This window comes from Anarhichas minor, unplaced genomic scaffold (genome assembly GCF_050575085.1).
Source record: "Anarhichas minor isolate MPS153535 unplaced genomic scaffold, ASM5057508v1 ptg000026l, whole genome shotgun sequence".
Classification (NCBI taxonomy): domain Eukaryota; kingdom Metazoa; phylum Chordata; class Actinopteri; order Perciformes; family Anarhichadidae; genus Anarhichas; species Anarhichas minor.
Window position 1 is genome coordinate 12,155,741 of NW_027466472.1, and position 144,179 is coordinate 12,299,919.

At 41.7% G+C, this 144,179-nt stretch overlaps 5 protein-coding genes across 9 annotated transcripts; 4 read left to right on the top strand and 1 right to left on the bottom strand.

Moving 5' to 3' along the window:
- The first annotated feature begins 5,325 nt into the window (after window positions 1-5,325).
- Window positions 5,326-11,906, top strand: aadac (arylacetamide deacetylase). The gene is made up of 5 exons (XM_076100908.1): window positions 5,326-5,466; window positions 6,930-7,158; window positions 7,720-7,789; window positions 8,754-8,925; window positions 11,280-11,906. The coding sequence occupies exons 1-5, from the start codon at window positions 5,326-5,328 to the stop codon at window positions 11,904-11,906; spliced, it is 1,239 nt and encodes a 412-aa protein (XP_075957023.1).
- A 5,304-nt stretch (window positions 11,907-17,210) lies between these two features.
- On the bottom strand, window positions 17,211-18,794 carry LOC142958859 (succinate receptor 1-like). The gene is made up of 2 exons (XM_076099844.1): window positions 18,753-18,794; window positions 17,211-18,498 (listed from the first exon to the last, which is right to left on the bottom strand). Exons 1-2 carry the CDS (start codon window positions 18,753-18,755, stop codon window positions 17,503-17,505), a joined length of 999 nt encoding a protein of 332 aa, XP_075955959.1. The 5' UTR covers window positions 18,756-18,794; the 3' UTR covers window positions 17,211-17,502.
- An 18,646-nt stretch (window positions 18,795-37,440) lies between these two features.
- LOC142958994 (muscleblind-like protein 1) lies at window positions 37,441-97,096 on the top strand. Of its 5 annotated transcripts, none has more exons than XM_076100089.1 (11): window positions 37,441-37,612; window positions 38,473-38,684; window positions 55,516-56,502; window positions 78,258-78,428; window positions 84,739-84,957; window positions 88,017-88,256; window positions 90,368-90,485; window positions 91,410-91,439; window positions 92,282-92,370; window positions 92,729-92,802; window positions 93,421-97,096. In XM_076100089.1, exons 3-10 carry the CDS (start codon window positions 56,329-56,331, stop codon window positions 92,783-92,785), a joined length of 1,098 nt encoding a protein of 365 aa, XP_075956204.1. In that variant the 5' UTR covers window positions 37,441-37,612; window positions 38,473-38,684; window positions 55,516-56,328; the 3' UTR covers window positions 92,786-92,802; window positions 93,421-97,096. The 5 variants fall into 5 exon arrangements, with proteins under 5 accessions (XP_075956204.1, XP_075956199.1, XP_075956200.1 ...); XM_076100084.1 differs by having other exon boundaries at window positions 37,443-37,612; window positions 90,338-90,485; XM_076100085.1 differs by having other exon boundaries at window positions 37,443-37,612; window positions 55,520-56,502; window positions 90,338-90,485.
- An 18,585-nt stretch (window positions 97,097-115,681) lies between these two features.
- On the top strand, window positions 115,682-116,760 carry p2ry1 (purinergic receptor P2Y1). Its single transcript, XM_076100818.1, has one exon. It carries the CDS (start codon window positions 115,682-115,684, stop codon window positions 116,741-116,743), a length of 1,062 nt encoding a protein of 353 aa, XP_075956933.1. The 3' UTR covers window positions 116,744-116,760.
- A 19,922-nt stretch (window positions 116,761-136,682) lies between these two features.
- On the top strand, window positions 136,683-139,218 carry LOC142959259 (ras-related protein Rap-2b). The gene is made up of 2 exons (XM_076100496.1): window positions 136,683-137,597; window positions 138,075-139,218. Exon 1 carries the CDS (start codon window positions 136,993-136,995, stop codon window positions 137,542-137,544), a length of 552 nt encoding a protein of 183 aa, XP_075956611.1. The 5' UTR covers window positions 136,683-136,992; the 3' UTR covers window positions 137,545-137,597; window positions 138,075-139,218.
- Window positions 139,219-144,179: the final 4,961 nt, after the last annotated feature.

Sequence of the window (144,179 nt, forward strand, 5' to 3'; positions counted from 1 at the left end):
TATAAAATTTCATAATAATATAACACTATGGATACTTTGTGTTTTTTGCTGATAATATGTATATATTTGCTAAAGAAACATTTCTACATTTCTACTGCTTACTTTTGCCGCTCCACTTCCATCCTGGGTAAGAAAATTCCTGCAAGACTGAATTTAAAAGGATATGACAAAGTAATATGATTAAGTCTCATGGTGTAGTTTCAGAACAAAAACTAAATGTAAAAACTGTTTCAGAGCTGAAACTTACTTTTTGAACCAAATCTCTGGAGCGGCCATAAGTGGAAACACTTGTCTTGGTTGTCAGTATATCTTGTTGCCTGAATTTCAATTGAAAGTTATTTAATATCTCTGAATGCAAATGAAGAGGGCAGTGTGCGTGAGTCTTGTTGCACAACTGCAGCAAGACATTTTATGGAGGTGAACAAAGATTTACGTGGGATAAAGGCACAATAACACAAAATTATGCATAAAGCTCTCACCATTACTAAAAGACAAAATGGCGGTGACATTTTAGCCACAGTAGTAGCTGTGATGACGTTGTTGGTCGGTCCACCACTTCCAGACTGAACTAAGGCTACTGACTTTGGTGATCCCCTGACTTTTCCTCTAATGCCAGCATGAGGTTGAAATATGTGGTTTTGAGTCAAATGTCTCTGCAACTATTGGGTAAATCATCATGTAATTTGGTTCAAATATCCAGCGCCAACATATTGGAATGCTGACGTCAGCTTTTATTAAAGCACTGCTAATTACAGCCTCACAGAGCAGCAGACTCTCGTTTGAATATGTCTGAAATGATGTCAACATCACCAAACCATTTAATGGTTATTAAAGTTTTTAATGTTTTAATGTGAATGAGTTGTCTTGTCAATCAATGTTCAACCAAATCCGAATGGTTTCCGGCATCCTTGTGTCTGGTAATAACAGAACAAATTCACGTGGAATGAGGTGAGGGGCCAACATTCCTTATGACTAAAGTATTGCATAGGCAGCAACTGATAAAGAGCTTATCCACTGAGTTTTCTTACATCCAGTCCCATGATCATGACGCACAGTGTGGAAATAATAAACCTAAACATCTTTACTGTTGCTTTGGCTACTAGTCACGAGAAGATCTGGTGAAGAAACGTGATGAAAACTAAAGTTTGCATGTGCACAGTACAGAAAGTACAAGGCTGGTCTAGGATCTTCCAGACAATATTTTTCCTGAATGGCTTCAAAGGGAGTTTCAAGTCAAAGGGAGAGGGAAACGGCAAACTGTATCTGAGCCACAAGCTTAAATGCAGTTTAATTTGGCATTGAAGCTACAACATTTGACTCTCCCTCTCTCTAATGTGAAACAGCAATAGCTTGGATCCTCGCTGCCTTGGCAGAATGTGCAGTCTATAGCTCTCTCTTATTAACTTAGATCCTGCACCTAAAAGGTTGATTGCTGATTTAATATTGCGTTTACCTTTTTGGCTATAGATTGCCCATCTTTGACTTGTGTTCATACAGTAATGAAACTAAGTAACATGACGCTGCTGGGAAAAACAAGTTTCTGTCATTCACACCTATAAATCTCAGAGTCTTTATGCCGGGGCTGACACCACACTGTACAATATAATACAACACAACATAATGCAATGTCATTGTTTGCCGTGGTGGAGCTTAGTCTCCAAGAAAGAAACACTTCAGTATGGTCAGTATAGTTACTGATTGAGAAAAAAACAGTTTAGTGGTAATTTCCTGAATTGCGCAATCACTGTATGTGAGCTCCTGCAATTATAAACCTTCTCTTAACAATCACATTACCTCTAGACTTGGTACAAATTGTGATTTCCATGACTGACGATGCTAGCTGTTTCAAGCTCTAACCATTCTTTCATCGGGTTATACATCAATTAGCAATTTTCTTTACTACTTCATTCATTATTTATCTCAATATGATATATTAATATCTCAGTTAGTTTAGTTGTCGATTGTTTACTCTGTGGCAAAAATGAGTGGCCATACTAACGCACACAAAGTTACCATGACAGAAGAACCAACATATTGAAAAAACAAGCCCAGGCACGGGAGCAGTGAGTAAGTTGAGATGCACCATTGCACGGTATTTTGGTTGGACAAGTGACAAGAAGATGGACCAACAACACAAGGCCACCTGCCAGGCTCATAATTACAAAAGGACAGGTTGTGGCCCTGTTTCTTGCCTACAGCAGGAAATGAAAGCCACTTGGTTTTCCCAGTTCAGCCACACAGGATTAGTGTAAACAGATACACGAATAGATCACTCATGACATGGAAAAGAAACATTTTCCATTCCATCTCCCTATTGTCGTTTAAATAATCTATGCTTGTTGCTCGTTGGGGATGACAAGGTCAAATCTGAAATACAAAATATTGACTCTATACATAGTTTTCATCCACTCCAGTGGTTGTCTGGAAAAATAAGATGTAGACTGAGGTTTTGATTCTTTTTGGGATTTATATTACTAGAAATTGTATGATTCTATGTTGAAAAAATTATATAAACAATTTAGGACAGAATCAGCAGTCACAGTTCAGCAGTCACACGTGGCAAGTGTCAAATAATGACAATGTTTGATCATTTGAAAACACAATTGAGATTATAGACCTTTTTTGTTTGCCATTGCTGCATTTACTTATTTGGAAGAAATAACTTCTAATAACGTGTTTGGAGAGTCAGAAGCGAGGGTCAAAGGACAGAGGGCGCAGCTGTACAGATGGTAAAGCCCCTTGAAGCTGATTTGTCATATCGCCAAAATAAATAAAATCGACTTGACTTGATATGCTTTGGGTATTCATATGTATGTACGCATGCACAATCATGAAGAAGAAAGACTCACAAAAAGCTGTGCACAAATGCACATGTAGCCACGTGTTCAAAAGCTATCCTCCCCTGTTCGCACAAAACAGGAATGAAGTCAGCCTGCATTTTAGTACGCAGGCTCTTTGTTTAATAAGAGTTTGGCATGCAAAGGGAGCCAGATATCTCTAATATATTTGGAAATGTCAAGCTAATGAGATTGTTTGCACAACTGCTCGAGATTGCCAAACTCAAGTTTTGTATCAGTTGGTGGAAGTTAGCTCAAACCTGTTTCTTGATTATTGTATCAAAAAATGTTTCTTCTGCTCATCTCAGCCTGGACTCAGAATCAAGGGCCTTCAAACGCCTCTTGTCACGCAGCCAATCTACTTTGCCTCAGCAAAGTTCTATGAATTCAAAGGATTGCACTCATACGCATCACTGGCAGTGCACGTCTGGATTAATTATAATAATTTGTGATGCCTCCCTAGATGTGTTGAACTCAAGAATGTTCACGAACAAAGGATTTAACTATGGCCAAGCACTCACACTGTGACACATTCGCACAGTACCTAAACTCTGTGTTTGAGTTTTCAGATATTTTTACATCTGCTTGAGCTACTCCCACACGCAGCTGGGTGCTCGGCGGTCACGTGGCATAGCACTGCACAGCATGGCTCTACCTAGATGAAGACACAATCTTCCCTCTGACACCCATGCGCCCCACTGAGAGGACCCAAGTAGTGCAGCGAGCTCCATGAAAGATTTACCAACCAACTGAGGTGGTCTCCCTAAGAAGCTGAGTGGAGGCCGGTGGTTGGAGGCGAAAAGGAGGGATGGAATTCCAGGGGGAATCCCGGAGTGTCATTTTATATTCAGAGAAGAGATTTAGAATTCTACTGCTCAGCAGTGATCTGTCTCTCAGAGGCATTCACCAAGCCTCCGTCACACCCTGGATCCTGCAGATTGCATTAGAGTTTGATGGCTGATGGGAGGAGGCACTTGCCTGCCCAAACACCAGCCAATTACAAATTCCAGCTTGACTGAGAGACAGTTGGAAATGATCATAACACAGAGGTTAACACAAAGTCACATGGACGCATGTGGTTTAGGTTTCTGAGAAAGTTCCCTGCTGACAAATGTACACTGTTGAACAAACTCGCTTTTAAACTAGAGAAAGTAGCACTAACAGAACCCTTGCCATGACCAAGGCTTCTGATCTCTGCATTATTTCTTCATCTAAAAACACGAGTGCCCGGAGTTTACTTTAGAGACTTTAACCCCCCCCCCCGCCTTAAGAGAATTAACTTATAATTGTCCTTTATTCTATTTGACAGTAAACTCTGAGGGAAGGTTTCGTAGTGTGCGTCAGAGTTAATCTCTGCGAATACATTGATGTCATCTATGAAAGCACTCCATGTGTGTAGCCTACAGTTGTTCGAACAAGCTTATCTTTTTAGTAAGCTGGTATGGATGTGGTCTAAGCCACCCATGTGAGAATGAATTCTAGAAATAATACCAGACTTGCTTGGACCTACATGAAGATATGTGTAGCAAAACAATGAGAATGAAATCCCATCCTACTTGGAGGGGGAAAAAACTCCCCTGAATTTACAACGTCTTCGTCAAACTCCTGCAGCCTCCTGCCTCAGTTCCTCCTGCAGGGTCCTTTCAAAACGTGAGTGCATGAGAGAGTCATATTGCTTTGACAGATCAGTCCTTCCAGGAAACGATACATCTGATCTGGCTCTGTCACCGATAATATAATTAGCTTAGGCTGCCTTGCAACCATAGCTGTTTAGCTGTCTGCACCACAGCCACTTCCTTCTCCTGCGTGATCGGTTTCTCTCGTTATAAGGAGACTTGGATACAGCCACAGCCTACAGTACACCATTTATATCCGAGAACCACAGGCGGATCAGCACAAGACGACCTCGTGGAGCGCACAGCTGACACTCTTGCATCATCTGCAGAAATCCGGAGTCATCCCTTTAATTAAGAAAATCACCGTTTAAATGTATTTTACGTGGAAACATCGGGATGTGAAGCAAAGTTTGGATTCATAAGCAACTATTGCTTTGCAAACTATGGCAATTAAGTTGCATCTTGGTAGTTTTAAAGTTTAGCAGCGCGTCCCGTGTGAGCTGCAGGCTACCTAAACGGTAATTGGAGGCACCTGAGGAATTTGCGGTGCAAGGTGGGGCGGTTCTGCCTCGTGCGTACACCGGGGGCGCGCTCCTGTCTCCATATCACTGACACTTAATTTAATTCTCCGGCTCCACGAGACGGACGTCCATTACGGAACGAGCACGAGCAGCGAAGAAAAGCCCCGAACATGCACGCCGATATCCATCAAATGACACAAAACACGTGCTGTCATATTTAGCTGGTCACGATCCAAAATTAAATCCGAGCGTAAGCTTTAATTGTCGCGCACCGGAGTGACTAACACGCGCAGCTGACAGCCTGTTTGTGTTTGCACCCTGCAGTCAGTTGCTGGGGACGCACGTTGTAAAATGAGGTTTGGAAGCATCATTGTAATCGTCGCTCTCTGCTCTTTTACCGCTTATTATATCTATGAGCCCATTCCTGAGGAGATAGAGGAGAGATGGAAACTCATGCTGACCAACTCTTTCTTCAGAAGTCTCAGCCACCTGGTAAGGAAACAAAAACGGTATTCTTGCAGGCTATCTTTACATTATGTGCTGGTAGCCTTGTGATAATTACTTCGGACATAAATCCCCATAGAATATCTTGTACTGTGGGTGAATGTAGCCTTTTTTTCTCATTTCAAAAGCAAATTGTCTTGCTTTTGTTTGTTCTCTCTGTAAGTAAGGTGACAGGTTAAACGTGTATTGTATTTTGCTGATGTCGATATAAATGCTTATTACACCAGATTATGTCAGATGCTAATCCGTGTGTTGTATAGTCCTGCACACCTGTTCTAATAATAGACCCTACTAAGTAAACTCCACTCTGTTTATGACCGTTAGACGCCTGTGGTTTACTGTAGCCCATATGACTCTCTCGTTTAGAATACTACATAATTAAGTAGTATTACATGGGTGCAACATTACAGTAAACACGAGGAGTGGCTAAATTCCTATAATAAATCCATCATAAAAAAAGTTTGGCCAAAGTACATAATGTCCCCATTGAATTATAATCACAATGTTTTGATCCCACGGCCATACAAGCACAACATCATGCATGTTACTATACCAGGGTTTCAATCTAGAGCCCTGGCTTCAAAATAGTGTGATTTTTACTATTTTCTAGTATTTTCTCTTGTTTACCCTATGGAGCAAACACATTCTATTTTCCTGATTTCCACAAGGGTTATTGCTGCTGTATTATGGAGCACTGCAGTGTTTGATGCAATGCATCAAAATCAATGTTGTTGCTAATCACTTACATAGCCCAGACCGTGAAAAGGCAGTTGGCAGTTACAGAAAGTAATCACAATTTTGCGTTCTCGGTTTTTTTCATGAAATACAACAGTGGTGGCATTGATCACAAACTGGCATTTAGAGGGTGAAACTTCTTTTATTTATATAAATACATATTTTACATTTTAGGATTTCATTAGAACTTGTTTTATTATTTATTTTCACTACAAATGACCTGTGACAAAGAGAGAGAGAGAGAGAACACTTCTCTTGACTGATATTTGTGCTTCACTGAATGTAGAGCTTGTGGTTGAGGACTCTTAGAGTTTGTTGTAACAGCAGAAGAGCATCAGCTGATTCGCCTGATGCCAGCCACTGACTATCTGCCTCATCAGACGTAATGGAGTATGAGTCACGCTTTTAAAACTTATTATGTAGTTTTGACTTTTCAAAACAAATAACTGCAGGGGGCTTTTGGCATTTTACCAAGCAACATTCACATGACTATAGTCTCCCTCTCTCCCTCTGCAATATGGCCACATAGCTCAGCATCGTTACCCTTTATGCTTTGAATATTACGAGCTTTCGTCAAGGTGATTGTTTGCTTATGATAAATTGCCTGCAAATAGCTTTACTCTAAGCATCAGACGCAACACAAATGGCTCGGGTTGGATGAACAATGATCAGTTCTGTAATGTGTCTGTCTCTATATCTCACGCTTCACTTTCCAGGCAGACCTCAGTGAATTTCTGGGGCTGAAGGACTACATGGGGGTTATGTACTTCATCACTCTGGCTGAAAGGGTAGTGCCTGTGTCTGACGAACATGTCAAGGTGAAGGAGGAGACATTTGATGGAGTGGAGGTGGTGCTGTACCAGCCAAAGCAGAGAGGCGGTGACGCTGAGCTCAGGAGAGCTGTCATATACCTGCACGGTGGAGGATGGTGTCTGGGTAGTTCCCGTAAGTTGATAGGCTGGCCTGTCTGCTCCTTCGTCACACAGAATTATGACTGCAGGGAAGATGGATAGATGGATGGATGGGTGAATGGGTAATACATATTCTTGTGTTCATCACACAGTAATTCAATTTTATTGAGGAAGTATTCTGACGTTGATGTGACACATTACAGATTCACATAGACTCCCTGTGACAGCTAATATGATTGTAAATTATGAACAAACTACACAAGGCACAGAGCTTTCCAGGTTTCCTGAGGAAATAACACACCGTCTGCTGGAGCGGTGGGCACCTCAGAGGGTGGTTACCCTTGCTAATTCAGAACGTAAATACATGAGTGTGCATGCCGTTAGACACATCTCATGCTGTTGTTGCAATCTGTTGAACGGCTGTAACAATTACAGTGACACGGATCTTGCCATGAAGCAGATTCATCACTGTTTACTGCAGTGTAACCTTCATGTAAGATGATGAGTGGTTTCAGGAATGAATGGATGTCAATGACGATGATGGTTTGTGTTGCTTTAAAATCTCTGTTATGATAAATGTTATCTGTTCATGCAGGGATGAGTCCATATGATCTCCTGGCCAGAAAATTGGTCACCGAGCTAGATGCAGTGGTTCTGTCTGTGGAGTAAGTATTTCATATGTTATGGCCAGTTATATGCAGCTACTGTAATATAGTGCACAAACTGCTGTTTAATTTCTATTATTCATAGTTCATACTGTTCCCCAAACTTTTTCTCTCAGCCACTCAATTTTCTGTTGCGGTATGAGCCTGTCCTCCCTCATTAGTCACAGGCTAGATGGAAGTGAGGATGCAGTAGAGTGAAGCTAACAGGTTTTCATTTGGGTCTCGCCAGGCCTTTCCTGTCACAGCTACACACACTGTTTTTCTTTGGCACGCCCGGCTCTAACTCTGCCTCTCAGTACTGTAACTTTCTTTGGCCAATACTCCCTGTCCATCCTCAAATTCATTAGTCACTATTCATTTTTAGCTTTACTAATCAACAGTTGAAAGATTGAAAGTTCAGTATGCATTCGTGAAGTGAAACTTGTGTATAACGTGGTTGTGCTTGTTGACGCCGCATATTTGACAGTGGGGGGGGGGGGGGGGGGTGGAGTGAATCGGTGTATTGGTATGTGGGGGTTTTGTCTTTTCTTCTTCATCCAAATTCCTGTCTGTAATTTGTTGATGGTTGGATGAGTAATTCCAGCATTTCACAATCTCAAAGTCAGCCATGCGTCACATTTGGCTTTTAGATTGAAACACAAAACAACTCAGAACATACAGCTTTAAGCATATGTATGTAATGGACCTCATTTCATGAACGTAAATGCAGTTTGCAGTTGTTGCAACACTTTAATTGTTTGCAAATAAACTGCAAATAAAAAACAAAATCTGTTTTGCATTATTTTTTATGGACTTGAAAGCAGATCTTGAAAACAACTGCTTGTGGATGTGGTAACAAACTGATCCCCTTAAAAATGTCTTAAAGTTTATTTTCCACGGCTCAAAATGTTGTCTATGCACATGGCCTTCAAAGCTCATGTTTATTTCTGCTTCTGCTTTAATCTGCACCTTTCTGCTTTTCCAGGTACAGACTTGCCCCTGCTCACCACTTCCCTGTCCCATACGAGGACGTATACCGTGTGGTCAAACACTTCCTCCAGAAGGGGGTGCTGGCCAAGTACTCTGTGGACCCAGGACGCATTGCTGTGTCTGGGGATAGTGCCGGAGGGAACCTGGCAGCTGCTGTCTCTCAGCAGGTACTGAATCTGTGTTTCTTTCTAGTGGCAGCTCTATATTGCTGGTTCACATGTGGAACCACAAAGAACTGTATGAAGAGGTGTCACGAGGCAATGTTAATGAGACAGTTTATAATAAATAGTATTGTATGACCCTGAAGAAAAGAACATGGGCTCTTTGCTGGGATGTGACCAGTAGTGACCAACTATTTCATAGCCTATCATGTATGTCTTTGTTTCAACTATTCAGCAGAGCAGGTAATTACATTCATTTTAAGATGATTTTTCTTTTTGAAAGTAGTACACTAGTACAGGCAAGGTATCCCCTTGAACCTCAGAAATGTGAGAGCCATCCTATGCCTATGCTGGTTGAACACCTGCACTGCCCATACCATTTTGCGTGCATTAGAGGCTGATAAACTCCAAAAATTGGTCAAGCTGGAAAATTGGTTAGTCACCATGTCTACTCTCATGTTCATGTTCCCAAATGCATTTCACCTTTGTTTTGCTTTTCAAGGACTGGCTTTAGACTACTAAAGGTACTCATGTATTCAATATGTGTGCACGCAACTCTAGAACTATTGCATCGCTGGGGAGTGTGTGTGTGTGTGTGTGTGTGTGTGTGTGTGTGTGTGTGTGTGTGTGTGTGTGTGTGTGTGTGTGTGTGTGTGTGTGTGTGTGTGTGTGTGTGTGTGTGTGTGTGTGTGTGTGTGTGTGTGTGTGTGTGTGTGTGTGTGTGTGTGTGTGTACTGGGGGTAAAGCATTTGTGTCCACTAGGAAGCAGTGTCACGTTTGGGAAACCAAAATGATAAGGGGAAAAAAACTATTTCACCGCAGTAACAGTGTAAACAAACCACTACATCGTGAAAGAATTTCAATGTATTAAGGTATATGGATGGGACAGTGACAAGATCACTTGTGGCGGTACTATGCTGAAATGTACGCCCAAACTCTGAAAGAAAGAGATAACTTCCCAACAGGATGTCGGATCAAAAAGCTTCGTAAAGATGTTTGCGTGTATGCCCACAGAAGCATAATTCTAGTTTTATTCTACCTAGACAACCTCAATCTGATGGCTCATTCCGGGCGATGGGCCTTGTTACATACAGTCCAGTTGACACAGCTTTAATGCTGTAGGGGGTTGGAATCAACTTAAAGAAAAGCATTTCATACCAGCCCAACAGGTGCACGATGTCCTATGGAGGATCTGCATGGAGAACTTATGGTGTTGCATCATGGAGAGTAGCTTATCCCGTTTAGTGCTTCACTTTCTAGGCCTACAAGAGTCTGGAGCAGACATCATGTCCCTGCTGGGCACCCTATCAGTACACCTTTGGCAACAGCATTGTATTCATGAGTCAGACATCTGGCTGGTAGATAGGGATCTGTTTGCTTCTAGGCAAAAGCCCAGTGCACTCACTGGTTCACACTGTTATTAGGGTGATCCCATGATGAGACGTGGATATGCAGTTTACCCTGACGTCACCCATTGGTTTGTTTTCTGCCGTTTTTAAGCCTTGAGTTTGCCATTTTAAATAAACATCAATCTCTATTGAAGAAGACTTGAAACTAACGATTGAGACCATAGTACACTGTTTACAATGTTTAGTGAGGTAATAATTCAAGTGAGGAGTAGGGGTCATTTTCTCACAGACTTCTATGCAACTTCGTATTTATTTTTGCAAAAACAGGAGTTGCACCCTGATGGCCATTTGAAAGAATCCAAATTTAGGGCACTTTCGCCTTGGCTTCACTTTTTAGACCTGGAGGTTGCTGCCTGGCTTCACCCTCTTTGGACATCGCTTTCCCCTCACAAATTTGCTCTATGCCATATTTCCCATAAAGACAGCCAGAGGAGATAGACGCAAAACCGCTTCTCGACAGAGTGCTTACTTTCCTGCAGCTTCTGGTACAGCCGAGCATGATGCATTTGACTACTAGTGCATGGATAGATTAGATCCTGTTTTTAATGTGGTAGTGGAGGGGCAGTATTCCATAAAAACAGGTTCAATTGCTCTCATATTAACACATTTAGTTCTATTGCAGCACTTTCCTCCTCATATTCTTTTGTTTTACTTTTTATTTAGCTTACAATGTTTTTTTGGCATACAGTATGGGCTGGTTGACCAAGTTATGTTTTAGAGGCCAGCTCCATTGGACCAATCCAGTTCTCGTACTACATCCATGAGTTAAGAATTCTCAACAGCTCAGTGAAGAGACAAAATCTATACAGAACACTGGGGGTGACTAGTACATGTAATCAGATGATGCTTTTTTATTTCTCAAAACTTTTAGCACATATTTAATTGGATTGAGAAATAATCAATGGAATTTTCTTCATATAGATGCAAATATTTCACCGTCTCTCTTCACAGTTACAAAAAGAGCCTGGACAGCAGGTTCAGTTGAAGGCCCAAGCACTCATCTACCCCGTACTGCAGGCTCTGGATCTCAACACGCCTTCCTATCAGCAGAACCAGGACATGCCCATTCTGCCCCGCACCCTCATGGTGCGTTTCTGGAGTGAGTACTTCACCAGCGACAAGGCCCTTTTCAGAGCCATGATGGCCAACACTCACAACAGCCCTGAGTCTTCCAGCCTGCTGAAGTTCGTCAACTGGAGCGCCTTTCTGCCAGAAACGTATCATAGAAAATACAACTATAGTGCTCCTGCTGTAGTGCAAGGAGCCGGAGGAGATGGAGTTGGGATGGATGGACCATCCCAATCTTTTGCCGACCCAAGGGCATCACCCCTGCTGGTTCCAGACTCCGCTTTACGCTCTCTGCCCAAGGCCTACGTCCTGACATGTGAGTATGATGTTCTCCGAGATGATGGGATCATGTATGTCACACGGCTCCGTTCTGCTGGTGTTGAGGTGACGCATGAACACTATGACACAGGATTTCATGGAGGGTTGATGTTCACTGTGTGGCCAACTGACTTCCTGATCGCACGTCGCATGACAAACAACTATATCAAATGGCTGGAGGAAAACTTGTAAAAAAAAACTCTTGACTATCAATATTCATTCCAACTTTTCCACACAATGCACCAGTGTTTAATTAGGCGCATCTTTTCCCATCTGGTGTTAAAGTTGTCTTTTTCTTGGGTCATGCTACTTTTCTTTAAATATATTGAGAAATAATAACGTCTTCTGTTTTTCCACTCATGGACCACATTAGATACCAGTAGGAAGGATTTTGAAAAGAATAGTGTTGATTTGTTCACATAAGGTGGTGTGAGTAGAACACTAGACATATGACACCATTACTCAAGCATTGTACTTGATTGTAGTACAGTATTGTGTTCATTGTCCACCAAACACAATACTACCCAGAGAGATCAGCGGGGAAAAATCAAACTGTGGAATATCACAAAAGTTGTCATGTTGTGGATAGTTTTTTTTTAGCTGGCTAACTGGCCTTTTGTGGTGCTGTTTATTCTTGTTTCCCGTTACAAAACCTTCTACCTGATCTTATTTTACTATTGCATCAGTAACAACACTGTAAATTAGCAATGTGTGCCACAAGAGAAATTGGAGCTATCCCATTTGGGGTTTTAAAAATCCAGAGTAAGTCTTGGAAAAGGAGGAAAGGATTTTCACAAAAGCAAAAAATGACTAAGCCAAAGTTAACATTGAGTGCAGCTGATACTGAAACCTAAGATTGTTTAAATGTGTTTGCAAAAACACCATAACTCCTGATGGTTCTTGATATTGCATCAATGATTGGCAAGTGTTTAAATACAGCAACACTGTTTTCCACAAGGAAAGAACAAGGCCTTAGTTGTGTAACCCATACACACAGGGAGGTGCTTGTTGGTATGATAAAATATTTAGATTGAAGAGTGAATGTTATCTTCATCAGCACAACATCTAATTACATCTAGTTTATTTCCACATGCATGGTTTTAAGTCTTTTTGTAATGGCTGCACATCAGGTTGTAGCGTTGATGCTGATAGCAGATTGTACAAATACTAATTTATTAATATCAAGATATGTAACAATAAGTAATAACTAAATGATTTATAAACCTATACATTAGTATAAAACAATGATGGTATTCAGCTTACGCCATAAACCACCATTAGTTTAACTGATTTAACAGAAGATTCAATTTTGGACGCCCCCCAATTTTGGAAAGATTCAAAATTTTATATGAATCAAATAAATCTTAATTTCAGGGTTGCTACGGAGTTCTTAAAGTATACGGAGACTTATTATTTCACATACACACAAATCAAATGATCAAGTTCTTTATAAATTAAATATTTATTGGACTTACTACATACTAAACTATTAAACAAATAAACAATAAAATAAACAAAGTGAAGGGGATGAATAAAGAATATGATGAACAGTACAATGAATAACGATGAACCACAACTAAATAAAAAGGATCCTATGTGACCAGGTAGAATCAGTGACTCACATCATTGACTGATTGTCTATTGATTTTAATTTAATTTAGATCCTTAGTTCTAAGATATTTCTATCTAGGATTATTTTATTCTGTGACTTAAATTGATTTGGCCTAGGAGCATCAAGATGATTTACATCTGGAAATGGTATTGTTTCACCTGACGGCTCTGATAGGCAGATGGGAGGGATGCAATGGCGGCTGTTCCTCTTTTGAAATCTGCATCTGGTTGGATGATTGTAATTTGTTGAATTACACTCTCCATCGCTCGCTGGATTCGGCTTTCTCTGATATCTTCCGAACCCGGTCGTCTTCTTCGTTGAGGTTTGGCTGGAACCGTTCTTCCTCATCTTCACCTTTCTCAGCAGAATGCTGAATCATCGTATTATTCGACAGGTCAGGAACACAATACCAGAGAAGAGGCGGAACCGGCAGAACCGCGAGGGAGAGATCTGACATGCAGGATTCAAAGATGTCAATAATATTTGTGGTATTTTAGAAACCAGGTGAAGGGAGGCACTTCTTTAGGTTCTTGCTTCTCAGGTCGGCTGGATGTCCTCTCAGCCTGTGGAGATGTTCCTGCTAGCAGAGGGCCTTCGAGCCTGCGGACGGACAGAACTGGAAACAGCCTTGCATTTAGTAAATTTGACCTTCTACATCAGGGGTATTTAATTAAAATTGAAAGAGGTCCAGCAAAGATCCGAACCTCATAATGACCGAATTGCATTCTGTAGCCTACCCTTACATCGATTAAATAATTCAACAATCATTTCTAGTAGGTTGACTTGATCGGCTCAATTGAGTGAAGCTATTGCCGCATTAATTGGATTCGCTGCGCCTGCGGTTGGGGAAAAAACAATGCTGTCTGTGAAGATTATTGTTTATATACCAGAAATTGTGACAGGTAGAACTGTCATTCTGTTCGGCTTCTTTTTTTAAAATTCTATTTAGTGATGCCCGTTCTTCAAATAAAAAAATAAATAAGCTACTATAGCTATATTGGTTGTGATTTAACGACAATAAACCGACAAAAAGGGACTCCGAAATAACTACGTAATGATGCCGATTTGTAAAAGGTCTGAATTCATGTTTAGTTACTTCTCTCCGCAAGGTTTACACATACACACAGTTTGGTCCGGTCTCTATTGATATGAGGTATCGTAGAGCTCTGGGTGAACACAGACGGCTACAGTATTTATTTCCTGATTCAACAACGGCAGGACGTCAGTGATGACAGGAGAACATCTCAACGCTGATAGGCTATCGCGCCGCAGCGTCACGCCATTTTTTCGCTGAAGTTGAAAAATTTCAACTCACGTGTTTGGGGCGTTTTGGTGTTTGGCGTGAACACATAAGGCCAAGTGCCAGTTTTATGATGAATTGTGTAACATTTAGCTTGAAACCATTCACTTGTCTCTCCTTCATATTCTCCTTTCTGCCTGTGGCTGACATCAACCTGTGACTTCTAAGCACATAGGATGGCTGTTTAAATGATAACAGGGAGGCAAAGGTCACCAAAAAAGAATCCTTTGAATGAATGTTATTTAATTGCTCACTATTCTTTAAGCTTTACTGTCAGATATATCATTGTGTTTTTCTTCCAGTTTCTCATTTTTACAAAGAGAATACAGTATCACATAAAGTATGTAACTTTTTAGCTAAGTAAGTTATAACTTAAGTTATCAGAGGAACAGAAGGCACTGCTACATTCTCAACTGTAAATATGGATTTCTGGTTTGGATTTCCTCTTGATGAATTTATGATTTGCATCATTTTTAATTTCAATGTTATCTGTCAATAAATTGACTTGACCTCTAACTACTGCTCACTTGTGTGTGTGTGTGTGTGTGTGTGTGTGTGTGCGCGCAAAATCACATGTAGTATAAAGAGAGCAAGACATGCTGTACAAGAATAGAGGAAAAAGAGAAACAGAAATGTCTTGTCATCCTACATGACGTTGACGGATATATTACACATAGTGATAGTAAAGAGGATGATATATTCTGTGTAGACTGACTCAGATACACCAAATCCACTTGGCACAACTTGGGTAAAGCAGTCCAGGTTGCATCAGTTGGGTATTCATATAGCTGAGGGGGAGTGTACAGTTGATCTGCACAAATCCACAAATCTACCACTAAACACACCTACCCACGTTCTACCCAAGAGGTTGGGGAAAAAACATGTTTTTTTTGTTCTCCTGATAGCAAAGAGGATGATGCATGAGTGTGAAAAAAAAAAAAGAGAATTATGTGCAAAAGAATGATTCAAATAGGTCAACCTCATTCATCAGGACACCTTAAACAAAACTCCACGCCTCTGAGGGATAGAGTGGACTGTTTATGTGCTACACTATGCGGGTCATATTCTTCTGTATGCTGGTCTTGTGTGCAGATGTGCGTACATGAGGGCTAATAACAGTGACGTGAAATGGATTATGGCAGATGATTCTTTGAAACTGTTAATAATGCATAGTGGTTTTGCTTGGATTATATCGACATACAGTGTAAGTGCACAAATACTTAGTCTGTTCACACAGGAATGTGAAGGTAAGCATGAGTAAGCATGCTCATACTGCTAATGCAAACACGCACATTATGTAACAAGATTTTCTCTCGTGTTTGGTGCAACACTCTTCTACCCTGAGACTTGAAAACAAATCACGTCATTTTCAAAAGGCCAAAGCCAGTCAAGGTTGATTTATTTCCTTCATGAATGTTGAGTCTCCGACAAATAACTTCTTTGTTCGCATGCATTTTATCACCACAACATCATCACGGCTTAGAGTAAGTGCTTTCTTTAATAAACCACAAGTTTAAAATACAGAAACCGACCTAAAAACCTATATAAGGATCAAGTGCCCTGTAACTGGTTCACCCTATAACACTGAATTACCTTCCCAAAATGTAATATAGAGCTTTAGGTTTTGTAATTATCCGCAGATGAACTTTTCTGCTGCTTTTTCAACAGCAGATGAAGTTCTTCACACATATATTTTTCAAATGGAGAGAATAAAATAAAAACAAACACTGAGCTTTTCATTCCTCTGATTTCTATTGCAATTTGTATTTAGATTTAGTGTTTCAAACCTGAATGTGGAAGACAAGGAAAAATGAGGAAATGATGTACTGTTGTAATGATGGTGGTGGAGTTTGTGGGTGTGTATGAACTCAAAGTAAGCATCTATAGCCTGACACTGTTACACATGCATTTTTATACAAACGAACAATACACACTGTATTGTACAGTAATAGGATACTGATTACACACCCTCCAAATCCAAACCATTTATTGATCTATTCTATCCTATTAAGACCCTGATACTAGCGAATCAATTGCACAATAAACCGTGGATCTCTAAAACAATGAGTAGGTTCTTGGAGTGAAAATTAAAATCATGCTGATGACTTAGTTGAAAGGGACACAAGGTAAGGTGCTTCATAACTCAGCAAGTTGGGGTCACTTAAGTCCACGAAAACCAAAGTCAACGATAACAAATACACCTTTTTCAATGTTTCAGTTGTAGTACGTCCTATTTAATAAAATGCAGATGTAGAGTGCATAAAAAGAAGTTCTCAGAAATACTTACAGACAGCTAAAGTTTCACATTACACAAGAACAATTATGGGAAAAATCCACCGAAGCAATGGTTGGCAGAGTTGATTATCACTGTGATTTTATTAATACCGGTATTGATACTGATTAAAAGTGTAAAAGGCATTAACTACATGGAATGGATTATTATGTGAATGACCAACAGAACTGATATTCGGTATCCACTCTCACACACAAACACTTTGCTCGGCTCAGCACGGAGCGGCCAGATATATGTGATTTTATCACGAGTCATTCATCTTCCAATAGAAATAATTAGCAGCAGCAAATTACTGTTAGTTGAGTTAGGTTATGTTTTATTACATTTAAGTGCACAGACATCCCAAAATAGAAGTACAAATGATAAATCATGCACCACCAGTTTCATGCGACTACAAACATAAATAATAATGCTTTTTCCAAAAATACAGATACAAATACAAACAGCAACCTATCTGCACACACATACTGCCATACATGCTTAAACAGAGTGTTACTATAAAAATAACAACAGGCTCTGGCCAGAATTTATTTTATTTTAGCATAAAACTTTAACAAAATACATGTAAAGATGGAGCTGAGTATTATTGTACTATCTCGATGTGTGTCTCATATGTAGGTACCTTGTGTTGAATTTGGTCAGGCTGATTCTGCCTCTTCCTGAGCAGCTTTCTGAGCTTAGTGAGTAGGAGCTCTCTGAACTTGTCACCCATGAGGAAGTAGAACACAGGGTTAATGACACTGTGCAAGAAGGCCAACGGTCGGGTCATGATGTACAGGCCCTCTATGTACATCCTCGTGCACAGTTGCAGCCCTGCCCAGGACTGCCGAGATGCTATTCTGACATTTCTCAGCACATGGTAGGGAGTGTAGAGAACCAGAAACATGACTGCAGCCGATGCAACAACCCTGAGAGGCCGCTTGTACGACATTGCCCTGCGCTGCACAGCCCTTTCCTGGACACGGAGCAGATGTGCAATTTTGTAGGAGAAACCACAAAGTCCAAGCAGAGGGAGAAAGTAACCGGTCAAGGTTAGCCCCAGGCTGTAGCCCAATGTATTGACGTCTCCTTTGAGGCTGGCAAAATCCTTGCAGCGACTCCAGTTTCCGCTCTTCAGGTCGTGGACCATCAGTGATATCATTGGAGCAACTTCCACATTGACTGCTAGCCAGCTCAGCCCTGTAACAATCAGGGCCGCTCGTGGCCTCAGCAGGCAGTGGTTCTGTGTTGGATGTCTTATGAGCAGGAAGCGGTCCATGCTAAGCCAAACCATAAACAGGATGGATGAGTAAAGATTAACATGCAGGACATAGCGGTTGATAATGCAAGCATAGGGACTGGTCTCTGATTGGTCATTGGCATAGAGGTATGAGAGGCGTGGCAGTGTGCAGAGGAAAAGAAGGTCGGAGACCGCCAGGCTGAAGAGGTAAACATTGCAGCTCTGCCACTTCGGCAAATAAAATATGTAGCCAAGTACAACCAAAAGGTTGCCAGGGAAACCGATGCAGAACTCGATGCCATAAGACGGTGACAGGTAGTACCTCTCCAGCATGTCATCGATTTCTGTACAATTGAGCACCTGGAAAGAAGAGGGGAGGAGAGGAGAGAACAGAACGTGGAGAAAATAGAGACGACGTCAAGAAAGGGGGACGGGAGGGGAGGAGGGAAGGAAGGGAAGAGGAAACAAACGGGTGAGTAATGGTAGAAACTTAATTCTATGAACTGTGAACTTTAAGGACAAAGTTTCAACAACAGATTCAAAATAAACTCATTTTAAATTCAGAGCTGAACACATTCAGCACAACATTATCATCGTGTTAGTATCAGACTTACCATTCCGTAGTTCGAGTAGTTGCTGGTAATGTGATTAGGGAGTGCAACCATGAGCAGCTGCAGCCACTGTCTGTACACTGGAAACAGTAAACACTGAGTTATGAGGGTACTGGTGCCTCTAATATGACATGGATGAAAAAAACACACTGGCAGTTTGAGTTCCCTTTGCATATTAAATATGGAAAGATGACGTCAACCAAACAAAACCTCATACAAGACTTGATAGGTTACCTAATAACTGCACACCCATGGTCTGTGGAGTATTTATTAAAGTGGATATGAATAACTTGCATTTGTGCATTTTGAAATGCCATAAAATCAAGTCATGCACGGTCATGTATTAATTAAATATCTGAAAAACATTTGAACTTTTGACCTTTAACACCTTTAACCCCTTATCGACTGCTCCAAATGTAATTTCAAACTTAATTGAATGTGCAGATGCTAATAAATGAAGACTGGAAACTAACTACAGTAACATCAGTGGCACAGCAATAAGTAGAAACGTACATTTGTATTTGTCCCCTAAAGCGTATGTCTTTCAAGACAAACTGTACACAATATCCATATTCAAATATGCTACCTTCATCTGTCAGATGGGTCAATTGCTGATCAGCCAACCATCCAAGTGTCAGTGAGACCGCATTGAGTTCAGCTGTGCCACCAAAGTAATTGTAGCATTGCAAGAGAGTGCATCACATAAATCACATTGTTTTACTTCACTGAGGACCGTCTTTGATGCAAACCCTTTAATATTGCCACAGCGAATAGGCTTAGTTATATGCCAGCAGTTTATAGTTGGCCTATTTGTTATTTATCTACAAATGGCATTAGTAGAAATGTGAATGGGACGATCATTTAGAGAATAATAGATCCCTTTCCTAACTGTATCATAAAGTTATACTTACAATCTCCCCAGAGCTGAAGGATACTTCACTTCAAAAAATGCAAAAAGAGAAAATTTTGGCAATGAGATTTTCTGGTATCATTATTTTCTCTCTACGCTAGCTGTCCAGCAGCCATTTCGGGCTGCAGCATACTTAGTTCTGAGTTCTGCAATGTCCCTTACAGAGTCTACTTAAAATTTTTAATTTAGATCATAAGTAAGAAAATGACTCATTCTTTGTAATTTCCACAAGCGTTTCAAAGTTCCCGTATTTATTTCAGTCGATGCAAACACATTTATTTCCTCTCTTGTTTTCACACTTGATGTCTCACATTAAATGTGAGATCACTTTAAAATCAGCACATTTTTTTGAGCCAAGTCACGAAGTTGTTAACCAACAACTTGTTGCGGTTTTTCTGTGTTGTGAACCGGATGCTTGCAGCATGTTTCCATTTTCAAATGTACTGCTTCTTTGAAAACAAAAGAACATTTTCTTTCTTAGTTCAATGCAATGAGCTTGCTTTAAAAAAAAGACATTCAAAGATTTCATTATTTCATTATTTTGTGTCACAACCGTCAGTTTTCATAAAACTGTAACTTCTATGTCTAAGAAAGGAGAAGTGTTGCATTATGAGATTTTTATAAATGGGCATTCATAAATGTACATTGTGACAGCTGACACTATGGGGCACTGAGCAGTAAACCATTTTGTATATAATGAAAGCTTTTAAGTCTTGGATATAGTTAGGAAAAAAAAGTATTGCGAGATCTATATCAACTGCTTTACTTAAGAAAATAAATTGAGCAGGACATTATTCCTTAGCATCGAAAAGATCCGTACTGAGTGATATTCAAATGTGCAGGAAAAATGGAGCCAGGCCCGAGTCTAAAAACAAAAATATGATAAACAGTTTTCTCATTACACACTAACTAGATGTTCCAGTATTTTGACTTTTTAAGAAAGCCTGGAAATTGGCCTAACATTCTTCAAACCATGTGAAATACATCCCCTAGTCAATGGTGCATGTAGAGCACCTTTATATCATAGTCTTTTTCCAGACCTTCACTGGCTTATTAGATGAATCTGCTAATGTGCTAATGACAATTGAGGATGTAGCTTTCTCAACTAATCTCATCCAACTGTTACTCAACTCTCAACAGTGTAGGAGTCTATCGCCCAAACCTGCTCCCCTTCTTGACTGAGAAATCTGCAAATGTTCTCTCCACGGGAGAAAGAAGTCTTAGAGCGACTATTTTGGCTATCGTGAATAAAACACGCAGTACAATGTTCCTTTTTGTAATTCAATATGTGTTAATAAAGTGGAACTAAAACTACAATTCATTCACTTGGCTTTGGAACACATAGGCAGTTCACAAAACAATTCCACGATGTTGACTTTCATTTCCTATCTGTGATGTCAAGAGCCTTTCCCCTGGTTGGATAATACATGTTGATGATGTTTATTCAGATAGGGAGCCTAGAGTATATTTTGGCAACAAAGCTTACAGTGTTGGTCAGCCTTTGCAAAGCACATGATCTACTGCTGCGAGACATGTGAGACAAAGTCACGGTAGATTTGTATTGTTTTGTTTTACCTTGCCCTGCAGAGACGGTAAGCTCGGTATAATAAAATGAACATAACCTTAAAAGACCCAGCCTGGGATGACAGTGGTCCGTTATATTATGCTGGGATCAAGAGTAATCTTTCAGCATTCCTGTGCTTTAGTAGTGCGAGGATTTGTTCTGGTGGAGGCCAACAGCGCGGCGATGGCACAAGTCTTATTTCGAATACTGACTTGGGTTAGCATATCTTTTGGTTTGTATGATTTATAAAGGACGTGTGATCATCTGCGAATCATTACATACGATAAGATAAAACTCTACTGGCCTTCCTCCACATTACACAAAACAAATGTTCGTCCAATATCAACCACGGAAAAATTCTCAGACCATCAGGCGGTGCTCTCCTGGCTCTGTCTTCTATCATTGCGAGACAGCAGGATGTATGTGGTTCAGACCGGCAGTTTACCGACGTGCCTCAAGGGTAAGTTGATTTAAGGACACAGATCTAAAAGAATACTTTTTGTTGTGTGATTATTATACCTTACATTGGCTTAATATTTGACACGAATGACATTTTCTTTGTTTTCTGTGATGACTTTGTGATATGTAAATAAAGTTTGCCTCCTCTTGTCTTGTCTCACATGTGTCCTGTCTGGGAGAGGGAAGAGAATATGCCTTTGGTTGAGTCAGACAAATAATCTAATCTCATATCCAATAATGAAGAAGTGTTTTTAATTACCATTTTATATAATGAGAGTGCCCTCTGGTGGCACACCACACACATATCAGTCTGAGTGCTGCTAAAAGTTTGTTGTCATTTCAAACATGACCAGTCCTCATTACTAACTTTTGTCTTTATGTGGCCAGCCTGTGGAAACCAAGTGGAGGCTTATTGAGGTTTCTCAGGTTTGAACAATTCGAAGTGGCTAGCCTGCGGACTTTAGCCTTGAAAGTCAGAGTTCTCGTCTTTTGTAGAATTATATGTCAAATATAACTATAAATGCTCATTTGCACCACTTGGCAGTTGAAAATGATGAAGAGAGACTAACAGTTAAGCAGTTCTCAGTATCTATCTTGTAGGTATTTAAGAGAAAAAAAACCCATACAGAGCCCAGGGGCTGAACGGACACTCCCTCCCAGTCACCAAAGAATGTTTCCCTCATATATTTTTGATAGACTTCACATGACCTTCAATAACTTCTGGCCCTGCAGAGGGAGTCTGGATACTAGCTAATACATCAGCCCTATTACACCCACTAGTGCCATATTTCTTCACATCACTATTTCAGACATATATTGCGTGACTACAGCAGGTGGATTGACTTAAAACTAAAGGGTCATAATGTGTGTGTGTGTGTGTGGGTGTGAGCTTTGCTAAAGAATTACAAGCTATGGCTAAAATGCAGTACAGAGTACACTAAACCAGTGTGACCAGCTTCATATGTCAACTGCTTGTGACCACTTCAACCAAAGGGATCTTTTTCTGTGTTTTATTCATACAATTTTAAAGGAGAAGGTAAAGCTTTAAACGTTTGTGTAGCAGAACATATTTTGTTGCTTCTCTCTCTTGATATTGAGTGATCCTAAATATCAAGTTTGGAACCACTGCACTAAACTAACACACATGTGCCATATCATTTAAATTTGAATGCAGTTACTGAAAAACCTCCTGCCACCTGTATGCGTTGGTGGAGTTGTAAGAGGGCTTTAAAAGGAGCCCATAGAACTATACCAATTACATTCCTCATACAAGTGGGAACCACCAGAAAGGGAAATCGATAGCAACTGTATATGAATTATGAATAACTAAATGATTCCAGCTACGCACATCATGTACCAGCCCTGACATACATCGTGTGATACAAATATAATCCAGCAGAGGGCAGTACTAGCCCAAAACTCAGATTGTGGATTTAGCTCTACAAGTGTCCTGCCTTATGTTTGAGGAAAATGACATTGGTGAAGTTATGTAGCAAAAGGAAACGTACAATAAAAACCTTGAAGTTAGATCAAATGAACTGAAATAACGTCTGAACAATGAGAGCAAGTCCTAATCGTTGCCAGTTAAATGGAAATGAAGGAGACAGAATGAGAACCAGTGAAATGACAAAGCTGGGATGGACTAGTTAGTAGAGGGTGGATCTGTGCCAAACAGTATGTCACGGTTTACTCATCACTTGTTTAGGCACGCGTGTGTGTGTGTGTGTGTGTGTGTGTGTGTGTGTGTGTGTGTGAAATGAAGAAATGAAAAGATGATGGACTGCATCTGCTATAGTTTCACTTGTGCCCATTCCTCCCTCTCCACCTTAGATGGGCAATTTGTCCCAAATGTACCTGGACAAGTGCAAACACACACACACACACACACACATACACACACACACACACACACACACACACACACAAACACAGACAGAGACAACCTAAATGAGAGACCAAAAATAAACACCAAATATCAGTATATCTGACAACAGTACATGGGTATTATATTAGACAGCTAGATTGTCATGTTAACACATGTGAGTGAATGTGTGTCTCCTGCTGTGAGTGAATGTCCCCGTCAGCCCCTGTAGCTTAAAGTGTCCCAGTTCTGCAAGGTGACACACTTACGGCTGTATCACCACAACTCTGCACTAATTATCAACGTGGTTCACATTTGACAGCGAGTTAATTGGATCAAGGCCAATGCAGAGTGTGGGTTTATGAGTGTTTTAGTGTGCATCACGTGAGATGAAGGCATGGAAGTGAGGGACTGCATCTATATACTGCATAGGGCTAAGGTTGTTGAGTTACTTGCAGCACAATGTCCTAAAACTCTTTGCATTATCTGTGCTCTCTTCATGGCCCGTCTCCTCTGCTCTTTTGAGTTCTTACTTTTCATTCTTTTTAGAGTCCTCTCTTCCCCCCCCCCCCCCCCTCTCCTATCTCTCTTTATGATGATTTCAACCTTCTCACACAATCTTTTTCAATTCCGTCTCCTTTATTTCCAAACTTCAAATTCCAATATGTTCTCATAGGCTCGAGTCAGAGGGTTTTTCAAATTATTCATCCAGTGTTTGTTTGAGCAGCAGTCAAGCTGGCATGCTCAGACAGGGGTGAGGTTCAGGGCTTTTCCTCTCGTCCCTTTCTTGGGGTCGCAGCCTGGACCGGTTATGCAAACTGCTTTAAATATGTCCTTAAAAGCCCCAAAACAGTCCTTGTTTTCATGTTTCAGACGTGCATGGACATACTGTCCAGTGAAACATGATCATTAGTTGTGGAAATACGCAGCAAGCTTTGGCTTTTTTTGGCCAATTTACAGTTTTACTTCAGTGAGAGAACGGTTAAGTTCATGCTGTTTCATCTGTGTCAGAGACACTGTCAAATGAAGTCCCACGTCCTCTTCCTACTGACTGCTGCAGACACAAAGTAAAACTCAACTCTAACGAAGGAAGCAATTGTCAGACTTTGGCATGAAGTAACATTTATGGTATGTTTCTTATACAGATATGTAGAGATCTAATGTATATCTGTACATAGTAATCAAATGTTTATGTCAAATGTTTATGTTAACCTTGTTCAGCTTTGTTGTCCCTATCTTTAGCTGCATGTCTATATCTGTGCATGTACATTGAGAGCGTCAATACCGGAGTCAAATTCCTTGGTTGTGTTCACACGGCCATTAAAGCTGATAAATAGAATTTTCATTTTTTACATTTGGCACTTTGGCATGTTCAAAACATTCTTGTGAAAAACAAAGATTTACTTTGGAGCCCTGATGAAAACTAACAAGGTGACAAGTCAGCTGACAAGGTGATGAAACAGGAAATGTAAATAAATAGCCATGACCCCCTTGTTCTACCATGTTTAGTCCTATAGGTGGTGTGGAACATTCCCCCTGAGTTTGAACCCTGTGCCTCCTGCATGTGTTTGCCCTACTGTGAATCTTTTTCATTTTCAGCCACGGCAGCTCCAGAGGCTTGTTTTACACACGCTGGTGGTGTATGCTGTGTCAGGCTTTCTCAGCGTTACTGATATGATTGCTTCTGCTGTCTACTGGGACATACAAATTCAAAACCACCATCAGGTCAGCTAACCGTCAGCTAATCGCTACGCTAGTCACTGGACACGTCTAATATGTAACCCTGCCATGTTTTCACTTCAGCCTCTGATTCAGCTCTCAGGGTCAGTCAAGCAACTGATGTCATGCCGTGACTACATCCAGACGCTTAACATTTGCGTGTAAAGCTTGTACAACATCTCTGCTTTAACGCTGCTCTGCATATAAAGCATGGCGAGTGTGCATTTACTTTTCCATGCAGTGAACAGTCCGAAAGCAGCTGCATGCTTTTCATTTTGCCAAACGGTAGCTTGAGTGAGTCTTTGTGGATTTTTTCACAAGCTATGAAACGTGTTATCCCGCATTAAACCGACAGCTGTGTGACACACAGGGGTGCGCTCAGAACTGCAACATCTGTGTGCGATTGGCCAATGGCGTCCTTGTCAATGTTCACGTGAATCACTACCATTCATTTCGGCAGGTGGCAGTTTGTACGTTTTCTTTGCAGGAGTTGTTTTCCGAGCGAATGCAAACACACACACACACACACACACACACACACACACACACACACACACACTTCAGGGCCTTTTCAAAGTCTCCTCTTGTTTCATTACCGGCATCACCAGGTTTTACATATGAGAACATTAACACACCGCAAAGAACATAATAGCCCTCCTGTTCTATGTCTTGACTGGATGACATCATAGCGCTGCTGTGGGGAACCTGGGAGCCATAAAACAGGTTATATTATGTAAAACACATTGTAATGGTTAAGTAAGGTTAGTAGAGACAGTGAGTGTCTTGTAAACCTCTGTGGTGATTGCAAAACACTGTACGTTGCTCTAAACGGCAAGGAAGGGGGGGGGGGGGGGAGTACTCTGTATACCTCCGATTTTCAAGTACTCTTCGCAGGCCTGAATTGGCAGCTCTGTCAGTTGCCAGTGAAGCGTGGGCTGACGACAGAAAACTTCCCATTGCAACACTGACATCAGCTGTTCGTTCCTCCTCTTTCTCTTTTTTTTATTTTTTCTCCCTTTTAACTTCCTGTAAGGGTTTTTCCTCCCTCCCCCCTTCCTCATCATTGTATTCTCTTGGCTCGTCTCTGTTTTGTTCCCTCCCATCCCACTCCATCCCACTATAATAGCGGACACAAAGAAACAAGTTTTTTTGTTTGTTGTCAGTTACAGCGTTTGGACCAATGGCTTGTCATACCCACAGCCTCCTAATTGGTGTCACAAGGTGTCAGGGGGACTGGGAGATCCCTGAAACTCCAGAAAAGAGAGTTTGCAATAGATTCTTGGACGAAAATAATGCATTGAACGGTGACATCATTTTGGGGTTTTTCACTGTAAATTTAAAAAGTAGTATGATGACTTAAGATTCGTCACAAGAGTAGAGTAGGCGGAGTTGACATAATCAAATCTAAATAACCCCTGACAAATTCTAAATATCGCTCTATACCATATCTCAGTGTCAGATGTGGAGAATGAGGACTTTTCCCTGTGAGGTGTTCTTCCTGGCTTGTATGTATTGGCACAGACGGACAGGACTCACTTTGCCAGCCATTGTCAATGTGGTCAGCAGTACTTCTAAATAACACACCCACAGGAATTTGTCTCAGTCTGCTCGGTTTTAAAAAAATAAAGAGAGCAAATAAGGAGAGATGGTGTTTGGAGGTGCTCACAGAGCTAGAACCACGAGGAGTTTAAATGTTTGTTCTGAGGTCGAGAAGGGTTATCCTGTTGTTTTCTCATAAGGAGAGAGTACCATACTGTAAATACTGCGAGGAGTCAAATAAAATGTATGTTGCATGCTTGTGAGTGTATGTTACTCTGTATTTGTGCATGTGGTGGAGGACTTCATGCACCTGTGCCAGTGTTTCCTCGTCCTCATTTCTCTATCGCTGCTTCTCCTTCCTCCCTCATTGGTCAGTCGCTCTGCCATCTTCTCCTCACTCACTCCTCCCCAGGTGGCGATTATGCGTGGCATGATACTAATGTCTCAACTTCGTGCTCTGCTGCACACAGACAAGGATAAAAAAAACAATAAAAAAAAACCCCCCATCAGTGTTAGAACGAGGGAAGCAGTTTCTCCCATCTCTTGTTTCCACTCCTGCTCCCTCTCGCATCGCCTCTCGCAGCAGGTAGATGGGGTGGAGGTCTCGCCCTGTGACATCACAGTTCTCTGCTTGTCTCATGGCGGCTCAGGTTTCAGCACTATGGATATTGGTAGGCTGACTCACTGTCCTTGAATTATGTTGTGCTGTGAAGGGGAGGCGGCATGGTTATGTTGTCAAGGAGGGATGGATGTAAATTGGATTTTTGCTCAGATGGAGATAAATCTAAAATTAACCTGCATACATTCTCTGCTCTCTCCTCTTGCTGCAGTTCCTCATTTGCTTTGTAATTCAAAGCACTGCCTCATCGTTTTATAAAAGTCTCACCACCTTAATGCCTGTGCTTTAAATTCTCATATTTCCAATTTATTTTATGCATACTAGCAGCATGGCTTTAGGGATGAAAATGTGGATCCGCCTCTCTGGTCCAGAATATCTAAACAACTACAGGACGGATTGCCAAAATGCTGGTGGTCAGCTAGCGACAGCTAGTAGATGGATTGCCTTGAAATATGGTTCCCCCAACAATATTATTAAAACATTGATGATCCCTTCACTGCTAATTGTCACAGATGTTAGCAGGCTAAACTTCGATGGATAACACGGTAAGCTCTATTCATTGTGGAAGTGTTAGCATTTAGCGTAACGTTTAGCCTAAATATGGCATCACAGAGCCATTTGCGTAGCTGTAGACGTTTCTTTTGTGTTCCAATTGTGTTCCAATTCCAAATTATCATTTTTCTATTAAAACTTTGTTGCCACCATTATGATTATATTACACCGCCTTTCTGACTCCTGAATTAACCTTCTATGACATATCATTCCATATATTCCTGTGTAGCCAACAGCCCCCATTTCCTGAAACCGAATCAAATATAGGTCGCGATGAACTGATCTTCGGCCAATGACATAAAGGTTTAAAAGAATAATTCTTATTGGACCCTTTTGTTCAATGTTTGGATGCTGTTTTATCAGAGTTTCGTTGGCTGTATTATTTCACTCCCTCTATAGGGAAATGTATATAATGCATATGTTCTTTCCCTTTGCCTCTATAGGGACACACACACACACACACACACACACACACACACACACACACACACCTTGCCCGGATAGATGGGTAGTGCTCAAGAACCACAGTGATGTGTGAAACAGATGTGCTGCTGATAGGCAGCATGAAACAAAGAGGATGAAGAGGATGATGATGAATGCACTCTGCAGTGGAGATGGAAATGGTGGAAATGCTGCAGTAGGGCAAGGAGGGCTTTGATTCAATTCTAAAGAGAGCTTCCCAGATTTCATTAAACCTGAGACTGCATTCTTATGGAGAGTGTAAAACTCTCCTCAATGAACACAGCGCCTGAGATTTCTCTTTATGGATCCCATTCTTCTCATTCCCCCATTTTCTTTCTTTTCTTCATTTTTTTCCCATCACTGCTTTGGCAGAGGTCCAACACTTAAGCTTTTTCAGTGGCCTGCTGACTCTACACACAGCTTTACAACATTCTTGAGCAAGAATCATGCCTCCTCCTCACCTCTGTGTACACACTACACCTTGCTGCTCAAAAGCTCCGATATAGCCTTTACAAAGACCTCCCTGGAACATCCTGGCCCTTGTGTTGCTTCAAGCCCGTTCAGTATTTAGCCACAGCCTCACAGATTGCAGCCTTTACCTCCTGCTCTGGTTATATTCCTTTATCTGTTCTGTGTAAACACTGCATACACATACAAGTGTGCACATGGTCAGCCACATTCTCTGTTTATAGGAGCGGGGATACAGGCATGCCGGTGGTTTAAGCACTGTAAACACACGTCTTCAACTGATGTCTGCTGCAGTGTGGGTGATGTCATCCCATGTGCGGCCTGAGCCAAGTTCAACATTCTACGCATGCAAGCGGTGAAGAGGTTCGTCGCACACAGGAAAACATATGACCAAAAAAAGGCAATCCAGCATTGGCCGGGGCCTCAACAGTCTGGAGCAAACATCATTAAGCTAAGAACTGTGACTAGCAGAGCAAAGAATTGAGTTAGCTCAGACAGTCAGCTTTCATCGAGACTCATTAGGTTACAGCTCATTCTTAGGCCTGGCACACAACTGCCTCTGCTGTTTTTCTTTGGCTTTTACCCTTCATTCCTTTGTAGCTTCCTCTTTCCTTGTTTTTGCGTCTCCATCCTTTTTTTCTGTCTGTCTCTCTCTCTCTCTCTCTCTCACACATAGCAAAAAACAAAAAAAAAACAATATTGACTCTGTTTAGCAGAATGATTACTTTTAAGCTGATGCTGTGGCAGACTGCAGCCTGTTTCCAAGTCAATGACTCACTGTGAGCAAAGGGTAACGGCGGAGAGATGGATATGGAGTCAAGAAGCGTTGTGGATGGCAGGCGAGATATCAGGGGCTGGTAGGAAGGAAAACCTCTGCTGGTTGGCCTGCTGTTGCTCTGCCTTAAGAAGGCTGCATTTGGAAGCTAATGGACAAAATATCTGCCTATCTATCCATCCATCCATCTTTTTTTCTCTCTTTAGCTTTGGAGAAACATACAACATGCATAGCCACACGCTAACACATTTACATACAGATGCTTGTCAGCACTGTGTGTGAATGAATAATTCAGGCACCATGCAGCACATTCCAAACACACATGGATGCTGTCGTGAATTCCAATCTGAAATAATCATGTCACTGTAATATCTTTCCATGTTGTTTACCCATTCGAAACGCATGCATGTGTTTATTATTGGTTTGGTCATGCATACGCAGGAAGTATAGGACACGGTGGTTGGCGGAAATCTATCAAGTCTCAAATGTGTGAAGATTAAAACAATGAAGATTATTCAAGTTACTGTAATTGAAGGATAAAAACAGGTGTACATACATACATTATATATATACATTAAGCAGCACTAATAGGTAGAACATTTTTTGGCCTATTAATAAGAAATCAATGCAGTGATCACGTTGTTATTACCGGCACTGTAGGGTAATAATCTACTGGTTGATACTGTATATTTAAATCCCACTACCTCCACCAAGGCAGCTTTTGCTCATGATTTCTGTACCAGTTTTCAGCATCTTTCATTTTCTCTACAAATCTCTTCCTGTCGCACACCGAGTACGCCCAACCACCATACATAAAGCACTATGCAGTAACTGCGTCTCAGTGATGATATTGATGATACACAGCACAGTTTTCTCCTCTTCATTTCAGCTTTGTTTCCGTTTACTTTAATCAATAATGAGCAGAGCAACGTGCAAAGATTTCCCGAGGCAGTATGGGTAGTGTAGTCCCCGAGAGTGTCTGTCTCAGTGTAGGTCTGAGCTCTGTGCTCCCTGTCGCGGTTCTAAGGGGATTGGATATGCTCTGCTAATGCTATTGGTGCATGCAGCTGGGGATTACTGTCTCTAAAGGAAAGGGGAAAAGGGCGTGAAAAGTGAAAAACCACTGCGTTGGGGGGTATGTGTGTGAAAGAGAATTTGCATGTTTGTACATGTATACAGGAGAGATTAAAACAGGGATATTCATGCAGACTATTGCACACTAACAAAAATACTAAGTCACTCGCTCTAATGCAAAGTGTTGTGTGAGCTGTTTTTTAAATTTCATTTGGCCGTTAATGTACTTCTGGGATTTGAGTTAATTAGTCTATTAAGATGGCCAGCACCTCTTAGAAACAGACTTATTTTTAGCCAAGGGAGAGATTTGATGCAGAAGCAGAGGTCTGATCCATTTAGACTGTCTTCTGTCAGAAAAGCCTGTGTTAAGTATTGTGTGACATGTCGTCAAAGCTACATTTAAATAAAAGACAAAACAGTAAAGTCTAAATTTATATATCCATAACTGCTAAGAACATTGTTGTTGGCGCACATAAGGCATGCTCCATTTTTTTTACATGTCCACCTGTGCGACAATTTAGTCCTCCTTTAGTCGGTGTAAGTGATATTTCTGAGCTCAGAGGAGATCACTCCTGTAAAAGAACACATGGAAGAGAAGCAGAGTATTACAGTATCAGTGGTGGACAGGCAGGACTCTGCTCTGCCCTCCAGGATTTCCCCAGCTTGCCTTCTCTGGGTTGATCTGCACTGTGAATTGTGCATCTATATAACCAGCTGCTTAAAAAGGGTGTGTGTGCCTTCAGGGAAGGACATTCAGACTTTGAATTATAAAATAATAAATAAAGAAGTGTTCTAAATCATTAAATAACAAGTACATCATTTGGCCTTATGAATATGTACAGTGTGTGTGTCGAGGACTGACATTCACCACAGGCGATATTATTTCACGAGGAATTTGTTTGTTCAATCAAACAAGAAATCTCAATTTCATATTGCCCGGGGGCTGCTGCAGGTGATGTTTTGAGGTTTTCTCACCTCAACTAAAGTAACAGTTTGATTTTACCAGTCAAATTTCGTTGCAAGTACAAACAGCGGACGTGGGTAATGTACACTTGAAAACTTGTTTCAGATCTGTTCCACTGTCAGTGATCCGGCTATGTTGACACTCTTCTCTGATCGTTTTGTTCATGCGTCTCTAATCGGCTATTTATCTCCACACAAACACAGGGTTTAGCTGTGTTTATGCATTAGTAGGCTATCATAATTGCAGATTAGTTTCAAAAAGTATGTGCATCTCCTTTACCAAAGCATTGCAGTTGTGTAGATGTTTAAGAACCAATATTAAAACCGATGTTTCTGTTTTCCAGTGTTATCCCTCACCTTCTCTCTCTCTGTCGTATAGCTTCTCTTTCTCCAACACTCTCCAATAGTCATTATCTCCCCTTATCACACATTTACGCATCCTTCAGCTAGACTTTCCTTATGAATATTTACCAACAGTAAGTCACTAAGGGCCTGAGATTTGTTCACTCCTACCCTGTTTCATGCGTATGCCTGTGGGCTTCTGACTGCATGTGTGTATTATTTATCGGTATACTCTCCTTTAGGCTGGGTCAGGCATCTGGATCTAACCCAAGAGTATCCTATGTTATGAGAGATGCCAACATATCACCCACGTACAGAGCCTGACCTGTAGATTAATATGCAAAGTGTTTTGGCAGACTCGTATTATTATTCATTTTTGTGGAGTTTTGAAAGAGAATGATGTTGAGTTGGTTTTCCTCATTTCCACATTCTATGTACAGTACAAGCTCTTTCTGCATAGTTATGTTACTGACTGTACTTACACAACACATATTCAGTCTGTACATTGCACTCTGGTTTGCACTCACACACACAACAGACACTGCTACAAAACAGACAAGGTTGCAGCTACATTGCACCATTCCGCCTGAGTGACGTTAACAAGAACTTTTCTTCTATCCAACACTTTTCAACAATTCGCATTATTGTTCCGACAATGGAGTGGCATTAATTAATCTGTGGAACGCAGTCAGGAGCAGCAATGCTGAACTGGTTGTCAAGCAGACAGTCAGAGGACGGTAAGCATATTTGACAGAATGCCTTTAACTGAAACAAATCGAGGTTTTAGGATGTCTATTAAATGTTTGAAATGATTTCACAGTTAATTATCTTACAATATCATAGCCTTTTAGTTACTGTGCTATCTGGTGGCCTGTGTGTTGACTAATACAGGTCAAGGCTCTTTCCTTGCTCCACAGTAGTGGAATGAGCTCCCCACTTTCCCATTGAAGGCAGGACCGCACAGTCACTGTCCATCTTCTGCCGCAGGCTGAAAACCCACCTGACTACATCTTGACACACCATGCTAGCATGTCTCATTTGTTAGAGAAAAACACAACAACTTTAAGCATTAGTATTGTTGCAATGAACACTTAGTTTTGGGTGGCACTTTCAGTTGTTGATGATATCCAGCTGTTGTTTCTCCAGAAGTTTATTAAACTTATTGTATTTCACTTTGGACTAAAACACTAGGAAACTGTAACATGACATTCAGCGTTGGCATTTCATGGTTCAATTTCATATATGTTGAGGGATTAAGTGTGTTAGCTTACTCTTGGCTTCATTTTAAGGGCTTTTTTTATGTGGTGTTAATTTGGGAGGGGTTACTGGTTTACTATTTATAGGTAAGTTGCTGCAGTTTGCTTCCATGACTTACAGAAGCTGCACTTAGCATTTCATTGGTGTTGTGTGGTGGAACTTTCTCAGCCTCAAACACCACCAACTTTTAATTTAAGGGTGACGGCAACATTTTGGCATTCTGTGCCTCAGCAGGAAATAGTTTGCTGTATACGGTTTGCATAGGCCCCTCTTTAAAAGGTTATGGCTTTTGGTTTTTGGTTTTTAGTTGTTGCACAGATTAAGCGAAAATACAATTATTTCATTGTTTTTCTCCTTGCCATGATCAAAGAGATAATGTGACCTTATTGAAAGTATGAGGCATTACCAATATTACTCTACAACAGCCCGTATTGTTAGGTTGATACAGAGAGGACTGCTGCTAGCTTGCATATGAATATTAACAAGAATTCCACACTGTGATGTTTCCCATTCTGTTTGGTGTGCATCTCTCTCTGCGGGAACAGACTGATTATACCAGACTCAGACATCGAACCCCTCACCCATCCCCGCTCCTTCTCTCAGACAGAGATGAGGGAAGATGTGTTTAAAAATAAATGAGTAAATATTATTTTGCTGTTAGATGCACCATTTGAAAAGCCTGTTCAATCTTACACCAACAACAGGAACTCAAGTCTTTAATACTGTAGTTCTGCCGTTTACAGATTACACGCAAGACGCCACTCTTTTGGTTTGAAATGCATTGCCGTTTGGATGCTCAATGTAAAATGTGTGTGATGTGGTACGGTGCTCATGGCAACAAATTGAGCATTTAGAAATATTTTGTCCTAAAGCTAAAGATAGATAATAGGCAATACTTCAAGTGCACCGTTTAGACTTCAGAATGCATAGCTGCATGTGATTATGAACAGGAAACTATTGATACCCATTGCAGCAGAATAGTCTCTCTGTGTTGACTGTCCTTTATTTTAAATACAAAATTATATAGTAAACAAAATATCCTCCTTGCCGCTACAGTCTTTGCATATAGGTAAACTTCATTTGAACCCATTTCTGTTAGACAAACACAGATATCACTGGATCTCTTGGAATGGAACCTGTCCCGCTCCCTCGTCTAAACTGTGATTTCTGTGTTTACTGAGCGCTATGAATAAAACAGACAAATAATTTCAACTTCCAACTACCAGCACCATAACATCATTTTTATTTGAACCCTTTTCTATGGTAAGTAACAGCCATGACTCATAACTTTGCTTTCGGATATAAACCAGGATGAAGTTATAATTAAGGTTTAGGAACAAGACCACACTTTACTCCCCCAATAATTTCATTACCAGTGTCTCGTTAATTCCCCTACCTGTGCCTCAATAACTCAATCACCCATGCAAACCTATATTCAAGTTTCTAACCCATTGCTAACATAGCCCCTGTGGCTCCGCCTTCTTCTGCAGGTCCTCCTCCTTTATCTCTCGCGTCAACCACTACCAATGCTGCGACACCAGTTTCTACAAGTACTACATCCTCGTCGCTTCGCAGGTTGCAGGTTGCCTCCAACAGTACAACCAGCCACCTATTGCCTCAACAGTGCCCCATTACCCATCATTCCCAAACAGCGCCCACCCCCCTACCAGTCGAGATACCGCCGTCACTCTACTGTCCCCTCGGCATAGACAACCTCTATTGAGGTGGCATAATGGTCTGCAACAATTTCAACAGCATGGGTTGCAACATTTCAAGTTGTTGCTTCCTCCATGCCTGTTCCTTTTGCGGCAGTGCCCACGCCAAGTCCACTTGCCCCCATAACCCCAACCCCAGTCCTTGACTCTGCAGACACCTTAAAACACATATAAACATCAACGTCTTGAAGTATGCCCTTAAAGACCTTCAGTTTGCCCATTCATCAATACTTCTGCAGGTTCTTTGGCGTTTCATGGAAAGGTTAATTATACTTGTAGTCCTTTCGGGTGCAAGAGTAGCCCCTAAATATTTGATTCCTTTTCTGAGGCTGGATCCTACTCAACAATCACAAACTTCCATACGTCAATCACCTTCTGAACAACTTCTTCACTGTCAATCCATCTGTCTCTCCTCTATCGTAATGTCCCTCTACCGCCATTTCTGTTTGTACACCGACACAGAACCCCTCCATCGGAATCAGATGTTACTAAAGTGGTAGATGGTTCACCTCCACTTGGCCTCTGGAATTGTGCTCAATATTTCCTTTCTCCGCACTTTGGGAACTGCACCCCATACTCATTCCACTACTTTGTGGGAATGAGTGGTCTAAAAATGTCATCCTCATCCATTCAGACCACTGCGCCGCAGTCACACTCCTTTCATCATTCTGCTCGACCACCCCCATCCCCCTGTGCATGACCCCGACCAACCTTGTGCACTCGGCAACCGCCTCCCTTCCAACCCTCTCCTCGAAGCCCCCATCATCCCACCTTAGACGATCCTCACCCTATCATCCAACCGAACTCAACCCTCAACCAATCTTTAACGCATCTTTAACGCAACTTGTTGCTACGAACTTTTGTTCCTACTTATGGCGTTGTCTTCGTTAGTAAAGCAGGCGTTACTTTAAGTGTCACAGTGGTTGTGGTTGTTTTTGAACTACTAAAATGAAGAAGTAGCAGCAATTGTTTCCCGTCGGCTACTTTCTTACTGCAGGGATTGTAAACCAGAGGGCACAGTTTACAAATCCGTTGTGAACGTTGCTATAGGTTGTGGTGAGAATACAATGGAGCATACAATACTACATAAAGAGTGGTTCTGAAAGTATCTGTAGAATAACAATTCATTATCATTATAAGACCAAAATAATTATTTATTGGGCAAAATAACAGCCCTACGGTCTCTGTAGTGATGTTACTGTTATATGAGCAATGTTCATATTGTGGCATGTGGGTCTTTGAAAATGACACCCAGTAAAATATGCAAATAAGCCAAAAATGTATGCTAAGTATTTGCAAGTTGATATTTGCCAATATCTTAGATCCCACAGACTCCCACTGAGTAAAGCAGCAGTGTTTTTTCTTCTTCTATGGCTCAAGACTTCCTCTCCTGTAATGCAGCATTCACACAGTAATATTGAACGTAGGACAGGACAACAATTAATGAACAGTATCAGAAAGAGGCAGGTGCCTACAGTACAGGCGTAACATCCAAATCCAAACACATGTGACAAAAGTCCCAGGATAGTAATAATTACACCAGCAGTTCAACCACCATCATTATACATAACCCTAATCAATGGTCATTGCGCTTAAGGGGAGCCGTGATGTTGAATAGTTCCAATGAGCGGTGAGCTATGTGTGTGTGTGTGTGTATGCAAATGGTTAGTTTTAATGTCTCTAATGAATAGATGTAGCACACGAAGCCTGTGGACACCTGCTGTGTCCATTAGTCCCAAAGCGCATACTAATCACTGTGGCTTTCAAATCTGAGCAGGTTATTCACTGTCCCTAAAATTCAAGGACCCTTCATTACACGGAGCGCATTAGATTGCAGTGATAGCTTGTTGAGTTATACGCTTCTTCCAGAGGCAAAAGAACACCGCAGAAAAGTCCCTTTTATTGATTCAATGCAGTTTTCGCTTACGCAGAGCACTGGACGCCCGGAGGAGTAGCTTTAACTTAATGGCACATTCTCTGCAGATCTAAAGAATAAAGTAGAACAACAAGTGTGAATTGACAACCTGCATGGACAAACAAGCCACATACCACCAGCTGTTGCCTCCCACCTTGGCTATACCATACTCTGCTCCCTTTCCTTTCAGTTGCCAAGCTCACTGATTAAATCATCCTCCGAAGAATTTCAACAATCAATCTTCAGTGAATCCCAGTTCCTACCTGTTCCCATGGCTACTGGGAAGACAGATAACTGAACTGTGGGATATGTAGTGTTTTGACGCAGGTTCTATCTGGCTCCAGTGGCATGGTGGTACCACTCACCTTGGTGTAGATATCAACATGTATCACACATGTTTTGTCAGAGAGGATTCTTGTAGGGCCAGTGGAAGAGGGGAGGAGACAGCGATGACAGCTGCGAGACAAAAAAAAAAAATAGAAGACTAGATGTTGAAAGATTGAGTGTTGGGGGTTACCAGTGCAATGGCAGCGCTGCAGGACTCAGCTGTGAGCTGCTGATTTACAGGGCCTGAAGGAAAGCCACGGCCTTCCACCCACTCTGTCGCCATGGGAGACGGTGGAGAGGAGGTCTCGTCTCCTTTTCTTCCTCACCGTCATTCTCTCTCCGGTATAGTACTCATCCCTCTATCTCTCTTTCCCTCTGCCCGTCTCTGTTCGTTTTCTGCCTGTCAACTACCCCTTTCATGATAACCCGCTGAGCTCCGATTATCATTCTGAATCAGCCACTAAATAACAGTTAAAACCAACCTCCAGGGGAGGTGAGTAATGATAGAGATTGAAATAATTACAAAAGTGGGCACAGTCAGTCTCTCTGTGTGTCTTGCTGCCTGCATACATGCGTGCACACTTCCCATGCATTTCATAGTTCAGCTTTACTTCCCTTGCTGGTAATGTGACTGAAATGTGTGTTATCAAAGGGTGGCAGGCCTCTGCACTAGCAGTAGCAATGGAGAGTAAGGAAAGAAACCACAAACACGAACTATAGCCTGCTTCCAGGAACCACCACATCAACCCACACACTCAAAACCCACACACAAACTCAAAGACATACACAAGCCTAGAGATGCATGTGCATACACACACTCAGTTTGTCTCTATTCCCTGTGACAATACACCACCCTCTCTTTATCTCAGAGGGCAGGAGCAACAGTTAGTGATCACATGACTGCAAGTGTCTCTCCTCATTTTTGTGTTAGCCGATTAGCTCAGGCTCAAAGTAAATGCTAAAAAGAAGTAGAGGAGTAGAATGCATGCAGTTAGTTCACTCTTTCACTATTTAAACAGACTATACACGGGGAAAGAGCCTGTAGAGCTACAGGAGCGAGAGGGTTTGGGGAGGGGGAGGCTGTTGCTACGGCAACCAGAGTCGCGGCGCTCGTCATCATGAGGCTTCTTCTGCATTGTGTGTGTGTGCGTGTGTGTGTGTGTGTAGACACAGCTCTTGTGAGTTCACCCTCCTCTCTCCAGACAGGAGGCGAGGACATCCCTCTCTAACGCTGTGCCAACAGAGAGAGGAGAGAGAGGAGAGAGAGAGAGACTGAAACCCCATAATGCACTGCACGCTGCAGGGCTGAAGTCGTGCAGATTCATCAGTTCCTGTTCGGAGGGATTGTGTGTGAGCGCACACACACTCGTACACCCAGACCGAGTGCAAGTGAAACACACAGACAACCAGGCAGGTAAGGCAGCTTTTCTCTGACCGTGCGGACAGCCACTGGCTTTACAAGATGATCTGTGTATCTGTGTATCTGTCCGTTGCTGCCTCTTGAGAGGAGGAGAGGGGAGAGTTGCTCTGTAGAGATGACAGGCAATCATTAATATTTGACATGTTATGATTCCGACAACTTCCCCGCCTGTTGCTAGAGATTTTTCTTACTTGGAAATGTCTGAGTTTGGGATTTTTCAAAAGCAAAGATATATCCTTAGAGATTTGACATATCTGATATGCATGTTGAATATGTGTGGTAGTTTTTGTCTGTCACCGGTTTTGTTTTTTTGCATAGTTTGTTTTTCCTCCAGCTTGCAGATAGTGTTTAACTGTAGCTGATTTGAATATGCTGGGAAGGTTTTGCATGGACTTATATTATGGGATCACACTTTCCCATTCTGACGACTGTTTGCCTTTTTATTGGGGTAAAATAGTTACACATGTATTTACATTTTCAAAAATAATAAAACAAAAGCATAAGGAATTCAACAGTAAACTGGACAGTTCATAAGGTTTATTCTCTAAAGATCTAGTTAATGTTGCATTACTTGGTCTGATATGCTTCATGTAACAGTTAGATCAATTATGTTATTTAAACGCATGAAAGCCCAATGTGGCCGTAAAAGCTTTATTAATGACGATCACTGATGAGGTATTTCTGGATTAAGTTTTCAAAGCTCATTGTAATTAAAACTTAATTTACAGTCTCACATTACTACAAATACTTTAATAAGCTAAGCCTGTTTTTTTGAGTTATATACTACATGTTGTGCCCAGTGAGTCACACCAGTGCAAGCTGATTGGTGGTTAAAAGCATGGCTTCTCCTTTACGGGTCAGTTTGTGGTTTAACGGCCACTGGAGGCTTGTGACCGTATCTGTTGCGCCAGAGACACAGACAGGCTGGAAAATGCGATTGCAGGAGCTTAGAGCAGGGACTCTTAAACTTTATTACTGCAGGACTCCAATAGGAAATTTCCGTCCTCCACCCATGGGACCATTATGAAATCTTGTTTCAACAGTTATGAGGGCCAAGAATGAGAAATTGGTTTGAAATAAAAGTCAATGATTTCTAAATTAAACCTTAATTTCAAAAGGTCATAATTTACACGTCCGTAGAAATCCCTGAAGAACACTTGTAAACATAGGTTATATTGTCTTTTAAATAAAATACGGCTCAAGGTGATTTTATTTATATTAACTTTAATCAAAGTCTCAGAAGAGCGTTGAGACTGTTTTAATGCAGATCAGACAAACAATTTTTTTATTTTGAATATTCAGTTTGTCTCCATTTAGCTCTGAGAGAGCACGGCTTCTATCTGCACTTCCCTGCACAAATCCACCTGTCAAAACTCAAAATGGAGAGGCTCCTCTTTTTCATTATGGCTCCTTTCTTTCATTAAGAGCCACCCTTCACTATCTGTGCTGTAGCATGATAGAATTATCCACCAGACACCTAAACGACAGTAGCATCTATATCTCTGCCTCTGCTTTGTAGTAATTCAGCATTGGTGTTCAGAAGGCTGAAAGCTGTGTCTATATACTGTAGTCATCTGGGTATATAAGGTCTTCTTTAAAGTGAGTGTTTTAGTTCAGGATTCAGCCGGAAAAGAAACACTGAGCAAGAAAAAAAGAAATTCATAAGGATGTATGTCAATGCTCTTACCAGAGCTATTTTAGTGGGGAGTTTAGGAGCTTTTTTACCAATGGCCTTTCATATATTCCACTACTGCTCTGTTATAGAGCTCTGTGTTGACAGATTCCCACACTTTCCACTGAGGTCACATCTTGGGGCCCCAGAATTGGTACCAGAACAACAGAGCTGTTCAGACCAAGAAGAAAGACGTCAGAGACTGAGCAATCATGCAGTTTTAGCGGACTAACATACTAGTACTAATGCATCTGTTGTTTGAAGAGCACCTGTAACTATTGTACCTTGAATACTCAACAATAGAGCAGAGGTCTGTTATGAATGTTGAAAACCTCTCAGACACACACAGGGTCACCCTGCTGGATTTTCCATTCGGTAAGATCCTTCTCCAGTTTTTAGATATTCTTTACTCTCGGTCCAGCTCTGGATTTGCTTGGCAACATGTATCAAAGGTGATATATGGATCCAGATCTCCTTGTCCAACTTTAACTCCTCCTGTCTTTGTACTTTTTCCTCAAACGTTTTCCTCATCCCTGTCTTTAATGATCTGGAACACGAGGGACACATGTTCATGGATCTGTGGCCTCCTTTTGATACGTCCAGAATGAGTGAGGACGTGAGCGACTCTGGCTTGCGTTAGAAAGCAGTGCCTGGAAAGTCCTTTTTTCTCTCTCTCCTTTCTTTGTACACAGGCATCAGCAGAGCAGTGAGCTGGAACCTTAGTGTGTATTAAATTATCTGCAATTGCAGCAATTATCTGCAAGTCCAAAACACTGTGCCTTGTTTCTTCACGCGTCTCTCCTTTTAGACTAGCCTGATGGTTGGAAAGTGAATTCACTCAATGATTCTGAAGTAGGCCTACTTGTTATTTACTTCAGGTGTTTCCATTTCATACTACTCTGCACTTCTACTTCACTCTGTCTCAAAGGGAACAAGTGCTCTGCAGTCTCATATTTTAAAACCTTATATTGTGAATTTCCAACGTAATGCACAGTAAATCCAACTACAAAACTATTTTAACTAGTTTAAATTGATGTTGGCCACATTTTAACATTGGGATGCTGCCTACAGTACATGTGAAGACACAAATAATAATACTCCAATTACATGATGTAATATACTGAAAACACTGACAGGGTCATTCTGCATCTATAATGAGTACTTTTACTTTCGATACTAAGTACAATTAACTTTTCGCAGCTTTTTACATAAAGCTTAAAACTAAAATATCATATTAACAATGACTGTGTGTAATGTGAAACATTTTGCTGATAGGGAAAAAACCCACGGAATATTATCCCCTGACTCAGCAGTTCCCTCAGCTCTACGAAGCGAACTGTTCACCATGTGAGTTGCTGATATTTGCTAAATTATGTGTTTTTTAAAAGTCCGCATGTAAAAGTTACATTTTAAATGCAGAATTTTGGGAGTATTTGCTGTCTTGCTACTGTCATATAGGTAACGGATCTTCTACTGTTGTGTGTGTCTGAATTCAGCTGACCTATTGAAGTTTCCATGAGCAAGACAGTACATCTGTATGTGAGCGCTGCCCTTTGAGTGAGGCAAGTGAAATAAGTATTTCCTTATAGAGAAAAACTCAGACTGCACTTTATGGACAAAGCCAAGTGCTATTGGGGTCCTGCAGTTTTAATAACCATGAATATTCAAATTCCATAAAAAAAAAACATGCACACACATGGAGACACAGCATCCTGTTCCCAATTCAGCGTAATCCTGGAAGACAACTGCAGGGCCTTTTTTGGGCACACGCCGGTGACTTGTCAGCTCTAAAATTGAAATTCCATATTACCGGCGTCTGTAGTGCGTCGCTTTTACTCTATGAACGAATTGGTAAATATTTATAGAAGCTGGAGCTAAACATTAACACTTAGAGCAGCACAGAGATCCATCATAGGTGCTTTTGAGGGCAGGCTGCAGGCTGCCGTTCAATCAACACCTTTCCTTTTACACACACACACCCCGATACAGTGATAAATTCCAAACACCCTGATATATTGCAGCCACAAGTCAGTGATGTGGCTCTGAGTCACTTGCTAACACCCACATGACACATACACACACGCCTCCGCAAACACACACACATACACACACAACACCACGCACTCACACATGCTTACATAGACACACATGCACCTGACGTAGTGTTTGATGGAGTTAGACGCCATGGCAACAGAGCTGTGACTCTTGCTGTCCTGTGAGTGGACTGAAGCTGTGGAGGAGGGAGGAGAAAGCTACCAGCTAGCACGGCTACACAAGTGCAGCTATTATTATTCCCAATCCCTCCCTCACTATTCTCTGCTTTTCCTTTTTCACCTCAACTGGCTGCCTTTCTGTTTATTTTTCCCAAGTGCAATATAACTCACTGTAAGTTGGAAAAAAAACAAACCTCGACCAGGGGAAGTAGAGGGGGCAGAGGAGAGGTAAACATGCATCTTATACAGGCATGTATTTTCATCGATTGTGCAAAACCTGAGACATCAGAGGGAATCGCGCTGATTCGCACAGCCGCAACCAGACAGCACTCTGGATGGCGTCTTATTTGTTGACATATTTCAAAACAGAGGAACACAGGCGAACTGAGAAACAGGCTGGACATGGTAAGACGATGAACTGACAAAATACACAAGGAGAGCAGAGTGATTACACACAGGTGGAATAACTCACAATCACAGACAAATACACAAAGGCAAGGAAGTAAAACCAGACATGGCACAAGGGGAAAGTGAACTTACAAAACAAAACAGGGAACTAAACAAGAAACCCAAGACCGTGACACTGTTATTTTTCCTCTCGCATTCCTTGCCCTCTCACTCGCTGCATCACCCTGTTTCAATCACAACACAAAACGATTTAACTCCTTCTTTTTGTCTTCGTCCCTTCAATACTTTTTTTTTATGTTTTAGTTTTTTTGCCTCACAGTTAGTTCTCCCCCTCTCTGTTCCTGTCAGTCGTGTTTTATAAAGGCAGTAGCACAGATAAAGAGAGCGAGGGGGTTGGGGGGGGGGGAGGAGGGTAGGCTGCAGGTGGACAGGTCTCACAAACAGCATCTGTATGAGATTTACTGCCTGCAGATACAGATGGTGGAGAGACTGCGAGGATGAAAAAGGGGGGAGAGGGAGTTGGAATGGTGCAGGTGAATTGCATTTGGGTCTTGGGTAGCATTTTCACGGTCTGATTGTCAGCATTTGTTAACATACCCACATGCACGCGGACGCGCGCACGCACTCCCATGCAGTGTGAAATTGTGGGAACGTGGCTGTTGACAGTGGAAGTTTGTCTGAGTTAAGTTCCCCCCTGCGTTTCTCTCCTCCCTCTTTTGCATACGATCCAAGCGCGAGCTGTGAAAGGTGAACTTGCAGCCTGCTGTGGATAAATTATGTGTGACATGTTTGGCTGTGCTGCCTTAAATGGAGACCGGTGTATCTGAATACAGTAGGGCTCTGCCAAGAGGAAAGGAGAGAGAGAGAGAGAGGGAGAATGAGCGAGGAAGTGAAGGACAGGGAGGGAAAGAGGAAGAAGGGGAGGAAGGAGAAGAGGCGAGGGAGGTAGAAAGCGAAGGAAGGAAAAAAGAAAAAAGGAGAGAGGAGGGGGCAGTGACAGAGGGCGTGAAAGGGAGGAGAGTCGCGAAGCAAGCATGAGGTTTCCACTTTTCACTCTCCCCTCAGCAGCAGTCAGATGAGTCCTTGCAGAGATACAGTAAGTCTTTGCTGTTTACTCTGTGCATGTGTGTTACTTTTGTGTTTGTTTAGACACGAGACTGAGCTGTCCCCTCTTACAATTCCTGCTCTGATTTGCCATTTTATTCATTGCATTTTTTTTTATTCACCATCTGGATGTTGACTGTGATGTGTTTGAGTGAGTGAGTGAGTTATATGTTCTGTTTGAGCGTGCGTGTACATATGCAGATGGGAAACCGTGGTCTACTGCTAATGTGGGGTAGTTTGAGGCGGGACAGTTTTAATGTGGAAAAGAGCTGAGCAGACAAAAGAATGGGTCACGTTGGTGTTTAATGTTCCGCAGAGTAGCACACACTTACACGTACCCTTTTCTGGAAGACTACTCTCTCTCCCTCTCTCGGACTACAGTGAAATCCATGTTGTGTGGCTCCTACTGTTAACACTAAAGATATGCACTCACGTTTATGGATGAATGAATCAAAACAGACACCAACTCTCTCAGACACACACGTACGTGAACAGCCCTGCACTCCTCCTGTGTAATGACTGCACTACTGGTGTTTACACTACAGCTGCCCTCAGGAAATTATTAAACTCCCGCTTTACCCGGGCCGTCTGTACCAGTCTGACACACAAAAACATTAACAGACGGGCTACATGTGCACACACAAAATCATCATTGAAATTTCAAAGGCCCTCCAAAAAAAGTGATTCGATTAAAATGGCTTATTAGTCTTTAATAAAGTTTATCCTTTAATAAAGTTTGTGCAACCACGAAGAAAGTAAACAAGCAGTGTTTAATAATGCTCTTGTATTTCAATGTTTCCCCAAAAAGTTCTGAATGTGAGCCATATTGGCAGTATGGGGAGAAACCACATTATAGATTTATAGAGATATGCTTATGTGCCGCTTTGATGGAGAAAAAGAGGAAACGCTACAGAGGTCTCTCTGTATTTTGAAATTTGAGTATTAGCAGGGTTTGTTTGTTTTGCCATCAAAGCTTAATCACTGAACTAAGTTAAAAGTGTATGAAATGTATCAGCTTTGGGGGTCAATTCATCTTCACAACATGCACGACTCATTTGCCACTTTTCCTTACATTTTGGACACCTGCAATGTGCTGTACTGTGAGCAACTGTGATCAGAGCTCATGATGCCAATATTCTTCCGCCTAAGCAGGAAGTTGTGGTAAAAGGTGACACTTGTCACTTATGAGAGAGTGCTGCCTGTAGTTCTTCACCTAATAAGCTTAATGTAGCTTCATCTTCTTTGACCATTTGTCAAAAAAAAAAAAAAGAATTTTATTTTGTATTCTATTCATCAATATGGGCTTTTTTTTATTACATGAGTATGCACAGTTGCTAACCTTCATGACTAAGGCTACACCTTCTCCAGCTACATACTTCACAATAACAGCCCGGCAGTAGTTTGCTGGTGAAAGACATTTTCTCCAATAGCATGGCAAACCAGAGCGAGCAGGGAAATTAAAGAGATTTATTTTTGGAACAGATGACATCACGTTACCTGAATGTTGATGGAAATTTGCGGGTGGCCCAATGACTAACATGTATGGCGGATGAAACACTGATTATTTTATATATAATAAAAGTAATAACCTTAATTTGAACTTTCGTTACTCACCATAGTGATGCTGCAACATACACTGCGTCTATCTATATCTTCCCTGTTGTGTTGAGTACGCGCCCTCTTCTCACAAACTGATCTGAACACCTTTGTCTCTCTTTCACAGTTTCACATCCTCACCCCTCTCTGTCTCATTCTCTGTCTTTCTGCTTTTATTGTATTGCTCACTTTGTATTTCTCTGTCGGTGTCAGACTCTCAGTGGGTTTGAAAAAGCTTCTCTGCAGATCAGAGCAGGCAGATCTACAAGGTCATTAGAGTATAGAACAGCGAGAGCGCGGAGGCACTCCGATACATAGGCTACTGAATTTCACAGCACACGAGTCCTGACTAAAGCACTGCATGCAAGAGAAGAAAGAGACTCTAAGGGAGACAGAGCAATGGGGAGAGAGGAGGCACGGTTACCTGCGTTTGACTGTGTTGATTCCTGAAAAACGCGTGTTTCTATAGATTTGTCCTCCTTTCTTTTTTTCTCCCCCACCTTCTCGTTTCATCGCCCAACTAATCTGTCCTTCAGAAGTGATGTCATCTCCCCGCTGTCCTCAGCAGGCACACGGCAATCTGTGGAATGCAGATGAGTCGTGTATTTGTGTGTGTGTGTGTGTGTGTGTGTGAGAGAGAAATTGAGTGTGTGTCTGTGCATAATGACAAGAGCACCCAAATACCCTGATTTACCTTATTCAATTATCGAGAAAAAAGAAAATGGGGCGGATGCTCTGATCAAGGTGACAGCAGGGGAACCCGAGAGGAGATGACTTTGAGTCTCAAGCCTCAGCAAGTCAGCACAGAGCGTATAACTGGCAGATAGACAGTCGGTCACTCAGACTAATAGTTGGGGGAGTCCGTTTGGCAAGTGGCAAAAGCACAGTGAGCCAGTCAGTAACGTATGATTGCTGCTTTCTCTGCCGTCTGCAGAACTGTCACTGGACTAATGCACACTAGTGGAAGATGTAATCTATAGTAAATACACTTGGCTCCACGGTGGAGCCCTCTGTGATTTCCGCAGATTAAGGTGTCAAACTGAATCACCGGTCATAGACAGTTGAAGAGTACAGATTATCCCCGTTTGGCCAAATGCTGCTCTGATGACAAGTCATGGGTTCTGCACTTCATATGTGTGTGTGTGTGTGTGTGTGTGTGTGTGTGTGTGTGGCTGCGATATCGAAAACTGATTGTAGATATTTTCTTTCAGGGAGCATCCACTCTTTTGGTGTTTCCTGATTTGATCAAAAACTGCCAGACTGCAGAATGTGAATAATTCACACAAGGCCAAACCATTAGCATCAATCATCTCCATCAATTGAGCTTCATCATCTTTACAACAATTCTGCTATTCAGCTTTTCAGCCATTCAGCTTCTAATCAGTGACCTGCTGTTACTGAACCGTCTCCTCTCAAGGATTTTCCATTGTCATAAATGCTTCTTATCTTGCTGTACTTATTGTATCTCTCTGTGTCTGACTCCTCCCTCTCTCACTCGGCTCCCATCTCATTACATGCTGAATACCTCCGCCCTGTCTTTTCTCAGACCACGTCAATCTGTCTAGTTTGGCATGTGTCTGAGTGTCAGAGCAAGAGAGACCAAATGAGAGTAGAAAAGGAAAGACTGTGCATACCTGTGTGTTTTTGCCTTTTTTCATGTCTCATAAAGGCCCCCTTGCTAGAAATCCCACATGCTGTGATGGTAAATTTACACAAGGGAGCTTTTCCAAAGTGGCCAGTCTACTTTTTTCCCTGGCATCTGTCTGCCTCCCTTCCACCTATTACATCTATATCCCTTGGACGTCTCCTTTCTATCACTCACTCTCTGTCCCTTACCCACGTCGGTCTATCTGTCTTTCTGTCTCCGTGACTTTACCTTTTTCAATCTTTCTTGATCTGCTCTCCCATCCACCTACACACACACACACACACACACACACACACACACACACACACACACACACACACATATATCATACACACACCTGCTCCATTGTTATTCCTGAGAGGAGTCGACCGGTCTGGCAGTGGGTTGGTTTATGTCCATGAACTTAGTGACACCCTGCCACTGCATTACACCACACTGGCGCTACCACAGCCAGGTAGCCCCACTGCAGTGAAGATAAGAGCAGCTGTACATACGAACCAAATGTATGCATACATGCCCAATCCATGTATTTGCCCTCCCTTCCTACCACACATAAACGAATAGCCAGCCCTATATCTAAACATATATTATCTCACATCCCTATTCACGTGGGTGTCTACTCAAAATGCCTCCCACTCCGTCTCTATGTGCACGTCAGGGTGTTTAAACACTTTCACTGATATCACAGTGCAGACGACAGCTTGCACACGTGCCACTTGACTGCCCTCGTCGTCTCCCCTCCCCTCTTTTTGTCTTACAGCTGAAGGAGGGAGTCATAGATCGTGCGTTTATGTGTGTGTGTGTGTGTGTGTGTGTGTGGGAGAGATAGAGAGCGCGCACAAGGGAGATAGTTGTGCGTATGCATACATATTACTCATATGGCTGTGTCCTGAATATCAATTCACCGACTGACCTTCCATCCATCTCTGTAGTTGTGCATCCTCCGTGGATGATGCAGATCTGCTGTCTCATTGTTTGTGGTCAATACTAATGTGTGTGTGTGTGTGTGTGTCACAAGCTAGGGAATGGAATTAAGTATAAGATTACCCTGATGGTACAATCTGTGGAAACAGCATGGTAATGAGTATCGTTTCAGAATGACCGGCACTCTGAGACTGAGATCGGAGACTGTCGGATCAGATCTCAAGCTTGCACGGGTGGGATTGGGCATTTGTCAGACAAGGGTCACGTGTGAGCATTATTAATACCCTTGTCCCCCCTCGGCAAGGTATTTCAGCTCATTAATGTCACTGAGATGGCCATAAAAAAAAGAAGATACACAATAGATTTAGGGAGACCAAACGCAATATCATTGGCAAAAGTAAAAGTGGATATGTATCCAGCATTAGTCACTGTCATGTCCGTCATGCGTTTTCCAAATGAGCCATTTCATTATCATTAACGGGGGTATTATATAAATCTTAAATGTTACTTGTATTTAAAGAAACAAGCAGGACATCGCAATACCTGGGACCAAGAACATGCGTGCATCCATCCATTCACACACACACACACACACACACACACACATTAACACAAACACACACAACCTGACAAACACTTGACCAATAGGCAAATTTCAGCCTCATAGATAGAAAGTTGGGGTGGGCACAGCTTGGTGGAGCCATTAATGGATAGATTTTTGTGAACCAATGAACTGATGGGCCAACAGAACCAAATACAGAGTTGCTGGTCGCAGCTAAAAATATTACACTCCTCTTGGGCATCCTAAGTTATTATAAACTTGCAGATGCAATGATGACTCCCGTAAGAGTCTATAACAAACGATTCATGAGTTGCATTACAGGGTGTGGCTTAAGTATAGGGGGCAGCGCTAACCCACACAAATGAAAGAGGGAATCTCTGCTGAGATCATTGATGACTCCCACAAGAGTCTACGACAAACGGTTTATGAGTTTGGCCATAGTTATGGCTTACTGAATCTGTGTGGAAGGTATGTGTCTTTTACTTATAGGCCACCCTAACTGTTACACCCCCTTTTTGCAGATTGAAATGAACACAGATACTGACCTTCAGTCCCACACAGTTGATGTCCATGCCAAATTTCACCGTCCCAGGGCAAAAATTGTGGCCGCCAAAGGATGGGGAATTATTTGCGGACCGAGTGACTGACAGATATAAACCCTGAGGTCTCTCACTGCTTACGATGCTTGTTAGCCTTGTACACCACAAGGTAGCACAATAACTGCAACTATGTGGCTTTTTTAGCGTGTTAGCTCAACATTTATGTTGCAGTTTTGTCTTTACTTCTGTAAAATTAATAAATGTAATATTGGATGTTCTGCTCCAATTCATTCCTACCAAACAATGACGACTCTTGAAAGGGTCCGTCAGTGAACATCATTAGCTTGGCTAAACAGATGCTGTTACCACACAGTTACAACACAGCAAATAGCACAGCACTAAATGACTCGTGATCACAGTCAGCTGCTTTGTATTCATGTTGGCAAACTGTGTCATCAGGGTTAACTTTGCCAGTTTACGATTTCAAACTTTTGTCACACAACCTCTGAGGCTCCAGCTCACCTTCTGGCTCCTGTCAAGTGATCAGCCAGCTGACGGTCAGCAGCTTTCTGTCACAACGCTGGCATGAAAATGAAGCAATCAAGTACACGGGAAACTCACATCAAATAATCATAATAATAAAATAAATGTAAATAAATAAAAGTCCTGCCCCCTCTGCTAACTAGGCACCGCCCCGAGCTTCTACAACACAGTGTCTATACATATTCTAAGCTACAGCAAATTGATATGTACTATCATGCTGGATGGATATTTTTTTTAGCAGCATGTCATTTAAAAAAAGAGAAAGGTAAGGCTCAAGGAATAACATGGGACTTTAGCTGTCTAGAGTCTTCAGGTTCAGATCAAGCTGTGGTGAACTGAAACTGGTGATTTCTGTCCGATATGATCTTGTCTACTGTGACATCCCTGTGCATGACTCTGGTATTTTCGTTTTAGTTTGGTCATCTCTACTGCCATCCTTCACTCATTCCCACGAACATGAACAATATCAGACTGAAAGCAATTTGAAAGCTTCAGTCACACCTACATCAGTACTTATCTTGTTTTATGATTGTCAGCATGCTGGTCCCCCCAGTTTGTCCCTGCAGTCACGTCACTACTGAACTGCAAGATTCCGCATATTAGTGCAACAAGTCGAGCAGCTAGAATTCATTTGGGCAGCATAGGATACGTTTTACCAGGAGCCAGTCATGGTATAAGACTGCATTTAAACAGTATTTCACTTGTACATTTGTTCTTATGACTGTCTTTCAAATTAAATTTTTTGTTTGGTTTAGTCCACAAAAGGTGTGGTGATAGGTGTCATCAGGTAATATTTTTTTTGTATAGTTTTCGTTACAATTGATGAAAATGACATTGGAAAATATGGGTCAAGGAGAATATCAAGCAGCCAGCAAAATGTCAGGGCAAGGTTCTGTTCACCGAACATTATGAGAGAGATATTAATGTTATAATAGGATAGGATGCAGTTTTCATTGTCGTCAATTAGGTTGTTTTTCTTTCTAATGCTGTCAAGCCTCATCAGTGTGCAGACCTTCATCTGACTGTTGTACCAGACAGAGCAGCTTAGATCTTCTGACACGCAAAAAAAAATATTTGTAATGTCATGGTGAGAAAAAAAAAGTGACATATTTGGTTGATACAATAGAAAATTACTTTGCTAAATCTTTCATATTGTTTGAAGGACACTCTTTGTATACAGGTGAAACAAGCATTGTCTCTTGCTATCTCGCACCATCAGGGCTAACTGCTCTAGCCTCATTAACGGACGGTGTAGGTGTCTGCCGGGCAATAACCGTTCAGATGTCATAGAGCTCATTTGAAAAGTTGGTGTCTTTCATATGATTTCTACAATACTGCTTTGATATCAGGCTGGCCTTGACACCATTAACGTCTTTGTCCATGCCTTAAACATGGTTTCCCTATAGTTGCCGTGGCAGTGAGGTCCTTGACGCACATTTCCGCGGTACCGCAGCATGAACAAGGAACGAGGAACGAGACGGAGAGATAGAGGGGGCTGTGACAGTGGGCGAGACTAATAAGGACAGCTACTATTAAAAGATGAGCCACGTTCACAAAGTTGTTTGTGTCACATGATACCCGGAGTGCAACTCAGCAGAAGGCGAGCAGATTTCAAAGAAGTAGAGAGATTTGGGGAGTGGAAAAGTGGAAAACACTGAAGCACATGCGTGAAGAGAAATAGAAAAGGAGAACAGGTGGGGATCAGAGAAAGATAAATGAAGAAGGATGAGAAATGTCAAGATGGTGTCACAGTTGAGAGCCAGCGGTGCTTTGAAATGGAACAAAATTCAGCTATTTCTCCACTCTTTTCATACTCATATATATATATATATATATATATACATACACCTGCCAGTACTCACCTTGTTTTTCTCCCCTCACTACCAGACACCAACCACTGTCCCTCACCCACTTGTACTAATTGCCCCTGTTTGCCTTCCATCACTCCTCATCTAGCCTCTATCTTTCCCCTGCCACCACCTCTGGTCTCCTTTACTCCATTTGTGTCTCACAGACTCTTCCCCTCTCTTCTTCCTGACGCTCCTATCGGAAGAAAGGGCAGCTCAGGTCATATATAGAGGATATCCTGGTCAGTCTGTGATGCGGTGTAATACGAAGCGTCCAGCATCTGCTTTTTAATGCTGCAGTCAGCGCCCTTTAACCTCTCGCGTTACTGAATTCCCCCTCCCTACCTCCTTTTCTCTCTTTTCAGAGGGTGCAAAAGTGGCATCACTGATCAGCCATATTTCCCAACATCTTATGCAGGAGGCATAAAAATCAGATTCTGAGCCCTGAGACTGATTTGTAACACTTAAGGAATGTCTGAACTGTCAACTTGACCCCTAAACAAACAAGACCTTTTGGTTGCTAGACAGCAAGTCCAAGGGAGCTGTTACAGATCAGAGTTTACTGTGTGAATGTCTTGGGGAGTTTGTTTTGAAGGAAATTGTTTCCTCTTATTGTCTGGCAAGTTTTGACTATAGCTCTCTTTGTTTCGCTGTCTATTGTGTTTAAAAGGTCAGCCATAACGACTTAAATATGGAGGAACCTGCTTTCTTTTCTTCAACTTCCATCATTTTTTTTTTCTTTTCTGGAAGTCATTCAAGGTGAATAAATGGCTCCCATCTCTGGCCCCTGTTCACTCTACTTTTCCTCATATTTTTTTCTCTCTCCCTCTGTATTGCTCTCAGATGCAGGGCTCAATGTGGCTTGTGTTACCAGTGTGAGGGGCCCTGCCATAAAAGAAAGTGCAGTTCCATGTGTCTTGCTCCAAGCACGGCAGATTAATATATCAAGATGCGCCGCTCTGTGTACATTTTATTAACAGTAATGAAAAATATTGGTTGACAAAGTTTCCAACAAACACGAACTTGATTAACACTAGGATATATTTTCATCAAAACACTGAGACTAAAGCTAAATCAAAATTAACACTGGCTGAGGAAGATGAACCAAACTATGTAGTGCAGGCTTTGCTTTGCATAGTATTTTTGTAGAGAATGATGAACAAAAATCCAACTTTTTCTATGAACACCTCAATTTGGTAAGATTCCCATTCATGTAGCCATATTAAAACCCATTTACTGTGTATGTAATCAGTTCTAAACAGTCAGTATTTCAGCAGCAGTGGTGTCACTGGAGGCTTAATGTGTGTGTTTTTCCTGGAGAGTTGTCAAAGCCATGAAATAATCCAGAGTTCGGCCAAACGAGTGGCACCGTTTTAGTAGACGGATTAGGACAGGATCATGGCTTCCTTTAAAAGAGGAGATGGAGACATGAACCCCGGTGACACTCTCGGCATTGCACTATGCTTTGTACGGACCACATGTCAACAGCTGAAGTGAGTGAGTGAGACAAAATGTTTAGCTACATTTTCATTCTCTATACTCTCAATGAAGTGTGTGTGTGTGTGTGTGTGTGTGTGTGTGTGTGTGTGTGTGTGTGTGTGTGTGTGTGTGTGTCTTTAGTGAGTTGGGGAATCAGGAGGTTGAGGATTGCATACTGTAATATCCCCAGCCTTCTCCTCCCTCTTCTCTCCAACGTATTACCTTGGCTAGTTGATCTGATGGTTTAATAATATCTCCTGCCTCTGGCTACGGGAAATGGCCACATGCATTATTCACACATGCTAAGATGCTTATTGATGACTCCTTTATTTATATATTCCCTCAATGCCAGAGTCATTTCTCACGTTTTTTTACCCCTTAGTTTTGATCCTCTGTTGTGACGTGAGCCTCGTCTAATGAGCCTCACTCACTCTTGGTTTGCAAATGGGTTGTGCTCGTTTGATGGGAATTTAGTTCAAGCTTCTGGCACAAGATATAACCATGTGAAACTGGGTCTAATAACACATGTAGGTGTAGCCTCATTCATTAAATCTGCTTTATTTGATGTCAAAGCTCACGGCGGCTCATTTTCTCATCGCTGTTTCCACTGGGGTATCCCTCAAGTGCTGCGTGAAAATCCACAGAAAACATAACTGCTGTGAGAAAACTAGCATGACATTGCCTTGCGACTCTAGGGTAAGTTTGTCTAATCTAATTTGTGTACATTCTCCAGCTATTTGCCTCCTCCTAATTCATGCAGTCATTGCAAATGGGGCATATTCTCTTTTATGTCCGTGCATGGAGTACAGTGCTACTGGATGTTTAGTGGGTTTTCTCTCTAAATCCACATTTCCTGTTTGAGCCGTAGCTTCTCTACAAGAGCAGAACTATAGTGAGCCATGTTTCTGGTCCAACACTGGTACTTTAGGCGTAAGTGTGTGTGTGTATTTTTTTTTTTCTCATTGAGAACCAGTTATAAAACTTTGTTGTCTGGTCATCTTTATGACAAAGGTCATGTTTCACTTTCCATCTCTCTCTGTCTCAAATACACACACATTAAAATAAAGGCCCTATCAAGCTGTTCAGTGGTGGTTTTGTGTTGACTTTGTAACTCACAGTACAGTAAAGGCGATCCCCTTTTTAAAAAGCATTCATGATTGGCCTGCTTTAGAAATATACAATATACGTCATGCAGTGACTTCCAGAATCGAATATCTATGTTTAATATCAGACGGAGTCAGGGACAAGCATTCAGAATTATTTCTGTAAAACTGAGGTTTATGTTTGACCCTTTAGGAGTCTCGCTCTGCATCCCCAAAATAGTTTTTTTTTTGCCAGAGTTGTGCTTTTTTAAATGTCTACAACAAAGGCGGCGAGAGCAAAGTGACATTTTGTTTACTCACCGGCTGCTGTGACCTAATGAATCTCTTTTATAGCAGACATAGTGTTTTTTTTTAATGACTGTGACTGAGAAATTGGATTAAATAGACGATAGGCACATTGGATCGGTGGACCTCTAATTGAAATAGAGGCATATCTTTTCCTCAGATGCAAATGAGATGGACGACTGACAAACACTGCTGGAACCCATCCTGTGTTGTGTAGACTTTAGAAAGTATTGACTCAAATCAGAATGGCAACAGATATGAAATTCAGAAACACTGGAAAATACCAGAATTTCCCTTTACTTAAACAAAGGTTGTTCTTTGAAACGATGGCTCATTTCGACATGTATTATAGAGATTGAGAATTCCTTATGAATGTGTAAAAGTCTGTAATAGTGTTTATGTTTTTAAAGGCTGATCTGTGCAAATTACTATTACTATTGTATTATTACACAAAGAAATTGGATTATTATGAACTATAGTCAGAATTTGCATTAATTATCAATATAAGTACTTTGTGTATATTAAAACTTCGACAATCATCCATCCTTCTGGGTCACCTCTCTGGGACACAAACAGACATGCATACACCAAATTCTTCCCACTTTCTTTCATCTTTTTTTTTTCTCTGTCTCTTGATCTCTCTCTTCTTCACTTCACTGAATGTGTCAGCTTTACCGTTAGCTGGAAAATCAAATCAAACGGCCATATCGCTGAGGGTCTGGCGGTCTCCGTGAGGGCTACCGTGAGAGAGGATTTGCAGGAGAATGACTCGGAAACACGTTCGAATGAAGCTGTGTGTATGAATCCAAATGTGAGTGTATTAACCTCGGCGAGTGCGTTTGTGTGTGTGTGTCAGTGCGTTAAGCCCTGCTCCACTGACACTCTTCCCTCCTTCTCCACAGAGAGAAGTGCCTTCTTTCGGTGACCCCTGTGGCTGCGCCTCTGCCTCTGTGCCTGTCCATGTCTACCGGAGTTGCCAGCCACACCAGAAGCCCCAGGACCGCCAAACCCGTCCACTTAGCCAGTCTCCACACCACTGACACCTTCCTCCTTCCCTCCATCTCCTGCTCTGTCCAGCCAGACCTCTCTCCATCCATGCCACTCAGCCCTCCTCCGTGGAAGTCAACCACTCCCCCCTCATCTGCAGACAGAGCTCGATACTGAAGGCAGCTTTTCTCGGCTCCTGTGAGCGGAAGGAGTCTCTGTGCTGTCCTGTCCACCACAGCCTTCTTCCTCGTCCCTCCGGTTCGTCTTTCTCCTCCTTCCTCCTCTCCTGCAGACCTGCATCTTTTTATCATGGGTCGGCTCAATCGATAATGTGTTTTGCCATTCATCTCATCTGACAGTTCAGCCGAGGAGCGAGGCGATAGCCAGAACTGGTGTGTGTGTGTGTGTGTTTGAGAGAACAAGATTACAAAGCAGGCCCCTGTGGCTGTCACCAGCCAGGCTCTTGGTGACAGGCGGTGAAGGATTCCTGTTACAGCCACAAACAGACTCTTAGGATGGGCCGCAGGTGGTAGGCGAGTCCCAGGCCTCACAGAATCATATCCTGGGGACGCGTCAAAAAACTCTTAAAACTAGCTTTTTCCCATGTCCATTACCTATTCTTTCTCATCATTTGCCCCAGTGTCATTAGAGACATACAGCGCAGACACGCATAATTGCATTTGCTGGATATATATTCCTCTTAATCGCCCCCTCCTGCCCGGTTCAAAATGGCGCTGAACATGACGCAGATCCGGGACACAAAGTGGCTGACGTTGGAGGTTTGTCGGGAATTCCAGAGAGGAACGTGTTCACGACCGGACAGCGAGTGCAAGTTCGCCCACCCTGCCAAGAGCTGCCAAGTGGAAAACGGCAGAGTCATTGCTTGTTTTGACTCACTCAAGGTGAGTATTGCAAACACCTGTGATATTCATTCATCACTGCCCTGGCTTCTCTACTTTTTTTGTTTTTTGTGTTGACGAGCATCATCTTCAGGATGTTTTAAGTTCTATTTCGGGGTTTTTGGGTATGCCAGATCTTGTTAGACCATAAGAGAAGGTGTGGTTGGGGATTCAGGGTTTGATGCAGGGGTGTCTTCTTTTTAGACACAAGGTTAGGCCATGGCAGTGGGGTAGATACATATGTGTATAAATACTTTTTTAGAGTGTGTGTGTGTGTCTTGGTAAGCTGAGATGAGGCAGTAATGGCATTAACATCTGTGAATCAGACTCAGAGTTTCCTTCACTGGCACATAACATTAGCGCAGGACTGTCAGCTGGCACATTGCTAAAGTCTGCGTGTGATCGTCACATCAACAGGCTGAATAGGAAATGGAGAAGTAGGGCAGCACACTGTGTATATCATGTTGTTTAAACGAGTCTGCGAGTATACGTCTCTGTGTTATTTTGAGGTCATGCAGCACAGTGGGGTGTTCTCAGAAGGCTCTGTAATTTACTGTCTATTTTTGCCCTGGCACTGGGACAACACACTCCCACTATGCAGACCCCCCCCCCCTCTCTCTATCGCAGAGGGGAGGGGTGGTGGTGGTGGTGGTGGTGGGGGGTGGGGGGGGGGTGTGTGATCAAACAGTGGAGAAGATGGAAAGAGGAGGAGGGAAATAGAATGGACTGGGTCGCTGCATATTCATTGTGGCAAGAAATGTTTCCCTGATGCTCAAAGGCACAGCTGATGAGAATGTCTATCGTGTCACTAGACTGCAACGAAATGGCTCGAGTTTCAATAATGAGTGAGTTTGATTTTTGATTTTTTTGTCACGTTATGTGTCAACCAACTTACAAATTTAGTTGAAATGCTACTGTACAAGAACGCCAGTGATTATAATGTTGTCGAAAATGATGTTTCTTTCTAAATGAATTGAGCAAAGTGGATGATGAGACTTCGACACCAGAGACTGGTTTGAGTCCTGAGTCACATGGGTGGTTTGTTTTAAGCAACAGCGTCACTAAGTCAGGGAGGTTTGTGGTTTTAGTTTCATTTTGAGCAAAACTAAGCTACAGCCACTCTAGCAGTTTGTGAAGCTGTTAGTTATGCCAGGTATCGTGTTTAAAAACAAAGTACAGCTGGAGCTTATAAGAATTACGATACTTTTGCAGGTATTTGGAAATTAACCAAAGAATTGGACAAACTAAAATGTTGACCTGATGATGATGCTGAATGAAGGGTCAAGGAATAAAGTTGACACAATTCATCCTTAGGAGGGCTTGGATGTTTATGCCACTTTTCATGGGAGTCAATACAATAGATTTTAAGCCATTTCATTCAGAACCACAAATGTTGATATCTCGGCGGTGCTGGAGGAAAAGTCAGGGGATTATTAAATCAGTAGGATTCATCCTCTGGAGACCATGTATGCACAAGGTTTGATGGCAGTACATAGTTGAGATACTTCTGATCTGATAAAATTGGTGAAATGACCGACCAATGCACCAACCAACATTGCCATCCCTTGAACCATTGTGCTATTGTCCAATGCTCTTTTTTTATGTAAACTGTAACCAAGACCCTTTTCCCCAAAAGATAACCATAAAGTAATTATCATGTTTTAGTTAACATGAGCGGTAAAACAAATGAAAATAAGTTGCCAGTGAATGTTATGCAGAGATGTTTAGCATTAAACATTTGATAACAAGTTGATAAAAAACCCTCATAGTGTTGATTTAAAGGCAACGTAACGTGTCAACTCACTTCAACCAAAACTCAGAAGAAGAAGAAGAAGAGAGTTCAAATGTTTATGCGAAAAGCAACGCATTATCTCACATCCCTCGGTCATAAACAAACGCTACACTGTTCACAGTTATGGACGCCCATACATTGTGCATATACATCAGGTCCCACTTTTAATTCACCACAACAGTAGGAGAGTGTGTTAAGAGTCAGCTGTGGCTGCATATGTCATGGCTGAGAGCCAAACATAAACACTGGTCTTTAGTAAGATAGTATATTATATATGAAGATAAGTACATGTAGCCAACATGTAGAATACATGTCACAAACACAACATGTGCACACACACACACACTCACTCACACTGCGGTATTTCAGCCTGCTGCCTCATTATTCCAGATGCTAATAAATGTGTCAGATTGTCAGATTCAGCGGTATCATTTGAGCCAATCCAGGTATTTTGGCTCAACTTAGAACAATGATTCTGGACCCTAGAGTTGTGTCTACAGCGTTGTGCACATGTCCTGTAATTTATCTCCTATCTGATTGGCAAGCAGGGTGTTATTCGGTGAAACTGGAGACTCAGAGCTGGAATTCAGTCAAGCCAGTCCAGGGGATTTCCTGTTAAGTCAGGCACTGTGTTATTGCAGTTCTGGGCTGCTTGGTTGGCGCTCCGATGGCTTGGGTGGGTTTGGTTGGTACAGGTGAGACAGGAGTGGAAAAAGGGGGGCTGCATCGGCATTGCATGGATCATGAAAACAGACATGCAGGCTGAGCCGGAGAGGGTGAGAGCAGGCGCAGCAGGGAATGTGCGAGGAGGCATAGCAACTATGCTCAGCGCCCTTCCCTGCTCTCAGTGCCAGGGCATTCCACAGTCTACCTCCCCTCCCTGCCTCCATGACAGAATGATAGATCTGCTCTATCTGCAGATGAATTTATAATACATAGCTAGGCATGGAGAAAGGGGCAAGGGGATAGGGAAGGACAGACAGGAGGATGTGGAGAGAATAAAGGGAGTAAAGGGATGGATGATTGTACACGTGGCTTCGCACTCCTGGACAATTTGGCATACAACCCGCCCCTTCATTCCTGTTGAAATGCAGGCCGGCAAAGGAACGGAGGGCCTGTAGCTGGATGACCGCCATTGTTTCTCAGGTTTAATAAATGCACTTTGTTATGTATCATTTTATTATTAAACCACAGTTGCTTGCCAGTTGTTCTGTATGTAGATGTCTTTATTACATGCACTTCATTCAGTCATGCAGTGTTATCTCAAAAAAATGTCAGCTGTGTATTTAATGGAAAGTTCCATGTTATGGATGGTGTTAACAGAGGACGGAGTGATAGAGGTGAACAGGAAATAAGTCGGAGGCAGAGACTCTGTAGGATTGGCTGATATCACAGAGAGACTGAGTTTGTAACCAAAACAGTAAGAAAGAAAAGTAACCTGACAAAGACGGGAGGCAACTTTCTGTGTTCATGACACAACTTCTAAATGATTTCACATAAGTGCATATTTATTAATTTAGTATTGGAAGAATTATAGTAAAATCATTGGGGTTATTCGGGTTGACTCATATGTCAAAACAGTTTTTGTGAAGGCACTCATAAACAACCAATTTTGGACTTGTCGGACAACTGTCTGTGGTTATAGAAACATTTTTAAAAGAAGTATTAGCTTTTCCTTTTGGCTCCTGCCACAGGAATTCAGCTATGTGTTGCTAATAGCAGCTGTAGACAAAGCTGTTTTCATTGTAAGTGAATGAAAAGCAAATCTGGGGGTATTTAGGCTGACGGAATACAATAAACTCACCATTAGGCTGTGATGGGAAACAGGTGAGTGTGCGCCAAAGAGCTGCAGGAGCTCCCGTACAGCATGATGGACTGGCTACTGATGGGCATGCTGAAATTGTCTCAGTGGGTTGAATTTGCATTTAATTTCTTGTTATTAAGATTTTGAACCTTTTATTGCAGCACATTCTCACTCCAATGCGTCAAATACTGCAGTTGCTAGGTGCTCCTGAGACTATGATGCTCAACGTAACCCTGTTTTGGACGTGTCAGGGTCGACGTGTCAACATAATGCTTGTTACATGCATAGTGTCTTTTTAAATAAACTTCTGCCTGCACAGGAAGGTTTAGGCAACAAAACCACTTGTTAGGTTCAGTAAAATAGTGAGCTTGACATTCAATGACTTACAAGTCATGTGACTAGCGAGTGACTTACGAGTCACGACTAACGACTGACTTGACAAAATGTCGATATATACTTTCACACAGGACACACATAGCGATGTACTGGAACGAAAGTCGTTTGACCCGACCTGTGTGGACTATCTCGCACTTTAAACTACGTCAATTGCTCTGAGTGTGTAATAAAGACGCAGGTGTGCTACGCACACTAAAAGGTGCCTACGTGCATAGGTGTCAGGCGCTGAAGAGCACTAACCAAGCTACAGTATTTGATGTATTGGTAGTGAGAGCGGGTTGTCTATTGACATTTGAATATTCTTCTCTGCGGGAAAATCTTGTCATAATAGGAATCCACTGTAACTGTCAGAAGCCACTGTTCTCCACGAAAAGAAACATACGAGTAAAGATGGTAGGTAAAGTATTGGGTGTGTGAAAATCCCGAGAACCCCTCTAAGCTACCAAAAGGTTATATTGTATAATGTACATGTACCAACTTAATTTTTTACTATTGGGAATGTAGGAAGAATATAGGAATATAAGAACACTTGGTTTTAGTTTTGGGGCGATGTTGCTGTAATTGCCGTTTTCCTGTTTACACATATTTGTCTTTTTGTTCTGATTATATTTTAGCTCTAAATAGAGATTTTTACTCAGTGTTAACATGCAGTCTAACAAGCCCACTCAGGAATTACCAATTTACTTATTTATGTGCTTCAAAGAAAATAACATTACATGCAAAACTTCAAAGTGGCCATGGATATAAATTAGTAGTGATTACTTTTGGGGTCTTTAGGGAGTGTGACGATTGAAAGCTATGTATAGTGTATGTATGCATTTTCTCTCTGACCCCCATTGTTTTGTCTGTTAGGTTTGAAAGGAAAATGTTACATGGACTTGGTTTTGACTATTTATTTGAATTTTGCAATTTGTACATCTTACCAGTATTCAACCTCAGTGTTCTCCAGGCCGTAATCAAGACTATGTTCTGCCAAAATAATTTATTAAATTACCACAAAATTACCAAAAATGATAATGATGAAACACTGCCATTACCAGGTACATTAGACATTAAACATGTTGTAGAAAGGATTTGTTTCGTGGATGTGGTGAATTTTCTAATTTACTATTTACAAAGCTTTACCTTAACCTCCTATTAGGTTATTTTAGTATTCTTTTCTGGAACTTTGATGTAACTTCTGGAACTTGTCCTGTAGGTCAATATACTGCAAATTCATATGTGGTGTTATTCACAATGCAGGAATGTAATATTACCACAATCTCAGTCCCACTGTGTATTTTCCATTGACTTCATGAGTTTGTTTTAGTCTGGTCTCCACCTGCCTAACTGGTGTGTGATCATACAAAATCCCATGATGATTTTACGTTGGCATTTACAAACTTAGAAAATATTGACACATCTGTATCATATTGAATTGAAAGAGTTGAGGAAGAGATAAAAATCTGAAACAGCATATCAAATTGCCCCCAATTTATATTTTTAATTGGATGAACTATAAGGACGTTGAACTATACCTTCTTGAATCTGCAACCTCTCCATGCCTTATATCAACAAATGTGAAAGTTGTGTGCCCTCACTCAATTGTTGAACATTTTGTGTAACACGTGATTTATAGAAGTGAACCAGATGTTAAGGTAGCTCTTTTTCATCAATATGAAAAGCTTATACAAGCATTTGCTTTATCACAGTAATCTTACACTCCTCCCATTATTTTCTTTCTTTTTTTGTACAATGGAAGCCCAAGATATCCATTTCATTTTTTTTGTAAAAGTGGCAAATTGTTTGAGGACAGTTTAGTAAATGTAGTGAGGGTCATTACAGCAATCTGTCCAACACTGATGACGGGTTTACACTGAAATACAAGTATTTTGGATTGCAGCATTCAGTGTTTAGAAGTTAACAACTGGAATAAGTATGTCACATTCACAAGCTGTCAGTAAGTAAATACTGCCTTATGCTTGTGTTAATTTAACATGTATTGTTGGTGATAAACTTTTTACTTATGCTAATTACGCAATCAGACAACAGAGTGACAAGAAAGTTTCCATTTTACCTCTTTGTACAGAGCAAGGGAAACAAACGGCTCATAAGGAATGTGTTTGTCAGAGAGCCATTGGTTTGATTTGATCTGGTTGGCTCATTGTCAGAGAAAGTGTTTGGTTGTCAGAACGAAAAAGTTAAACAAAGTAAAAGTTCAACAGAGAAAGACAGACAAACACTTGTATAGTTGCAGTACTAAAATGTTTTGGTCTCAAGAGTTTTCTGGCCAATGTGACGCCTGACTGGTATTAACTGAAGACAAACTTGCCATATATTTGGTTACCTGGAGGTGTTAATTTCCACCTGCAGTGGCTTAAAGGTGTCATGTGAAGACTGGATCAGTGAATTGGACAGTGAACAGTTGACCAGACATATGCCGTTTCAGGCTTCTTGGCCATTTAGCGAAACACGTAGTCACTAAGACGTCAAATATGCTGCTCAGCTCCAGTTTATTGGGCACTATGAGACACTCCACAGCCATGTTCTTTACTGAAAGGCCTATAAAGCTGCGGTTATTGGCTGGGCTTGATGAAAACTTGGTGCTATGTACATTAAACTTACCACACTGTTTTGGGTGTCATTATGCATGACATTATCCTGAAGGTGATGACCGTGCTAGTGATGCCACATCTCCTTGAGAATCGGGGGAACGTATTATTGCAGTAACACAGGGCATTCCTCCGTGTCATTATGCCTTAGCTGCTGTGTATTATGTACCCATAATCACTTTACAGCCTGTTCAAGGGAATAATGGCTGTGATAAAGTGGAGCCAGTGCCAGTGTGTTTTTTTTAAATATTTTCTTGAAGTTGCATACGTAAGAAGCATTATTTTCCTAGATGCCAAAAAAGGCTTAGGGTTGGAACCTATTTTAACATTCAAAAAGTAGTTATCAGTGTGGCAGATGTGTTTTTGATCTCCACCGAGTCTCTTTTATGTAATGACTCATACAACCCAATTGTAAGCATGTACACACAAATTCAATAAAACAAAAAAAGACTCAGATAAACTTACCATGTGGGACATTAGAGAAGCTCATTGTAATTTAAAAAAGAGACCGTCTTTTTATAGTTTAACATTCCAGTTAAAAAAATATTTAGAAAAATAAATAACTCTGCAGCTTTTGTAAATGAAACAATTCTACTCTCTGAAGTGTGTAAGTATTTTATTTACAGTATGTGTCATAAAAAAGAAACAACGTTTCAATCAATGAAATATGTTCAGAAATACGTGACCACTTGTCACTGTTGGCGGGTTATGAGTAACACTCTTTTTCTCCAGTCGGAGTGGTCATTAATTATAGGCTGGGTACAACTCACATCCACAACTCACAATCAGACGTACGTTTTTATATTGCACAGACAGCCACTCAAACATGAGCTAAGCAACGCATAGTGACCTACATATACAGTATACTTCAGAGTCCTTGAAAAGAACCAGTGCATGTAGAGGGTGAGTGCAACAGGAAGGGAGGGGGAGAGAGAGAGAGAGGGGGTAAAGCAAAGAGAACAGATAACAAGAGAAGAGGAAAGGCAATATGTATTGAGATGAGAGCCCAGTAGAAAACAGAGGTAGGTGTGTGTGTGTGTGTGTGTTTGTTTATGTGTGTGTGTGTGTGTGTGTGTGCACAGAGGGATGCAGTATATTGGATAAGAACTCTTTGAAAGGGAAACGTACTCCAACAGTGTTAATCTGCTCTGTATCTGTATTCCACTGTCATGCTCTCCGCTCTCATCATATCCTCTCATTACCTCTGCTAATCTGTCTCTACTCAACCCATCCTCCCCCCCCCCCCCCCCCCCCCCACACACACACTCTCCCTCCTTTCTCCAGTTATTTTTCTCCCAGGCATCCCAGACACTTTGACATGCAGAAGTTAGGTTGTTGTGTCTAAACAGCATTAACCTTATTGTTCGCCAAAGCCTCAGTTATCTCTGTCAAGACAACCATGTGAGGACGGAGTTTGAATGTATACCTTTTGGGGTCTGTTTACGAAAAGCTTGCTTTTGTGCGTGAACAATTCTGGCTCAGGGTTGACAGAGGGCCCGAACAGAGAAACACATGCGATTTCAAATCAAGTCAGCTTATTGTGAATGTGATCTAATATGCACAGATCCAACATGTCACATCTGATTCAATTCAATTGTTTTAAAACAGATTCATGCTGATTTTAAGGAATTTGAATAAATATATTTTGAAAATATCATTAAAAATTAAATAGATGAAAAAAATACTTAATAATAAACTATGCCATGATTCATTTTTATGTAAGTAACTATAGTTAACACTTTGCAGATCCGTTTATAGAATACGTATTTTGCGCCTAACTAAATAAGATAACACCATATACCTGCTTCATCACATAGCTCAGCCTAAGCAGGACATTACGACGGAAGGCTTTTCACATCGCCATGAAGTGAGCAGTGAACACACAGCCAGCAGCTATTAGCTTTGTCTGGCTCTATTCATGAGCAAGTTCTCCCTTGAAACATCTCCTCTAAATGTGTCTCTGTCCTCAGAGAGGCCACCGTTTCTACATCCATCTGTGGATACGCTGCCTCAGCAGAGACACAAACACACACACACACACATCCATCTTTAAACATGCTGCATCAGCATGGAGACATGACACAACATCATCAGAGCCAAAATACATACAAGGGCAGAATATCTAATCAATTATGGCCTGATCCATTTCTGTTAGTCTGTCTCACCCCCCTTTCCCCCTCACCAATCTAACTCCCTGAGTTCTCCAAGTACCCCCCCCCCCCACACACACACACACACAAACACACACTTTTTCTTCTACCTCACCGTCTTTCGACTGCTTTCAAAGCATTTGCAATTCTTTGAGAGTGATGCGGTGAAGCAAACATTTAAATTAGACTGCAGACAAGTAAGGTGTACAAGGTTGGAGGGAGAAGTAGATGGAGAGTTGGAGCAAAAAAACAGTCGTCTGCTAACTTGTACACCTGTTTTTGTCTGTCGCGTGGCGCCGTAAGTCCATCTACCCCTGTCTTGTCTTGTCTTGTCTTGTCTTGTCTTGTCTTGTCTTGCCTCCATCTCCTCTTCCGGTCACTGACCCTCTGCTTCATCTGATCTCAGGAGTTCAGGCGCTAGTCACACCACTCATGTGTAATCCTCTCTACTTTCAATCCGGAACAAAGCACACAAACTGTTACGCTCCACTGCAGTCACCCACACACACAGTGACACACACAGTGACACACACACACACACACACACACACACACACACACTGTAAAGCAGTAAGAGTCCTGTGAAATCTTGAGTATTCCCCTCAGGTATAATCACACTAGAGTGGCTTTGGTGCCTGGTTAATGGCAATGCAGTATGCAACAGGCTGGAATTTGGAGGCTGCCCAATAACACAGCAGTGAGTAACTTGCCCATTTTCAATTGATTATGCATGTGTGTGTCATTATGAAATCTATTGCATGATAGCTCTCAAATCATGACGTAATGGAATGATGAAATTAATTAGAATGGGATAGGAGATAGTTTGGACGATCAAAGTAGAACCAAAGGGCTGACGAGTAAAGACAAAAGTGACCTGAAGCGTGAGACACAACATGTTTACTTTACTATCATGAAACCACAAACTTAACATAGGTTACATAAATTGTCATAGAATCTCTGAATGTTCCACCTACTGCTCAGCATGAAGAAAAATATGCTTGTCGATATACAATTTGTTAGCGAGAAGTCCAGCTTGATTAATGCAACTATATGCAACACCAGACACATTCATATTTTACATTATAAACAAAATTAGATTTTAGATTTGTGATTTGTTTAAGTTTTGCAAACGTCTCTTACTGCCACATGACCTTCATTCCTGAGAGTGCAGTAAAGAAGACTCGACTGAGAACGACCTCCGTCTCTCAGCCCGTTATTACCATGTTTGTTGTTTTATTTCCCCCACCCCTCCAACAGTTATTAACACGCATTCATGAATTTACTCATTGCCCCCATCACTCACTCCTTTAATTAGAAAATAATCAGAGTTGGATGAGAGGTTCATTAAATCTCATCCTTGAGAGCCATCAGCCGCAAACACGGGAGTGGGATATTTATCAGGCTTATGAAAAGAACTCAGATGGCTCCTCTCGCTTTGTTTCCTCTGTCGAGACCGAACATTGGTTTGGAGGACAGACTCAACAGACTTAGACAGAGCAATGGACAAGTGATGAAGCCAAAAGAAAAGAAAGGATTGTAATGGAAGGGAGCAATAAAGTGCAAGATTGGGAGGGAAGTGCAGAAGGCGAGGGAGTGGGGGAAGGAGGGGGAGAAAACAAAAAGAGAGAGAGATCATTAGAGAAGTGCTAATTAACAGAAACCACACCGTTTAGCAGCACTTTGTCTCCATGCAATATTGATCCTTCATGACCAGTATGGAGCGGATGTTTTTTGCTGCTTTCACCTTGCTCTTTACCCCTTTCTTCCTACAAAGGTTAATACATCAACTCTGTATCACAGTCTTACAGCGACTTTCGCCGGCCATTCGTTTTGTGTCGTTTTTTTTCCGCCGAAACATGCAAGTCATGCAACTCAGCAGCAAAAACAAAAAAAGCTGTGATATGAATGACCCAAGTAGCCAGTTTGGTTTGCGGAAATGCCTGCTTCAGTAATTGCATCATCATGACATTAAATATGAGGCAAAGAATATGTCTGCAGAGACAGGCGGACACAGGAGGGTGTCAACATGCAGATAAAAGCCAGAAAGGAAAAGAGACTGTGCAGTAACAGGATGGAGTGAGAGAGAGTGAAAGAGTGATGGATGGTTGCAAAGACATCAAACGGTGTAAACATGGACAGCAATGGACAGATGGAGAGGAAAGAAAGGCAGATAGATGGTGTCTGGGTGGGGAGAAAGTAATAACAGAGGAGGAGAGCGTGGAAGTGAACGGGAGTCGTGTCAGTCGCCTGTTCGATGCGCGCAAGATTGAAGAATGTCTGTAATATCCCTTTATTGTTATAGCGCATGTTGCAGGGCTTGCTGTTGGACATTGTGATTCTTCAAAAAGGCTATAACTGGATTACAGCGGTATCGGGCTCAGCCATCAGAGAGGAACAGCAGCTGTGTTGTGTTGGGTCTGCCGACAGCACTCTCTCTGTCACCGTACTGGCTCTCACTGCAGCTTTCCTGCTGATATTCAAAGTCTAGACTGCACGACATATCAAAAGAATATGTGATCTAAATGACATTGCCATCAAAGCTTCAATTTAAAAAAAAAAAAACATTTAAGCTTTAATTCAATTTCAGGCCACAATGTTATCTGACCTTTGCTCGTTTTAATTTGATTTTGGCTCCTGATATACAACACTGCTTTTGTAACTACATACAGTACGTGGCAGCGGCATCTTTGACAACGGATGAGTCCATTTTGAGAGAGGCTGGGGGAAGGTGACCACCCCGCTCTTTGCTTAAGTGGTACAAGCCGACTTTGATCAATGTGGATCGATGTGGATGAGGGTGCAGCCGGATGGCACGATGGCCCTCTGCTCTGTCGCGGTGTGTGTGGGGGAGGGAGGGAATTAAGATGCACTGTGTCATGCTTCTCTACATGATGTATCACACCAACAAAACATATCCTTAACCTTTCAATGACTCCGTCTCTGCCTATTATGTCTCCTTGTCTCTCACTTTCGCAGGAAAATGTGTAACTTCAGCATGAGAACATCAATAAATTGATGGATCTCACATCAAATTCTGAAATTCTTTTTCATCCGTTTCTTGTTCCATTGTTGTCCTTGTTTTGTTTTTGTTTCAGTTTTTGGGTCAGGCTTCAGTTTGAGGATTTCCCAGCTTTGCAGTTGTGTTACAAAGGATTACATGTGTTGCTCTGTGTTACTGTTATTTCCTTTTGTGTTTTTAGCTTTGACGGTGTGTCGTTTAAAAAAGGAAATGTGTGCCTTGAGCATGTCTGTGCATCGCTCTGTGTGTGTGCTTGCGGGAGGTATCATCACTTTATCGAGTAATGAATGCTAATCCTCTCTTATCTGCTTTAACCTCGAGGCAATGACACTAGCTACTGATGCCAGTACAGTGACACCCTTCGTTGGAGTAGAATAGGAGTGTGTGTGTGTGAGTGTGTGTGAGTGCAGACATAGCACGTGTGCATGCAAGTAAAAGATGTCTCTACTGGTGTCTGACAACCATCTCCCACTCTGTGAGTTGAGAGCTCGAGGGTGCGGTCTAGTGATTATCTGCCATGTCCTCCATGACTCATCAAAAGTAAAATAGAATAGAACATTCCAGCCCTCTGACTCTACCGCATCTGATCCTGACTCGTTTCATCTGGAGAAAAAAACATTGTCATTTGATACTAAATCCCTCCTACGATCACGACACATATACAAAGCAGGCACATTAAAAATGTCTGCGGCTGTGTCTTATTGTTTGTGTCCACTCATGCAGACACTCAGGGCAGCGCTGTCGCGGTTGCCAGCAGCTTTTCTATTATGTTCACGTCTTCATCTTTTCCTTTTCAGAATTTTTTATGATTTACTTGCCCATCTCTTAAAGAACATTTATTGACAATAGCAGTGGAGCAAAGGAGATCGAAACATGAAAAAAGGTAAGATGTAATAAAAAAAATAGAAAAAGAAAGAGGTCTATTCCCATCAGACAGTGAGGCCCATATATCTCCAGAATGAGCATTACAAAGATGGGCAGAAAATAATTAGGCCTAAAAGCTGTTGAATCCTGTGTGCCTGTTCACCAGTCTTCCATTAAGACGGTTTTAATAGGTCTGCGCTCTGCCCGCCTCTTTGGCACAGTGAATGGGAGATAAAACTGAATTAATCTAAATTTTAGCGATTGTAAATAGAGAACGCTTAGGCTGAGAGTGAAGGTAAGATGAAGGCAGAAAGAAAAAGATGAACAGATAGATGATAGAGGAAGAGGGTTAATTGAAAGAGAAATAGAGAAGACGGGCCAGATCTCAGGGGCTGTGGCTCTCTCGACATCACTATCTGTGTGTGTGTACGTGTGTGTGCGCGTGCCGGCGTGCGTTTGAGGGGAGATAGTGTTGTAGACCTAATAAGAACAAAGCTAATTAGAAACTTTGCCTTGCACAATTCCATGGCGTTCCCACAGGAGCCAGGCCAACACCTATACTTCACCCTCCAGAGAGACTTTGGACAAACTTTTTCATTTTCACGATCTAGCTGATTTTAGTCTAGGCTATATGCTGCTGACTAGGTGACTTTGATATCATATTCAATCTTTTTATCACCAACTTCATTTCTTTAAAAGCTAATTGTTATGCCTTTGGCTGGCGCCCGCCCAATGTGCCCACTGCTTTTTGATGTGTTGCATGTATGTGATAGTTAGACAGGGTTAGGGTTTTTGTTTATTCTATTTAGTCAAACTCTGAGTTAGGAATTGTCTTTTTGTTGCGTGTATTTATTTGACTTAAGCAGCATTTGCAGGGCTTTTATCCTTTGTAGTTCCCCTCCGTTGTTTATTTGTAAATCTTAGTTACCAATCAAATCAAATAAATAACTTATCAAATCCATCTGGTTTTATGTTTCTTTGCTTTCCCCTCGAAAACTGGGTCGTACCATTCCTGCTGACTGTTCTGACCAAGGGCAACGCTCACTTTCAAAGCAGTCAGCAACCATCAAGGGTTCAGAGCTGCCCCACTGTGAAATATGCAAGTGCTAGAGAAGTTATAATGCAAAAAAAAGTATTCTTGCATTTTCCCAAGATGGTAACCCCCACTGCTAGCCACTTGAATAAACACATTTGCTACATTACATAGATTTGGATTGCCTTGCTTGCACATTGTAACTGAGCCTGTATGCATCCATTGTCTATACCAGTGCATCATTTGCAGGGTGGCAGGGCAAAAAGCAAGGTGATAAAAAAAGCTGGTGGCAGTCTATCACAGGGCTAATATATATAATGACTTACAAAAACGCATTCAAACCCACAAGGAATTTAGGAAATAGAGATCGAGACCTCACACATTTGAAGAGTTGAAACAATATATAAATGAATTGACATGTATGGGTTCATCTTGGGCTCTTGGAACTGGTGATGGGCATTTCTTCACTATTTCCTGGCACTTAAATGATTCGTCAACTAATTAAAAAACTAAGGGAAATATTAATCAATCGGTGGAAAATAATTATGTTTTTTCAATCTCCCTTATATGACATTGCTAGTTTGATAGCAACATAAAGCGGATAGAAATCATGAATAAAACAGTTAATTAGTTTAATATAGGCTACTTGAACCAGACATCTAAGCCATGTATAGTAGTGGATAACAAACATAGACCAGGCCAGCTGACAGTGGCAGCACTCTGCCATGATGGCTAATGATTTTGCCCTCATCATTAGCTTCCTGTGCTAACGATTTTGTACCCTCACCCATCCAAAACATGCTAACACCCTGCCAGGCTAAGTAGTGCTTTTTCATGCTGTAATTGGTGTTTTGGCTAATTGAGCACTACGGCTAAAAGCTTTCCGCAGACTGGACGTCATTTGTGACGTGAAGAAGCTTCACTTTCTAAGCAGTGTTTTTCTGTGAAATGATCAGCTGTTTTATTTCAGTTATAGTTTTTCTGTGTCTTGCTGTGTTGTGTCGCCTCCCTCTATCATTGTCTGTGATTCTTCTGTCCACATATCCATCTTTGTCATTGTCTCAAAGGCTTATCCCTCTGTCCAGTTAAATGAGGTTTTAAGGTCATTAACTGATCCATACTAATGCACCCGGGGGTGTTCCAGATTTGATAAATGATCGGAAAGAGATAATGAGACTTAAATAGACCTCTGGTACTAACAGTGGAACACACGCGGTGAGAGAAGACAAAGAACACCGGATGTTTTTCTCCTTTGAATTCAAAGAAAAAAACATGTTTGTCATCAGGTTGACTTCCTAACATTTGACATAATGGGTCAGTGGTTTGCAGCTGGTGTGTATGGCTTAATAAATGTGCTATGCATGTGTGTGTGTATGTGTCACTGGCCAGTCTGGCAGCACTTTCAGTCCTCAGACAGGCCATTCTTTGTGCTCCATCTGATGTCATAATTTGTCTGACGTATGCTTACCTTTGGTCAAGAAAGCGCATGCTTGTGTGTGTGTGTGCTCAAGTATTCTCATCACGGCCCTCATCCAGACAGCGTATTCTTGATTAATGCCGTCTTTAGGAGCAGGAGGGAGACAGGGTGCCAATGGGGGGGGGGGGGGGGGAATTAATAATGTACAAGGGTTTGGGACAGTGGCGTCCGGACTTGAGCTCTACAGTTATCACACTGGTCACGATATTCGGTAGTCTGAGGGGAGTTCAGACACAGCATGTGCATACACACACACACACACACACACACAGACAGAGACAGAGAGCGAGAGAGAGAGAATGCGGAAAGGATCAGAAGCTTTTATATTATGTGTGTTTAAATCAGAGTTGGTCACTCTGGATGGGTAGATTAAAAGCTCATTTAGAATCAATGGGTGATTACTGAAGGAAACGTGGAGAAGGGTCTGGTGCAAAGCAATGCGCCATTCAACCCTAGAGGATGTAGATTTCTGCCAGTGAAGACGCTGCTGAAATCAGTCAGACATGCTTCTTTGATTAATATTAATCTCCCTCTTTCTGCTTTCGTACCTCTCCTACTGTCTACCACTCTCTTCTTCTGTTCTTGTTTTTGTCTCTGTTGCTGGTCCGTGAGTGGAATGCTGCCACAGGTTTTATTCTCTGGGATTCCACAGACACATCTTTCAGAGAGCTGCCAAACTACCCGAGGCAACAACTAAGACCGAGGGTTTTAGGTGTTGATCGTATTGTCCCACAGCACACACACACCTAAATAGTAAGTCAGTGACTTCATAAACATGTGACTCAAAGTGCCTTGACCCATAATTTGGCAGATATGGTTTTACGCGAAAACGTAGGGATCAATAAAAAAATACCGGGCATCACAAAAAAAAAGGAGTGACAGTAACCTCATCAGTAAAAGATGGTATTGTTGTGGTAAAAAAAAAGTGCAATAAAGTAATGCTGCAGCCTGGATCATAATTGTACAAAACCAGAAATAAAAACTTAAATAATGAAGTTTAGAAAAATGTTGTGCTTTTAGTATGCCTATGAGGAAGAAACAAAGAAAGAGAGTAGATGGATAAATGGATGACGGTCATTACAATAATGACCTGCGTTTTATCGTAAGAAACACGATAAGATTTGCCCTCAAAGTATATTCAGCATTAAGATCAATCTTCTTTAGTTTACGGGGTCTGCCCATCTAACCCAGAAGAATACAATCATATCTTGGCCAAAACTATGGTCTCTTTCTTGTAAGGCATCATGTACAATTACAGACCTTTAATCCCTCTCATCCTTTTTACCACACACTGCTCTGCTAGCACACACACTATTTAGAACTTTCACATATATTGTTCAAAAATGTGACATGTAATAAATAAAAAGATAAATGTATTGATGGGTTTGATTCTTGTCTTTTGATAACTGTGGTAATTTCCAATGCAGTGCCCTTTTGTGAAAACACAGTGTATAATGCATGGTGGCATAACTGAAACATTATACCTGCAATAATACATTTTTTTATCAAGCAGTTGCCTATTCATACATCTACGGCGCAATATTAGTATTCATTCAGAGGTGTGTTTCTGGTCAAGTAAAATCCAATATTTGGTCTACTTTTAGCTCCGTCTACACAAACTCTAGAGGGAAATATCTGGCTCTTTAGCAGGCGGCAACCTCCGGTTCTGAAGAGTGAAGCCAATGTGGATCGTCTCCAATGTCCTTCAGAGGGCGACTCCTCTGGCTGTATAAAAGTCTATGAGAAAATGACCCTACTTCTCACTTGACTTATTACCCTCAGTAAACATTGTAAACATGAGTTTATGGTCTCAGTCGCAAGTCCTCCTTAATTCAGTAAATAATGGTCCCACTTAAATAGAACATAAAGCGGAGTATGCTTTAGGGCGGGCTTACCGTGATTGACGTTCGTCTTTATGTCACTCCTTCGCAGACCAAATATGGTAACTTACGCTCAATGGTTGCAAAATCAAGGCCGAACTCAAGGCTTCGAAACTGCAGTCCACAAACCAATGGGTGACATCATATTATCATATTGAAAGCTTTACCACATTCACCAGCTATCACAAATCACTTGTCAGTCTGCTGTCTGCTGTCTGGCAAGTAGAGTTATTTGGGGTTGCAAGAGCTTAAGGTTGATGAATGTTGAGACTGAACTAAAACAATAAGCTGAAAGACACTCAAATGCTCCGTTGAGCTGATGAGTCTCTGAGTTTAACACTTTGACCTACTCATTACACATTTGATCCCTTGCTAATCTAAAAATACTGATTTGAGCAGCTTTAAGATTATAGCGTGTCCAAAGGGTGAAAATTAAAGGGTTAAGAAAAGCCAGTGCCCACTGTCCTGGCGTACTGTTGTTTTCATGGACGGCCTCGTTGATGTAACATCCTCATCACGGGGGATTATGTGATCCTGATTAAAACCATGGTGTTGCCGAGGTCAAAACCCGCCACACGTGTGATACCTGAAACCGCAGTGAAAATGCCGCAGTGGTAATTGAAGTAACTCAAGGTTAGGACACGTATGTGTTTGTGTGTATGCCATGTATATGTAGGCACCTGGGAATTGATTTAGCTGTATTGTTCCCATTGTACTGATTAATTAATAAGCATCAATAACATTCTGCCACCCCAAACATTGTGTTTTATCATCCTAAAAAATAAAATAAGAGTGAATGTGTGTCCAGGAGCTGATTTATGGCTGAAAGCTATCCGGTGTAATGAGGCCAAGGTTGATTTACAAGCGCAGAAAGCCCCATTCCCCATTCCCCAGCGTGTACATGCAAACACATACACTTAAGAGGGGGTCTGTGACAGCTGGTTCTCTTTTTTTTAATGGCTTGCCAATTAAAAGCCAGTGAAGCTATGCTTTGCCACAGCCAAAGCCTGGCAAAAACGAATTGGTTCAAGTTTCAGAATCTATATTTGGTGATGAGACTTCGTGGAGGCTGTGTACCAAAACCTTGCCCTGACATGTTAAATCATGTTTTGTAGCTTTGAATGAGGAACGAATATAATTTGTTTGGTGCAAAGGCCATGACAGCAGACCAGTCTAGACAATCGGCTGAAAGGTAGGATGGGAGAGAGACCGACAGATAAGAGACAAGGAGGAAGAAGGAGCAATTGAGAGAATGCGTGAAAGACAGACGTATGCAGTCTGTTAGCATATTAGCGTCCAAGCGGAGGACAGGCAGACAGGTGAAGGAGGAACAGAGTCAACATGAGTAGAGTCTGGTAGCCATACGCTCTAAGCCAGAGGGAGCACTGCTTTGGATCAGACACACTCACCATTAACCTATACTGACACGGTGTAGACAGCGGGGGAAACGGCAGAGAAAAGGGGCAGGAGAGACATTAGCAAGCAGGCAGTGATCGGTGGGGACTTCACACTGGATTGAATTGTTCAATCAACAGCAATAGATAATGGGTCTATTGGCAAAAACAGTGCTGACCTTTCTAATTGCAGAGAGGCAAATCCTCATCACTTCAAGCATAACAAGTATGATTTCGCCTTCATCCTCATGAGATAATGGGTTCACACCCGTGTCAACCTCCAAGGAACAAAATAATCTACAGTACGTCCTTCAAAAACATATTAATGATTATACACATTAGCAGTTATCCACATCAGATTGCACTGCATTATAAGTAAATCCACCTCACTATGTTATTGCTCCAACTACAACTGACTGAGAAGATAACCACATGAAAGCCACTGACCTTAAAATGAAGTTAAAGAAAGACATTCCCAAACAAGGCTTTTTCGATCCATCATAATGTTTTGCTTTCTCTCCTTCAAGTCTTTTTTTAGAAGTCCCTTTAGCTTTGCTGAAAGAAGATTTTAGTGCAAAAACATTCTTGTATTCTGTTGATTCAACTTCTAAACATTCATTCATTCATTGATCACAGAATATTCTTCATGCTAATTGTGGTTTTGTAACATGTTTTTCAAATGATGGAGATGAAACTTACACATTGTTCACTCTACATTGTATTTAAAAATGTTGGCATTGTTTAAAACTTGCTTATTGACACATGACAATGACACACTCATTTGAGGTCATGTTCTGGCCACCTGATGAATGTAAATGTACTATTCACGCCCGTTTGCTTTCCACTTACACCAGCTAGCCACTAACTTTGTCTGCTGTTTGGTGTTAAGCTGGTAGTGTACGGTGGGTTTTTCAGAGATTTACTTTTGCTGAAAACAATTGCCTGCTGTGGCCGAAAAAGACATGAACGGTGAAAAAGTAAAACAACAATTTAACAATTTGGGGTTCAGTGTCTTGCCCAAGGACACATCGACATGGACTAGAGGAGCCGGGGATCGAACCGCCGATCCACAGTCGCCCCTACAATGAACACCTTTTAAACATTACACAAACACATTTGATCTATTATATATATATATATATATATATATATATATATATACATAGAACATATTGAGTAAAGCTGCCTTAGTTGCCCATTGTAAACCAATAAAGAGATTGCCCTCAAAGAGTGCTTGGGGTATTTCATGTAAGCTCTGCATTGTCACTGTTAATCACACACACACACACACACACACACACACACACACACACACACACACTCTCTCGGCTGGAGTTGACATGCTAGAGTCTAGTTACCCATGGGGAATGTGCCTTGAAAAGACATTAACCAATTAGCACTGATCAATAGTCACAGCCACACAGGAATGAGCCAGACTAGGAACATTGTTAATGTGTGCCTCTAGGCCAATCGGCAGGCTGGGAATACCATTACTCTCAGCTCTCAGCCAATGAAAACGCTGGGAGAACTCTTGACATTCTGCTGCTCTCCTTTGCAAAGTACCTTTCCTGCTGTAGCTAGGCAGAACAGGCTGCACAAGGAAATAAAAGGGAGAGATGGAGAGATAGGGCGAGACAAGGAGAGGAAAGAGGGGAGGTGGGGGGAATAGAGGAAGAATGGGACAGTGCATGTGTTCGGTTGTGAAAGCAGGTGTCATAGTGGGCTGCCATGGGCAGCAGGTAATCTCACTGAGATAAGCATGACAACCAACCTTTAATTCCCCATGGGAGGTGGTCCTGTGGAGTTGTCGCGGGGTTGTTCTCCCTATCCCCATGGAAATAGATTTATATAAAAGGACTAATGGGAAGATATGGAGGGAGGATGCATTTGATGGGCAGGGGGGGATTGAGGCGTGACAAGACGAGAGAGTGAAAGGGACACAGTCGTACTTCTACTTTGCACATTCTGCACACAGACATGAATATGTTCGCATGATCCCAGCAGCACCTCTGCACTGCAACTGTTCTGTATTCATCATGAGGAGAACAAATATCGGCATGGGGCTTGGGATGTACAGGGGATTTAGGCGGGAGGGAACGAAGGAGAAAGGGGAAGTAAAAAAAAGAGGAGGAGATATCTAAAATATTACACCTATCCGGGGGAGTGTCCAGTGGAGCAGGCATTATGAGAGTGTAAATGACATTCCCTCCTTCTCCCCTTGGGCTGCTGGCTGCTGGATGAATATATTCGCCCACAGCTCCAAGCACCCAGACACACACTGCGCTGCTTATAGACACTAGCAGATTATCAGATAAAGTCCCATGACGTGTTTACGCTATTGTCACAGAAGTCTCATATCGATCTGGCATCACTTCTCCAGCCTGTTCTTTTTCTGAAACGATGTAAAGTATTGACTCATAAGTCATTTGTCTCAATTGGGAGGAGATCAATAGTAATTCACCGGGGCATGTAAAACATCCAGCATCGAGTGGGACAGCTTCTAAGGTGGTAGGACGGACGAGGGGGCGGGTCTTTGCTAGTTAAAATGATGTGCAGCAGAAGTTCAGGTCTTTGTCTTCCTTTGAATTTTCTGTCTTTATTTTTACTCAACAACCGTTATAAAAAAGTGTGTTCTTGACCTTTTTGAACTTGTGCCTGTATTCCTTGTAACATAATTGATCTCAAGAAATGAAAAAGGAAAATACCTTTTGATTGAAAGAGGTCACTGCACACAAGCTAAACATTATTTGACGAAGTGGCTATTCAAACGACGAGAAAATTAATCTGCTACTACTTTGCAAGAATTAATTAACACAAACAATTTCAAGTAAAATAAATAGCTTTGGCTTTTGGACTGCTGGTCTGACAAAACACACAGTTTAAAGATGTCAAATTGAGATTGATGGATCGTGAAAAGTATCCATATCACCATTGGGACAGTTCATCATTCTCTCCGTCAATTTGTCTTTGTTGTTCAGTGTATTACAATCTGTTAGCAGAAGCAAATAGACAGCTCTATCTCTGCTAATTTGTCTTTCGATGGGACCTAGAGAAAAAAAAAGGAAGGTAGCGAGGGCACAACTTAGGTCATGAAGGGGGAAACGAAAGCAGAACTGATCAGTCTTTACGGCAAAGCCAGTGGCAGGCCCAGATGTCAGGGATGTTAGGTCAGCGCCTGCTAAATCAGAGGGCTGTAACTCAAGTCAAGGCTCATTACTTTTTTACATTAGACAACGGTTAAAGGAAACACTATTCTAATTCGCCTCTTTTCACGCCTCCATCCTCTCTATCCCTTCTTCTTCTCTTTCGCCACCCTTGTCTCCACCTACTTCCTCCTCCTCCTCTCTCACCCAATCAGGGCCGCTGTTCCAGGGAGAACTGCAAGTACCTGCATCCTCCCCCCCACCTAAAGACCCAGCTGGAGATCAATGGAAGGAACAACCTCATCCAGCAGAAAAACATGGCCATGCTGGCCCAGCAGATGCAGCTTGCCAACGCCATGATGCCCGGCACGCAGCTACAGCCAATGGTGAGAGGACACGCATGCACGCATACATACACAACTCAAATGAACATAAAGAAAAAAATTACACTCATTATCTACACACATGGGTTCATTCTCTCAAAATATATCTGTTATTTACAGAGCAGAAACCAAATGTTTTGAACATGTTTTCATCGTTTAGAGCGGTTTCTTTTGTAATGATTGTGTTTTGGGGAAAGTCTTTTTGAGCCAGAGGGCTCAGAGACCTGCATTATTGACTGTTCCTATTATGTTTTATAGCCCAGCGCCATTTGTGGGGCATTGTTTTTTTTTAAATAGTTTTAATAGTTTAATACATACGTTTGACAAATAAGGCTAGAGAATGGAATTAAATTAGGGAACACGAAAAAAAGACAACGCATACAAATTTAGTTTGTGATTCCTGGAGCAAAAGAGACAAATTCAACTAAACTTTTCCGTTTTAAACAACAAAAAAACATTTCAATAAATATTAACATTTTAATTGGACGAACTCTGACAGATTGCTCGATATACGTTATGCCGTTTAATCCGTGTTTTAAAACTGCCTGTATTATGCTTAATACACTTTCTGGGTTTCATTTAATTGAATATGTTAAAGGAAAAGAGTCTATTAATGCCAGCAAAACATGAATGTGTCACGGGGCATGATGAGGACTCAGACGCAGACAGTCAGGTGTAGTGCAAAAAAGGTTTTTAATGAACCAAAAACAGGGAATCCAGGGACAAGACAAAAGACGAGGAGGAAAATCCGGCAGGAAAAGGCAGAACAGGCAGACTGGAAAACCGGGAACAGGACGAGCAAAACGGGCGGGTTGGACGGGAAACAAACACAATGATCTGGCAGTGAGTGAGTGAAAGACAGGGGTTTAAATAGTGACTAGGCAGAGTGAACAGGTGAGACTAAATGAGCTGATGAGGTGAGTGTGACTGGCAGGTGCACTGAATGAACTGATTAGGTGAGTGAGGAGCTACAGAAAGAAACAAAGACACAGAACACACAGGGCAAAGCCTGATCGTGACAGAATGTAATCATTTGATCAACTTGTGGTCAGCTCTAAAGATGCTGACAATGGTTTTGACTCTGTGTTGCCTTCATTCACACTAGCCAAAATGACCAAATCTATCCTCCAACTGTGTTTGAAGAGCCAGGTTAGCAGCATCAAAATGAACCGAGCTGTTCAATTAAAGCATAAACCAACAACTTAACGTCTGCCTTCTCGTAATTATAATGGGACTATATGGCTCTCGGCTTGGGGTGCTCAAAGCGCCAAAAACTAATTGAATTTGAAAAGCTCAAAAGAGAAATCAAGACTCGGTTACTCAAGATAGTCCACATACCCTAGTTAGCACTTTCTCCACCATGAAACTTTAGGGCCGAACTTCCCTTCAAATGACATAGTTCAATATAGTCAATAGTTTGCCGATTCATTTGCTGTCAATTGGCTAATTGATTGACTACTTGTTTCAGCACAAGTTCATTAAAATCATGTTAGCTCAGATTAATCAAGCGACGTAAGAACAACGTGGCCCGGGCATCAGACACTGAATTCTTACCACACTGTGATCGATAAAGTATTACATTATTATCATCATGTAACACACCCACAAATCCATGGCTGCACACCCACACACAGACGCAGTAAATTACATTAGAAATGGCTCTGCGACTGTGCTGCATGCTCCACAGAACTTCAAGGTGATGGCCGGAGCTCCAGTCAGCCAGCTCAAATCAATCCTTCCCTGCCTGGTCCATGAGACCTTACAGAGTCAATGAGACCTGTCAGTCAGGCTTGAAGTAATTCCTCTGTCTTCTCCTCTGTCCCTTTATGTTTAAGTGAGAGCAGTGGAGTGAATTTGTCTCAGACTATTCAAAAGAGCTTCAGATGCTGCATGCTTGGACACCCACGCACATGGACACTTAGCCGATGGCTTATCACCCTTATCTGGGGAAGAGGGGCTGAGTCGAGAGGCCCATTGAGAGGAACAGAGGAAACCATGAAAGGATTTAAAGAAGCAATAGATCTCCCTGGAACTGCAAGGCCTTCCCTTTCTGTTCATGTCATGGGGAGAGAGAAAGTAAGCAGAGGAGAGGATGAGGGAGGCAGGCTGACAGAGAAGGACGCAGCAGAAGAAGAAAGGGAGGACCGAGTAAGGCAGGAAGAGATAAATGGACAGAGTAAAGACAGGTAGGAAAAGTGAAGGAGATAGGACGACAGCAGTGAGGAGAGATGGCTTTAGACCTGCACTGCAAAGAAAAGTCAAAAAAACAGAGCCATGTTGTGTGCAAAGGGAATAAAAGGGTAAGATCGGGTACTAGCATTTCCAGGAATCAGACTTTATTCCTCCATCCTTCCCTTGTGTCCTTAGCTTAGTTGCCTGCCCCCATCGCTGGTATCTTTACCCAATTATATCTGCTGCTCTCTCACTTTTTTTGTCTATAGCTGGCAACCCTCCCTACGTCTGCGCAGGAGAGCGCTTTCATTTCACGCATGGAACTGTGCAGAGGGTGAAGTAATTAAGGCCCCTTACAGCCGTCTGTGAGTGATGGTGCTCGTGATGCTTTTTATTAGAGAGTCAACGTCAGCGGACAGCCCACATGACAATTATATCGACACAGTAACGTTTCACTCACTCATTCACTCACACACACTTTTGGTGTACTTGTTTGGTGCAGATAGCTCATAGAAATAAGTGAATTGAAACCATAAAAGCCACAAGGGAATTCTTACGTCTGTATGGTTATATGTGTTTGTTTGGGTGGGGGGGTGAGCAGGGAGGTAGGCTAGTGTTTAAAATGGTTGCACCAAAGTCCAGAGTGTGCACAGTGTAGATAAAATACTGTCGCAATCCAACAAATCTGAGGTCAGGTTTCTTCCTAATGGTTAAATGTAATGGACTTAAAAGGAAATCTTTTGTTGACATTGTGCACATTTTGCAAAATTTCTATTTGAATAGCGTTTTGCTCAAACTTAGCCTTCAATGATATATAAAATGTGTGGCTTTATTCTACAACTTTAAAGATTGTGACATTTATGAACGCTGTGGTCTCAATTGAATCAAGCTAAATGTTGTAAATATGGACTGCTTGTTATTTTCAAATCACACAGTAAAAAACTAAATTATACCACACTTGGCATAGTATAAAATTGAAACAGCTCTAGCTGATCACATTGCTTTTGATCTTTCTATTTAAGTCTTCGAGAGCAAGTTGAGTTATTTGGTCTCGATCAGATACCCTCGTAGCGTTCTGTTGTCACATAACATTGTAATACAAGCCATCTTTGATTTTTAAATCGTAACATATGTGATCTAAATTGATTGATCATTCTGTATAACATGCTTTTCTAATTCTGATTGAAGGTACATAAAAGGGTAACTCTTTGTAACTAAAAGATTGTCTGAGAAAGAGCTACATAAACATCACTGCAGCAACACAAACTGCCGACAGGAGACATGCAGTGTGATGTTTTTCTGTTCCTACTGTGTAAATCTACTTAGTTTAACATAACTGCTTTCAATCCGTTCCAATTGTGATTTAAAGCAAGAATCTGCAATGTCCTATCATCACTGGCAACGATTCAATGCCAAGTGAAGAGACATTCAGATCACAAACTTCTTGCAGGATGACATCAGTGCCTCATGAGGGTCTTTTTTTACTGACAACATATAAACCTTGAGCTTCGAATATCTCAGCACCTTGAGAGAAATACATCTACTTTTCCAGAGTACCTTGTGATAGAACATAATTCTTCAGACATTCCAGAGGGGAGCACTGAAATAATTTAAAAAGTCCACGCCGCAGTGAGGAGGTTTTTTTGGGAGGAATGTAGCTGTCCACAGCCCTGGCTGCCGCTGCTCTATTACTCACTGTGTCCTGTTGGCAGGGGTACAAGAGACAATCCTTTGACTGGGGCTGAGGTCAGGAACGTGCAGGGAAAACTTGCACTGCGCAATGTCAGCTAGCATACTCCTTAGCCTCCCTCTCAGAGTCTTTCAAACTCCAGTAAAGCACATGTTTGTACAGTAAAGGACTTCTTCCCCTAATGTGTGAAGATCAAATCATGACAGAGTCTTTGGCACAGCCTATACAGGGAGATTTGTAATCGAGGGCCTGAGCACCAGCAAAAAAAAAAAAAATCCCCTGGTGTATTCCAGACACTGGTGGTGGCTGATGATTCTGCTCAGACTGGAGGCTGATGAAATGATATGTTTGATGGTGATGGAGGGGCGCATAACAGCAGTATTACATACTAAAAGCAGCGAGACGATCATATTTCAAAAAGAGACAGCAGCAAGATGATAGGCTAACAATGTAGATGTGTCTCTGTGCTATTGGATAGAGGAGACCAGCTGATATCATCATTAATAGCCCCAAACAATGACAGCAATGGAATTATGAGGAATTATTTACCCCAAAAGGAATGCTTACTCACCAAACAGGAGTCAAATCCACTTTTATAGTATTTCCACTACAGTTGTTGTCTCTAGGACCACATGTTGCCATGATGACTCACGTTAAAAAAACAATATCAGCCACATGCCATCACATGTGGATGACGTGAATGGAATGCAGAGGTCAGCTATGATCAAAAAAAGAGCGTACGACCTTTGCATTCAGAGGAGACAGTAAGCAGTGAGGTAGCCGTGAATGAAGACCAAAAATCCACCTACATTTGTATGCACGTGTATGTATAATCTCAGCAAGGCACATTGACAGGGCACGATTGCGTGGTTCTTTCACATTAATCTTTAAGAGGAGTGCTTTTATTGAGGATGACGACGACTGATTGACGCATAAGTGAGGCTTGCTTGAATGAGGTCAACATGATCCCGACTACTGACTTTAAGAGCTGTGCTGAGGTGGATGAATTATGTGCATGTCAAGAATTGATTTGCCTATTTTGGCATAAGGTAAACTTTGCTGATAAATTAAACAATAAAACATAAATAGAAACCTTGGAATTTGTTGATTTTACCATGACAATTTCTGCAAGTTTCAAATCACGTGAATCAACATAGGGCTTTAAATGGTACAGGAATTATATTTGTAGGCTAGGACAGCATGATGTGTTTCTATGGGAATTTAACAAAGCAAACGCTGGATATTTCAATACCCTTATGAAACAATAGATACGACCCAAATGCGTTTTTCTGATATGCCTGCATTAATCAAGCCTGATACCCGTGTAGTAGAGGTAAGCCGAGTCCCGCCGCTATTAGAGTATTTACGGTAATAGTTTCCCTGGCAAACATGGGACGCTGAGTGAATTAAATAATGTTGAAACCTCGAAACTTTTGAAATAGCACACTGATCACAATTACTGGATGGGGCCACCTGATTTATGTCTTTACCTTGGGTGTTGAGCGGCATGGACTTGCATCCGGGGCTCATGCGTCGGCTGCAACGAGGAGGAGGCCTGGTGGCGACGAGAGAGCCAGAGGCTGGAAGACAATCACTCCTGAGGCGTGCATGGACAGCTTTGCTGGATTTATCCTTAGACTGCATGGTGTACAGAGTGACCTGGAGTAACCGGTGAACTTGCTTGTGCAGGCAAACGCGTGGTAGAAGACTGTGTCTCCTCTGCTGAGGAATTGGACATAAACTGTGTTATAACAGGAGACTGGAAAAAAAGGTCAATGTGGACGTTAGCCATTCGAGTCGGTTCGTACCGAAAGCACAGACACTGGACTGATGAAGAGCGCGTGTATCAGCTGCATGAACGGAGCCCACTGTAGGCAGAGAGACGATCATATTTAAAGATAGACAGCAGCAAGATGATAGGCCAACTATGAAGGAAGGTCAAGGATGGAAGAGAGGTCTCCGATGAGATCAGCTGATAGCATGATTGACAGCCCAAAAACCATGGCAGCGATGAAATTATGAGGGAATATGCGCGAGGGGAGTGACTGGCTGAATGTATGATAAATAAACTACAAGTGAAGTCTCCTTGACTGAGTTTACGCTAGAGCTTCATTACTCCTGTGTGCGTAATGCATGTAGGGAACTGGTGACACCACATAGGTATCCTTTATGTGTTCACTCAAATGAAAGACACATCCCCAACCACAGTTCCTGTCCTCTACTTGGCTATTGCTGATTGCATACTTATTTCACTTTCATCTTTTATCACATATCATCAATCAGTAATTTGAGTAGGATTGAGGAAGGATGGCAATACGCTTTCTGGTAGATGTAAGTCAATATTCAACATTTTCTTCTACGTAAACATTGTGACAAATCTGAGTGAGATAGTTTTGCTCAACTTTTTAGCTCAATTTTGGCCAACTCTCTCATTTTGCTTTTGCCCCACAGCCCATGTTTTCAGTCACACCCAGCCTTGCAACCAATGTCAATGCTGCTGCGGCAGCTGCCGCTGCATTCAACCCCTACCTTGGCCCTATGTCGCCCGGCCTGATGCCCGCTGACATGCTGCAAAGTGGCCATGTACTGGTCACCAGCAACCCCAGTGTCCCCGTACCAGCTGCTGCTGCTGCTGCTGCACAGAAACTCATGAGGACAGACAGACTGGAGGTGAGCAACACATGCATTCACACACATAGAGGCACAGAAGAGGTTAAATGTGACTGCACGAGCACACCCATAGACCACACAGATGAGAGGATTTGCATAATTGTTTTTTTTCCCTTACTTTCATATCAGTCACAGATTATAAAATAGATTAATAAAACTCTAGTAAACACTGCACCCGGTGAGGCTCTTTTTTACCAGCTTTGCAAACAGATTGAGCTTTGAAATGTGGGCTTTGCCTATTTGAATATTAAATGCATTGGTTGGAAAGTCTTGCCTCAACAGTTTCTGTTTGTAGACTTTAATTATGTATCTGGTACAGAGTTTCTGTTACAGTAACTACCCATTACCATAGTACTGTCATTAGCCAGACTTAAGCAAAGAGAGAGATAGACGTTAATGAGAGTATACAAACAATACCGTTGTTGATGCTGCATCCCATCAACAGGCAGGAGGCAGCATTGTTTGGCACAAGCTCAAGCTATACTGTATCAGTGTGTAAATTTCAGGAAAAAAAACGTAATGTTTTCTGTGAAGGCCAACAGTCATTTGAAACCTGATGAGTGCCGCTCTAGCTGTGTTCAGATAATCATTAATTGGACAGTCAGTCAATCTCATCCATTATGCAGCCCCTCCCGGGAAACACTCGCAGCGGAGTAATGGGGAAATCGTTGGAGGCAGGCAGGAGGCATGCCGGAGTGTTAGGAAGGTTACATTTAAAATGTAATGTTGGGGTAGCTGGGTAATTAATGGGGGTGAGGCTGAGGAAGTCTCTGGGCCCGATGAATGAGTGGATGACATGCAGAGCGAGGGAATGGGTCAATGAGAGGAGAAAGAGATGGAGGGGTAGAGAAGAAATCCCTTTTTAGACCTGTTGTGGTCATCAGGGGAGCGGTTGGGGCAAGAGGAGTCATGACTGGTTATAGAGGTTGAGGCCATTTGGAGGCAAGAAGTTGTTGTTGAAATAGAGCGTGCAGGTCTCGATTCAGGCTGGGATTCAAACAACTGCCTGCCGAAAGATTGATAGCATTCCACGGCAAAGTCCAGGAAACATATATTTAATATTTAACAATCAAATGCAATAATTGGGGCCAGAAAAGAAATCTGCTCAAGATATCTGCCCAGTGGTCAGCAGCTGCTGGTGAAGTGTTTTGATTGGGAGATATCATGCCCTAGCCTAATTTATCAGGAACTAGGTTTGCTAAAAATATCTAAGTGAAAAGGGCCAGACATATTCTAGTTTCTAGTGTGTGTCGTTCAAAATAAACATAGCTGGGATTCTGTGGACCTACACACACACACACACACACACACACACACACCAGTGAGTAGATATGTCACGGGCTATTTCCTTGAGGCTGAGAGAAATTCCTATTTTAGAAAATAATGCTCCAGACTGTTTTTCGCGAGAGAAACATTTTCCGGCAGTCTCTCTGTCTCTGCCATGGAGCTCTTCCATGGAGCTACACTGCGGCCGCTCGGCATGCATACAGTCATAACGTTGCTTACCTGAAACCATGGTGATGTAAACGGCCCAGACAGAGGGACAGTTACCATAGGGACATAAATATGATTAACAGGCCCTTTATTTGTTTGTGCAACTAAGCACGTAGCTCTCTCTAATGCACGATTAACCACTGTTAGGAAAAACACACTGCTCTACACCTGGTGCAGAGAACATCAAATTGCTTCCGTTTAGTTTTACCTTTCGTCTCAAATATTTTTTTCTTCCCCATGTCAGCCACACTCACTCGATCCCAAAGACTCTCACTCTGTCTCCTTGATCCCCATCTGTCTGTCCTTTACTCTTTATTCATCAACCACTCTTACGTTTTCCTCTCTCTCCCTTGCTTCCTCTCTCCCTCCTTCCCTCACCCACCTCTCCAACATCTGCCTGACAACAAGCCAGTCTCTCTCTCTCTCTCTCTCTCTCTCTCTCTCTCTCTTCTTCTTCTTTTTATTTTTTCATTTCTTTATTAATAAGACCAGTAGCAGCAGTGGTTGGGAATTAATGTGTGTGGGCGTGCGTGTGTAGGAGCACGTTCACATGTGACTGTGTGAGTGCGTGAGGGAGGTGCCCACGAGACAGAAGAGACAGACAGACAGACAGACAGACAGACAGACAGACAGACAGAGGGAGAATCCGGCCCCATCGCTCACACAGAATCGGTGATTGCGGATGATGAGCCGTCATGACGGGAGACGGAGCAGGGTTAGTTTGTAGATTACACTGTTGGTGGCTTTTTGTCTGACAGCCGTTACACCACAAGTCACATCCTCTATGCATGCAGACAGTGAGACTGGTAAACAGACATTTGGCAAATGGCTTGTTCTGTTACAATAACTGATAGGTCGATACCACGTACCATGAAATTACATTTCAATTGGAGTAGGATAGGATTCTGAGTGCAATCTGGACTCAGTGGTGGCTGCCAGTGCTCAAACACAGATCTTAAGTTATTGCAAAGCCATTAACACGTCAAAAAAGCTGCCTCATAATATATATGTGCACTCACCTTGCGTGTGCGTGTGTGTGTGTTATTATTTGTGGGCTGGTGATTACGTCAGCTGCAGCCTCCCTTAAGGGTAACCAACCAGCCTCATATTTCCCATGAGCCACGTAGAGCCCCGACATTCAGGCTGAGGCAATCAGTTTCCCCAAATGTTCACGCAGATGCTGCCCCCTTCTGTCTTCATGAGGAAGAACAACAACACAGCTCATTTGAATAATGGATAAATGGTGTGTGATTGATGAGTCTGTAAACGCTGGTTACGATCCGTTCTGCTTATCAATCAACAGTAATGGCCGTACCTGTCACTGAGATTGGTTAGGTCTGTCTGGTAAAGTTATTGTCAAGTTCTAAAATGACTTAACAGATTGATTACTTCATCAAATGTGACGTAAAGTGAAAAGTAACTTCATAATGTGTGTGTAGGTCTGCTGTTTGTTGGCAGTTATGTGTGTGTGTGTGTGTGTGTGTGTGATTTAGGCTTGTAGTCTCATCGTCAGGTAAACAAAATAAAAGTAAAACGTGTTTGTTTATGTGTTTTTTGTGCGCCAGGTGTGTCGGGAATACCAGCGGGGTAACTGCACACGTGGGGAGAACGACTGTCGCTTTGCCCACCCTTCAGATAGCACTATGATCGACACCAACGACAACACAGTCACTGTGTGTATGGACTACATTAAGGGCCGCTGCTCGAGGGAGAAGTGCAAGTACTTTCACCCTCCGGCTCACCTGCAGGCCAAGATCAAAGCCGCCCAACACCAAGTCAACCAGGCGGCGGCTGCTGCAGCCATGGTAGGTATCTGCCCACAGATTACAGCACCAATCACAGGACTCAAAATAAAGAACGTGTACTGTATCATAGCATCCTGGGCAGCCACAGGAATCCTTATCAGCTAAAACAAACACGACCTCCACGTGAGCACATACAGTATACTGGAAACCATCCTAATTGGGCCTTGATTTGATGGATGTAGTTGTTTGAGAAGACCTTCCAGCCTGTGCTTTGACTGAACCTCCCAGCACACATCCCAGTCTCCTCTGTTCCCGCTCTCTTCAGCTCTGACCCAATACGCACCATGAAGATACAGGGTCGATGTGTGCTTTGTTAGCAGCAGGCTGTAGTATGTGGCTGAGCCTACTGCTCCCCTCCTCCTGCTCATCCTTGTTTTGCTGCTTTGTTAGTTGCATATTTTTGCTGTTGTTCGCAGTCAGGAGTTACATTTTTGCTGAAACTGGGAAGGCTGCAGTTCATTTCAACCTTGTCTCTGCAATGCAGTAATACGTTTCAATAGAGGGACACAATGAGGTTTTGCTCAGCCAAATTCTGTAGATGACAGTATGCAGCAGGTATTCCAGAAAGGAGGGTAAGCTTGATTTCAGTTGACCTTTCACGTTAAAGCCAGATTAGGCATATTATGATCACCCCTGCCTCCATATTTGACCAATAGAGTCGGTAATATCTGCCCTTTTTAGCCTCTACTCTCTTTTAAATGTTACACCTCGAGAGCAGATTAAATCCTTTAATTCTGCTTGTATGGCATTTGAAATGACGTCACAATGTGGCTACAGACTTGGACTAAATTATCTTAAGTATTTGTTGTTTTAAACCTGGATTGCCTTAGATTTGAATTTAACTAATGTGGTTGATTGGCTGAACCAAAACACCATTACCTTCAACTCTAGGTTGATAAAACCGAATTTTCTTCCGACAACAAACTATGTCAAGGGCCATAATTCTTTTCAGTAACCCTACAGCCATTAATGTGCACGTCTTAGTCTTGTTATTGTTGTATATTGCATTCCAATGATTGGTTTTTATTTGTTTTTTTTTTTGTTTTTTTGTTTTTTTGTTTTGTCTCACCAACCCACACTGCACTGCTGCCCCCATGATGCACCTCCGCTTACTGGTTTATGTTAATGCGCTTGAACCCCATTGGCCCATTGCCATCATGTGCTCGCTGCCTGCTAATTAAGACTCAGTCGGCTGTCAAATCACTGAAGCGACCCCTCGACGCAACTTTTGACCTGGTACTATGACCTTTCACCTTTTAGCTTGGCATGTAGCTGTGGTGTAGTAGATATACCTTTGTAGTTATCAAACAAAGGATGTTATGATGAAACACTGAGGGGTGATGAACTGATTGTAGCCATATGTCTTGTAGCATACTTTTTTCTTTTTTTTTAAAATGCATAATTGAATCTTGTTTTAAAACCAAAAGAGAAAAAGCCTTAGATAGGAAATCCCCTACATTTTTCACTGGCAGTGGTCAGTTCATCACCTTAAGTGCATCTCAAAAGAAAATAATTGGTGGCATGAAATTGTAATATTTTAGTCTCTAATAATGTTTGGTAGTCTTTGCATGATTCTGTCGCTTCCCATATTGCATGTGTAATTGTTGAAGAGGTGTCTTAACATGGCTTATAGTGTACTATTATCATGGAGCTGGCAGTGCAGCTTTCCCTAACTACATCATTCCTGTTGTTGATGGTCCAACAATCAATACAACAACTAGTATCATAGTTGTCATTATAGTTATCATAACAGAAATATCTAGTTATTCCTCAGCCTGCAAAAAAAATCATTGTATGTACCTTTTTATTTTAAGGTCAGTGACATTGTGCTGAGGGTGTTTTTTGTTGTTGTCATTACCAAGATAAATGTCAGTTTGTCAGCTAGCACCACGGCCCTGTCTTGCTCTGACAGAGGAAGTGCAGTTCACTGCTTGCTTGCCAGTGTTTGTAACAGCTGCTTTGGAAGGGCAACTTTATCGTCTAATGAAATTCTTTCTTCTCTCTGTCCTGAATGTCACTGCTACCATCCTTTTGGTTCCCCTCACTCCCATCCCTTTATTTTGATGTTGTCCCCTCTTCAGGGGCTCCCTCCCATGCCTCCTTTACCAAAGAGACCTGCACTTGAAAAAGCCAACGGTGCCACCACTATGTTCAACGCTGGTGTATTCCAGTACCAACAGGCCCTGGCCAACATGCATTTTCAGCAGCAGGCTGCCTTCATACCATCAGGTAAGGCCCGAGCTGCCTTTAAGCCATGTTTGTGGCAGTGTTCTCATCGCTATTGGCTGTCAAATCTTGGCTGTTGTTTGTCACAACTGATTATGTTTTGGCATCAGCAGGGAGTGGCTGAATGATTGTGTGATTTCGTTGTTGGTGACAAGATGGAACAAACTTGCATGGACTTAACTACGCATGTATGTAGAGCATTAGTGTAGGTTGAGAAGCAGAAGTCGGGGTTGTTGTTGTTGTTTATGATATTATGCTCTTTTTTGTATGTATATGTGTTTAGTATATCAACTTAGCAAATTCACATTGTGTTAAAAATGGTCTTTGTATCTATAGTCTATATTCTGTTGTACCATGTTATTAATGGCTTAGACTAAACTGTTTAAATCACACCCTTAGTGTGTGTGTGTGCATATACAGTATGCACACACAACTCCTCTCTGGCCACTGTATAGTCTTCATACACTGTGTCCCATTTTCTCATCTGTCTCATATGTCCCACACTATTGGGACTGTTAGGTCGCTGCAACAATTGAAGGACTCTGAAAGCAGGTCATTCAAAGCTACTTCTGTGCAAACAGCTGTTACGCTGCTGACAGGAAAATGGGACCTCTGGCAGTGTTTAATTTCAGCTTCCAGTTAACGGAGCAGTGAGAGTTGAGAGCCAGAGTTTTATATTTCATGCATAAGTATGTGTGGTTGCAACAAGTCAGATGTGTAGCAAAGGAATGATTATTAATGTGTAACGTTATTATTAATACTCAGTATATAATCAGCTATATCACCATAGTAAGGAAGCCAGCAGGTTAACAGTAAAAGAGCACAGGTAAAGCCAATATGTCTGACTTTATAACACTTGTAATGGGTTTTCTTGATTTCTTCTCCTCCCTATTCACTCCACTCCCTGTTGAAATGCATGATGGACAGGCTCGATATTGTGCATGACACCTGCAACAGGTAGGTGCCAGCTTTCCTTTCTGATTATCTTTGAGCCCATTGCAGTCACTCACACGTGTCATTCAACTCACCACATAATGCGAGCACATTCTCCATTTTTGTGAATTTAGACTTTGACATTAGCCTAAAACGGCATAGGTAATCTCTTTTCAATTCAGCCAACAGTGTTGTTGATACAAATGTGAATTGTACATTCTGAATTTAATTGTGTCATTTCAATTGTAGGTAATGCGTTTTATTGTGCTCTGCAATACATATACCCCTTTTGCACTGACACCAAATGCTTGCAGTTCATCCCCCCCCCCCCCCGCCTCATTATACTTCTATCCCAAGCTCTCTAATTTATAGAGCACCTCATTACACTGTCTGGTTATACATGCCTCATAAACATAAAGTTAGTATTGGTAGTGGTAGATGTAGAAGTTATTGAATGTTAAATACAACAATATATTCATTGTAGTCAAAATAAATGATGAAATTAAATGAAAGTTTCCTTTTAAGTGAGGTAAAACAAAAGCCAATAAACTAGCCTGTTCAGAGATACTGCCACCTGAATTTATCTATTTTGCACTCTCCAAAATAGCCAATTAGCTTCGTTGCATCCTAAAGAATGTCTCCGATGTTTCTTCGCCTTCCTCCGACACGTCTGTTTCTGTTCTCATTTGTTGAGTAATTGTGAAAAAAGAAAAGTAACGATCACTAGAAAATATATTTGATTTAAAGCTATTTAAAACTACCCACGGATTTCCTCATGTTATCAGCATTCTATAGACAGAAGTACAAATGAAGTATTAACATAAAAGAGCTTTAAATTAACCGCCTGTGTGAACTTTGCCTCCAAGTACCCATGATGCACGGTGCTAATCCAGCCGTGTCTGCAGCCGCCACATCTGCCACAAGTGTTCCCTTTGCTACGGCAACAGCCAATCAGGTTTGCTCCACTCCTGCATTCTCCCTCTATTTCTTTTTTTCCCACTTCTGGTGATAAGGTCTGACTTTTCAGTAGCTGTCAGTTTTCCTTTTTAATCTTATGATTCCCATTTGCCTCTCCATTTGCAAAATGCATGAATGGTGCACATGGCTCATCTGCTAGGTTTTCAGAGTGTCTATAACTGTGATTATTTAGATAGTTGCAATGCTTATCTTTATTATCAATAAATGTTGAAGCACTGTTTGTTCTCATTTCAACTGATATTTGTGTCTCCCTCCCTCTTTGTCCCCCTGTTTATTTATTTCTGTCTTTGCCTTTCCCCTCCCCCTCTCATTTTCTATTTTCTCCTCTCAATCAGATTCCAATAATATCTGCTGACCATCTGACCAGTCACAAATATTTGACCCAGATGTAGGAGTCTTAATCAGAACAGTATGTACTGCACCTCCCTCTAACATCACACACACATTGCATTTGGACCATGCACGGTGTGCTACGTTTTACCCAAATAGCTTTTATGTGAAGGATTTGCCACGACTGCATTTTTTTTTTTTTTGCAGCTGACAAAGTTGTTTGTTCTGGCTTTTACCATTATTCATTTTTATTGTTATTATTATTGTTGTTGTTATGGTATTATTTATATTTATTTTTGCAAAATCAAGTAACATAAATCTGAAAGGAATAATTTGCTTTCTTGTAGAGTTCGATGAAAATATTGATAGCACTCTCAAATACTAAATATGAAGCTACAGCCATCAGCCGCTTAGCTTAGCTTAGCTTTGTTTAGTTTAAAGACTAGAGCAGGGGGCACAGCCAGCCTGGCTCTGTCTAAACGTAACATAACCCACCTACCAACACCTCTAAAACTCACATTAACATGTTATATGTTGCTGGTTTAATCCGTAGAAAAGCTGATATGTAAAAAGACATAATTTGCCTTTGGTGTGAACTCAGAAGCAGATTTCAAGACAATAAGAAACATCTAAACCAAACAGCTTGTCCTCTTGCCTCACATCTGTTTTCTTCCGTGTTTTGTGATCTTCTTTCCAGATGGAACTGGAGCGCGCTGCTGTCGAGTCCGAGATTAGCGGTCACCCCTCATGCCTGTAACATTAAGAGCAAAACTGAGAACCACATCTAAATTGGTTTGGGATAAATCTGCATGTTAATATAGGAGGCACAGTTTGTAAGGATTATTTTCATGTGTACTTCATGCACACTATTACCCAACAACAGAAAAGAACATCATTTGCATTAAAGACTGCCTTTCGCTCTGTGGAGGCAACTAACCTTCATTCACCGGACACACTTTGAATGTTAACATGAGGCAAAAGAGTGGAGTAGTCGTCAAAAACATCGACTGGATTGGTACGTCCATTGACCAAGAATCATGACTTGTGTTGTTTTTTTTTGTTTATGGGTTGGTGGTCTTTGACCTATATGTGTTCAATTTGTTTACACAAAGGTGCACCGTGTATTTAATTTGAGGTAAAAGAAATGAATGATCTGACAGAATCACATATGCATGCACAATGACTTTGTTTATGATTTCATTTTTTTAAACCAGAGATAAGGGAAATCACATGAGTGCGCTCAGAGGCAAAATAGCAACTGAATGTCTGTAAGGCGTCTATCAAACCCTTGTAGCCTACCTTTCTATCTCTTAAGCACATGTATTTAACCTTGCAGGCATCCCTGTAAAGTGCCATACATCTCAAAAACACATGAATGGTATTAAAGCAGTTCTACGAAGTGTTAAACCCAACAATTCCCTTTAATACGTCTATTTTGTCTCTTGGACAGCATGTAGTGTACATTATTGTGACCTTTCATTACCTGTGATTCCCAGTAGCACCACTGGTGACTAGATAACCTGCCCCAGATTGTCTGCTTTACTCAAATCTTCTACTGAATGAATCTGGTTTTTTTTTTTGGGGGGGGCGGGGTTGTGTCAGACTTTGTTGTTTTGTTGTTGATGTCAGTTGTTTGGACAGGAAATGCCTGGATCTCTCTGTGGGGTCTTGGCCTGTGCGGGAGACCAAAAGCTCATATTGATGAAGATGTTGTGATGAATAGCTCTGAAACAACAGGGCGATCGGTTGGTATCCGAACTGCTGTGAGAACGAAGTCAAAATCCACGATGCAACTGGTGATGGATTTGTATGACCTGATTTGTTTTTCATTTGTTTTGCATATTTTAAGGCAAATTGCCAAAGTAGAGATGTAGTGTATATAGTCTGACATATTTAAAAAATATTTGTTGAATACCTGAGAGCTGTTTTCAGATTGTCAGCCAAAGTCTTTTTGTGTCACCGTTACTAGATATCGTGGGTAGACTAGTGAGACTAAATTTAAAAAATGTGTGGTGCCTCACAAGCGGTCCCAAAGTAGGATCGGGTGTATAGAGTAGATCTCTAGAAGTCTTTGTTTTTGTTGTGTTCTGGGTGTTCTTCAGGCATATTTAATCGGTGGATAGTACAGGGACAGTGGCAAGAATATAAACGATTGTATTACTCATCCAAAGCCTTAGAATGTACCATCGGGTCAGCACAATGCAACATGCCATTTTGAACCATCCAGTTGCCTAATCCACGCCATATTAACTTACACACACACACAGAGCACTATGTTATTGTCAATTTCTGGTGTTTTACTTTATTCTGTTTGATATTTTGATATTTAGTTCGGATTTTTAGTTTTGCTCATTATATTTATCATTCTTATAATGAACATGAGGTTTAAAAAAACAAAATGGTGTGTTTGTGTGTTCCTCGTGCACAGTTTCCTGAAATTCCATGTAATGTTCATTTTAGTATGATTATGATTGTAAAGTCAATATTTTCTACGTTATGCATATTGTTGAACCGTATGCATATTGTTCATTTCTCTAGTCTATTTGTGTTCTTTGAACAAAAATGTTTTATATGAGTATCTAGTGATGAAATAATAGAACAGAGAGGCTAAGTTGTCACTGTGGCAACCATCGCCGATAACTGAGTAATATTTTAAGGATTGTAAGGTTTGTAACTGGTCATACAAGAAAAGAAAAAAAGACTTGTACAAATATAGTTCTTAGATGTTTAGAGTAAAGATGTTATTTTCTACTGTATCCATTTCAAATAGTAAATATTGTTTTAATATTTTTACTCTCCCTGGAAATTGGGCCATGTTGGAAAACAAGCTGCATATTTGATCACTTTTTGGGGGCGTCGCTGGCGGGGTCAGGTGAACGGGGTGAGTAGGGAGCTGAGTCTGCACACCCGTCTCTTACTTAGCCAACTGCAAACAACAAGGGAGGGGATGGGGAATCCCGAGGCGATAAAGGTGATAAAGGTTGACTTTTTTGCACTTCTGTACATAGTCAAAAAAGAGAGATTCATGTATATTGAGATCTTATTTTGAATAAAAAAAAGTATGTCTATAATGACACGGAATTTTGCTAGGATAACAAAAAAAAAAATCTTATGAAAGGCTGAACAAAATTGCTTGCATCAAAAGGTCACTGAGTTCTCACGCTCCGACCCGTTTCAGAAAAGGTCGAGTGTTGCTCTTCTTTTTTGTCAGCAGCTTGTAGTTTGCCAGGTAACCTTCCGGAGGAGGCGTCCACTACCCTCCAGCGTGAGGGCCTGACTGGGTTTGTCTGGTCCCCTAACCCGCCTGTACTGACAGGTCTGTGTGTCATGGCCACGCCCTACCAGGCCCAACCAATCACAACACGTCCTGTCTCCTCACTTAACTCAGAGAGGAATGCATGTTAAAGGAAATACATATACCGTTGAAAAAGAATCACAGCAGCAATATTGATTAAGAAAATATGTTACACAGAAAGATGTATTTACAGTATACAATATTCTATCAATGTAATTGAATAAAATATATATATAAAAATACAAAAATAGAATAGTGGTTTATTTAAAAAAAAGAAGAAAAAAAAGATTCCTGAGAACATACTCACTACAGTTTTACCACTTGGAGAGTACAAGCAACACAAACACCATAGCTTATAAGTATGTTCTTTATGTTTATGTAAGCTGTGCTTCTAGTAGATGAAACTGACCAAACAGGAATATAGTTCAACATCAGGTGAAATGTAAGAATCATTTTAGATTGAAATACTGTTTTGTGGTTTGGTCATTAAGTCGTTCGTTTGAAATTGTGTCCTGATCATCTTTGTCATCTCTCATCTCCTACAAGCACGCATGCTTACGTTTATGATATAATGTAAACTGAACTCTTTTTTTTTTTTTTTTCATTTCTTGTTTGTTTTCTCTGCTCGTAGTGCCAATATGATGTATTCTGTCTTCTGCTGCAATTACTTTTGCTTGTTTTATTGCTCCAGGCCCCTTGAAAGGACGTGTCATGTTTAAATATACCGGCCACCAAAAGCACCTGTAGACAACATCTCTGATTGCCACAGTCTAAAGCCATAAAATATAATCTCATCAGAACGAAATGTGTGGGAGGACATCAGAAATGAAATCGAGGTAGGAAACGGCACCTTCTGAAGCTGGTAGGAATGTTCGCTGGGGTTTTATAAACTACATCATGTAAAAATTAAAGTCGTGAATGTAGCTAATATAACCTGTGTGCTGCACCAACTTTGATGGATGTCTGTGGTTAAGAGAGAAAAAGTTCTTGACACATTTTTCCACGGGGCCTGCATTGCTATATTTGATTCTTGCTGTTATGAATTTTTAAAAAAAAGTAATAAAAATTTACAAATGAACTGAGGAAATTGCTTAGTACATTATTTCATACATATGGGATTTGTAGCTAAATGTTGTTGTGTCGAATTAAAGTAGTAGTTCCACATTTTATAAAAAGATTTGCTTTCTTGCCAAGGGTTTGATGAGAAAGTTGATAGAGCCCTCATACCGTTCATATAAAACTGCAGCCAGTAGCTAGTTAGCTTAGCTAAGCAGAAACACGGGGATACAATTGGACATAACCACCACTTCTCATCCAAGCAAGAAAGCTAATAGGCATATTTCCCCAAATGTCGAACTATTTCTTGAAGTAAAGCCACATTCTAATTAATAACCAATCACAAATACGCTGGGACCGTGATGTCAGGTAGAATTGTTAATCCTCTGAATAAGCCAACATGTTGAACAAGAAATTCAATGACATGTGTTGCCATACTTACAGTGCACCACTGTGACTGAATAAAGTATTTCTGTGTCATATATAGTTCACTGTACTACACAGGCCATTCACAATACTACAGAGTCATGGAGACTAGTGAAAACTTGATGAAATATCTCTACTAATCACCAATACTCAAGCAAACACTTTATTTTATAATTGTATCCTATTAAAAAAGCTCTGATTTATTCACCGTCAGATACCCTCTATTGTCAAATAGATATTGTTATCTTTTTCATGTAATTATTGTATATCTTTGCAAAACATGTACTGATAAAAACGGATACATTTTTTTTTAATGAAGCAAATTAAGTCAGTGGGATATTGAGGCCATTCATTCTACTTACATAGCATGTTCACACATTGTGGAGGAGACACGTTTCATGTCAGCATTTTGGCATTTAAAACAATATGTTGTCCACCCCTGTTTCACAGGTGTTTTCAGTTAAAGTGGCTGATTAGAACAGTCTGCGCATGTCCACACGGTCCTGATAAGGTGTCTAATTAGCCAAAGTAATTGAAAACACCTGCTTGCAGTTTGCAGGGGCTTCAGCGTTAGATGTCTTTTCACAGAAACCAGTCACAGGTCACAGCGAAATGATAACCATGCTGCCGGTTTAAAGATGTGATGCACAGAACAGCCACCAGATAGCACCATCTCTTTGTCGGTTGGGGCTCACAGTCCAGCAGTGACTGCACAACGCAGGAATCTGCAATCACAAAGTCCATCATTTGAGCGGTGCATATATATCAAATCTTTGGATGTTTTTTTTATTTAATCATAGAAGTATTTGAAAAAGGCTGAGATTATTGTTCCTGGTGATTTATCTTCCTCTGATCATTCCACAATCGAATCAAATGACATAATAGCGACAGTTGTCGGGGAAAATGAGGCGGACAGATAGTTGGATGGAAATTATCCCCTGAAGCTTGGATGCAGTGAGCTGTTGGGGGGTTTGCCAACCCACTGCTTGAGTTGTTGTGGAAATGTTGACTAAGCCAGCATCAACAGGAAGCTGCAGGCCATTATCCCTAATGCATTGTGTCCTTACTCGTCGATTTCTACGTCAGATTATCTGCCTGAAAAAGAAATCATCAAATTATCTCGAGTCACAGAAAATTGTGATGACTGTGGTTTTTTTTTTATTCCACTACTTCTTATCACGTTTAATCTCACTCTTCTCTCTCATTCCCTTTCTCCTTGCACAACTATTTTGTCTCCCTCCTGTCCACTCCAGCTCCCTTTTCCTTGTCTCTTTCCTTCCATCTCTCCCCCTGCATCTCTTTCCCTCACAGCTTTTGTCCTAACTCTCCTCCTCAGTTGTCTCTCTCCTCTCCCTCTCCTCCATCTCTCTGTCCACAGGCGTTAGCGGCAGACTGTGTCGTGTGGAGACTTAATGAAGCAATGCTGATCCAATAATGGCAGCTTCTGTCGCCCGCCTCACAAAGTATGATGTACGACCTCTTGCCCGCAACGCATCATGAATCTCACTTACCACTGCCCCCTCAACATGCCCAGTTTTTCAATTAGGCTCTTTTTATAACAACAAAGAAGGCTGAATAGTGTGTGAGTTTGTGTGTGATTCTGGGTGTGAAGGGATAAAAAAAGAATGCACCCCCAGCCAAGTTGTCATGTGGGAAAAACAAAAAAGCAGAAGGAAGTTGCAGTTTGAACACTCAGCCGTAACAAACCATTAATACACAATACACATTTCATTTAATGAATTACCTCTCAGGGGAGGAAAATATTGAGAAATACAATTACAAATGTAAACACTTTCATTTGTGAATTATAGATAGAGACAAAACAGTGATGAGGTTTTCTGGATTCAATTAAGGGGTTCGATCTTTTTTTCTTTGATTTTTTTTAAAGTGACCCCATGACGAACTAATGCTCTGACCTCATTATGGAGGCAATAATGAGAAACAAGGGAGGGAGAAGAAGAGAGCTTGAAAACAAGCCAAAGAGGGACCGGAGAAAAAACAACAACAGCAAGAGAAGCCGAAGTGAAGACCGAAGAGAAAGTGATGGTGGCAGAAGTGAATCTTTAAATTCACTGAGTATTGGATGTGGCAGGAGGTACAATAGTGAGACGCAAGTGTATGAAGAAATAATGATGATGTGTTTGAGATCAGAGAAAATAGGAATCATAAAGGGTTTTATGTGCAGACAAAAAGAGACAGACAGATAATTCCAGGGTTGATGCATGATGATCACAAACAGCGCGGATAATCATCTTCACTTTTTGACACCTTTACTTAAAAGCAAACATTTCATCCCCACCTTGACTTAAACCCTGTTGCTGTCTTTCCCTCACTCCAGTCTGTCTGCTGAGTCACCACTTGGCTCTCACTGAGTGCTACTTGGAGCACGACTCAAACATTCAATTTTCTCCAGGGTGTATGTGGGAGTGTGTGTGTGCATGCGTCCAGGTGTATTTGATTACGGTAAGTGTGTTTGTGTGTGTGTACGTGTTTACTTTAAGTGTGAGTGGTTTTTCTCCTGTGCTGATGGAAAAAAGAGAGTGGGAGAAGCAGGTTAGTCTAATATCATCTCCTCCTGGACGAGGAGCGGTATCGATTTTGCCGGTTGCAATCCATCATAGAATTTAACACCAACCGTCTGCCGCGCTGCCAATAACAGGGCTGTGATTTAGTTTGTTGTGATTTTCTACCATGTATTTAGCTTCCTGTAACCCTATAGCAACACATGTGCCAGCCTTTGAAAGTTGGAAGCAACTATCCACTGTTCTGTATCCTCAAATGAGTTCCCATGGGCCGAACACTTTGTTGACAATTTCAGGGCAACTTCCTGGTAGTTAACTTGAACATTGCCAACTTTAGCGTCTTAAGAAGACTGCCTGAATACACAATTAGTTTTGCTCACTGTGAGGACAGACAAGAAAAGGTGCAGGTAATGTAAATATCAGTCGTAGAAGGCCTTTATATTTAGAGTTCTTCAAAGGAGGGAGCCTCTCGCTTGGGAACATTGTGTCGCAAGCATGTTGGGGGAAAAAAGGAGTATTGTATTGTCGGTAAAACAAACAGACTTTGGCAGCCCAAGTCTGCATGTTGAATGCAGCATTAAACCTACTTAAACACCATTTAAAGCTACTGCTATGAACTTCAATTTTGTGCTGAATTCGGCGGTCTCTCTGGACAAAGGTCGCAGTGTTTCTGAGCACCAGATTCCCTTGAGAAAACTCCTTATTTTACTGCAGCGGGGTCTGACAGTCTGCCCTGCTCTGGCCTGGTTCTGGTTTGTTTGTAAAAGACTCGAGAGTTACAGAAGACTTGGAATGCCTGTGATGTTTCATAATTGGAATGGGAGTTCAATGATGCATTGAATAGTTGAACTTCAACCTTCAAACTTCAATCAGATCGGCACATGTCATATGTAGGCCCACGGTATGACCTTGAGCCTCTACTAAACTTCAGTGACAGAATTTGCAGTTTGCTGAATATTTCGGCTCTTAGATAGCCGAAGTAGAACAAGTCGAAGAGTACATAACAACCGGCAGGGCATTTTGCTAACAGAATATGGGTCACACAAAGAGGGTACTGAGGGCACAGCTGTACCGAGATATGAACGGCCACTATTCACATGGTGACAGGATGTCCCTCGGCGTTACGTGTAGCACACAAAGACAGTAATAAAGGAGGAGAGAGGAGGTCAGGGAAGGCATGATGTAGGTCCTATTAATATGCTGTGTGATATCCTTTATTGTGAGATAATTAGCCAGTCATCTGTCTTTCCTGTGCTGTGTGATGCTATTCGAGGACAAACGAAGGAGCAGTGAGGAAGTTTTGACGGAGAATGTGAGCCGGAGAGACAAAGCCTAGAGAAAGATTGCACTGTGACACCAGAGCTCACAGGAAGAAAGAAGCAAAAAATCTGTTGTAACAGCTGTGGTGCAGGCTAAACTTCATCTTTGTGACAGGACTCTGTGGACAGCTCGGAGGATGAAGTGAACAGTCACATGAGTGAGGAGCCAAAAGGGATTCAAGTCAACTCATGGCCCAGCCTCGCCCCAAAGCTTGGGAAGGTGGAGTGGGGAGGGGAGGAGAAAGGAGGTGGGGATCACAAAGACAGATTATTTAAAGCTTTAATATAAATTGGCACTTCGGGGGTTAACAGAGTATAAATCAGTATGCCGCTCGTGTGAATGTGTGTATGCAAAACACCCTTAATCCATCTCTCTCATTAATGCGATTCCTCAACAGCTCCTTCTCTCTTTTCCTCCCTCACTCTACCATATCTGTCCCATCTCTGCTCATGTTTAGCACATAAAGCAGTCTGCTCACTGAGCCTATCAACAGGCTAATGTGGTCGGCATCTAAATCACAATTGGGGTAATTAAATCACAGTGATTTAGGAAGAGTGAGAGACAGGCTGTTTGGCATAGAGGACAGCAGCTCTCCCCTTCTCTCAGTAGCTTGCCTCAGATGTTTTATCGCACAACTGTTTGACAGAGACCTCATCTCCAGTGGTTGCATTATGTGCTGTATTACAATAGTTTCAAATATTTATTTTCCTGGTCACATGTCATTAGTTGTTGTACTTCTTTACAAGGTTTTCTTTAATCAGACAATTGATACCAATATGTCTGCCTGTTCAATATGGAGCCAAAATATTGTTTTCTATACAAATTAAACAAATAAAGTGTTAATCAGTGAGCTTTAGGTGCCAGTTGGTGGCTTATTTACCTTTGGACACGGCCGTTTCTCCCTTTTAAGGGCATTCCTTGACTAAAGAAATTCTTAATCGACTAACACTCATACAATTGTATTGACTAATCGATTTGTTGATTTAATTGACACATTAAAAAACTGAAACTGAGATTCTCCACCACTTATAATATTGTGTTTACGAGAGATGTGCTCATTATTTGCTTGGAAATAAGTCCTTCTGCATAAAAATCAACTATTTGACTAAAGAGACCTTAGTCGACCGAGACTAAAACAACCGATTAGTCAACTAATTGACTAAGAGGGGGCGGCCTGATTAATTTTCCACTTTGTATGCTAAGCTAATCATCTGCTAACTGTTGTCTAAACCTACTTTCACACAGTTAGCAGTTGCCAGCACCATTGTGTCCACTATTGCTAGCCATTTCCTTTATGTACATTACAGTAGGGGGACGACAGCAACTTGCAGCGCAGAGTACAGGTCTTTATAGAATCGGACGTGTCTAGCTGAGGTTCCCAGCTGGGGAGTTGTGCACTGGTTTTCAAAATACACGACATTAACGCCATAGTGCAGCAGATACAGTGGCAACTGCTCACTGTCTGAAAGCTCCTTAATATGTAACGGACAGATATGAGAGTGGCCTTAACCTTAACTAATGCTTTTCTTTCCCAAAATTTCTAAATATTACATATTGTTTCATCCATCCAGCCCCTCACAACACACTCTAATACACAAGCTTCCTGATATATATTATTATATTATAAATATTTGTGCTATTTATATAAAAGATAGCAATCACAGTGCAGAAGATGTACTTTGCCACAGGCTTCTTCGCTGAGATTAGTCTCTTTTTTTCTTGCCTAGCCTCACACAGCACAGACCACTGCTTTTCCTCCAAATGATGTCTTATCAGGTTGATCATCACATTCCGGAATTGCATTTAAAAAACCTGCTTGTTGTGGTAATCGGAAAATAGTGACTTTGTGTTTTATTAATGGCCAATCATTCTAATCTCTGTTATTTCCTGCTGCTGTGCCCAACCCACCACCGTGGTCCTCCATGTGACCTTCAGCTTGAGTGTATTCATGTAGGCAGCCAAACCTGAGGCAGGCAGTTTCTCATGAACCCGTGTGTGAATAATTCTCAATAGCACAGTGACTTCATCACACAAGAACAAACAGCTGCTCAGGAGTCCGTATGTTGTCTGAGCTGTGGTTGGATCGGGGGTAGCACCAGATCCTATTTTAAGCTTGATCTCATTTTGACTAATCTGTATTTGCCATTCTGATATTAACTAGCCAATAATCACAGGCCAGTGGAAAAAACTAGAGGAGCAAAGTGTTGGAAGTTGTACTGACTTCCTCTTGTAATCCTTTCTTTCACCTTATTAGGCTTGGAACATGGTGCTCACCAGACCATACAGCTCTCTAATATGAAGATGAAAAAAGTTGCATATCTGTTCTTTGGTTTAATGCGTCTGAGAAAGTAGGAGGGGGTAACAACAGAAGAATGTGGGAAGGAGGAGGAAGGGATAAAGTTACGTAGGATAGTTCTTTATGCAGTAAGTAGTGGCAGCATAAAGTTAAGGTTGTCAGGAGAGTAATTACTGACATTTTTATAACTTCACTCCCTGGTAAGCTGCTGTTCCACTATAGCCTCTGTAACTCGGTGTAATATCTGAATGAATGGTCTGTAGAAATATGGATTTGACATGTCAATTTAACCTGCGATGGTCTTGGGCTTATTATGGTAAATTATGTTTATTAAATGCCAGCTAAAGCCTGAAACAATTACATCCAATTATTAGTTTTAATACAAAGAGTCTACAGCCATGCCAGCGGCTCTGTGAGGCTATTCTAGGCACAGTGGTGCTTTGAGCTAAATGCTGATGTTATCACGTTGACATGCTTACAATGACAATGCTAACATGCTGATGTTTAGCAGGTGTCATGTTTACCATAATCACCATTTAACTTTATTGAATCTAGTTATTGCGCAAATGCAAATTTTGACCTGATGATAGCGTTGAAGGTCAGATTGTATTGCGTTGTCAGTGTGATTTTTTTAATTTATTTTTTTAACTTCTGAAACAGAACTCATAAGTTCTTGCCTCAGGTTGCAAGTTAAGAGTGAGATCTGGTTGACCGTTTGTCCTCAACATCAAATTATTTTCTTCACTGCTTCTCAGTTTGAACCTGGCTCTTAGCTTGCTTACTCTTCATCTTCCAACTAAATGTCTCAGAGCTCCCATGGTGCACTGCTGCCTTCCTGTCCCTTTCTTTGCCTCCTATAACAAGAAAGGATGGATTGTTTCGGCCTTGGCGCTCCCTTCTCTCCCAGATGTAACACTCTGTTGCTCCCTTTTTCTTCTCCCATCTGTTCTCCCTCTGCTTTTAGCTCTACATTCAGTCTTCTTCCCTTGTCCTCTTTGTCTGCTTCTCTTCAATTAAGAAACAACAAATAATAACATGTGAGTGGGTGAATGCTTTGGATTGTGGTCATTCTGATATGTGCATTTCTTGAGAAAATATTTTAGACTACATTGTTGGTATTCATGGGTAAATGCAAGTGTGCGTGTAAGACAAAGCGAGAGACACAGAGAATAAATAAGAGTGTGAACTTGTTGCATCATGCAATTCCAACTTCTACCTATCACCCTCTCAATAATCCTCTTTTTTTCTTTCAGTTTTCCTCTGCATCTCTTTCCTATATAATGCCTTCCAAATGTGCAGTAACACTCCTTAGCATGTTCCGACACGCTAGTTTACACACGTACACTAGGTATCTACTCCAAGACATGATTTACTGCTCACGTTTTGTGCTTTGCCTCAAATACACCAAACATACGTTCATTTTTACCTCATCAAACTTCTCATGAAATGCACAACCTCCTTCGCTTTCCTCTCTGAATGTTTAATGCAATTTTACGGTGGCTTGGTCGCCAAATGGGAAAAGTTTGACAAAGTCATTTTCTCCTCTCTTTTCTATCCTTTCTTCCATTTGTCAGCACTTTCTTTCATCATCAGGCTTTATTCCATTAAGCAACTCTGATTATGGTTCACAGACAGGACAATTATTGTAATGCTGTACATTCAGATGGCACCATTCATTCACTCCTTTATCTTCTTCCACACATAAGTATTCCGCTAAGTAGTACTGCAGAAACGTACCACAGTTATGTTGGGTAAAAATGAAAATCATGTGGGAAATATTGAATTCAAATTGTATATATTTCTGTAGCGGTATTAGCAGAGTGTATATCGATGTGGGGCTCTCCTGGAAGCATGGTAATGTACATCCTGTACGTCTCACCAAGCTCCTGTGAGTCTCAGTCAGAATTAGCCCCACTATATAGCCAAAGAGCTTCACGCTAATGTTCGCCATTAGCCCTTACTCTTTCACTCCCACTTTGCTCTCAGCATTTCAGTTTTCGTAGCCATGGGGCAACAAATTATTGAGTAACGGAGAAGCCGCTCCATTAAGCAACCTCTCCATCCTGCATTCCTCTCCATCCAGCCCTCCACAATCCTCACATTTGACACTTTAAACCCTCCACTTTGGAAATGTAAGTAGTTTCAATCTGTTTTTACAGCTTCACCGTTGAAAATTCAGTTTAAACTAAGTTGAAACTGGTGCTCCTCAAGTTACAAAGAGAACATTTTCGAGTATTGTAAGAAAGTGATCGGATAATTGAAAAAACTAAGTCATTAGGATCTGGGTGGCCTGACCGTACCTAATTTAGTTTACTAGTATTTTATTGCTAACATAAGGCAAAGCATTTATGGAGTAAGGATTTATTTGATTGGAATGAGATTCGTCTACAATTTAAATATGTGTCTAGTCAATCATTCCCTGCTCTTAGAAATTGTTTAAATCCAGTTGTCAATCTTTTTGGTCCTCTGGTTGTCTTGTAGACACCGGCACACACACACACATCTATAAAAAACATTGTTGTGGTTACAACCACCTTATTTAACAAAAACAAAAATATGTGAAGAACTATTCTCCTAATTCCCAGAACTTATTTGATCAATATTTTCCGCACCGACCTGAGTAAAAACAACTTTTAAACGCTGACACTGCCCTCTCTGCCTTTAACCAATTGCAAAATTCAGTCTGTTGTTGTTAATTCAAATCACTCCTGCTGAAGCTGTTTGCTCTCTCGTCTGGCTGCTGATGTTTCAGTGTATTTTAGAATCTTTCTGTTTTAGTCTCATTAAGACTTTTTTGGGGGGGATCCGTCTTTCTTATATTTATGTTTTGGCAGCTCTCATAATCTTTCTTCTTTCCAACTTACCAGAAAGCATGTGATCACCCCACCTCCAAAATGAAAGTTTGTACTGTAAGTGTACTGTAAGTGAGTTGTACTGTAAGTGATAAAAGGTGAAAAAGTGACTACTAATTGATGGGAGGCAACAACAGACATGGCAACATTCAAGCCATAATAAAGGCCAATCATCACATTTCAATTTTTTTGTGTCAAATATTTTTACCCAAACTCATTTGTGCCTTGAATAAATTGACCCCAGCAACGCTCTCCATGTGAGCATTCACTTCCTTAATCGCCACTAGATCTACTCCCATCTCCTGGAAGCAACAAATACCACCTACCCTTAAAACATCCATTAAATATGTATGTTTTGTATTCAAGCTTCTCCTAGCTTCGGTCATCTAGCTGGGCTGGCCCCGTTGACCCTGTGTGCTTTTAGTGCATGTGAGTGCGCCCCACCGGCTAGCTCAGACAAAATAAACAAGAACGATTGACATTTTATAATACAAGCTATGGTAACCACGGTCTGAAGCTAAAGCAGTCTAGCAAATGAAGTGGAGTAGGAGTATAAAGTTGCATAAAATGGAAATACTCGACGAAGAATGGTGGACGAAAATAATCAAGCAAAGAAAAAAAGAAAAAAACACTGAACCAGACTGCAATGGGTAAAAATCCCATCAAACTAGCAAGCCTTGCAACGGATATCATTAGCCTTGGAAATGTTGATTCACTGCATCACATTTTATAAACAAAGTCTTTTTTCTGATGGCATGTTTGTGACCCCCTGGGAACATGATGGGAATGTGATGGCAAATCACTGAAGTGGGATTAGTAACAGTTTGAAATGTACAATAACTGCTGAATATGCAGTCAAAATGCTTGCTTCGACTCACTCCTCTGAAAAGGGCCTGGCAGAATGGCGGTCCGGGAGCAACACTACTGTGGTATTTACACAGAGCAGACACACTGACCTTCTCTCTGCTTGATAGAAAACCTCTGTGGCATTCAGCTGCATTGATCAGATTATAGAAAAGTCAGCTGCTCAACGTGAACCGGCGAAAGTAAATGATACCTCGCCATTTGGTTAAGATAGACTGATAGAGGATTTATTAAGAAACACAGATAGAGTGATAGGAAGGAAGATTAAAGAAAGAAGAAAAGATGGAGCATATGGCTGCATGTGGGGTTGGTCATAAGATTTAGCCTGTTGATCACAGTTTGCAGTCAGAGGAACCCCAGGGAGCAGCTGACCTTTGTGTGTGTGTGTGTGTGGGAACACACCCAAGCTGTTTACTGAAAAATAAAGAGTGCACCTTACTTAACTGACCTTTCTTTTAAGGTCCATCTAGTGTGAATGTTAGTTCTCTGGCAATCATATCTGGCCAGCAGGAGAGTATGGTACTTTAGATGAGTTATACATGTAATTATAAACTTTTCAAGGTTACTGTGATGATGGTGTTTGCAAGGAACATTAAAGCCTGCCCATGAATCTCTCCAGTATATCTCTAATTAACAGATTATTTTTGGCCACTTGAGGCAGTCGGCCTACACACACATTAGGCATATAGCAACATCAGCATTCATTTGGAGTTCTGTTTGTGGCCACCTAGCACGTTTAATTTACATTCTCCTTAGAATTCATAGTCTCTTCAGCAGATACCTCTCAGATTCAAACTAACCTTCTTTGTTTTTGATGCATATTTAGTTTTTAGAGCTTTTTTACTGAAAACAGATGCCGCTGGATGCAATGCTAATGACAGCGGTGGGAGTGCTTATCAGATTTGAGGGGCCATAAATCCTAGCCGAAAAAGATGCTAAAATGCTCCGTAGAGCTGAAAGGGAACTGAAGAGCCAAGACAATTCTTCACGGATCCATCACTATGAACAACCGCTTTCACACACAAGTAGTCATTTGATCCATTGTTCATAAAAATATATTGAGTAGAGCAGCTTTGAGTAAACTGTTCCCTTCTATGATTACAAAGCAGTCCCATGAAACTGCTGATGAGAGATCTCTCTTATAATAAACACGCTGCTCACACTAATAAGAATCATGATTGTTGTCATTCAGTTACACTGTGTGCTCTAACCTGATTATAAAAGACATTGTAGAATGAGTTTACATTCATGTGGATTAAACAAGTCAGCACTGTTAAGGCTGTATAGTATGTTTATTCATCAAGTGTACATGGTATATTTCCTGTAAGGCTAACATAAACTAACAAAAAGCCTGACTTCAAATAGTGGGATATCATCATTGTTATACTTTGATTCCAAATGTGCAAGATGAAATATTGTCAACACTGATCTGGGTCCTGTTACACACTGCTCGGTACTACAAACGCAACAATAACCTTGTTGACAGCAGATGCACTGTGATCACACGGTGTTTGGTGCCAAGTTTGTTACCAAGCGAGCTATGCGGTGTCATTACAGCAAGAGTCCCGCAGGGAAAGAGTCAGACAGGCTATCAGACATGCTATTACTGGAAATGTGGCTAAATATTTTGCTCTCCCAGGCCCTTAGTGTAATTGGTGTTTAGGCTGGAAACACAGAACATGCAGGAAAATACAGGCTACAGAGAGTTTCCATGTGGGTAAAGCTCGAAATACTGAATTCAAGTCACCTCACCTTTTTAGGCGTTCATTCAAGGGAGAGAGCGGGGTGGGTGGATGTTCATCTGAAATGAAGGATGAATAGAAGGGAGATCAAAAAGAAACATAAAAGAGGGATTACAAAAGGAAACAGAATTTTGGAGTGACAGACAAAGAGAGGCAAAAGAATAATTCATTATTTTTCCAGCCCAGTCTGTCTGACAGCTGATAAGAGAGATCAATACCAGCGGAGATGCTCATCAAAATCACGCGTGCGTTGTTTTGCGGTGGTCTTCTTCTGGGCACGTGATGAGCCTGGAATTGGATGAAACAAAGCAAAGAAACCAACCAATTTAACGGGAGGAGAAAACTATAGACAGACTGGGCACAAAGGCAGAGAAAGAAAACAAAAAAATGAATGACGGGACAGAAAGATGCAGATGAATGGAGTAACAGAGCGTAAGATAAAATGGAGCGCTGGACTGGAGCTTCGGAGATACACAGGAATTTAACAGCAAAGAGGAAAACGACGTTCTCACAAATCTGCTAATTTGTCAAATTCGATTTTGACAGATGTATGCTGGTCTAAATACGCTACTGCAGCGTTGGACCTGGTTTTCATTGCTCGGTGTTGCGGCAGAGAACCGGTAACCCCACAGTTAATGTGAATGACACAAGCAGGACACACTATTAGCCTCTGACGGTAATCGGGTTGTCAGAGGAGCCAGCGAAGCAGGATGCAAAGAAATACAAGTCAGAGCCTGAGACAAATAGAATTTCCCTCCTGTGCTTTGTCATTATGATTATGTCTGGGACATGAAGAGAAGTGTTAACAGGTTGAATCCAATCAGTTCAGAGACTTCTGGCAATGGGAATAAATCCACTGGTGCAGCTGAAAAACAACACAACCCAATGGGCTTGTTGAAGTAAAAAATGTGTTCTAAAGCATTTCAAAGCTATAACTTTCAAGTTGTGTTAAAGTGTCTGCAATAATGGCACGCTTCTCTGTGCATTCTTTTTGCTTTTTACACACTTGAGACCAAATGAGGCAGTGGTTAGGGTGTTTGGAACTTGAAGGCAGTGATCCGTAAGCCACACTGAGTGAGGGGATGGGCGCTGCAGAAGGCAATTTCAACTTTGTCCTTATCTGACTTCACACCTGGAAGCATGTGCATGGCAAAGCTGCTCCCTCAGACATGGATTGGTTCTGACTGGGAACACCTGACTCACCAAAATGTGTGCCAGTGTGAGCAGAGCAAGTGAAAGCCAGGCCGACTTTATGCATAAATAATGTTTGGCGTGCAGCAGTGTGGCAGGGTGTTTTTAATTTCACTTAAAGCCTCATTGACTTCATTGTCTTTGGATTTGTCTATATTAGTACCAGTGGGAAATATTCCATTTTTCTGCCAATTTTATTGCTTATTAATTCAACTTTCCAATTTTTAAGAGGAATTATGTGAAATTTTGTGGTATTGATTTGGATACTTGTACTAGTACTAGTCGGATCTTCTTTCCCCTCTCACCTGTTTTAACCCCAGTGTCAATTTCTGCTAATTCATTCATATTTCCAACCTGCCCTGCTGTAACCCCGTTCTTCCCGCCATCACCAAGATCCCCTGACCACACACCTGTTCCCCATCATTACTCCTGTATGTAACTGCCCACTTCCACTAATTCCCCGTCAGATTGTCTATTTTGCCTCCCTGCCTGTTTAGCTTGCTAGTTTTTCCAACCTTTGCCTACGCTTTATGACTTTTAGCCCGGTGTCTAGCCCCACATCTATTTTGTTTGCCACAGAATTTGTTTGCCTGCTTCTTGCTGACCCCAGCCTGCCACTTGGACTCAGCCTCTCCCTCACTAACTTGTTGTGTTTCTAAGTGTGATAGGTCGGCTCTCCGTTTGGTAATGTCATGATCTTAGCACGTACTCCCCATGGAAGCTCTGCCCTTTTGCCTGTCTCACTGCAGGTAAACACCTGGAGACTTTTATTTTCTCATTAAGAGCTGATATATACAGGTATCACTCAGGACCACACCTTTATGCAGGTGTCAAGTGTGGCTAATGGAACAGGCTAGTCTCCCATGGACTTTTATTGATCAGTTTAGCTCTTTACAGTCACTTGAAGCAACCTGTTGCCCTGTAGGCTGGATAATCTGTTTTGATCTGTATGCCTGTCTTGGTGCTGGATAACATATAACATTAAATGATCTTAACATCTGTTTTACTGGTGCGCACCACAGGGCAGGCATTGGCAGATGATATCCCACTGAGGTAAGTTACCTTGTTAGTCTTTCAGTTGTACGTGTGTGTATATATTGCCTGTGATGTATAACATTGGCTTACATTGTACCGCAGTTGCTGGGAACAAAAATGACTAAACTAACATCATTTAGTGAGTTTTGTACTATATGTAATATTTTTTGTCTTTTTAGAGTTACCATAGCTGCTGCTGTTTGCCTGTACTGTGCTGAATCTGTGCCTTGATTTTGTACATGGATTCCTAGTCGACCCAGCTAATATAATATGTGGATGGGCTATCGACATGTTGCTGCCAACTACAAGGGTTTGCTAATATTTCTGTGGGTTTACTCTATTTCATGATCGGACCTCAGCTGTTGGCATCAACAGTCTGTTGTTGTTTTTTTGCTCGGACTGTTTGTAATGAAAAGATTACCATAGCTGTGTCTTTTATAACTAATGTTCAATAAATTGAGAAAAAATTCACGTGTCTGCATCATTTTGTTACCACTAATTGTGTCAAACTTTATTTGGTTTACCACCGAATCAATCTTTTGAGTCAGGTGAGATTGTAAATGGCTGCAGAATCCATCTGCAGAGGAAGACCATGCCATACGAAAGCTCCAGAACAGGTAAAAAATGTATCGTGACATTGTATTTGCTTATTTCTTTATTGATGGTCCAGGATATTTTTACAGTAAGGTTTTTATTGAGATACACTGCTTGTAGTATTTTGAAATATATTTAGTCAATTATTTAAGCAATTATCTCAGGTGATTTCACAACTCTCTTGTTTACTTTTTTGCAGCCCTTGCTTGGATTATTTATTTATTTTTTTGTATTGTGAGTTCAATGCCGAACAAGACCTCTGTCCAAAAGGTAGTTTTCTTAATGCTGACAGTGTTTAGTGCCTTCTTTTTGTATGCCTTCATTCTCCTTCACGCCTGTGTGCATGAGGCAATATTCAATTAATACAACACAGTAAGAAATGAGCACACACAAAGGTAATCGAACGGAGATAACGTATGTTGGTGGTTTCAGTTAAAACAAATCACATAAACATATTTTTTGCAATATATTTTTATCAGTCTGTAAAGTGACATAGCAACTCTAAAACATAATAATTCAATTTCCGGGGTCTTCACTCAAAAGGTATATGCAACAAAATGTCTCCTTTGTTTTAAAAACGTGGTGAAAGGATTAACCCAGCAGCTCCTCTGGGTTGCCTATACGCTGACCTTGCCAATATGTGTGCTTAACAAATTCAAACTAAACCGAGTGCGTCCAGCCCTGCCCAATATGTCTCTGTCCCTGTCAGCCTCTGGGGCAGAAAATGGAGGTCAAAGCCAAATAGATTACGCACCTTGGCAGAAAATGTAATGATAGATGCAGTGACTATTTAACTTTGCTCACCCTGCCTTGAGACTTTGAATACTACAACCTTGCTTTCCATTTCACTTCTGTCTTATTTTCAACACAGCGGGCAGCGGGGATATAAGAGAGGACAGAGTAAGCATTCTAAATGTCACATATCAAACTAGCTCAGTCAGCTAAGCTTTAGGAATGTGTTTGCTCAATCAAAATGCATGCGGATATATCTGTTTAGATTGAAGTGTCTTCTTCACTGCCAAGAGATGCTCATTTGCTGTGTTCACACTTCACTGAAATGATAAAGCACTAGGGGCATGTTTCATCCCTCTGTATTTTGTGTTGCCAGATGTACACCGCTATGCCCTTGTAGATATCTTGAACTGATTATGAACAGTGAGTCGTCGCGCTGCAAGTTTCCAATACAGCAACTCTCAAACAAGCATTTACAAATATTTAAATGTCTGCAACTATTGTGCAAATTAGAGTAGAATAATTATAATTGTTGTTAAATGTGCTCAAATGTCTCATTGATGGGACAGGTACAACTACACATTTGAAGTACTTCAGACCTGTGAATGTACACAATTGTTACTACACAACTGAGGTAGCCCCTGCAGCTCAATACTAAACTACATGTTAGCTGCGTATCTGTGAATTTTCAAATTGCACGTGAAAAATAACTATCACTTAAAATCAAGAATTACCATCAATTTTTATTTGAGAGATTATTTGATGTGCTACAAGGAACCTTAGATGAGTTTGTGGTGGAATAGTTTCCCCATAGCTGGTATTTTGGCTGAGTGCCCAGCACTAATCTTTACTGGGAAAAACGATTGAGCTCACCAAGCATACAATGCTCTGTTGTAACTGCTTACCATGCTTTGTCAGCTGTGCATTTGTTGTTGGTTGTGATGGTTTGGTGGGACGATGGCAATAGTATCTGTTTGGTTAGGCGTCATTTTACGGGTCCTAGAATTTCTTAATGATGATCTAAGACAGTTCCTGGAAAGTATTGTTTCTAGGGGAAATAAAGTCAGACAGCACACAGGGTAAATACCCGCTTTAAGGATTTTATGAGAAGTTAATGATTTCCATTGGAATTTTCTTGAAACAACTGCTTTAAGACTCTCTGATATGCTACGATCAACTGGAATGAATGTTGAAAGTCAACCTAGAATGCTGCACCCATTTTCCTACACATCCTTTCCCGGAACCTTTTTAAGAAATGATTGTTATGTGACAGCACCTGGGAAATAAAGTGTTGCCATGTTTGTGTTTTGCTGGGATAGCAGCAAATGCCAAAAAAAACGTGTATGTATGATGTATGTTGCTTCCCTGACATGCTTTGTTGTTTCGAAAAGAAAAAAAAAGAATTGGGAAGGAGTTTAATGGCACGAAAAAGCCACCAAATTACATCTCACCTAATGAATCATAACTTATATCTACCAAATCCAAAGGTGGACATTACTTCTCTGTCCATTAATAACATCCGTTAGATTAGTGCTTGAGTCTTGGCTTTTTAAATGTTTGGCATCACAGCATAATTAACTTAACCTTTGGCTCTCTCTCTCTCTCCACTGCCCCATCCCTTCACTATTCTTCATCATCACCATCCTCCCTCTCACTGCTGCCAGAGTCTGCTTTGCCCTTGGCTGTGTCAGACACATCCAGTTGTCTGTCTTAGCCTTTTAGGGGACACAAATGACCACCTCGATGTAGACAACAGTAATTTATTGTTTTTATGCTTCTGCCCTATCTAACCTTCTGCCGGTTTTTTTTTTTGAATCAATGACTCCTCCTGAGTCTTCATTATTGTCAAAGGCTATTTCATGCAAAATATGTATTGCAATGACGCCCTAACCCTTATAGCTCTGCCCACTTCCCATTTAAATGATCATGGTTTGTTTTCCACACACTGCGGTAACACTCGCACTGCATTTCCAAATCATTATTCTCACTGTGATTTGGGGGAAAATGTCTCGTTTCCCTTGTAATGTCCAATTGAAAAGAGACTAATGTCATTACTTAACCTTTTGGTAAATCTGTATATTATAAGCCTAATATCATCACTGTGTTGCACAACACCCACAAAGCTTGAATCCAAATGTTCTTCTGGTTAGACAGGGATGGCAAATTTGTTGCGATGTTTTAATCATATTTACTCTCTATAGGCCTAACCAGAGCAAAAATGTACTCTGCCTGGCTAAACATGTGAGTATCTACATTTCTATACGAATATCCCGCTCGTGCTGATCTGATAATGCTCCAATGATAGGAGGGAGGAACAGAAAGAGCGCGCTTTGAGACGGGAAGCTGCGCAGTGCTTTGCCTAGTGCGCGCCTCCCCTCTCCATAGCGCACAAGAGCTTCCTCTCCCTTTACGGAGCCCGCTCGCAAATCCTGCTCTTCGTGCCAGAGCCTGCAGCTGTCTCTGTTGCGTCCCACTGCTGCTGCTGTGGGAAGTCGTCGCACCGCGTGACGAACCGACGGCAGACTATACTCCCCTCGAAGTGTCTGCGCAAACCTGAAGGATATTGCAACTTTAAAACAGTTCCCAACACAGTTGGGGGGGCTGAATGAAAACACCTGACAGCTCGTAACGCCCCAGCTGCGTGGTGACTGGAATCTTTGCAGCTGTGACGGCTATAGGAATGTGGAATACAAGTCTATCTCAGCGGTGAGTGTTGTAATACGTTTGAAATCCCTCTTCTCTCTTTCTGTGTGCGCACAAGTGTTTTGTCGGACTATGCGTAGGCGTTCCGCAAAAAGATAAGTTTGGAGTGTTAAGCGTCGAGTTAAGCACGACTGGTTTTGAATGCAAACGTCGTTTAAAATTCGAAAACAAACATTTATAGCATATAGGAACAGGTCACTTATATATTTAACCTGTTATTGTGTGTTTAAGACAGCACTTTAATACCAAATATACGCTTAGACATGAAATATGTCCTCATCTGTCCATCCCTCTCACGCAGTAAAAGGACCTGCCTCTGCCCCTGACACCATGACCACGGAGCTGAACTTGACCTCTCTGCTGAATGTAACTGACCTTCACAATCACACAAGAGGATGTTCCCTCACCAGGACAGGTTTCCAGTTCTACTACCTGCCCATTGTTTACATCATGGTCTTCATCACGGGGCTGGTGGGCAACAGCCTGGCTATTTGGATGTTCGTGTGCCACATGAGACCCTGGAGCAGCATCTCCGTCTACATGTTTAACCTGGCGCTGGCTGACTTCTGCTATGTGCTCTCTCTGCCCTTCCTCATCTTCTACTACTTCAACAAAACGGACTGGATCTTCGGGGATGTTCTGTGCCGACTGCAGCGCTTTATATTCCATGTGAATCTTTACGGGAGCATTTTGTTTCTGACCTGCATCAGTGTTCACAGGTACACCGGGGTTGTGCACCCGCTCAAGTCTCTGGGCAGACTGAAGAAGAAAAATGCGGTTATTACCAGCGCGTTGGTGTGGTCAGTGGTTGTTATAGCCATGTCCCCCATCCTTTATTATTCCAGGACTGGCTTGAAGCGTAACGCAACCACTTGTTATGACACCACCACTGAGGATGAGTTGCCTGGTTATTTTATCTACAGCATGACTTTGACTGTGTTTGGGTTCTGCATCCCCTTCATTATCATATTTTGTTGCTATGGCATGATTGTCAAAGCATTGATCTGCAATGATATGAACAACGCGCCCCTGCGGCAGAAATCCATCCACCTGGTTATCATAGTGCTGGCAGTCTTCGCCGTCTCCTACCTGCCTTTCCACGTGATGAAGAACCTTAACATGAGGGCCAGGCTGTACTTCCAGGGCCCCGACATGTGTGATTTTAATAACCGCGTCTACGCCACCTACCAGGTGACGCGGGGGCTGGCCAGCCTCAATAGCTGTGTGGATCCTATTCTTTACTTCCTAGCTGGAGATAACTTCAGGAGGAAGCTGTCACGGGCCACTAAAAAGACCTCCAGGAAGGGGGACAATGTCCTTCAGTCCAAGAGCGAGGAGACGGCTCTCAACAGCCTGGCAGAGTATGTGGAGAATGGGGACCGGAGGCTGTGACAGGGCACTTAGTCACAGGTGCGGATCCATGTTGGCTTAGAAAACCATGATGGACTTTGTATTGATTAAATAAATGCACTGTGTGGACTTAAGGCTGTGTGTAAAACTTAGTGGTTGATGGCTTATAGACCTGTAGGATAAATACTTCATTTAACCCTGTGATAACCATCGCAGCCTATCGTTGTTGATAAGCTATCGTACTGTATCGTCATGTACACGTGTTGTACTCTAAATGTTAGAGCCATCACTCTTCATTCTTGTCGAGTAGCCGGAGTTCCTTACACCTTTGGACAAAATGAACATTATGACCGAGCAAACTGCGGGAAATAGGTGTCCCTACAAGCTGTGATGTCCTGCTCATCAATTTGTTCTGGAGGGAAAAAAAACGGGACTGAGAACAGATTGCACCTCCTCTAGCCACTGAGCTGGTGCTTGATCAATAGCTATTAAGCAGGAGAGCTTGTGGTTAAGGAGGTGTACCTGCGATGGCTTTTAGAGGGAAAAAGTAAATGCACTGAACCTGAGATTGCTGCATGGATGTGCCGTGCAGACGTAATGCACTATGAGGGGACTCTCTGCTCAGAGGGCCACCTATCACTCCTCATTTCTTTCTCCATCTAGTACGGACTGGGCGAGGAATGTGGTCGATTAGTTTATCATGTTGACGGCTCTGAGGTTAAGGTCCGCAATGGCTCTGTTACCACAACCTTTCTCCCCTTGTTAACATGTTCCTTACAGAAAAAAAGAGAAGATAATACATACAGTATTTTTGTGTATATAATACTACGATGAATGTTTTTTTTGGGGCGGTGTGCTGTACAGGATGTTGTGACGTTCCAGATTTCCAATTTGTGTTGTTAACTGTTTTGTTCCAGTCGGTGTCACTAATCCAGTCCTTTAGTGCATGAGCCCACTATCAAATGCCATCAGTGAAACACTATCCACAGCCGGTTACAACTAGTGTTTATTGCTCCATAGGGAATAAATAATGTCCCGCTAATGAGCATAACACACACACACACACACACACTCAATCACCTGCTTTGTGACTCCAAGATATTGAAGACTTGTTTTGAATGCGATACCTCAAAGTAAATACTGCACTATGTCCTTGTTTTGACAGATAATCATTTCTCTTTTGCATCTGTTGTAATCACTGTGGAGAAATGATTGTGGAGTGTGTATTTCACCCTGGACTGCGTATAGGTGTTTGATGTCTGTACTAATACATTTGTTAATCTGTAATGTGGTCAGCTATATTGTCAAGAAAGGAAGTGACTGTACAGGATATTTGGGGCCACGTGTATCTTTGTCAATAAATTTTTATATTTAAAACGTGCCAGACGATGTAATAAGACTCGCATAATTCTTTCAAGATGGTGGGTCATTTTAAGTCTATGATTTGAAGCATTTATGTCTCCTTCTTTGTGCCAGCTGCACGTGTCCTTAGCTAAATGTGTGCACTGTGACGCTGAGTGAACAAACACTTTTGGTTGTGGAGACGTTCCTGCAGAGATCCGTCCTCTCGCTGGTCCTCCTCTCTCTCTCTCCGCGCTCCTGTTGAATTTATTTCCCAACACAGCCAGGAGGAAGCGACGGGACGAGGGAGGAATAAAGAGTGGCACCTTTTTCTCCTGGCTTATCCTAAGACAGCTTTTGTGCCCGTCACAATGGTGTGGAGTTATTGATGTAGACAGGGGTGAGAGGCTGTCGCCAGGACCCCAGGGCTGCGTGCCATTGTCGGCACAGGAAACCGACCAACCCTCTTCCTCCAAACGGCCCGAATACAAACGGCTTTTGATTTCCTGGCTCTGAGGTGCAAACTGCATAGCTGGACTTGGCAAACGAGTGTGTGTGTGTGTGTGGGTGAGTGTGGGAGTGTGTCTCTGTGTGTTAGGGAGCCCGAAGGCAACGGAGAACCTATTTGAATAGGTGGCTGTTATTGCCATAATATCTGTTTGTTGTTCATTGGTTGAGGTTTCATCATCAAAAGGCACCGTGACATGCACATGGGCATGTTAATATGTATGTATGTATATGTGTATGTATATATATCCTCTGTGCTCCATGTACACGTGATCAGGTGAAAGCAAGTTGAGATTCAGCCAGCACCAGATCTCGAGCCAACGCCAGTGCGTTTGAGTGTCAAATCTTGACTTGCAGAAAGTTGGGATGCGTGCCAGTATCTCCTCCCTCCCTTCTATGCCACCTTTCACCTCTTTTCTCTCACAACCTCCGTTCTTTATTCTCAATCTAGAATTAGAAAAAAAAGCCTTTTCTTCACTGCATTTCACTACCTTCAAGGGAATACTGTTTGTATAAGCGCTGGGAAGAAACAGAAGGAAGAGTCGAGTGTGAAGAGTAACGGCAGCTGTGGAGAACAAAGATTGTGCGTGTTTTTCCCGAGGACGCTGTTGGTGGCAGGGGGGGGGGCCCACGGGGGAATCACAGTCAGGACTGCTAAACTGAAATACTGAGCTTTGTTCCTGGAGATTTACAACGGGACCTGGCACACCTATACTTTCCTCACAGGGGCACCGGCTGCTTGAGCCAAAAACGAACCACACGAAACCCAAACATGATCAAAATTTCAGCGTTTTCGTCTTTGGTGAGCAACCACTCATGGGACAGTGTGAGTGCATGCTGTGCTGTTGTTTTGCTGCACAATTTAGTGAACACACTGACACCATTTAACAATGCTGCAAAGGTCACACAAGGAAATATAAACTCTGATGACTAGAGTTGTTGCTGCATCATAATGAATCATGCAATGACCTGTAACCTTATCAGGCTTTAGTTTCAGATTTTACATTGAAGATAACACTTGAGGGAGGGAGGTACAGTGTTTGTACACAATTTGATGCAGTTTTTCAGAAGATGTCACACAACGAGGTACATGTTTTCCGCATTAAGCAATTAAGTAAACACTTCAGGGAAATATTTTGTGAAGTAACTCTTGGTTACAACACTGTGCTACTGCTACGCTCTGATGTTAACATGTGTTTACTTGCTCCTATCCAGGCATCCACCAGATGCGAAAGGTGAGGGAGTGCATGCAGTTGCACACACACACACACACACACACACACACACACACACACACACACACACACACACACACACACATTAATAGTCAAACAGAGTAATGACTCAATTTAGCAGATTTGATGAAAAAGGCTTCCAGACAACACATTATCGCTACTGAACATGATTGTCAATGTGTTAAGGTGGGACGACATGGAGTGTTTTATAGACCATACAGATGAATATGTATCCATGACCATGAATGTGTTTAAACTCAAATCTGTCTTCCTTGTTTGTGTGTTACATTCTTAATATTTTATGAATTTGCAACCATTGGTGGAAAGCAAATAAATACATTTACTGAAGTACCCTAGAGAACAATATGAATGTTCTTGTACTTCAGTATTTAGATTTATGTTAAATTTTACTCCACTAAATGTATTTGGAAGCTAAAGCTATTATTTAATTTGCAGAATATGCTTTTAAAACATATAAATATGATGTATTGTTATACAGTAAGATCCTGCGGGATCCCGGCCAACATACTGTCTTTAATTAAAAGATTGTAGTCGTATAGGTACTGGCATCATATGAAGACGACCAAATTAATTCATTGGCACCATGTCATGCTAGCTTGTCGAGAAGGGGGCTAAATAATGCACTAAAGTTAGGATAGATTTTGCCGAAGGAAAACTGGAATGGCAATTTCTGAAGACAGACATGGCCACTTTATTATGAATCAATCTGGCTTAAACCATGCAGTTTTTTGCATGCAGTATAAATGTAGTAGTATTTATATATAGTGCAGTATATTATTTTCACCTATTCAAAAATTGTGTATTTGAATTAATTAATTAATGTTTATTTCTAATTTATTACTTGAAGCAATTGACACACACTGCTGAGCTGCATCTCAAATTAATCTTCAGGTTCCCAGCTTTCAGATGATTTACCACCTTACCATTTGAAAGTGCCTTCATCCTTTCAAGTGTTGATTGTACAAAGAAATATTATTTCTGGTGAGTAGTGAGTATTTTTACATTTTTTTTATACTTTTAGTACATTTTTCTGATAATACTGACAAGCAAAAAAAATCAATGTGGATTTTGTAACGTGCCCTGCTCTTACTTTTTTTTTATTCTTTGTTTGGATCAGTTTGATTCATGTCATTAATAAAATCACGTTTGTTTCCTGTTTTATTTTGTTACCCACCTCTCCTACTGTTTCAGATCACTTCACTTCCTGTTTATGTGTGTTTTCCCGCCAGTTTTGACTGCGTGCCCCGCCCTGATGAGTTTCACGTGTCCCTCGTTAGCCCTGCAGTCACCAGACCTCCTGCTCACCTGCTACAACTTCCCCATTAGTCACTCACTATTTACACCAGTTCCTTTATTCTTTGTCGGTTTGTTGTTGTTGTTGCTGCAATGACGTTTGGGTTTCCTGGTTTCTGCTAGTTGTACCTACCTACCTTTTGGACTGTGTCCCCATAAAACGGTTTTATTAAACTCAATATTTATTAAAGGTACCTTCATTGCATCCTGCCTGTCCTGCTCTCCAAACCTTAGCAGAGGTTTTTTTATATTGTGATCTTGCTACTTTTACTTTTAGTAAGGATTCTAAGTACCTCTTTTCCCACTGGGTGTAACATGTGTAAGTAAATAAGATTTATTTTTAGCACTTAGTTTTGCAATGAGAACATCTAACATGAAGTAGAATTGTAACAAACCCAAGAGCAACTAAACGTAATTTACCAGACAAAAATAACACAAAAGCCAAATATATGTCAGAAGCGAGTAAATATAAGCAAGTTCTGAAGTATTTTTTATTTATTTTTTCAGTTGAATTGGATAATCTTAACAATGACCATCCTTTCTTTTGTGTTTGTAGATCTGCATCCACAATAATACTGCCAAGATAAAACATATATATATATATATGGCCATGCAGGATGAATTATAACCTGGGGTGTGGCTGCTCTTGACAGAAAAAGCCATTTGAAATGAGATTGTCTTCAGGGTAATATGTCCACTGTCACCTCAGGCGCTGACCCTATTAAATGATGACTTCATGTTCCTCGTTGTCAGACACACTCCACATTGTTTGGGCCGTGAAGCTAAAAATAGACCGTAATCCTCTAAGACTTGGACATGTAAAAACAAAATGAAACACACACTCCTTGCTCTTTCACTTTACAGATGGTGTAAGCATAACAATGAACGAGAGCCGTCATCATTAGAAACTCTTATGGGTTGCTGTAATGTCATTTTTATGTCTTGGGCTGCTACCAGCAACTGGCATTGTATATATAAGATGTGCAAGGATTAGATGGGACTGGAAGCCCAAGTGGGAGAGGGGGGGGGGGGGGGGCGTGTGTGTGAGAGAGAGCAGGGGCAGTCATATTTCGGCTGTCATGAGGTTTATGATCAATATCTCTGCAGCCACTCCCGTCTCGCTTTTTGTTGATTTTCTGCCGCTTCTTGGCGTCATCGTCGATCAACTTGAGTTATTGGCTTACTGGTTGACATCCACAAACCAGGGTCTGTGATTACATGGGGTTAAAAGTTTGACCTGGATGTGAGAGGAAGATGTGCGAAAGTCTAAAAGTGGTTGGTGTTGTACTAATAACGGTATATGTGTTAAGTAAAGCTAATGCTGTTTGCAGTTTAGATATCAGAATGTCAGTTTTGCCAACAGAGTGACAAGAGCATCGCCAGAGCGCAGACGAGCTGGCCTGTCGATAAAAGTTATGAGATAAGAAGTGAAAGCTCTGAAATGAGCTGAGGTTAAATTACAGGTTGCTCGCTGCTTGAGAGGATAGGGAAGGGACGAGATAACAAGAGGCTGAGAACTACGGCGACACCGAATGTGCTGTAGGCATATAAAAAAAGCTGCAGGAGAAAGAAAGTACTGAAGAAGAAAGAGTAGAGCTAAAAATAAACGGGCACATGCTGTTCTGTGCAGTATACATACAGCATATACAGGTGCTAGTGAAGGATGCGGGAGGAAGAAAAATGGATTAAGGTCACAATAGTAAATAGAGAGAAATTTGTTGATGTAAAAGGTAAACAAACCTTAATCTTAATGTAGCAGGTTTGGCAGATCACACCAATTACTGCGCAGGCTTCTGCAATCTAAGTGAAAGACGAAGGACCATTGATCATGAGGCCGAAATATTAAATGGTTTCTAGAAATATTTGTAGCTTCTGAAACAAGATCCACTCAAATTTAAGTTAGAATAAAACAGTAACTAAAAATAAAAAATACATAGTTTCTTAGTTTGGAGCTTTTCTCTGCCTGCAGCCCGTCTGCAAGTTATGAAAGTACTGTAAAGGGTGAAGATCGAGCTACGCGCGCCACTGAAAGTCCAATGCTTTTATTAGCTGGCAACCCGTCAGTCTGCCCGCTATCCTGCTGCGGGGTGGATGACAAATCTGTGAAGACCAAAGTTTATACACCGGCACAATACATCCACTGCACCATTTTCACAGTGTGTCAGTGTGTGTCACAGAGAGAGGGGAAAAGCCTGTGTGTACAAAAGCGAAAGGGATCAAGAGCTTTGCAACAAGCGGTGTGTAGGCATCTCTATATATACAGCAGGTGAAATATTGAACAAACATAACCATATATGCCATCTAAGGAAAGGGAAGTATTGACTTTCGCCTTCGCAGGTTCACTCCCCCTCACCACTGTTGGTTTGCTGTCAAGCTATGTGTGGTGGAATAGACATAAGCCTCCGTGGGACTCCTACACACCATGTACTACAAGCTACCGTGAAGATTCATTTCTATTAAAAGCCGACTTATCTCTTGAGTTTTATCAGTATGGATCCTTTATTATCTTAAAATGGTAGAGGATCATAAGGAAACCTTTATGGAAGCTTAGTAATTGATTGAATGTATTAGCACATGACTCTGCAGGGCAATCAGACTACTGTATGGCCTCTCGAAACATTAAAGCCCCTCAAATCTTTCAAACATTTCTCTATTTAAATCAAACATATACGACTAATAAGCAACAATCTGCCTAAAAATGTATGAAGTTATTATTTATTAAGAGCTCAACAACTGGTTTGATCGGATTTGATTGACAGTGACCAAACAACCAACAACTGTAAAAACCTGATTGGTGCACAGAAGACACATGACATCATCTCTCTCCAGTTGAGCACCGCCCTCCTCAAACAAGTGAGAAGAGCCCGGAGTGTAAACAAACCCCAGAAAATTCAATCTTCAAAAAAAAAAAAAAAAGATCTGTGACTGAAAAGTTTTCATGTAGGATTCAAAAGACAAATCATAGTAACAAGCTGAAAATAAATGTTCAGGGCCTTTAATAAAAGGGATTTAGCCAGGATTTTATATATTTAAGGGTCATGAGTCCATTTTACCAATTTCTAAATGAACTGCTCCAGTTATGTTTTATTTTATTGGCATTTCTAGATAATATTTTCGAGCCAAAAAAGTCAACCAAATTTGTAATTTGATAATATGTAATTTGAATATGTTACCTTTGTTCAAGTCCTTGTGTTCTCAGTGGCCCTAAAGATTAAGATGACCTTGGTGGTGTAAATTACACAAAAGTGAATCAATACAGGGAAATATGAGTCTGGACTGTTTTTGTAACTTATTTATACTTTTATTTTTATTTTAGCCCTATTGTACCAGTACCATACACAGCACACAGTTCAGACACTGGTCAGAACTCATATATACAGAAAGTGCTTATGATTATTTAACCCGCTTACATGAGCAGCTGTGAAGTCACAAACATTTTGTAATCATCTTTTTCTCTTTTTGAATTTACAGATTGAAATTACTGATGGATGTTCACAACATATGCCATGAACGTTTACTTCTGCATGTGGAGTGGAATGTGAGGGAGTTTTGTTAAATAACGTAATTCACACGTATTTGTGCAGACATTCACTGAAGTTCTATGTAACCATTTGGAACGATAGCAGCATGCTGGACAGAGGGTCAGAATCCGTAACGACAGTGTGTTGAACTTTTGATGACATTGGATAATAAATACGTATTCATCCTGATACGTCCAGTTCACGGTGGTTTGGGTAAAATCATAAGGAATGGTAACGATTTAAAAAAAACAAACGATTTTCAACAAAAAATAATCACTTCCTGTGCAGCTTAGCATGTTTGTGGCTGCTGTATACACCATAGAACAGAAATGTGATTCTGAAGGGCCTGACATTGAGCTAAATGCTTTGTTACATACTGGAGGGGTCAACTGCATGGTAGAAAAGTCACAATGTTGCTATCACTTAGAACTTTAATGCAGACTTATTTTACAAAAACTGATTACGTTTCAAAATATTAGTGGAGGGCTTAAAATTCCTTTACAATCTAATTAACAACTGTAGCTTTGAAAAATCACATGAAAAAGCACTGATAGCGAATCTCTTTTAATGCTGACACATGGTGCTAATTGGCATATTACTTTGCCTTTGTAACTGTGGTTTAGCTACTTCAAAGTTAAGCACTTCATAGTCCTTTTTCTGTGCCTCCATTGTTTTGTCACTTTCCCCCTCCCCGTGCTGAATGTGTGTGTGTGTGCTGTAGATTCCACCATAAGCGCACTGACACAGTATCCGTATACACTCATGTGTTGTACTTCCTGTTCTGGCATGTGATGTGTTAATGATCCACTGCAGGTAAAGCTGCATTATCAAGAATCAGATACACCTTGCATGCTGAGCAGGTGACTCTCCGGTGTTTAGTTATTTAATTGCTGCTCCATTGTTGGTTTTGGTGTTTGGAGTGGAAAGTCCAAAAGAAGGTCCGATCCTTTCCCATTAGATCTAAATCAAGATACGATTGTGACAGCTTCCCGGTACAGAAATTAAATCAGTCAGTAAAGTAGAAGATGGTTCATAACATGAACCAAAAAAATGTTATTTTCACTGTTTTTATTCTACATTTAACATCACAGATCAGATGGCGCGGGAGATCGACAGACGGATCGGTGCGGCTGCAGCAGTAAAGCAGGCGCTGCACCGGACCGTCTTGGTGAAGAGGGAGCTGAGCCGGAAGGCAAAGCTCTCAATTTACCACTCGGTCTACGTTCCAACCCTCACCTATGGTCACGAACTCTGGGTCGTGACCGAAAGGACAAGGTCGCGGCTACAAGCGGCCGAAATGAGCTTCCTCCGTAGGGTGGCCGGGCTCAGCCTTAGAGATAGGGTAAGGAGCTCGGTCATCAGGAGGGAGCTTGGAGTCGAGCCGCTACTCCTTCGCGTCGAAAGGAGTCAGCTGAGGTGGTTCGGGCATCTAATTAGGATGCCTCCTGGACGCCTCCCACTGGAGGTTTTCCAGGCACGTCCAACTGGGAAGAGACCCCGGGGAAGACCCAGAACACGCTGGAGAGATTACATCTCCCAGCTGGCCTGGGAACGCCTCGGGATCCCCCAGAATGAGTTGGAACATGTTGCCGGTGAGAGGGAGGTCTGGGTCGGCCTGCTTGGCCTGCTGCCACCGCGACCCGACCCCGGATAAGCGGTGGAAAATGGATGGATGGATGGATTTAACATCACATTTTTTTAAATGTATTTTCTCTATGTGAACCGTTGGCTACTGTCTTTTAATTCTACTGAAACACACACACACACATTCACAAATACTGACGAGGCCACACACAGATGCATCCACACGCTGCACATGCACACACTCCTTCATTATCCATTAGCAGAAAGCCATGATCAGCAGTGGAGTGCATTCTCCTCTCAGGGAAATAGCTGACAAGACATTTTGCCCTCTAAAACTGCTGCACCAACAGCTATGCACATCTATAGTGTGAGAGTTAATCAAAGAAAAAGAAAAAAAGACAACTGGACAAAATTTGTATTTTTCCACTTTTAAAACGTACTTCGCGTTACCAATTCCATCTCGGACCTCTCGCTCTCCGCCATAAATTCACCTGCCCTTCCCCGACCTCCTCCAGTGATGAGTCGGCTCTCTCTCCAGACGCCTTGTCTTTCCATTTCTCCTTTTCTCTTCCTCTTCAGCCTTGTTGTTTGAGTTCTATTATCCTGTCATGCTTGGTTGCCTCACCCTATTAATCCTTTCAGTTCAGGGTGTGTGTGTGTGTGTGTGTGTGTGTGTTTATAGATGTCTGCGTAGACTTTAAGCGGCGCCTCTGTGTGTGAGTGTAGATGCTACCGAATGGCTGCGAATGATTAATGGTCCGTGTTAGGTGAGGTGAAAAATGGCAACACGCACACACATATAGACACACACATACACACACACTCACCTTGCGCAGGTGTCCTGGTAATATCTTGTCTGTCGGGGTTGTGTCTCTCGCAATGGACTGTGTCAGACCGAGAGGCGGAATGGGGATGTGGTTAAAATGAAGTGGAAGCGATGCTGTGGATCATTGAAGGGGAATATACTGTAATTGTGAAACTTGCTGCTGACCACAACAGCTTAACTCTCCTGAACACACAAAGTTTGACGGTTAAGAGAAAAGTGCTTCAGACAACAGTTAGCCTGTCAACGGTTTTGCTCTGCACTGCTTGTAACAGTTTTTGTACCCAACTTTTGATTCCTCTGTTTGGGATTCCCCTCTGCTGCTTATGCATGTGTGTGTTGTAATGCTTGTGTGAGTGTCTGTAAGCTGATCCGTGTGTCCTGGATTCCCTGCTAAATTTAGCTGACTGACTGTGTTCATGATTGAGTGGTCATCAACAGGGTTCACTGAGCGGGTCTCAGGCGAGCCCAGTCCTCTTTTTTCTGGGTCCAGCAGGCCTGAGTACCTGTTGCTGCAGCCTGCTGATCTCACACAACATGAACTTACGGATCAAAAGAATATCGATCCAGCTGCAGACAGCGGTGGGTGGCTGCACCGTGAATCACCGATACTGGACCGATGCAAGGTTTTATTGGCTGACAGCGGGTTTAAGGTCAAGTCCTCTCTAATGTGGATTCAATTTAAATATAAGTGTTTTTTTTGTTTTTCCTAAAACGCTTTTTAAAATGAAATGAATGGAACAGAACAGAGCGAAGTTAAACACCTGCTTTTCAAGTCAAAATGTCTGCTGTGAAAAAGGATTATTGTAAGATAAATGCAACTCATCATAGACAGAGCTGGAGATGACACAATCAAAGTGTTACTCCATTAATTGTATTATTTTACTGCGATGATGGCGGTAATGTACTTTTTTCACACAATCTTCATGATGAAGTATATGTGAAAGGGTTGAGAGCCTCTCGGAAAAAGCTAAAAGCGCTTATGTGCTGTGGATAAAATCATGGCAGCAACTTAGCTCTCAACGCAAACTATATCCACTGATGAAGACCATGTAACACTGTCAATAACCTCCTGAAATGGCTGGGAAGTCCTTGAGTTAGGATTGTAAACTAGGATTAGTTAGAATTGTGACTATTTTGTCGTTTACTCACAAACCATTAAAGGCAAAGTTCAACATTTTGGGAAATACACATATTAGCTTTCTTGCTGATGAGAAGTTTGACACCGTTTGTCCATTCCGTATGAAGCTGGAGCAGGAAAAGACTATTTTAGATTAGTATGAACCTTGAAGACAACACTCCAGGGGGTCACTGCACCCAGCCGATAAATAGTCCATTACAAAATCCCCTGTAACACTGCATCATCATTTTTACACTTTACTGTTAGTACGTATTTAACAAATTAGATATATTGTGGTAATTGATTAGCTTTAGATGTGCTGGAAGGTGGATTTCCTCTTAGTCTGAGGGCTAGCTGTTTCCCTCTGCTACCGGTCTTTATGCTAATGTAATTGTTTTCTCTCCGTAACTTCATTTTTAGTCCGAAGACATGAGTGTGGTGTCGATCTTTTTAAACTGACTCTCTCCGGTAAATCAAATAAGCATAAATATTAAACTATTCCTTTAGCTTAAAAAGAAATTCAACAGTATTTAACTCAAACATTTTCCTATTAGTGGGGACATGGCCACAATTTCACCCAAGCACTTCCTGCAATGGCGATAGGCAGTCTTATATCAAGTGAGGAGTCAGACACTTCTTTTGTGTTTTGTGTTTCAATTTGAGGTCTTCCGTGAAAAATCCCAGTGGACCTCAGACTTTCAAATTCCAATTCCTATTTAGCACAGATAGTGTGTGGAGTGTAAGGATGAGTGCACGCATAGACACACAGACACACAGACACACACACACACACACACACACCTCCTATCTTAATGGATGAATTGCTTCCATTGTGTTAGCAGCAGCAGTAATTACATTGCTGCTGGGATTCTGCCATTTCTCTTTGGACACAACACTGAACCGTGGACATCACACTCCCCAGAATGTCCTCTGGGTACGACAAGAATATTCACATCTGCCTGAGGACTTTACAAAACTGCTGCAGCCTCCCGAGGCAGCCTTCGAGCTGCAAACCATGACAACAACACACTCGCTTACAGCATTTCTCATTATTATGAAGTACCCTCAATCAGCTTCAGTGAGGAAGTGAGATTGTCAGGCTCTTCTCTGTGATGATGATGACTCTCAACCCTCAACTTTAACCCCCAGCAGTCAACTGTACCGCACTGGACAGAGCTGTATGTATTATTAATGATGGCCAAATTCCACGCATGAAAGGCTGGCATTGTGGGCTCGATGAAAGACCCTGTGTCTTCTACTCTCTATCTCTTTTTTTTAATTTTCTACTTCTTCTTTCTGTTTTCTGCACATCATGTGTTCTCTTGCTCTTTTTTTTTTTTTCATTTTGTAATCAGTTTCGTTGAAAAAGTGTACGGCACAATGTCTATCAGTTTCTCTCCAGACCGCTCCTGCTTCCTTAAATGAATATAATGGCATTTGACGCCAGACAACAGGCTTTTGTCTTCATGCTTTCAGTTTGAACAATACTGAATTCTCATGCAGCAAGATGTCAACAGAAAATCCCCCGCTTGCTGTTTGTGCATTCTATTCATGTCGCTTTCAGAATTGTGAAGCTATGTTTTATATATATGCAATAAAACATGTTCTGACACAAATCTAAATACAATCACATGTTTTAACGTGTTTACTTCTTACGCACACTCCCATAAATTTACCATCGGCAATTCCAGTTTTTCCTGTGTATAAAATGACACATACCCTGCACATTTCACAGCACTCTCACCTCAGTGTGGAGTCTCTAGCTCACCTGAGCTATGACAACAACATCTGAGGAACTGCCAGCGCTCTATAAAGGTTGGATGTAGGTCTGCTGCCCTCCATTGGACAAAGCGTCTCACTGCAGATGCAGAACTCTACTCCAGTCTTTCAATCTTTTTAGCAAACAAAAAGCCAGAAGAAAATCAACCTAATCAATGCAGCTGTTTTTTCCTCTAGTCCTCCATATTGTTGCCACCCATCAGATTGATCCAGCATCCTTTTGAAGTCACAACTGTGATACACTTGGTTTGTATCTGATCCAGGACAGCTGTCACTCATCTCAGTCTTTCCCATTTATTTTCACTGTGGACTAAGTGCGCAAAATGAAGCCCATGAAATGTTCTTTACAAAGTTTGCTCAAACTTTCAAGCATTATATGGGCGATGCATTCACAAATTGCTTTTGGAGGCCAAAAGGTTATTCACAAACAAAATAGAATGTGTGTTATGATACAGTACATAGTGGTGTTACATTATGTTTGTGGTCAATTAAATCGCAGAGAGGTCTAAAGCTTTACTTTTCAGTCAAACAGCTGAGACCCCAAAAAGAAATAATTCCTCTAGCAGAGGGTGTTTATAAGCATGTTTCATAAAATCAGGAAAAGTCCCCAAGTATGAAGTTGATAAAACGATGTAAGACAAATGTGTGGACTATGTTTCAAGGACCCCAAACAGATTATTAGGCTTACTTTTATTTTGTCAAACTAGCATTGCCAAGGTCAAGAATGAACTGTTACTCCCTTTCTTTAAGAAAACAAATCAACATGGACACGATTATGGGACCTGTGAAGACCACATGCTGAACGGCTCAGGTAACACAGGCAAGAGGAGCTGCTGTGTTCAACTCTTGTTAGAGGACTCGATAACACAGAGGAATCAATTTACATAACAACCCTTAATTGACTTTATTTGTGTAATGAGTAACAATTTAAAACCCTAATGTCATATCTATAGCTGCCATGCACGCCCTAACCCAGTGGTTCCCAAAGTGGGGGTCGCGACCCCTAGGGGGGGCGCGGTGGTACTACAGGGGGGTCGCGGCTTCATCACCAACCCACACACACAGACGCACACATGCACCGGTAAAACAATATAAAATAACCGACGTGACATGCACTGTGTTCCAACCACGCCACCAGAGCGGCTCATGTCACAGACCGACTGTGGCAAAACCAGCGAGAGCGAGAGCGAGCGCGCGCGAGCGAGAGAGCGAGCGCGCGCCCGAGCGAGAGAGCGCGAACGAGCGAGGGAGAGAGAGAGTGAGGGAGCGCGAACGAGAGAGAGACACACAGCGACACAGAGCGAGAAAGATACGGAGCGACAGAGAAAGATAAAGATAAGAGAAGGAAGTATGTACAAAGATGGACAGATTTGTGACTGGTCTAAAGCGCAAATCCGATGGAACTTCTGTTACAGCCGCAACAGGCGACGCGACCACCTCGACAACGCCTCAAACTAAGGTAAAGGCATCTGTCCCCGTTAAAGCACAACTCGCTTCCTACAAAGTAGCCTACAGAGTTGCCCAATGCAAAAAGGCTCACACAATAGCGGAGGAGTTAATACTACCTGCAGCCATTGACATGGTTTCAACAGTTATTGATGAAGCAACTGCCAATAAACTGAAAACTATTCCATTGTCAAACAACACTATTTCAAGGCGTATCGGTGACCTCTCTGCAGACATGGAAGAGCAGCTTATTGAAAAGATGAAAGATGGTCGTTTTGCTCTGCAGATGGATGAGGCAACGGACAGCAGTAAAGACAGTTTGTTAATAGCATATGTCAGGTATATTGATGCGGAAGAAATAAAGGAGGATTTGCTTTTCTGCAAATATATACCAAACAGGGCCACTGCAGAAGAACTTTTTAAAATAATTGACGCCTATTTGAAAGAGGCAGATCTGAAGTGGGAGAACTGCGTGGGAGTCTGCACAGACGGGGCTCAGGCGATGGCTGGGAAACGCAACGGACTGCAAGCTCTTATCAGGCGCGTCTCTCCCAAAGCACAGTGGACACACTGCCTCCTTCACAGAGAGGCACTTGCCTCCAAAGAGCTAAGTCCCGAACTGAACTCAGTGTTGACAGATGTCATCACAACAGTCAACTACATAAAAACCAGACCCCTGAAATCCAGGATTCTAACATCAATATGTGAAGAAATGGGATCCGAGCACACAGCTCTGTTGTGGCATAGTGAGTCTAGATGGCTTTCACGAGGGAAGGTACTGTCCAGGGTTTTTGAGCTGAGGGATGAGATTAGAGTGCTCTTGACTGAAGAAGGGAATGACCTTGCCCACAAGTTTCATGATGAAAACTTCTTACAGAAGCTTGCCTATCTCAGTGATATATTTCAGAAGCTCAATGGACTGAATTTACAGTTGCAAGGCACCAACACTCATCTTCCACAGCTCACAGACAAAATAACATCTTTTACAAAAAAACTGAAGATGTGGGAGAGAAGGCTTGCAGAGGGGAGTGTGGACTCCTTTGAAAACCTGAATGCATTCCTAGAAAACAATGAGCTGGAAAATACAATTATTCCATGTATGAAGGCTCATATCTCAGCCCTGCAAAAGCACTTTCACAAGTACTTCCCTGAGGATTCTGCCAAATATGACTGGTTACGAGACCCCTTTCAAGCAACTGCACCTGCAGACCTCAGTACCACAGAGGAAGAGCAGTACATTGACATGACATCTGACTCAACAAGGAGACTACAGTTCACATCCAATTCACTGGCTGTGTTTTGGATTGGAGTGGAGAAAGACTACCCACTACTAGGCCAAAGAGCTATGGGCATACTGTTGCCTTTTGCCACATCCTATTTATGTGAAACAGGGTTTTCTGCAGTTGCTGCAATGAAGACCAAATACAGATCAAAGTTGAACATTGAGAATGAACTGAGAGTAGCTATCTCCAACCAGCAACCCCGCTTTGACAAAATCTGTAAAGCAAAGCAAGCCCACACCAGTCACTGATTGATATATATGAATAGGAATATACATAGGAATATGATCACAAAATAATATGGTCCATGTAGACCTGCACACCTTGTTCATAATTGTGTTATTTTATTGTTTGAGAAAACCTGCTGTTCAATGTGAGGAAATACAGTATATGTTGTTTGCACTTTGTTTGAAATTAAGTTAATTGTATTTACAAATTATTTTATATATTTTTTATTTTATATATATTTTATTATTGCTATTTTTTTTCCCAGTTAAACAAACTGAAGAATAAACTGTGAAGTGATATGTACTTATTTTAGAAAGAAATAAAAATATTTTATACAGTTCATGCATTATAATGCAATTCATTAAAAACCAAGAAAAATTTGGGGTCGGGTTGCGGGGGGGGGGGGGGGGGGGGGGTCGTCCAATGTTCCTATATCATCAAAGGGGGTCTTGACAGAAAAAGTTTGGGAACCACTGCCCTAACCCATAATTGTGGCTTTTATAACGTGTGCAGTCTAATCACAAGATGGCTTTGGAAGGCATTTTCTTCACCCCGTGCTCTGATGCTACTGGAATGATGAATGGGCATCTCCCAACATCTGAATCAGTCATAAATCAAAACACACATGTTGCAACAGAGGATGAGTGGAAATACAAACTATGAAAATAGAGTAATTAATTCAAGGTCAGGAGGCTACAAACAGTGCATCCAAACCAAGTACAAAAATGTTGCCACAGGTCTTTTTCTTTTGAAATTAGAAACAGAAATTAGTTTGAAAGGCCTCTGAGTCCCTGTGGTATGAAAGTTTTCTGGAGGGGACTTATCTCTGTTATTAATTAGCTCTGTGGTCTCAGATATTTTAATTAGTCTGCCGTCACTCTCACACGACAAGGAGTGAGGATTGAAGACCTGTCGCTGTACATCTTAGTGTGTTGTTGTAGACCTTCACCTCTTACTGAATATATCACACAGGGGCAGTCCTTGGGCTATTTCAGGCTATTTCAATTAGAGCATGCTGGGGATGATATGAGATGGAAGTGGTATTAGGTCAGGGGCGAGGAGTCCAGGCCCCTTGGCAGAGGTTATAAGGAGCTGTAAGGAAAGCTAAAACATGTGGAAAAAGAGCAATGCAAGTACCTTAAAGCAGCAATAATCAATATTAATCGATACTAACAATGGATCAAATGGCTATATGTATGTACAGTAGATCGCTAATTAGACAAATTACTTAGCAGCAAGTTTGAACTCATGTCTGGTTCAGTCTCACTGCTCTCATCAGCGTTGGTTAGAGATGCAACGGGCTGTTTTCAGCAAAAAAGCTCCCATAAAACACGATACCATGCCCTGCACCAAACGGCAGACAGACATAGCTGGTGAACATAGTGGAACATTAACTTAAGCAGCTAAAAAGACTCCACCAGGAGTTGGTGGAGACCAAACACAGAATTTAAAGGAGAGTGAATATTGGACAAACTTGCATTCCTTCTCTCCATACTGGCCGTAAAGTGTAAGAGATGAGGGGAAAAATTCTACACTGCAAAAATCTATAAAGTTTAGCCGAAGCTATGAGGCATCAGCAGTCCACATTACCCTAATGAGCCTGTATATTCCAAAGTTGCTATTTAAATTAGCTTTTTATTCTGAAAGTTCAAGTTTCACCTGACACCTTGCTGAGCTGCAGTAATGGGACAGTTACACAACAAGTGACCAATAACTCTTGAAATGTATTTCTTTTCTTTAAAGATGCAGTAGAAAAGAAAACTTTCCTTAAAGTCTTGCACTCATTTATGTGGTACAAAATAAAACAACTTGGAACCATTTTTTTTTTTTTTTACAACATTACCATCAAATATCTCTCAGTAAATGTTAATTCAAGCCAGAAGCCCTAAACACAATGACAACTGTGTGAAGGGTCACGCATCACCATAATCCAGCTCTGTGTTGAGATACATTCACATTTGGGATTCCATTAACTGATTAAGTGACATGTCTATCTAATTATCAGTGGTGTGTGAAAATAAACTCCGGCAGGATAGCATGGTTTTACATTCAGGGTGATCACTCTCACAGACGTGACAATCCACATCACAAGGCTCCGTGTCACATCAGCCTCACTCCCCATGTGGCAGAGTGCTGATTGTCTTCAGGCTTTGACTTGTTGTTTGTTAACAGGATTTGGGGAGCGGCCGGCTGCAGGGCACCTGGAAAGCACACATGACAGGCTAATCTGTGTTTCACTTTACCGTCACCTAAAACTGAGGCAAAATCCTCTGATGCCAACGTCTGCATGTGCCTTACATCTGTGTGTAGGTTTATGGAAATCCTAGACATTTGTATATGAGCATTATGACATGTTGCTTGGGCTCCAACAAGCACAGTGATGCACTGACTCACAGATTTACTTCCCCATTCACGGGGTCTAACCGCACTGCACGAGTGTGTGTTGTATCGCTGATGGTGATTTGTGGGTGAATAAAAATTCCATTGATCCGGCAGAGTTTTCCCAGCCATCCCTCGAGGTGATGAGGTCATGACTGTGGTTTAATCATCACTGTGCTGTACTGACGGGCATTGATTGGAAACAGTGGTTGTTTCACAAGGATGTAATGATGAGTTTATACACACCCCACATACACACACACACACGCACACACACACACACACACATAAACTGAGAAATGTGATGACTTAAATGATTTATTTTATTACAAATGTTTCACGTGGTTTCGACTTGGATTAAAGATCACACCACAATTCATGAGTCGGGGATAACTTCCAGATTCAGAATAGTTTGAGAGACAACCAAGAGAAAAAACAACAACTTTTCTTCCTGGTCGGTCTGCATGAGGATCAGATATTGATTTAACTGACTACAGAAAAGAGGCTCATTGGCACAAGTCAGTGAACAAAGAAATGAAGATTAATCTGGTAACTACTGGGTTGCAACAAGAAACCCAAATAAGCACAAGAATGTTGGGACATGTAAGACAAAAACTCTATAATGTGTAATATGTGGGGTAATGCTTCACAGGATAAAGTGAGTCACTTCCACTTCCCTGCCTTTCAGGTTTGCTGATACTTTTTAACAGCGGCAACATTAAGATAAAAATCCACATCTTAACTCCTGGGGTTCCCTTTACATTTTGAAATATTGTAGTTGTTGTTTTTGTAATTCAGGTTGATTTAGTTGGTATCTTTGGGGGTTTGAAATGAATGTGATGGACCCAAAGTTCAAGAGGCATGAAGTAGGCCAAAGACCCATATTGTGTTTGGGAGTTAAGCAATAAGCTGACTGCACATATTCCAGTAGATAGGCCTTTCCAGTAAATTGTGTGAGCAAGAGTCAAGCGGTAGTAAGCCCAAGGATCAGTGATGTCGACACTAAGGTGTGGCAGATCTACGTGGGTAGCTGGAGTGTAGCAGCAGCGCTGACTGTGCGATTGCAGCCGCACTGCACCTTTAACTAAACACTGGAGAGTATTTATTGAGTGACATGGGACGCAGACTGCGTGCGGAGTGTGGGCAGGAAGTACAGAAAAGCTCACGTCGTCAAGTTAGCTTGAGTTAGAAAAGGACTATACCGGAAAGGAAATGGCTCGCGTTCAAGAGGGAAGGCTGTAGTTATTATATAACGTAGTTATTAGCGAGACGAATGCGCAACAATCTTAGAAAAATAGTTTTTGAGTTGTTGTTTTAAACAAGTCGTGAGACCGTAACTGGGTTGATTTTGCAGAGCAATGGTCACGACACATTCGGCCATCAGACGTTTATTTTGAAAGCTCCTACAGGAAGTAGACGCTTCTAGTCACGTGTGACTTGACTCTATCAGAGGCTGAACGGGCGCACGGTGGCTACTTGAACGTAAACGGGGGAAGCTCGCTCAACAACCGGCTTGGCTTTCGTCGGGAACTCAACATGCCACAATACAAATGCTGAGTGGGGCTCCGAGACAAGCGTATTTACCCGCTGAACGGCGATAGTTGACGACCACGCCCCGTAATCCACCGACCAGAGCCCGAACAAAACTGCTGGCGGAGACGCAACGGTGAGCGGTTTGAAACCCAGCAGGGCGGCTAGCGGGCTCACAGCGGAGTGTCGGCTGTTTTGGGAACCATGAGAGAGTACAAAGTAGTGGTTCTCGGGTCCGGAGGGGTCGGTAAATCCGCGTTAACCGTCCAGTTCGTGACGGGATCCTTCATAGAGAAATACGACCCCACGATAGAGGATTTCTACAGGAAGGAGATCGAGGTGGACTCCTCTCCGTCCGTCCTGGAGATCCTGGACACGGCGGGCACCGAGCAGTTCGCCTCCATGCGAGACCTGTACATCAAGAACGGCCAGGGTTTCATCCTGGTCTACAGCCTGGTGAACCAGCAGAGCTTCCAGGACATCAAACCGATGAGGGATCAGATCATTCGGGTGAAACGGTACGAAAGAGTGCCGATGATTCTGGTCGGAAACAAAGTGGACCTGGAGGGGGAGAGGGAGGTCTCGTCCGTTGAGGGGAAGGCACTGGCGGACGAGTGGAACTGCCCGTTCATCGAAACTTCAGCCAAAAATAAGACGTCGGTGGACGAACTGTTCGCGGAGATAGTCCGACAGATGAACTATGCCTCGACACCAAACGGCGACGACCAGTGCTGCTCGTCTTGTGTCATCCTTTAAGAACGAGGACAGCCATAAAGTTTTATTCTTTGCTCGGTTTTAAGTTTGCAATGGTGAGTTGAGACACCACACACTGGAGATGTAACGCTGACACAAGTGATATTAACCGCTACTTGTACACATGTCCACATTAAGTATACCGGATGTATGCTCAACCTAGCTTCACTTCAGACATTAGCCTTTTTATTGTCACTTCTCGTTCATAAAAGCTCATAGTTAGTTTTCACTGGTGACATACAGCGACACACTTGCAGTCTATTGTTTTGCTGAGCACATTTGGGGAAGTGTCGTTGCAGAACGAGAGTGACTTATTAAATAGGTTTCCAAAGTTAGTGGTTCACTCTGTACACCCACACCTTGGAGTTGCTAAACAGGTTAGCAGGAGTCTGGAGATTCCTATGTGTGTTTGACCTACATCCAGGGCCCAGAGTTCAGCCTCATTTCAGTGTGTTTTTAATTCTTTCTTTATCTTTGGTCAGATGTTGTTGTAGTTCATTCACGATTCTCTTCTTATCTCTCGTTTGTGGCAGTGTGTTGCAGCAAGTGTGTACTGTTGAGCTCTTCTTCGTGTCTCACCCTGGCCTTGGAGGAAAACACGGGGAGGAATGCTGCAGGGGGACGAGAGGAGGAGGAGGGGGAGGAGGGGAGCAACTGAGACTCAGAGGGAGGGGTCCACTCTTCAGGAATTCTGCTGGGTTGGAGTATCTTTTGCTGCACGATCAGTGTCAACCATTGATGTCAACGCAGTGTCAGATCCAGAGTTTCAGCAGCACCCCCTTCACCAGTTCCAACTGTACTCGCACCTGGAACTAAACCCCAACGGAAAAGAAATGGAGGGCAACACTTAGAGACACTCGTAAATGGATATTTCTGTATAAGGAGACAGAGAGTATATTTTGTTAAAGACACTGCACGGTCTGGGGCTGGTAAAGATTTGGGGGATATCTCTGCCTAATCCGTTTTGGAGCAATGCTCCACAACACTCCAAATCCTATTTTTTTTTTGTTTTTTTTTCAAAATAAGACGACACCACTTATCTGCTGGTGGAGTAAACGTGATGAGTGCCACTTTTTTTTCCCTTTTTTTCCTCCATCGTCTCTTCAGTGTAAGAGAGGACCTTAACTTAAGTGACATGGGGCCGGTGACCCGATCGCCCTCGTGTCGAGTGCCTTTCCAAAACAAGTCAGCTGTTCAGATTTTAGTGCCAACCTACATGTATCACCAAAAGAACCCTTCTACACGGCAATCCACAATTTAGTGAACTGTTCTTCTGGATAATCTCGTAGGGGTGGAGGCTAAAAAGAAACTACGATAGGCTTTTTTGTTAATGGAATGGCGGTGTTCTGTATGTTTTACGTTGGCCTTTTTGAAGTCTACGGTGTTCATTTTTTAATGTCTACTTAGTCTGGCCAAAACCCATCTCTTGAAATGCACAGGTACTGGAATCTTCGTGGACGTGATAACAACACAAAACGCTCACCTTCCAGACCACTTAAATCAAATTCTGTTTATGTTTATTTTGTTGTTTTTAACAGGAAATGTGATGATGTACCGTTGACAAATCTAACCTGATTGTACGTTTTAACTTCAGACGAGCCCTGTAACAACGGGCTGTCTGTTTTTAAACAAAACAAACAAGACTTTTAATACAAATTGCATTTTTAAAAAAAGAAACCAGGCTGTGTTTTGTCTTTGTTGACGTGATCCACTTGTTTCAACGTGTTTCAATCACAATGGCTGATTGCCAGTTTGCTGATCCTAAACGAAGTTGTCGTGAGCAGTTTGGACGAGAGTTTATACACGCAAATAACGGGATTACTAGAAATACCCACAGTAACACAGCAGGTCAAAAAGTAAACGTTCAGGTGTGTGTATCATTTACAGTAACATGATTTAAACACAAACTTACATGAGGTCCTTGATAGTTGAGGATAACTCGCATGTAGTAGGAGTACAATAGGAAAACACAATGTGTTTGAGTTTTATGTTGACAAATTCACCTTAAAGTTAACATGAAAGCCATTTTGACCCAAAGATTGTGCTTAGATTTGTTTTTTTTCTTCTGTGGCCAACGCCACTTCTGTGTGGTAAACCTGAGACCACTGATGACTGTACCAAATCAAAGGCTGACACAAACCAGACCGAGGTGCTTACATGGTCTGTAACTCACCTCTGTTAGCCCGTTGCAGTGTTTACATGACACTGCTAATCTCCGCATGGTTACTGTCAGGCTATCAGAACCCCATGCGATGCGCCCGAACAGCAGGAATGTGTGTGAAGATAACTGTTAAGTACCTGAGGAGATTCGTCATTGCTGCCTCTTTGATGAACCTTAGCCGTATTCACCAACAACACGTAATCAAGATGACAACGCCTCTTATCTGCTCGCCAATCTAACATGCGTAAAGAGAGAAATGTCACCTTTGACTGCGTGGGTGTAGTAGTGTTTCAGCCCACAGCTTCAGCCTGTGTGTGTGTGTGTGTGTGTGTGTGTGTGTGTGTAGCGGTGATGGAGGACCTAGCACCTTCACGTAGAGCTCGGGGTCTTTCTGAGGGTGGATATGTGCTGGACATGTGTTGTACTGTATATGTGTTGCGTTATGGTATGTACTTCATGAGTCGGAGCATATGCGTCTGCCTGTCGCTGTCCTTCACAGGGCTCGAGTAGGGTATCTGTGCCCGTTAGCCGGAGTAAGCGGTTGTATCGTATGTGTTCTTTGGCTTTGCCATGTGACCGTGGGGCATTGCATATTGCATCCAACAGGTGTGATCGAACAGTTGAGTACATTATAGCTGGGCCGCGTGGTTGAAATCAATATTTCTGTATTGAAAATACTTTTTTATGATAATGATATATATTAAATATTTGCCAAAACCGATGTAAATATAATCAAATATTACCTAATTGCAGTGAACTGGGCATTTTATTCGACAACAGTCCTCATGTGATTACTAATTGTTATTTCTTAAGTTACAATTGGCGCTTAAAATCATAAATTTAGACTTTGATCAATGATAACACACGCTGTCTATATCCATAGCATCACAAAACTGTTTAACTGAACGCTGATAAACACTGATATAGCCAAGCCCTACTGTGTAAACAACAATCTTTTTATAGTATTTGCAGATTTTTCCTGTGGGAGTATGGCCAACCGTGTACATACACACACACACACACACAGACTGTGTATTTGTCTCACTCCCCAAAGCTGAACTACAGCTTAATATTTGGTTTCGGCTCTCAGATCTCACAACCACCGTAGAGCCCCAGCTAGTTCACAGCTGTGTTATCTATGTAATGCCAGAACTGATAGTGCGTTGCCTCCAAGGCTCTGATACAGATTGTGTGATTAGACATGAACAGAGCTGAGGTTTAACTCTGCCTTTTATAAAACAAAAATGACAAGTTAAACTTGTGGTGGATGAGAGGGAGATGTTATTTCAGCTATGTCCCAGATTCTGTACATGAACACACCCCATTGCCGACTGCTGCGCAGCTTCTGCCTCTTGCTGTAAAACTATCTGAGAGAAAGGGGCCCGTCGAGTTCCTGTTTCTTTTTATCTATCTCGTTCTAAAGAGAGACGGTGAAAGTTTAACTTCCTGCTCCTTTTTTAAAAAAAATTTTTTTGTTGTTGCACAATTCAGCTCCAATGTTGTCATTGTGGGTTTAACTGGTTTCAGCCTTTTAGTTATTAACTAAGTTTCTGTAATTCACATTTTTGCATACTCCTTTTTTTTTTTATTTAAATGTCAACTAATTTAATTAGGCTGTTTTCTTTTTTTTTTTTTTCAAATCTATTGGTTTTCAGTTGCAGCCAACAGGAAATCGGTTGTGTTCAGGTTTACCGACGGCCCGGCTCGTCAGTGGTTGCTGGTCATGTGATGTGGTTGCCATGGGTAAGGGGGGTTGGGATGTGGTATGGCAGCTCGGGGGTGGCCTCGTGACCTATGGGGAGTTCAGCCACTGCTGGAATGGCGACTGTAAAGAGAGGAGGGTGTCGCTCTGTTTGATCATCTTCCTCTTGAGTTTCCACAAACAATATATTTTCTTTGCTCATGGCAGGAAGTGCGATTTTGCTTTTAAAGTTTATTTGCTTTGTAAAGAGATTTGTAGAGGTTTAACAGCCTTAGATAAACATTTTCCCTTCCTTGGTTGCCATGAACTAAATATTGATTTTTTCTAAATGATTAAGATGAGGGTTAAGTGCGTTGTTTGCTGCGCAGATCTTCAGCGTCTCCTCTCTTATTTGGCTGTTGGTAGCAGTTGCTCTGACAGGAAGTGTTGCGACAGAGGCAGTGAGAGTGGGTGGTGTGTGTTTGCATTTTTTACATGGGACTTAATCACTATATAGGCTCCTTGTTGAATTACAGACTTCTCTTCCTCTCCCAGCGTCATCATGCTATTTTTGAGGCTCTGTTGTGTTGAAGAGTGTGGTTTTCGCCTGCTTGTCTTGGCAGATGTGCCTGTTATGTACTGTATCTGTCTGAGGCAGTGTGCTCTCTAGAATCCATTTCACTCTGTCGGCCTCTCTGCTTCCACATGTTTATTTTGACACATCACACGACACATATAATATAAACAATATACGCATTCGACAGTGCTTGCATTTAGTTGGTATGGGGCAGCATTGTTCATTTTATTGTGTGTGTCACACTCTTCTTTTTGTATTCAGCATTACCGTAACAACACAGAAATAACCATTCGCTCCTTATTTGTCTTTCCCTAGAAGGTTGAATAAGCTTTGTTTTTGCTCTCTTTCAGTCACACATGAGCACACACACACGCACACACACACACACTGCAGTTAACTCACGTTGTGCACATTTAAACCCACTGCAGTTTAGATTCCTGCTGCATTCCAACACCCAAACTTTGTCCAGACGCAAGCAGCAGAGGCATCACTCTCTTCTATTGTAATGGGTTCCTGTTCCTTATTACCCAGTTATTACCTAGTCCGTGGGACTAGCATAGTCTTTACTGTAATTAAGAGTGGTATCTTGTGAGAGATCTGCAAATATGTAGGTTTTGTTGGAGAAAGTTGTATCTATCACATTAGTTTAAGAGCGCTACTGTGTTGCTCCGAACAGAAGAGGGGGCTCGATGGTGTAAGCTGGTTTTTCTACTGGACGGAGGGTCAGTTGAGAGTAAGAAGGGTCGTGACTGGTAATTCGTTCCGTTCTCTGATCTGTAAATCAGGGAGTGGCCTTCTCATTCAGAGCTGACTGTATTGAGATGGGAATGCCCCGGAATGGCTCTCATTCTTGTCATTCCTTCAACTGTAATGTCTGGACATGTCTTCAGCCTGAGCTGAAAGAGCGATGCATCGGGAGTGAAAGTTGGGATGTGACACGGAGTTGTTTTTCTGTACTTTATGGTTCATTTCAGGGCGGTTGCCCCTCAAGTCTGATTGGAAACGACTTCTCCTTGTTGTTCCCCCAGCTTTTCCTTGTTTCTTTCTTTGCTGATCAAAACTCTTGATTGTGGCCAAGAAGCTACAACAAACACTGAGGTGGGGAAAGAGAGAGCAGCTGAGATGAAAGAGAGTGCAAAGTTTTTCTGGGCCCACTGTGTCACAAGATGGATCCCACCGGGCATGCAGTTAAACTGCTCTTTATACCCATCTTTAGATAATCATAGCACGGTAGTTCACACCAGTGCTCGATCTGACGAGGAAACTAGGCCAAATGAGCCAGCTACACAGTACTAGCTACTCACAACGTCCCCTGTGTGGATAAATAGCTTTTGTTCACTGGTGTCAGTGAGGACAAGGAATGCTTAAAGACCTGATTTGTAATTGAGTTCAGTTGAAATCAGTGTTTTAATTATGATGGGGTGGAAAGCAGGTCATTACGTTTGTGGAGGCATTGCAGAGTGCAGTTTGATCTTCCTGGAGGTATATAATTAAATATATAACTCAAGAATGTAGAGTATTACGACCTTCAATAACATCTCTGATAACATGTTGTTACCTTTGGCCTCACTGAGTCAGGCACTGAGTCTGTCACTTGGCTGCTGTGGCTCTAGGCCTCAGATGTAGCTCCTGAGGTTTGGGTGTGGTTTCTCACTTGCATGACGGGCTGGCTTCTCTGCCGGAGGACTTGCACGAAGTGAACGGCCTTGAATGCTTCCTGACAGTTTGTTTGCGTGCCTGTTTGATCACAGGCCTACATCAGATGGTTAGAAGTGACGCATTAGGTCACGTTCAGAGAAGGGAAAATGACATAATTTGGACCCGATCTTGTGATTTTGGAATGTTTGGGTGAAACCACAGAAGAGGGAAGTTAGATGTTTGTAACTATTGGTTGTGATAATGCTCTGGGGGATTTTCGGTGTGATATAATAATTCTGCACCTCCACCATAAGGACGTCTCAGGGCACGGTCAGCCACACAACAGCATCTCTTGATCTGGATTGGGTTGAACCTGCTATCATGCAGTACAACCAGTGGGAAATATTATGCTTATCTACCTGACATCATTTTCTCATTTAGTCTAATGTTATTGGCCTTATGTTTTGTAATTACTCTTCATTCTAAACATTCTCAAGCTAACTTTAGCATTGTCAGTTGGTCCAGTTATCATGGGTTAGGGTTAGGGTTGTCTCCACAGTTACTGCTAGGCTCAGTTTGGT

Coding starts and splice junctions, on each gene's coding strand:
- p2ry1 (XM_076100818.1), top strand. CDS start 115,682: ATGACCACGGAGCTGAACTTGACCTCTCTGCTGAATGTAACTGACCTT.
- LOC142958994 (XM_076100084.1), top strand. CDS start 56,329: ATGGCGCTGAACATGACGCAGATCCGGGACACAAAGTGGCTGACGTTG. Junction 84,958..88,016: donor TGAGGACAGACAGACTGGAG/GTGAGCAACACA, acceptor TTTGTGCGCCAG/GTGTGTCGGGAATACCAGCG. Junction 88,257..90,337: donor CGGCGGCTGCTGCAGCCATG/GTAGGTATCTGC, acceptor TCCCCTCTTCAG/GGGCTCCCTCCCATGCCTCC.
- LOC142959259 (XM_076100496.1), top strand. CDS start 136,993: ATGAGAGAGTACAAAGTAGTGGTTCTCGGGTCCGGAGGGGTCGGTAAA.
- aadac (XM_076100908.1), top strand. CDS start 5,326: ATGAGGTTTGGAAGCATCATTGTAATCGTCGCTCTCTGCTCTTTTACC. Junction 5,467..6,929: donor TCAGAAGTCTCAGCCACCTG/GTAAGGAAACAA, acceptor TTCACTTTCCAG/GCAGACCTCAGTGAATTTCT. Junction 8,926..11,279: donor CAGCTGCTGTCTCTCAGCAG/GTACTGAATCTG, acceptor CTCTCTTCACAG/TTACAAAAAGAGCCTGGACA.